A 121,896-nucleotide genomic window follows, 5' to 3' on the forward strand; every position below is an offset into this window, starting at 1 on the left:
GCTGCTGTCTTCTACAGCTGTATTAATACCTGTTCTTTCTCCCCCATTGGTAACTTGCTTTGATATTTTTTCAAAGAAATAGCCCACAACATCTATAAAACCACAGGGATTTTCACAGTAGGATACTACAGCATGTCCGCAAAGTCTTTCTGCACTAGTGAGCTCCACATCTCAGCTTACGGTGCATGTAAGGTTAGCTGCATAAGCTACGGGCCAGGACTCACTGCTAATGGATGCAGTATGTTGAGAGATGGGAGTCAACACTATTACAATTAAAACAATGAAATTAATTAATTATACTACTTACAATTAAATATTCTGTACTCACCAATATCACAGTAGCTGCTGGAAATGTTTTCCTCTATCCTGAAGGCATAGTTCAACAGTTTAACATTTATTTGCAAACACTTTTATCAATGTTTCACATGTAATTGAATGCAGATAATCAATCATCACTGTCTTCAGTTCATCTTTGTCTTTGTTTATTTTGATACACAGATGTTTAGCAACATCCAAAAGAAAATAGTCACGTGGAGGCAGATCTGGTGAGCACTGGTGGGGGGGGGGGGGGGGGGGTACCTTTCATAATTATTCTGTCTCCAAAGATTACATCTAAAAGTCGTAGGGACTGGTGTGCCATATGGAAAGTAGCATTGTCGTCTTGGAAAAATTTATGATTGCTCTCAGTTTCATACAGTAGGGCAATTAATGGATAAATTATCTGGGAACATTAGGCATCAGAAGTGATAGTAGCATCAAAAAAGATCAGCCATATAATTCGCACTTGTGTTATGGCAACTCACACTCTGATTTTCTCCATGTGCAATGGTGTTGCTCTTACAGCACATGGATTTTCCGAAGACAAAATTTGTGAATTTTGGGAATTAATGTATCCAGATAGGTGAACCAGGCCTCAACAGTGAAAAAGGCTTGATCTAAAACACCAGCTCTTTAGTGGTTAACAAATTGCTGAAACTATTCACAATACACTATTCGTTTCACATTGTCCAATCTCCTCACTGATTTTGTTTGACTCTGCAACATGATGTCCAAAATGTTGTCAAGCTTCTGTTCTGTTAAAATTGTGGTGCATAATGAACTAAACCCTTTATCTGGAATTTGTGAATTAAATCATGTACAGTGTAAAGAGGTGGGCATCCTGAAGCAGGAAAATGCAATCTAAATTGCCATATCATGTGCTGAGTAAAGTTTCCTCCAGCACGGAAAACCTCTTCCACTAAAAATGCTCCCCCTGCAATAGTAAGTATTATTATTGCGTTCAGCTGACACAAGAACAAGACAATGACACAACTAACAGCTGCAAAACACATGCAACGCTACTATTCCTACTCCACCACTGCAGGTCCATGGAACATGTGCAAGGAACTTGGCAACCTTATGCGCCCCGCAGGGCGAGACACACAAGACTTGCTGCTGCGGAGAGACATTGTAGATTCTTGGTATTTGCCCTGAAGCTCTACAATGAATACTTGACCTTACCATGTAGCTAACAGAAATGTTCTCTCCTTGAATCAAGATAATCAGATGAGTTGCAGGATGAGTGGCCCATGAAATATGTTTTTATTTTTTTATTTTATTTTTTTTTTAAGAGATTCTCATTTTCTTGCTTTATATTAGATGGAAATTTGTTGAGTACCTTTGCATCACCCTAGATAAGGAGGCATAGTAGACATGAACACTGTTTTTGTATTCAGCTGAAGCTGATTTTTACTGTGTGTTGTTTTGTAGGTCACATTTCAACTGAAATTATTTTTAATCCTGGTCATACTTTATCAGGAGTAAAGGTATAGGGAAGTGAGAGCAAGAATTCCAAGCCCTCTGAAGGGATCCGTGCAGAAATATGCAGTTATCTACTTTAAACAATATTCTTGCCGCCCCCCCCCCTCCCTTAGTGAATAAATAATTCATCTGCTGCATTGCTCCAGAAGATAATTCCATAATACTACAAGGGGCAAAAGTATATACGATAGGATACATCCCTGGTCTCACACGTCAACAAAGCTAAATACAAAACATGCTGACCTTCACTTCAAAACGTAAAATTCTTTGTGACATTAAAATTTATAATTCTGATTTTTTAAATACTTTGTATTATTTATTTAATTAGTCATTAATCATTGGTTGAAGTATGCAGACGTTAGTTATCTGTAACAGAAATGGAATAGAAAAACACCAGCAACCTTCTACGCACTTTCATTTCCAGTAGCATTCTTCAAAATTTGAGAAAAACCATTTGCTTACCAATAACATATTGTCAATATGACACTATGAATATCTGAAGGAGTTTCATTTTGAAAATAATATTTACACATACAGTGAGAATGTATTTTATTCATAAGACAATAAATTATGGGCTACCTGTATATGCTGTGATGGCAAAAGATTTTGAGTGAATCACCTTTTAAGTAAATTAGGATATTTAGCTACTATAGGAAATTCTGGGAAACTGTTCATATAATATCTGTGCAATATAAGAAGGAAAAGCATTCTCGATTAAGCTATTAGTCTTCGTTCAACTGGCAACAACTTACAGTGGTGTCCCACTAGGGTTCATCTCAAGACCCTTACTTCTTCCTGTGAATGCAAATAACCTTCCATCAGTGACATTACCAGATGCTCAGCTTGTTTCATTTAAAGATTGTGTGAACATTGGTGAAAATCTCAAAGCACTTATAGTTTTCGAAGGAGCTATTAACATAATATTTGTAGACACCACTAAGCTGTTTCTAAGCAATACATTGTCTTCAACCTTTGAAAAAACTGACAGTACACAGATTAAAACATGCATAAAACCTGACAACATGTTGATTCAAGAAGCTGACAGCGCTACCTTTTGCAATTACAACTTTAGAATAAAATCAGTTGAGAGGAGCACACCACAGAACTAGACAGATTATGTAATAATTGAGAAGTTTATATACATATTGTTTATTTTCACTCCATAAAGTTGTACTTGGGATAACTCATCAAGCAAACTCTAAAGCTGCAAGGCAAGTAATGTGAATTATTTGTGTGATGAACTCCCTAAAATACTACTGAGACCTATTCAATGAAAAGGGTATAGCTACTAACTATTTCTTACTGAAACTAATCATAAAGAACAGATAACTTTTTCAAACCAACAGCACAGTTCAACATTAAGAATAAGAAAAAATCTACATTAAGACTTGTAATCACTTACTTTGATCCTGCCCAATATTCAGGAACAGCCGTTTTCAATAACTTGCAGCGTGCAGTTTACGAGAAACACAAAGAATTTGTCAGTGGTCAAAGATTAGTGTAAGTTAGTAAGAGGAGCAGTGCATAATTTATAAACTGAAACCACTTACAAAGCTCTGAACTCTGTACTTGATGCCATTTGCTCTTCCTCAGCCGTAATTTGTATCCTCTTAGAAAGTCTTTGTGAGCGTACATGTTCCTTCACATCCAAATAAAAAATCACATCAGGGATGGGTTTGAGATCTTGTGGCCATTGATATACTGGATCTCCATGTGGAGGTAGCCCATCCTTACCTAATCCAGCTTCGTACATGTCTGTTGCAATTGTAAAAACCGCTGTACTATGATAGAACCTGACAAACAAGAATAAAATAGTTTTTTTAAGTCTTAAGATGTTTTATTTATTGCACCATTCCAGTATTTTTTTTAATCAACATAAGTTAGCCTTCATAAACTGTTTCAAATCTCTGCCTCAAATGCTGTTTTCTCAGAGTTATATCATATCCTGTTACAACTTTGATGGAAACAATTTATATTAAACCCCAATTTCCAAGCAGTATAAACCAAAATACTTATTTAGTAACTTGATTAGTGTATCTGCCAATTTCTCTCATTGAAACATATTTTTATCCAGCTGCTACTGTCTGAAAGCATTCTCGAACTATTCTCAAAGTACCCGTAATTTCAATCCACAGTTCTTAAATGTGATATTATTACAGCCATATCAGTAACGTTCTCATCAACTCGAAGGTTAATTTGAACACCAGTGTGCTTCATTAGGCATTGTCATATTGGAGGAGGTTTTTGAACACCAGTATTTTATTAGGCACAGTCCTACGGGAGGTGGTGTGCTGTTGTCTGCCTCAGACTTTTGAACTCATTTACTCATCCAGTACAGTCTAATGTGGGCCATGAACCAAGGTGGAACTTGGCATTTTGCACATTAACAAACACTGACATATGTGAAAGCAGTTGAACATAAAATCCTAGGTCTAATCAGATATCAAACATCTGGACTAAGTCTGGCATTCTACAAATGAGCCACAGTGGACTATCTCACGCATAAGTATATTGCAGTAAAAATGCTGTTAATGCATGATCTACAGGTACACAATGTGAAACAACCAATAATAAATAGTCCACCTACAACAGTTGACTAAGCAAATGTGCAGATAAATGGAACATACCTGTCTAGAATCACTGAACTGTATTTTAGTGTCTCTTCAATCTCTTTTGCTGCTACATAGTTTCCTAGGGAATAATACGCTCTTCGGAGAATGGGTGGATGTGTATCAAATTTAGCCCTCAGTGTCTGCAATACTGTAGGTGGTGTTTTACGCCTCACTCCATTAAGGGCTGTCGCAAGTTTCTTCGCTATCGTCGTTTTACCTACAAAAATTAACTTCATTATATATCAGTTTCGACCTGTTAGTGTATTAAAATCTACAATTTCAGTTCGGCAATGTCGTACGTACCTGATCCATCCAGACCTTCGAGTACGATAAAAGTCTTGTTTTGATACGAATCTGTCTTTTTGCTTCTCTGATAACAGGTATCGAACGTTGACAACAAATCTTTCACTTCTTGGAGAGTAGCAAACTGTAATAATATCTTTCACCTGTTGGATGTGAAACACCAATAAAAATAAATAAGTGGAAAAAAGTTAGAACTCACCTCCTCTTTTCGTAGAACAGATAGAGTCGAATCAAGAGAACGATAAAGATGCTTGATTTTCTTCGCATCAATTTCAGCGTTTGCCATTCTGGACTGATTAAGCCAGACAACTACAAATTAATGCCGCCGATAAGGCTATTAGGAAGTATCAAGCACACCGTCTAATTCAATCACCTCAGAGCTAATTCACTTCAGTGACTTCGCAACTCTGCGTGACGAAGTAACCTAGTACTTACCCGATCAAGCCTGACAACTGACAGTCAGCTAATCGTCACAGGCTATTCAACTTCTGCCACACAAAACACGCTGTCATTGTTCTTTCGTTCCACAGCCTGCCAAATCCCTCACGTTACTTCATACTTGATTCACTAAATCGCGCTATTACTAACCTGCTTCTAGTTACAGTTTCTGTAGAGCTGTGTTTCACAATAGGGGATTTGTCGGTCCGCCAGTGAAATTGAGTCAGTTTTAAATGTACACAATTTTCATGGTTCCGTTCAATACATTCTCTCTTCTTTTTATATTCTGTAAATGTTACAAAATTAATAAACATGTATTGTTCCCTCTCGCAGCGTGTCATCTATAATATGAGAGCCTGTTGATACTGAAATTTAATCTTGACTTTAAATAAAACGTACACTGAAGTTTTCATAATCTCATGTACGTTGTCACAGTCTTCACTCCACTACGAGTCCAAGTGTCTAGGTTGTTCACAGGACCTACAGTTTACGGTAATGGAGGACTGCACAAAAAATATTCTCAATAATATACCTCGCAACTAATTCATAGGAACGTTCTCTACAACCTACGAGCAGTTTTCATGAGTCGAGTGTTCGATTTCTTATTATGTTAACTGATCAACACTATAAGTTTCAGACTACAGAGGACTACGCAGATAGATTGATCCCAATCCCGTGTTTATTGCCGATGGCTGCATAAACGTCATGGACACGTATTTCCTTCATTAACCTTGAGCTGTCTTTGACCTTTAAGTAACTTCTCTCGAGATGTTCGTATCAAGATACACCAGTTTACGAACAGCTTTGTATATTTATGTAGCATTCGTTTCAGCAGATTGAATGTGCCACTAACGCAAAGGCTTGTGATTATATTTCACAGACCTGGTGGTGTACAAGTATTTATTAATGTATTACACTGGAGTGGAGAATCAGAAACAGCTGTTAGGCATTGTGATGTAAGCTAGTTAGCTGGACTCTGTTACTAGAGGACGATCTATGCAATAACATTGTTTATGTAGCTTTTGTCAGACCATGAAACATTTTGAAAATTGAGCGAACTGTTTCATGATGCCCTCAATAGTATTGAACTTGGAAATTTTCTTGCTACAGACGTTTCGGATGAAGAAATTGCTAGTGAAGTGCTAATTGTGTTGCAGGAATTCATGATTATTGATTATGAAGACTAATTTGGTACTGTACAGCAGTGTGTGTTTCGAATAGAAACTGCCTGTGCTGTCTGATTGCCACTAATGTTTTTATTGATAAATAATAAGCAAAGGAAACGGTCCCTGATAATGACAGTGAGTTAAAAAAGTAAAGCAAACTGTGAAGGCACATTTTTTATGGTGAGAACCATGACAAATTAAGTAACAGTATCTTTCTTTCATACAATTTGTAAACTTATAAATGTCTCAGAAGTGAGATTTTAAACTGTACATACAGCAACTGGACATTATATATCACACTGTTCGAATAAATATACAGTATTTTTTTTTAACCAGTTCGAATTTGATGAAATTTGGTGTACTTTACACAAATGAGAAGCTTAATATTTAGTATGAGAGTAGAAGATCGTTGCGGCAACATCGTTCTTTCCATAATTTTCTGGGTTGGCAAGATTAATATTCATTACGAAAATTTTGATTCTCATCCCTGTATCTTGGACAATTTACCGATATTAGCTTTCATTACTGCCTTATGCCATATTCTGCAGTGTACAGACTGCAACTACATTTTTCCATTTTTAAAATGAGAGCTGAAATGCAGATAAAAAGAAAAATCAGTAACACTACACGTAACACTACTATGTAAGCTTTTGCTGTGTACTACCAGAAGGCGGTACGGGCTGCAGACCCGTAAGACCTGTAAAACACGCACTCAGCCATGCGCAACGGCTCACCCGACCGTTTTAAAAATTTAAGCCTAGTTTACACGACGACAGTGGGTTGTGCCACTTGCGTGGAATGAGTTGTGCGCAAATGGTTCCACATTTGACTGTCGACACGGCGAAACCAGTATACACTTCAGTTTCGTTGTTTTGTGGGTTCCTGAGTCGCGTCTGAAATGAAAGTTTTGGCAGGTACACGTCGCACGAGTTGTGATGGAGTTAAAACTGCATAAAAAAATAAGAAAAGTGTTTCGATTCGTGACTGGATGAAGAAAATATGGTTCAAATGGCTCAAATGACTATGGGACTTAACATCTGAGGTCATCAGTCCCCTAGGCTTAGAACCAGTTAAACCTAATCAACCTAAGGACATCACACACATCCATGCCCGAGGCAGGATTCGAACCTGCGACCGTAGCAGAAGCGCGGTTCCAGACTGAAGCGCCTAGAACGGCTCGGCCACAGCTGCCGGCTGAAGAAAAGACGTCAGCTCGGTTGCTCAGCATTCTTGCTGAAATAATTTGTAATGGAAGACCCAAGAAGCTCTTTTAATTATCTTAGAATGTCACCAGAACTGTTCATGTTTCTTCTAAATAGAGTTAATTTTGCGATAAGGAATAAAGATACTGTAATGCATGAAGCACTTCGCCAGAATTGAAATAACATATCACATTGCGTGCATTACAATCGAGAATACTCGACATGCCATAAGATGCGGATTTACTTGGCGATGACACTTTCTCATTAACACTGATAATTATCAACATTAACAGCAATAATTATTAACGTTAACAGCAGTAATTATTCGAACAGGTTGCATTAAGAAGAGAATGGTTTGCAAACTACTATCTTGAAGATTAATCTGTACAGTGGCAATACTTCAAACTTCAAACATGTGTGAATGGGGAGCACTGCTGCGACGTTTTAAATAGTGAACATTGAATAAAGACGCAGTTTCTCGATTGTGTAGCCTTTCCTCCTATCAACAATATTTCTTAAAAGAAAAAAAAAAGTCGGCCAACTCGAATGATGGGTTTTTAGTCTTGTAGACGAGAACATTGCCACAGCTAGAATTACATTTCCTTGTATTTTTCTTAACTCATTAGTATATTTCCTTCTAAGTCAATAAATTTTGCTCTGCAGTTAAGATATGTTCAAACTTTGTTTGTTCTGATTGCACGTGAAGGTCTCATGAGCAGCAATATATTACTTATTTTTGTAATCAACATCACTGAAATCCCACAAACACCTATGCAAAGAATAGATAGCTAAATAGCGAGCATTATTCTCCGTTCCTCACTGCATATTTCAATTTGCCTACACTCTACGAACACACATAACCTCAAAACTCATGCAACTAGTGGCGCCAAAGTTGGGAAATACAGAAGCGTCCGATCTTACCCGTCGGCTTTGACCCATGACGTCACAAATACCGCGGAAACGACTATAAACAATTCCAATATGGCGGATATAAAAACATCGCATACGTATTGTAAACACTGAAATACACAAGTTTCACAAAAAGCCTAATGACTGTAACGGGACAAGCGTGGGAAATTAGGGGTTTTTGGGTGCGGAGAAACTAAATATACAGAAATGTAGCCACCGACCGCCATTCAAAACCACGCAAAACAACGAAATAAATCAACATCACAAAACTGACCAAATACCAAAAAACACATTCCTATCCATAATCGGACACTTCCCTTAACCTATATAGCTCAACAGAACCTACCGATCACATCCCCCAATAGAAAACTAAGAAACGAAAGCTTCCCTTACACCTACATACATCGGCACTTATGCAGTTTAGCAGGTACGGAAAAAATTTTTCATTTTTTTTCAAAATTTGATCATCATGTGTCGTTATGCGGTGGGGGGAGTCTGCAGTGCCCCCCCATCCCCCCACAGGCTTCATTAGTATCAAATCAATATTTTCGAATCATAGGCGGCCGCTGCCGCGGCCGCATTCCAAAAAAAAAACTCCCAACCTAACCTCAAGTGGGCTACGCTACAGATCAATATGTTCATCAAATTGCTTCATATTACGTATACATGTTCATTAGTGTCAAATCAATATTTTCGAATCATAGGCGGCCGCTGCCGCGGCCGCATTCCAAAAAAAAAACTCCCAACCTAACCTCAAGTGGGCTACGCTACAGATCAATATGTTCATCAAATTGCTTCATATTACGTATACATGTTCATTAGTGTCAAATCAATATTTTCGAATCATAGGCGGCCTCTGCCGCGGCCGCATTCCAAAAAAAAACTCCCAACCTAACCTCGTATTCAGGGCTACGCTACAGATCAATGTGTAGGTCCCTTACGTCACGGGTCAAAGCCGACGCGTGAGATCGGATGTTTCCAACCTATACCCAATACACAAAACATACATAAATAACCAAAAAAAAAAACGGAACTTACCTCAAAAAAGTTCCAGCTCCACAAACTAGATTGGCCACCACAATCACACACAAATGCACACACGCACGCACGCACACACACACACACACACATACAAAAACACACACACACACACCAACGAAAAAATACTGAACTAAAATAAAAACCCAACCCACCCAAACGTCAACCCCCTCCCCCACAACTCCAAAATACAACACACAAACACTATACAACAAAATAAACCACCCACCCACCTACCCAGCCCACCCTAACTAACCACTTTCGGTCTATACATTTTACCCACAGCCCTTAAAAAAACCCGAAGAATGCAATAGCCCTCTGGGACACTCTTCCGCCAACAGTACTCATCTAAATGAGACTGAAGGTTGGAAGAGCGCCTCTTCCCCCTCCCAAGAACTGACTTAACCGCTCCCCACATCCCCTCAATTGTGTTAGTGCAAGCCCCAGTATCATAATTCTTAAACTCTAGACTGTGGTTCACTACTAAATGATTAAATCCCCTCTCACCCAACCCCCTATATGAAGAAATCGCATCTGAAACTACTGTGGACCCCGGCTCTACATACTCCTCAATTAACCCCACTAATTCAGGCTTCGACCTCCCCTCCACAACCCTAAAAACACATTCAGTACCCCCACCCCCCTGAACAACAGCCCCCCGCACCCAAAGACCAGCCACAGACTTCCCCCTCCCATACTTCCTTTTACCAAACTGCGACTCATCCACCTCCACAAGCACCCCATGCCCACCCAACTTACCCCTGTACTTAATAAATTCGGAACACACCTCACAACAAAAGGAATACCAGTCTAAAACAGTCCTCTCACTCACACCAGTCTCAAACGCGCAAAAACTCTGCCCGCAACTATAACAAAAATAATACGTAATAAGCACAATCTCACGCATGGCCAATCTAGACTTCTCGAACCAGGTACCACGCCTTACAGAACGCCATACGCCATCTTTCCGGCAACACCACATGTATCCGTCCCTGGTCCGAGAGTCCGGAACTTTAACCAATTTCATAGGTTCACGGCACACATCGCACTTCACGACCTCGGCAATTAAGCCAAATAGCTGAAGAAATTTAATCAGCTCTAAAGCTGTCTCCCCCATCATCGCCCTCAACCGAACACTGTTAAGGCGGTCTTTCATATCCATTCCTGAACAAAAAACCACAACCAAATACACTCAATAACAAACTCACCCGACGTACAGCAATGAGCATTAAATTAACCATTAACTCACTAATAGAAATTCCGCTTCAAATCCAACACCTGAGCAACAGAAAACTGACCCCACCACACGAAACAAACGAAAACCATGAACACACCACCAGAGAGCACGACAAACAAAAACAAGACATCTACAAACACGCCACAATCGCAAATCAAACTCCGCGCCGTAATGACGTCACACACCACAACACGCTTACGTCACGGGTCAAAGCCGACGGGTAAGATCGGACGCTTCTGTTGACCCCAAAGTTGGAACACGTCGAAAGTGTTTAGTTCCACCGACGAGTATGCGCAAACGCGCGGCGTGCATGCGCAGTAGCCGGTAGCGCAGCTGCCTGCAACCTAGTGTCGTGTTAACTATGCTTTACTGCCCCTAGAGGCAACTGCCAAACACTACAGAGAACCTATGTCGAGTAATGCCCTATGAGCAGGAAGATGTGACGTCATCTGTTCCAACTCTGTAACGTTTGTCGATGCGGCCGTGGTTTCTTGAGTTCTGACGTCACGTCTTTCACTCAATCAGCTCGTAGAAATTGTTCCTGTCCGAGTCTCAAAAAATAGGTTCGTTCAACTAACGACGAGAACCAGTCGTGATCATGCGAATGCGTTCGGGCAAGAGACATCAGTTCCAGTCGTTCCTGACTGGACGGAAGCTGTTCGAGCAATGGGCAAATATAAAGGCCCACGTAAATGAGCAAACATTTTGTCACACTTTACAGTGCTTACCAAATATTTGACTATGTACACTGCAGTTTGGCGTGATTTTCACGCATAGAGCGCGTTTGTGAGAAATTTTGATTGATGAAAAGTTTGACAGGATTGCGGACGTTGTTTGTGTCGATGATTCGTCGCATATGTTTGGTGAAAAATTGTTTTATTACAATTTATCTCACTGCATAGCGAGTTTCCACAACTATGAAAACTACGACCATGGATAAAAATAAAATAGCACTGATGATTACCAAAAGGTTAGAGGTTTCATATCATTCCCGTCACGCAAGAATAGGTTACGAACAAATAAAATTCTCTCATTCCTCCAAGGTCGATGTGGTGCTACACCATGTCATCAAAAGTGTCCGGACACTCCCAAAAACATACGTTTTTCATATTAGGTGCACTGTGCTGCCACGTACTGCCAGGTACTCCATATCAGCGACCTCAGTAGTCACTAGACATCGTGAGAGAGCAGAATGGGACGCTCCACGGAACTCACTCACTTCGAACGTGGTCAGGTGATTGGGTGTCACTTGTGTCATAGATTCGTATGCGAGAGTTCCACACTCCTAAACATCCCTAGGTTAACTGCTTCCGATGTGATAGTGAAGTGGAAACGTGATGGGAAACACAGCACATAAACATACAGGCTGACGTTGTCTGTTGACTGACAGAGGCAACCGGCAGTTGAAGAGGGTCATAATGTGTAGTAGGCAGACGTCTATACAGACCATCACAAAGAATTCCAAACTGCATCAGGATCCACTGCAAGTACTATGACAGTTAGGCGGGAGTTGAGAAAACGTGGATTTCATGATCGAGCAGCTGCTCATAAGCCACACATCAAGCTGGTAAATGTCAAACGACGCCTCGCTTAGTGTAAGGAATGTAAATATTGGACGATTAAACAGTGGAAAAACATTGTGTGGAATGAACAATCACAGTAAACAACGTGGCGATCCGATGGCAGGGTGTGGGTATGGTGTGGTCGTGTTTTTCATGGAGCGGCTTGCACACCTTGTTGCACTATATGATAGTGCCTACATTGATGTTTTAAGCACCTTCTTGCTTCTCACTGTTGAAGAGCAATTCGTGGACGGCGATTGCATCTTTCAACACGATCGAGCACCCCTTCATAATGCACGGCCTGTGGCGGAGTGGTTATACGACAATAACATCCCTGTAATGGACTGTCTTGCACAAAGTCGTCACCTGAATCCTATTTTTGGAACACCGATTTCGTGCCAGGCCTCACCGACCGACATCGATGCCTCTCCTCAGTGGAGCAGTCCGTGAAGAATGGGCTGCCATTCCCCAAGAAACCGTCGTGCACCTGACTGAATGTATGCCTGCGAAAGTGGAAGCTGTCATCAAGACTGAGAGTGGGCCAGCACCACATTGAATTCCGGCATTATAGATGGAGGGCGCCACGAACTTGTGAGTCATTTTCAGCCAGGTGTCCGGATACTTTTGATCACATAGTGTATATGTGCCTGCGTTGTGGTATTTAAATGAAATGTCGTTACAGGACCAAATTTTCCCATGTTGTGTCTTCTTTTTCAATGTGAGGCGAAGTATCGTTTCACTGTCCATCTGCAGACAGTTGATTTTATCAATAGGTTCTGAGTGTTGTTGTTGTTGTGGTCTTCAGTCCCGAGACTGGTTTGATGCAGCTCTCCATGCTACCCTATCCTGTGCAAGCTTCTTCATTTCCCAGTACTTACTGCAACCCACATCCTTCTGAATCTGCTTAGTGTATTCATCTCTTGGTCTCCCTCTACGATTTTTACCCTCCACGCTGCCCTCCAGTGCTAAATTTTTGATCCCTTGATGCCTCAGAACATGTCCCACCAACCGGTCCCTTCTTCTATTCAAGTTGTGCCACAAACTCCTCCCCTATTCTATTCAATACTTCATCATTAGTTATGTGATCTACCCATCTAATCTTCATCATTCTTCTGTAGCACCACATTTCGAAAGCTTCTATTCTCTTCTTGTCTAAACTATTTATTGTCCATGTTCCACTTCCATACATGGCTACACTCCATACAAATACTTTCAGTAACGACTTCCTGACACTTAAATCTATACTCGATGTTAACAAATTTCTCTTCCTCAGAAACGCTTTCCTAGCCATTGCATGTCTACATTTTATATCATCTCTACTTCGACCATCATCAGTTATTTTGCTCCCCAAATAGCAAAACTCCTTTACTACTTTAAGTGCCTCATTTCCTAGTCTAATTCCCTCAGCATTACTCATTCTGAGTGCAATATTTCCATTAAAAGGTTTCCATGTCAACATTTCCCTCTCATTTTAAACAATTTCCTGGGCCAGCGTCTTGTTTTCTTCTTCTTTAAACACAGTTGTTAGAAATGATTAATCTGCATCTGTAGCCATTCCCACTAGTGACAATAAAACATAATTGTATTATAGTAATGCTCGTTCCATACCTCATGAATACCATCTTTCGTAATGATGGAGGACGAGTCAGTGGTGTTATGCCATTTGCTGTACAGTACTGTATGTACATCAAAAACGTTTGCTTTAGATCTTAGATTAAATTGACACTATTTTCTTGATACGTGTAGGGGCTTGTTTGACACATCCGTGGCTAGATAAGAGCAAATTTGACAGACAGGTTTCCATTTTTACGAGGGTCTTAATAACTTTTAAAATTTTTATTGTTCATTCGAATAAAGTTGATGTGTGTTCTGAAGCTGCATCCAAACTGAGCTTGAAACAAGTTTTCGAAACACGTCTCCGGCTACTTCATGCGGACACCGTCTGGAAATCTTTTTCGAAACACGTTCCTTACAAGGGAACCTCCCCATCGCACCCCCCTCAGATTTAGTTATAAGTTGGTACAGTGGATAGGCCTTGAAAAATTGAACACAGATAAATCGAGAAAACAGGAAGAAGTTGTGAGGAACTATGAAAAAATAAGCAAATTACACAAACTGAGTAGTCCATGCGCAACATAGGCAACATCTAGGATAATATGAGTTCGGGAGCGCCGCGGTCCCGTGGTTAGCGTGAGCAGCTGCGGAACGCGAGGTCCTTGATTCAAGTCTTCCCTCGAGTGAAAAGTTTAATTTTTTATTTTCAGACAATTATTATCTGTCCGTCCGTCCGTCCGATGCGAGGTAACTGCGCCGTAGTATGGGGACGTTACACCTAAACAAACATCGAAATTGTTGCATTCATTTGTTGCAGTTTATGTGACAAACTCTTACGTTTTCATCACTTTTTTGGGAGTGATTATCACATCCACAAGCAAACCTAAATCGGGCAAGGTAGAAGAATCTTTTTACCCATTCGCCAAGTGTACAAGTTACGTTGGTCGACAACATATTCCTGTTATGTGACGCACATGCCGCCACCAGTGTCGTATAGAATATATCAGACGTGTTTTCCTGTGGAGAAATCGGTTGACCTATGACCTTGCGATCAAATGTTTTCGGTTCCCATTGGAGAGGCACGTCCTTTCGTCTACTAATCGCACGGTTTTGCGGTGCGGTTGCAAAACACAGACACTAAACATATTACAGTGAACAGAGGCGTCAATGAACGAACGGACGGATCATAACTTTGCGAAAATAAAGAAAGTAAACTTTTCACTCGTGGGAAGACTTGAACCAAATACCTCTCGTTCCGCAGCTGCTCACGCTAACCACGGGATCACGGCGCTACTGAGCCCACACACTCCTTGATGTTGCATATCTTGCGCATGGACTACTCAGTTCGTATATTTTGCTGATTTTTTTCATAGTTCCACACAACTTCTTCCTGTTTTCTCGATTGATCTGTGTTCAGTTTTTCAAGGCCTATCCACTGTGCCAACTTATAACTAAATCTGAGGGGGGTGCGATGGGGAGGTTCCCTTGTTAGTAGTATCGATACACATCAAAGGACACATTGTTTCAGGCCAGCTGCCTCATGTCGCCGCTGCTGGTACGCACTGTGTCGTGTGCTGTATAGTGTAGTTAGGATTTTTGTTTTGCTTTGGTGTATGTAGTTTTTCTGAAAAAAAAAAATGCAGTGGAAGTGGAAGTAGACTGTCGGGTTGTTATTTTTGTAACAGGCTGAGGGCCACTTGTAGAATGTATGAAGCAAGCAATAAAAGAATAGCAATAAAACAAAAGATCTTCTACATTTGGTAGAATACTGACCAAGACAGCGTAGAAAATAAAATAAAGTCTGTTGGATACCTGAGTAAAATTACGAAAACTAGAGCTGTCTTCCATATTCAGTTTCCCTATAAACCAAGATTTTCCCACCAGTTCTTTTATAGTATGTTTTCGCTCACAAATGACGACGACTGAATACAAACAAGCAAATCTATTTCATACAGCTAATCCGATATTATCAAAAACCACGATAAATAAATAAATAAAGAACTAACGGCGACAACGCCTTCCATCTTGTTTGCGTGAACCTTCCAGCAGCACATATTACAGTTTTCCGTCTAGACATGAAGACAGATCAGAGGCGCAGACTTGAAAATATTTATTTTTTTTTGGGGGGGGGGGGCGGCAAGAATCATTTTATTAGGTACTACATTTGACAGATAACTTTGCGTTTCCATCTACATGTTCGACACACTAAACTAGTCCTATTTGCAGATGACACGAATGTATTGATTGAAGGTGGAAATAGAAAGGCTCTTAGGCTGTATGCTGAAGTCACAAATGAAAAGATTTCAGAGTGGCTTGTGAAGAATAAGCTACTGATTAACCATTAAAAAAAAAAAAAAGAAAAAAACCGCCACTATACAATTCCACACATAGCAAAATTAAAAATCCATTAAAACCAAATATTTCTTTGGAAAACCAAAAAATTAAGTGTCACTGAAACAAAATTGCTTTGTTTACTTACAAGACAAGCTGAAATGGAATTCCCACATCACATTCTTAAATTCTAAGCTATCTAAAATGGCCTATGCAATGAGAATTATATGGAACAACACAAGTGCTGAAGGAGAGAGGTGTATTATGCACACATACTATCCCTTTTGAGTTATGACATCATATTCTTGCGAAATACCCCTCACAGCATAACAAATTTCAAGAAACAAAAAAGATTGTGAGGATAATGAAAAATGCAGTCTGCTGAAAATCATGCAAACTACAATTGGCTGGCGACTAGCCTCTACCCCTCGACTCGCAGAAACGTCAATCTCAATGTCATTTCAGTCGGAGTATAGGTCAGTAGTGGTACAAAACAAATACATAAATAAAGTTGAAGAAACATATCTTAATTTTTGATGGCAAATGTACTCCTCCTCAGATCATTCCTGCATATGAACTCGTCACATATGGCATCAAGGTCGATTTTCATCGATTCATCTCGATGTGCGTTGAGAAGGGCAATGGCATTAAGACGATCCTGCCTCATTATAGAAAGAAGATACGATTTCACCCTCCGCAGACAAGAAAACGATCGTTCAGCGGTGCAGGACGTTACCGGAATCGTCAGCACTACACCTATGAATTTCACTAGTTCAGGCAGCAGGACAAACAGGTGGTTTTCCTGTTTTAGGTATTTCACTATATCACCCAACGGACTAATATTCGCGGAATCACTACTTTGGATAATCTCATGAAACATGCTTCGGTGGAAAAGCAAGCGTTCTTTGTCTATATCTGATTCGTAGAAAGATAGAATATGGAATGAATGTTTGTTATCACCAAGAAGAAATTGTTCAATTTGATTTACAAACATGAATGATTGAGTTTTGAACCGAGATTTCAAGAAGCTGATGGATGTATCCATTGTTTCATAATACAATCTTCTATATTTGTCACATACTTCAGTGAATGTTTCTACAGATTAATTGATGGAGTCATCGTATTTCTTAGGGACTTTTCTTCTACGGGGTAATTTTAGGGGAATCAACATGGATATCTTGACATTTTGAAGTTACTTCACCCCAGAATGATTCAAAATTGTTTCTCATAAATTTAATAGAAGTTTATAAGAGTGGAAATCATCTTGTTGGCCTCCTCTATGTGTAGGGATTTCCTCCGTAGTGTTTTGTTTATTGTATCAATGTGACCAAACAGTTTTACCAAAAGTGATAATATGAAAAAGAAATCATATGTCTGCATATCAATCAAAAAGCCGTTTGCTTTGGCCCCAGTGTCTGAATTGTCATTTATTGAAACATTTAGAAAAAGTTCCTGAAGTCCTGTATAGTTGGACAAAACTAAAGACATTGCCAAGTATCTTACGGCCCACCTTGGAGGATAGAGTGGTTTCGAATTTGTAGAGGCATCTGCCTTCAGGTGAGCAAAAAGATCTAATCTTTTACGTGAATCTCTCACAATATGTATTAAGTCCTTCATAACATTCAATGCATTTCGACATTCTGGAACTGATTTCACAGTGTCTTGTAGTGTTAGATTTAAACAGTGTGCAAGGCAGTGCACAAACATAGCTGAACCGTCGAAGCATTGGCCCCTACTGTTAGATGTAGGCAAATCAAATCGTCTTAAAATGTCGATAATAATATCAAACAGAGCCTTAGCTGTGGTACTTTGTATTGAGTGTAGCCTTAAAAAATATTCTTTTATCTCTAGCGAAGCATCAACAAATCTTATACAGATACTAAATTGCTCTTTCGTGGCTATGTCTGTTGTTTCGTCTGCTATTATTGCAAAATACTCTGCATTCTTGATATCCTCCAATAATTTTCTAAGAAGTGTATGAGCTGGCCAAAATTTCGTTTTGCACATCATGGGATGTCCATTTGTAAATTTCGCGCTGTAGCCATATTAAAGGTAGCTGGTCATCTTCACATCGAAGGCGTAAAAAATTGTCAAAGTTAGTGGTTTCATCAGTATGCCCACGTATTGCAAGCCCCTGCACTGCTAAATATGGAGGGAAGATATGATTTTTAGTAAACAAGCTCGGTTTTCTTTCATTTGTGTCAGATTTTCTTTGGAAATCTGGCTAAATACATTGATATTCGATGTTAAGGATTTCATGTTCAGTACAGCTTCTCTGTGGCAGCCCGATGCTTCATGCGCTTTCAACTTTTCTACCCCTTTCTTCCAGTTCGAAAAACCAGTTTCCACGAAAGTTTTTTCCACTTTGTGAGAAAACTGAAAACGATTTTCTTCAAACCTTTGTCTACAAATTTTGCAAAAAATAACATCTTTTACCTTATTGTAAACTGACAACTGCGTTGTTTTTTTTTTCGGTAACAGTGTTTTTTGTCACTGCCACAGTTCCGTCACTATCTGTGTCTTTGTTGTCACACACAGCACCACTAACACTGGGTCTAGCTTCACCATCGCTAACACTTGCCACATTGTCACATTTATTCCTAATTATAAACTTGTCCATTTTAAACTGGACAGTAACGGACGAAAGATCAACAACTGAACCGAGTCACAGTAAGTCTATCTGAACACTGGCGATGCCCAGCTCCGGAATATTTACGTTCGCTGCCAACATTATCTGCGGCCTGCGTAACAGAACTGTGCGCCTAACAAAAAGTAGCCATGTAAAAATAGTGTTGATTATTGTCAGGGCCGGCTCCATGGAGGGGGAGGGGCGAACCGTCCCATCGCCCAGGATGGCAGATTTTTGGGGGTGGCAAATCCATCTTGTGTAAATGAAGGAATGTGCGAAAAAATTGGAAATACAAATTATTCATAAAATCAAGGGTCTTATTGAAAATTATCTATGGTACAGAAACAAAGAAACGTTTCCTCCAACAAAAATGGCTTAAAATGTATTGCACTGTAAACGTATCACTGACTGCTGCATTGATCTTAAAGACATATTCACAACAAAGAGACGAATGAGTGTGATATGTGAAAATAAGGCGTCATTTATGAAATATATTGTGGCAAAAGTTGACTATGTCGAAAAAGGGTGGGGGGGGGGGTTCGCGCGGGACGGCAAAATCCCTGGAGCTGGTACTGTTTTGTGTGGTGTTGTACCTAGTGATTGTCAATAGAATTTACAAAAATGAATGAAGAGTCTTTAACGTTACCTAGTCCTTCTAGCGATCGCCATCAAATTCGGTGTCACTATTGCTCATTAGTTTCTTTTACAAGCTCCCAGCAGGCTGCTGTGGGAGGATGTGGAGCTTGTCCTAGCAGCCAAAGCGCTGCGAGCTCAGGGTGAGCTTTCGTTCCCCGCATATCGCCGTACCGTAAAAGCACAGTCTAGTGTGCGAATAGTACTGATGCAGGGGAAAAACCCTGTCACGACAGTTCGCCATATGCAGAGGTTGGAGGAGCAGCAGAAAGGAATATGCAATAGCTCGTAAAATCGGTATTTTTTTCCTACATAATCATTACAAACTATTATGCAAAAATGAATGTGCAAGTTTTAACAAATTTCCCAGTAAAGGGTGAGGAAGGGGGAGAGAGCGATGACAAATGCATGTTTGAAAATTGGGGGGGGGGGGCACAAAGTACCTTGCCCCCCCTAAGTCGGCGCCACTGAGATAGACAATACTAAAACAATACAACAAATAGCGTTGCAGACGGCGTGAATACTCTGAGAAATGTTTGCTGGCAGAGTGGAGAAACTGAGAAAAGAAACTAAGTTGGAAAAAGATGCGAAACATTGCAGGGAACTATATTCCGACGAAACGCGGCTTGAGATTACTGTAATATTTTCTTTAGTGTGTTTTCAAGGGCACCATTCCGTGGACCAGTGTCTCGTTTTCTTCTTCTTCTTCTTCTTCTTTAAACACAATACCGAAGTCACTGCCAGGACTACCTCATCTGCGTTTGTGGTCATTCTCACTACGGTCAAAGCAGTCACGAAGACGAATAGCGTCTGCCTCAAAATGAGATTAAACTGACAAACTTTGCACGTGTACGGCTTGTTAGACAAATCCGCGGCTATAAATTTGTCAAACGGGTTTGCTCGTTTACGGGCTCCTTAAATTGGCCTTGCACTTCTGATATTTTGGAGTTCTGTGGTTACGAATTGCTTCGTTATAAATTTATGTAGCACGAGAACAGAGAACGACTAGGGTCTAGAGCGAGACAACAAAAATGTTTGCAAGAATATAAGAGAAATTCCGTATCGAAATGAAAATTACAAAAGTAACGAAAGATGTCTCATATGACTCATAAACATGCTCGGAATTATAATACACTAGGCGAGTCAGAGGAAAGCTCGCATCTAAAGGAATACAAAAAAAGCCAAAAAAGTTCAGCGCTGAGCGAATGCGAGAGCTACGACAGCCTTTAAAAGGAAGTTAAAAATGGCTCAAAGTGATTACGTAGCCCAAATGGACACAGTGGACATTTTTTATGTTTCGTGCTTTATCCTAAAAACATTTGAGGCAAATTTTTTAAATTCGGTATCTTTGGATTCATCAGTTTTCACACTAGCAGAATTATTAAAGCAATTCTTTGTATCTTCAACATTTTGACCACCAGAAAAACAAGATGTCTGCGATCTGTCCACATTTTCCCATGGTGGGGCAAAAGTGGTCATTGACTGAAACAGCATGGGGTAAAAGTATGTTTCTGATATAAACAAAGCCAAGTTTCCGAAAAGTTTTATTTATCCCTTGATAAATGTGAAACATCAATATTAACCTAAAGAACTTTTTTTGCTTTTTTTAAACAAATTTTGTACTTTTCTAAATTAACATTAAACTGCAGCATCCTCCAGCACCTTTGTGACCTGGTTGCTTTCGCAGAAGGCAGGAGACAAATAACATCAGACTTCTCCACTATTGACTCAGCTGGAGCAAAAGGGAATACAAATCCAGATCCTTTTTTCCGCAGATAGGAAACATACATTTCGTCTTTTCCTACAGTATTCACAACTTGCCTAACGTAATATATAAAAGACTTCTTGCTGCGAAAACAAACCAAAACAAAATCACCAGGCCTCATTTCTTTATCATCTGTCAGCACTTGTAAGGTTTGGGCTCATCGTCGTCCAGCATAGTGAATGAAAGAGTTTCTATGGGACTTAACATCTCAAGTCATCAGTCCCCTAGAACTTAGAACTACTTAAACCTAACTAACCTAAGGACATCAAACACATCCATGCCCGAGGCAGGATTCGAACCTGCGACCATAGCTGTCGCGGTTCCTGACTGAAGCGCCTAGAACCGCTAGGCCACTGCGGCTGGTGGAGTACTAGTGTAAATTGCGGATTTCTTTTGCCTCGATTTTCATTCTCGCCTTGCGGCTTTTGGGAAAGGTCGACAATCTTCAAGAGCTGGAATTTCAGTTAGGACTGCACTCGAATTGGGAGGTGAAGCATCACACAAACTTGCAGGTTCCACAGCAGAACGTGTGTCACAACTTGACATAGAGGCTGCTGGCTAGTCAGTTATTTACAATGGCCTAACATCATCTTCAGTGAATGCCAACCTATTAAGTGGCCACAATCCAGGCGCCTTGAAGCCAGATGCGATTTTTTTTTTGGTAAATGAAAGTGGGAATGCTATCCCACAAAACATAGCGATCTCTGAAATAGTGACTGAGCGATCAGGATGCATTCTCATCCAGTCAGCCATTGCTATTCTTAGACATCCCTTAAATGGCCCAAACACAGTGATATCTAGTGGGTGCATCCTGTGGGAGCAATGTGGAGGGAATGTCAGCTGAGTAATTCCACCATTGCTTTCCAAGTTTCATATCAGAGCACACTCCGCTGCAGAGCAAAAATCTCATTCTGGGAACATCCCCCAGGCTGTGGCTAAGCCATATCACATCATTTCATTTCTTTTTATTGTCTTCCTGTAAATCATTTACATGATGTAGCAATTGCCACAACAAAGTTATCATACAAGTACTACAAACATAATAATGGAATATCACTTTCAAGGCATTTTTAAAAGTACAAGTTTAGTTATATAAATTAAAATATTTGGCAATAAATTTACACACTATCAAAGTACTCATCTACATCATAGAAAATTTTGCTTAAAAGGTAATTTTTAAGTTCAGTCTTAAATTTTACTTCATCTTTTATTTCCTCCATGTACAATGGCAGAGCATTGTAAAGTTTTATTCCAAAATAGCTTACATGCTTTTGGGTTTGTGTTGTCCTTACCCTTTCCACATACAAATTCTTATGACTTCTAGTGTTCTAATTGTGGCAGTTCGCATTTGTACATAGATTTTTCATATGTGCTCTTGTAAACAGAATGCTTTTAAATATATACAGTGATGGTATTGTGAATATTTGTAGTTACTGATTAGTTAGTTAGTTAATTTAGTTAATGATGAAGCCTACATTCTTATGTCAAATATTTGTAGTTGTTTGATAAGAGGCCTACAGTGAGTTCTTGGAGAATTCTGTGTCATGCTTTGTATAGCTCTTTTCTGCAATATGAAGACACATTGGACTGAAAGTAAGCAAAATATGCTAATCTAGTACAGTCTGTGTTGCATACACTAGATAATCTCCTCAATGGAGAACATTCCGAATTGAGCCTGTGGGAATAAATATTCCAGATTGTCTTTCCAGTTTAAGTTTTGATCACTGTGCATACCCAAAAACTTTGTGGATTGCACACTCTTTATCTCCTTATCAATTAATTTTAACTTGAGGTTTGTATCTCCTTATCAATTAATTTTAACTGGAGGTTCGTATATTGAGTTGCTTTGCCATACTGTATATAATTTGTTTTACTTAGATTGAGTGTTAACTCATTAGCATTAAACCATTGTTGTATACATTTCATGACTATGTCAGTTGTGGTGTTTAATGATTTTTTATCATAACTTACGTTTATGTTCATGCCATCTGTGAACAACATTATTTTGGTAGAAATATTTGGATTTTTTATATCATTTATATCAATCAAGACTAATAAGGGACCAAGAACACTGCCCTGTGGGACGCTTAATTCCAATTTCTTTGGGGGTTGGGGTTGTTTTGGGGGAAGAGACCAAACAGCGAGGTCATCGGTCTCATCGGATTAGGGAAGGATGGGGAAGGAAGTCGGCCGTGCCCTTTGAAAGGAACCATCCCAGCATTTGCCTGGAGCGATTTAGGGAAATCACGGAAAACCTAAATCAGGATGGCTGGACGCGGGATTGAACCGTCGTCCTCCCGAATGAATTTCTTTGCATCTGAAACCCACTTGATTTTCTGATTTATATGTTCTGTGACGATTTCTACCACCTGAGTTCTATCTGAAGGTAAGATTCAAAAAATTGCCTCACATCTTCCCTTACGCCTATTGCCTCCATCTTGTTTAACAGAATTTGGTAATTTACTGCATCGAAAGCTTTAGAAAGACCTAAGTTAATTCCCACTACACATTTTTAATGTCGAGACTCCTGACAGTCTCTTCAGTATATGCATGGATATCTGATTCTGTGCTGTGGCCTGTGTGAAAGCCATGTTGATTTCAGTTCGGAAATTTGTAAGCATCTAAGTAATTTTATGAGTCTGGTTTTCATTAATTTCTCTAGGATTTTGGAAAATGATTGGAGAAGGGATATTGGTCTATAATTTTCTATCTTGTGTGGGTCACCATTTTTAAACAGAGGACTAACCTTAGAGATTTTCAACCTCTGAGGAAACACACCTTCGCTGAAAGACAAGCTGGCAATACGTACCAGGGGCTTTATAATTTGTTGGGTAACTTTTTTTTATTATTGACACAGGCACTTCATCCACACCTGCAGACATTTTTGATTTTAGACTCTTTATCACTTTTAATATTTCAGTATAATTTGTGGGAGTTAACAACACACTACTGTCTACTTTTGAAGCTGTTAATTTCTCATGTTTAGTAAAGTTTTTACTTAATGGCACATGTGCAGTTAAAATGTAATTATTTATTTTATTTTCCAGAGTTTCATCTTTTTTAATTCAATATCTTTGAGTACTATTTCCTGATCCTTGAGGCCCTTACCTATTTCCCTTTTCACAATTCCCCAAGTAGTTCTTTATTTATTACCCAATTTTCTTATTACTTTATCATTATTTAATGATTTTGCTTTTGTAATTACTTTTCTATATATATTTTTTGTCGTTTGTTACATGTTCTTTAAACTTGGGGTCAGTACAACTTTTCAGTTTATAGTTAAGCATTTTCATGGTCCTGGAGGAATTTCTAATACCTTTTGTGATCCAGAAGTTAGCATGTAAATGCCCATATGAGTTTGTTTTGACAAGATTTTTTATGAAAACACATTTCAAAATTCAACATAAACAGGGAAGAAAAAACATTATGTGCAGCATTTGTGCTAGTTTGCAACAGTACTTCTGCCCATGATTGCTTAATCAGTGTATTTATAAAGTGACTGCAACTATTTGTGGAGAAGGTTCTTTTGTACATTTGAAATGAACTATTTTTCGCCACAGCGGCTATGGGAAATTTAAGGATGAGCGCATTGTGATCAGATATTCCTGGGTCAACATTTATTACATCTCTATCTATGGCACCTATATTTGTGAAAATATTGTCTATGAGACTTTTTGAAGAGTTTGTTACTCTTGTAGGGTTAGTTATATGCGGATGCAAGTGGAAGATCTGTAAAACATTCAGGAACTGACCTATGGATGCACCTTCAGTCAATAAGATGACATCTTCACTTATAATTATTGTTGATTTTTTATCATGTGATATATTGAGCAGTGCCTCTAACTTATTTCTAAAAATTTCAGGATCACCACATTGTGATCTGTACACTGACATTATTATTAATTTACTCTTTTGCATAATCAATTGTATTGCTGCAGCATCAAAATGTTTTTCTTCGCTCAAGGATTCAGTTAAAGTCATATTTTTAACCTTTACTCCAGGTTTTGCATAAATGCAAACACCACCGTTTCTTGTTTCCTTCCTGCAATAATGACTTACTAATTTGTATAGCGAAATGCAAATATTTTCTAGTTCATAACTCCTGCACCAATGTTCTTGAATACAAATACAATCTACACTGGCTGCAATCTCAAGTTCAGGCTCATTATTTTTGTGGTGTCACCGACAGACACCACACTTGCTAGGTGGTAGCCTTCAAACCGGCCGCGGTCCGTTAGTATACGTCGGACCCATGTGTCGCCACTATCAGTGATTGCAGACCGAGCACCGCCACACGGCAGGTCTAGTCTAGAGAGACTCCCTAGCACTCGCCCCAGTTGTACAGCCGCCTTTGCTAGCGATGGTTCACTGATTACAGACGTTCTCATTTGCAGAGACGACAGTTCAGCATAGCCTTCAGCTACGTCATTTGCTACGACCTAGCAAAGTGCCATATTCAGTTACTGTTCTGAACAGATAATATTGTGAATCATGTATTGTCAAGAGCGACGTTCATCATTAATGGATTAAAGTTAAGTATCCAACTAATTACGTCCGCTTTCTGAATTCTAATCCCTTGTCATGTTCCAGACCTCTCGTCAGTATAGTCCTTCCCTTCTCACGCCAGCCTGCGTGAGCTAAAACGCGTGCATTCCGGCCTCCTCTAGTAACACGGTGTTGGCTCTTCAGCCAACATAACAATTTTTAAATTATTAAAATTAGCTTGAGAGGAGTTCGTATTTATGCTTCCCAAAGTTACTGACTGTTTCTTGTTGAGGTTGGATACCAAATATCCTTAAGAATTGCCCGTTTCCTGCTCCTTGTATTTCTTACCCCTGGAGGTGCCATCATAATTGTTGTATCTGTTGTTGTAGCTGCTGTTTCAGTGGATGCTAGAGGTGTTTCTGAAGCTGATGTTTCTGTGGATGTTGAAGATGCTGCCAGTTTTGATGCTGAATCTGTTTTTGTTACTGATGTTCCAAATGATACTGGAACTTTGGCTGAGACTGTAGTTTCATTTAAAACTGGAACTACAGTTGGCACTGACATTACTGTGGATGTTGAAACTGCTTATGAAGTTGATAAACGATGCTTTGATGGTGTTGATTTTTCTTCTGTTGACTATGTCTGAGTTGCATTTTGTACCACTGGTCTTGCTTCTGTTCTTCTGATTGCTGGACTAGTCACAGGTGCTGTGCTTGATTTTGAACCTGGTGGAGAAGGTGGTACATCTGCTGCTGATGATAATGGTTCATATGCTTTTGATGATTTTGACACCACTGATGAGTTGGATGCTGTACTGGACGACAATTCAGATTGTTTTACTTCTTCTAATGTTGAAGAATCTTCTGTGGGACATCAGCTCTACCTATTTCCACTAATGTTGACACTGTAATAAGGTCGTTTTCAGACAGTGTGATAGTGTTTCGTACTCCTTTTGACTCTTTACTAGTGTTCGATATTTCTGCTCTCATGGCTACTTTCCCTTTCATGTTTCTGTGAAGTCCATGTTCTGTAAAATGCTCTCTGCAATCACTATTTATCCTAGCATACGCAGCATTAGGGTAACCTTGACATATCTCGGTGAAAAGTATGTTGGCAGTAATAATCTCAGTATTCACGTAAGAGCTTTACATCAGATCGTACCTATAAGGTTTACTGACAACAAAAAATTTCACTTCAGGCATTTTACAAATTACTTGATTTAAAACTGTTGCATCATGTTTAGTTTCATTGTGGTATATATCATTGGCGCCTCTAATTATTACACATGTGCTGCCATTTGTCATAGATACTTTACAGCTACTTAAAACTTCACACAGTGGCGCTCCTGGTTTGATTATCCCTGTTACCTTGAATTTTTGTTTTTGTTTTATTAGAACTCATAATTATGGCTACATCTCTTCCATGGCTCTCTGCTAGAATAAGGATTTCATGTCTATTTTCAAACATGTGTTTTTTTGTTCTGTTTGCAAATAGTAGGGCTATTTGTTTTGCTTTGTAGGGGCAATTTGGCAATGATCATTGACTGTCTGTGTGGATCACAGCACAATTCGATTGTTCTTTCTCCTCTGTGTCATTTTCAACCACACTAAACCTATTACTTAGTTTTAAAGTAAGCTCTGCTGTTTTTGGACATTTATTTATTTATTTTATTTATTTATTCGTGTTCCGTAGATCTGGTATACAACAGAATTGCATGGATATGGAACGAGTCACAATATAAATAACACAGTAGCCTACTTGTATATGCTAACAAATGTAAATTGCAATTGGTGTAAAAGAAACAAAGTATGTTAATAGTTACGGGTTAAGCATTTTCTATGGTAAAACAGAGGTAATAAAAACAATAATCTAATAAATTACAATCTTCCATATTACAAACTATACATTAGCAGGAATTTGATAGTACCAATTGCCTGAATACGAATTCCCATACTGGTGTAACATGTATTAAGTTACAAAGTGGCAATAGCAAATATAACAAGTAAAGTATTACATCTAAGTTACAATGTTACATTAAAGAATTGATTAAGAGAGTAAAATGCTTTTTCCAGAAGATATTCCTTCAATTTACTCTTAAATTTTGGCATTTCACTGGTAAGATTTTTTATGTCGGATGGGAGTGTATTAAACACCTTTATGCTTGAGTAGTATACTCCCTTTTGTATCAGACTCGTGCTGTTTATTTGACTCCTATTTGAGAACTGTTGAAGGCTAGATTTTGAGGAATTTCTCACACGTCTTACCAAGTTTTCAAGCGTTTTATCGTATTTTATAATATAATCGAGTTCTTTCCTAAGTTCATTCTGTACATTCACTTGTAAACCCGCACTGTGCATTTCATTGGCGTTGTTCCGCCCATTGCATTCCATACCACAGTCGCACTCATTTAGAACTTACGATCATGAGAAACAATGTGCATGACACCACATATGAGTGAACACGCAAATTCGTAATCCAATTTTATGGCATATAGTACACTTCACTGATGAAATATGATCACAAATTACAGAGTGATTTGAGACTATGTGTATACTCGACGCCATCTTTACTTACTACTTTACTTAATTTATATCTCCACAACTGCTAGTTCTGCAAGATTCACAGAAGAGATTCTGTGAAGTTTGGAAGGTAGGAGACAAGGTACTGGCCGAATTGAATCCATGAGGACGGGTCGTGACTCGTACTTCGGTAGCTCAGATGGTAGAGCACTTGCCCGCAAAAGGCAAAGGTCCCGAGATTGAGTCTCACATGATAAACAGTTTTAATCTCCCAGGAAGATTCATATCAGCACACACTCTGCTGCAGAGTGAAAACTCATTCTGGAAACATCCCCCAGGCTGAGGCTAAGCCATGTCTCCACAATATCCTTTCTTCCAGGAGTTCTAGTTCTGCAAGGTTCGTAGAAGAGCTTCTGTAAAGTTTGGAAGGTAGGAGACAAGTTACTGGTAGAATTGAATTTGGGAGGACGGGTCATGAGTCATGCTTGGGTAGCTCAGATGGGAGAGCACTTGCCCGTGTAAGGCAAAGGTCCCGAGTTTAAAAAAATGGCTCTGAGCACTATGCGACTTAACTTCTGAGGTCATCAGTCGCCTAGAAGTTAGAACTAATTAAACTAAACTGACCTAAGGACATCACACACATCCATGCCCGAGGCAGGATTCGAACCTGCGACCGTAGCGGTCGCTCGGTTCCAGACTGTAGTACCTAGAACCGCACGGCCACTCTGGCCGACGGTCCCGAGCTCAAGTCTCAGTCTGGCACACAGTTTTAATCTGCCAGGAAGTTTCATCTCTGGCCATATTGATAACATCAGTGCTGATGTGTCTTGCATGATTATCCAGAAGTATGAGTAGGTAATTGTCTTTTAAACAGCTATATACTTCAAAACTTCGAGGAACAATTCAGTTGTCATGTATCCTGATTTGTTGTCGAATCCAGTATTACTATTTGGTGCACCATCCAGAAATTTGTCTCTCATATGGACTTTTGGAAAAACAAACACTGGCGGTATGGCCATACCTGAGACTGAACAGGAAGCACACATGGGGACGTTTTCCCCTCTGTCTTGTGATGCTGCCGACTTGCTTCTTACCACATTCCGCAATAACTTTAGAAAGCTGCATTATGGCAGGAATGCCACATTCATCAAAGTTGGTTCAAGAATCATAAAAGAAGGTTGTATACATGGAAGAAGCCTGGAGATACTGATAGGTTTCAGATAGATTACATAATGGTAAGACAGAGATTTAGGAATCAGGTTTTAAATTGTAAGACATTTCCAGGGGCAGATGTGGACTCTGACCACAATCTATTGGTTATGAACTGTGGATTAAAACTGAAGAAACTGCAAAACGGTGGGAATTTAAGGAGATGGGACCTGGATAAACTGAAAGAACCAGAGGTTGTACAGAGTTTCAGGGAGAGCATAAGGGAACAATTGATAGGAATGGGGGAAAGAAATACAGTAGAAGAAGAATGGGTAGCTTTGAGAGATGAAGTAGTGAAGGCAGAAGAAATACTGAATTTAATTGATGAAAGGAGAAAATATAAAAATGCAGTAAGTGAAGCAGGCCAAAAGGAATACAAACGTCTCAAAAACAAGATCGACAGGAAGTGCAAAATGGCTAAGCAGGGATGGCTAGAGGACAAATGTAAGGATGTAGAGGGTTATTTCACTAGGGGTAAGATAGATACTGCCTATAGGAAAATTAAAGAGACCTTTGGAGATAAGAGAACCACTTGTATGAGTATCAAGAGCTCAGATGGAAACCCAGTTCTAAGCAAAGAAGGGAAAGCAGAGGGAGTATACAGAGGGCCTATACAAGGGTAATGTACTTGAGGACAATATTGTGGAAATGGAAGAGGATGTAGATGAAGATGAAATGGGAGATACGATACTGCGTGAAGTTTGACAGAGCACTGAGTCGAAACAAGGCCCCGGGAGTAGACAACATTCCATTAGAACTACTGACGGCCTTGGGAGAGCCAGTCTTGACAAAACTCTACCATCTGGTGAGCAAGATGTATGAGACAGGCGAAATACCCTCAGACTTCAAGAAGAATATAATAATTCCAATCCCAAAGAAAGATGGTGCTGGCAGATGTGAAAATTACCGAACAATCAGTTTAATAAGTCACGGATGCAAAATACTAACGCGTATTCTCTACAGACGAATGGAAAAACAGGTAGAAGCTGACCTCGGGGAAGAGCAGTTTGGATTCCGTAGAAATGTTGGAACACGTGACGCAATACTGTCCCTACGACTTATCTTAGAAGCTAGATTAAGGAAAGGCAAACCTACGTTTCTAGCATTCGTAGACTTAGAGAAAGCTTTTGACAAAGTTGACTGGAATACTCTCTTTCAAATTCTGAAGGTGGCAGGAGTAAAATACAGGGAGCAAAAGGCTATTTACAATTTGTACAGAAACCAGATGGCAGTTATAAGAGTTGAGGGGCACGAAAGGGAAGCAGTGGTTGGGAAGGGAGTGAGACAGGATTGTAGCCTATCGCCGATGTTATTCAATCTGTATATTGAGCAAGCAGTGAAGGAAACAAAAGAAAAAATTCGGAGAAGGTATTAAAATCCATGGAGAAGAAATAAAAACTTTGAGATTCGCCGATGACAATGTAATTCTGTCAGAGACAGCAAAGGACTTGGAAGAGCAGTAGAACGGAATGGACAGTGTCTTGAAAGGAGTATATAAGATTAACACCAACAAAAGCAAAATGAGGATGATGGAATGTAGTCGAATTAAGTCGGGTGATGCTGAGGGAATTAGATTAGGAAATGAGACACTTAAAGTAGTAAAGGGGTTTTGCTATTTGGGGAGCAAAATAACTGATGATGGTCGAAGTAGAGAGGATATAAAATGTAGACTGGGAATAGCAAGGAAAGCGTTTCTGAAGAAGAGAAATTTGTTAACATCGAGTATTGATTTAAGTGTCAGGAAGTCGTTTCTAAAAGTATTTGTATGGAGCATAGCCATGTATAGAAGTGAGATATGGACGATAACTAGTTTGGACAAGAAGAGAATAGAAGCTTTCGAAATGTGGTGCTACAGAAGAATGCTGAAGATTAGATGGGTAGATCATATAACTAATGAGGAGGTATTGAATATGATTGGGGAGAAGAGAAGTTTGCGGCCCAAATTAACTAGAAGAAGGGATCGGTTGGTAGGACATGTTCTGAGGCATCAAGGGATCACCAATTTAGTATTGGAGGGCAACGTGAAGGGTAAAAATCGTAGAGAGAGACCAAGAGATGAATACACTAAACAGATTCAGAAGGATGTAGGTTGCAGTAGGTACTGGGAGATGAAGAAGCTTGCGCAGGATAGAGTAGCATGGAGAGCTGCATCAAACCAGTCTCAGGACTGAAGACCACAACAACAACTACAACATTATCCTGTCTAGAGTGAACTTAAATTTGCCCATAAATTGTCAAAGAAATGTTAACATTTACTTTGTTAAATGCTGCATTCGTTGCGAAGCTCATATTTTGAAGTGTACGAAGTGAGAGCTTCTGTTGCCTATGTAAAAATCCATACAATCAGTGCTTTTCTGCCACACACCTTACATCACAGCTCATAGGGTAATTTCTTTTTTGCAGTTTTTTAGCATACATATAACCCAGTTCATGTGCTTGGTTGTACGTCAGTCCCTAAATTCGATGCCTTCATGAAGTAATGAGCTAGTAATTTATCTTCAGGATCTGTAAAGACATTGCAAACTCTGTATTTGGATTCTGTCATATTAAGTGTTTGGATTACTTCATTTGAATTTCCAGTCACTTCACATGGATATGAAAAAAGCAGTAGTCAGCCACAATGTGGGAATAGAAAAGGATTTTTGCAGTTACACAACTGTATCTGCTATTTGTCTAAGACAGTTGATTTAGAAAGAACAATAGACTTATTATATGGTGGCATAGTTGTTTGGAAACTCACCTGGATGGATCTGAATGCTTTCTTATTTCTTATCAGTGGTGATGCGTTTTTGTAGCATAGACTTGTTTAATGCAAATTTCTCTGCAGTTCATCGAATATTCCCTGTTTTGAACAAGACTTCTATTACTGCTTTCTAAACTTTTCTTCATCAACGTTAGCGCTGTCGGCTTTACAGATATGTTCCCTCACAATCTACAATATAGATAATTTACTAAAATCATTTATAAACATAAAATTATTAAACTAAAAGTTGGCATCTGTTCTAAATCAGGACTGGGGTAACAGTGGACGCTGTCCACACATGCCCCTCTTCAAGTGTCCACACTTGCCCCAATGGGTCATTTTTGGATATGAAATCAAAGTGTAGCAAATGTGTTGTATTTAGATGAAACATTACGCAAGAAAAAGTTTGGGAAATCTTTATAAATTTATAAAGGAGAACTGATAATATGTTCAGTACTAACCTTTTGGAGTAATCTTGAAATTTGTTTATGACAAAAACCGAATAGAAAGGACAAAAATCGAATTTTCACTTCTCTAGCTTGCAGCAATAACCAGACTGGCACCAAATTTTGTTTGATTGTTAACTACATGCTACAGAACTACCAACATGGCATACAAAAGTTCCAAAGATTATTTCACTGAAATAATTCTGTGTCCACTCTGGACCCCGTCCACACTAGCCCCACTCTCTCATACTTACAGGGGACAGCAACAGTCCAAATTTGTGATTTATCTACTCTGTATCCATTATACTACTCTGTGTAACCATTTTATTAAAGACACTGATAATTAAATTACTCAATACTATGTAACATTTTTTATGATTTTATCTGGGCGTTTTCATGAAAAATCTATGGGATTGACCCAAACTGTGCACACAGTTTATTTTTTTTAATAATTTGAGACAGTGATCACGCCACATGTGTTTTCAGTTTCTTAATGCGTTTATTTTACTATTTTTTTTTTGAGGTATGGACTTCTCACTTGAGACATGGTAGCAGCTGTACATAAGTATAAAATTGTGAACTTCACAAAACGAGAAAATACACTCCTGGAAATTGAAATAAGAACGCCGTGAATTAATTGTCCCAGGAAGGGGAAACTTTATTGACACATTCCTGGGGTCAGATACATCACATGATCACACTGACAGAACCACAGGCACATAGACACAGGCAACAGAGCATGCACAATGTCGGCACTAGTACAGTGTATATCCACCTTTCGCAGCAATGCAGGCTGCTATTCTCCCATGGAGACGATCGTAGAGATGCTGGATGTAGTCCTGTGGAACGGCTTGCCATGCCATTTCCACCTGGCGCCTCAGTTGGACCAGCGTTCGTGCTGGACGTGCAGACCGCGTGAGACGACGCTTCATCCAGTCCCAAACATGCTCAATGGGGGACAGATCCGGAGATCTTGCTGGCCAGGGTAGTTGACTTACACCTTCTAGAGCACGTTGGGTGGCACGGGATACATGCAGACGTGCATTGTCCTGTTGGAACAGCAAGTTCCCTTGCCGGTCTAGGAATGGTAGAACGATGGGTTAGATGACGGTTTGGATGTACCGTGCACTATTCAGTGTCCCCTCGACGATCACCAGTGGTGTACGGCCAGTGTAGGAGATCGCTCCCCACACCATGATGCCGGGTGTTGGCCCTGTGTACCTCGGTCGTATGCAGTCCTGATTGTGGCGCTCACCTGCACGGCGCCAAACACGCATACGACCATCATTGGCACCAAGGCAGAAGCGACTCTCATCGCTGAAGACGACACGTCTCCATTCGTCCCTCCATTCATGCCTGTCGCGACACCACTGGAGGCGGGCTGCACGATGTTGGGGCGTGAGCGGGAGACGGCCTAACGGTGTGCGGGACCGTAGCCCAGCTTCATGGAGACGGTTGCGAATGGTCCTCGCGGATACCGCAGGAGCAACAGTGTCCCTGATTTGCTGGGAAGTGGCGGTGCGGTCCCCTATGGCACTGCGTAGGATCCTATGGTCTTGGCGTGCATCCGTGCGTCGCTGCGGTCCGGTCCCAGGTCGACGGGCACGTGCACCTTCCGCCGACCACTGGCGACAACATCGATGTACTGTGGAGACCTCACGCCCCACGTGTTGAGCAATTCGGCGGTACGTCCACCCGGCCTCCCGCATACCCACTATACGCCCTCACTCAAAGTCCGTCAACTGCACATACGGTTCACGTCCACGCTGTCGCGGCATGCTACCAGTGTTAAAGACTGCGATGGAGCTCCGTATGCCACGGCAAACTGGCTGACACTGACGGCGGCGGTGCACAAATGCTGCGCAGCTAGCGCCATTCGACGGCCAACACTGCGGTTCCTGGTGTGTCCGCTGTGCCGTGCGTGTGATCATTGCTTGTACAGCCCTCTCGCAGTGTCCGGAGCAAGTATGGTGGGTCTGACACACCGGTGTCAATGTGTTCTTTTTTCCATTTCCAGGAGTGTATATTCTATGACTATAATATACAAACAGATACATGTGTGTAGCACCTCATTGGGACATGAAATAAAACGACCACATAGGCTCGGTCGTTGGTACAGTAGGTGGCAGATTTGGTTTATTGGTAGAATACTGGAGAAATGCAACCAATCTACAATGCAGTTTGCTTACAACTCTCTTGTGCAATCCATTCTAGAAGATTGCTCAATTGTGTGGAATCCGTATCAAATAGGATTAACACGGGATGTTGTACCGGGTGATCAAAATTTGAAAACTTAATAAACCATGGAATAATGTAGATTGAGAGGTAAAAATTGACACACATGCTTGGAATGACATGGGGTTTTATTAGAACCAAACAAAAAACAAAGTTCACAAAATGTCCGACAGATGGCGCATGGCGCATGACAATCGTGTATAAAAGGAGCTGTAATGAGAGAGAGAAAACAGATGCGTCAGCGGTTGCAGCATGTTGATGTTACCTGAAAAGGTGCTTTTAGTGAAGCTGTAATATCAGAATGGGGAATGTGCTAGTTCAGCATTACAATCCTATCGCCATAGGAAGGGGATTCAAACGGGTAAAGGTCCATTGACAAATGCAACTGTGGCGAGAATGATATCGAAGTTCGAAGCCACAGGTTGTTTAGACGATAGATCCTATAGTGCCCGTCGAGCACAAGGCATAAAGCTGCTGAGACAGTTCAGGAAGAAATGCAAACTGTAGCGGGTTCGTCTATGCACAGGGAAGTCAGCGCTCCTGCAGTCGCACGTCACACCAGCATTCCATACACTACTGTTTGGTGGGCACTTAGGCGCACCCTCCGATGCTATCCGTGCAAAATCCATCGGCATCATGAACTGTTACCTGGCGATTTAGCGAAGCGGAGGGCATTTGCGGTGTGGGCGTTTCAAAAGACGGCGGAAGGTGACAATTGGTTGAGTAATGTGTTGTGGACCGACGAAGCTCATCTCACGCTCCAAGGGTCTGTCAACGCCCACAACTGCAGAATTTGGGCTACCGAAAATCCTAGAACTGTCGTGGAAACTCCATTACACAACGAGAAAGTCACGGTATGGGTTGGATTTACCACATCTACCGTTATCGGGTCTTTTTTCTTCGAGTAAATGCGTGATTCTGGTTTTGTAACTGCTACCGTGATGGGTGAGAGGTACGCCGATATGTTACAGAATCGCATCATCTCCAGCCTGGCTGATAAACACCTGCTGGAACATACGATGTTTATGCAGGATGGCGCTCCGCCCAATATTGCTAGACGCGTGAAAGATCTCTTGCGCGCGTCGTTTGGTGATGATCGTATGCTCAGCCACCACTTTCGTCGTGCTTGGTCTCCCACGTCCCCAGACCTCGGTCCGTGCGATTATTGACTTTGGGGTTAACCGAAGTCGCAAGTGTCTCGTGATCGACCGACATCTCTAGGGATGCTGAAAGACAACATCTGACACTAATGCCTCACCATAACTTCGGACATGCTTTACAGTGCTGTTCACAACATTATTCCTCAACTACAGCTATTGTTGGGGAATGATGATGGACATATTGAGCATTCCCTGTAAAGAACATTATCTTTGCTTTGTCTTACTTTGTTATGCTAATTATTGCTATTCTGATCAGATGAAGCGCCATCTGTCGGACATTTTGTGAACTTTGTTTTTTGTTTGGTTCTAATAAAACCTTATGTCATTCCAAGCATATGCGTCAATTTGTACCTCTCTATCTATATTATTCCGTGATTTATTCAGTTTTCAAATTTATACTGACTTTTTGATCACCCAGTATACTGAGAAGGGCAGCATGAGTGGGCACAGGTTTGTTTGATCCGTGAGAGAATGTCACAGAGATACTAAAGGGACTGAACTGGAACATTCTTGAAGATGGATGTTAGCTACCCCATGAAAGTCTATTAACAAGGTATCAAGAACCAGCTGTAAATGATGACTCCAGGAATGTACTGCAACCCAGAATGTATTACACATATAGGGACTGTAAGGACAAGATTAGAATAACTACAGCATGCACAAAGGCATTCAAACACTCATTCTTTTCGCACTCGATATGTAAACAGAACGGGAAGAAAGCTTAATAACTGGTACAATGGGATGTACCCTCTGCTATGTGCTTCACGGTGATTTTCAGGGTAAAGACATAAATGTAGATGTAGACCCATACTAATAAGTCTGTTGAAATTATCAATTGCCCTTAACAATGCCCTTCTGTTCCTGTTCAGAATGTTACTGTGAGGGTCAAACCATAGCTGGCTGTCAGTTACCCTTGATCACAACTATCCAACACAACATTAACTAGTTATTGCAATCAAATCTTATTACTACCCTCTTTGATTGAGAAACGAAGTTTAAAAGATTTGCTGTGAGGGTCATATACTCTGTCAGAACTGCTGGCTTGTATGTTCAGCAAGGTTAGTCATTACACACAGTCCTCAGAGTTTTTCAATGCAGAATTCACGAAAGAGTAAGATCTGGAACTTTACTCCACTTTTTGTGTATATAGCCACTGCTCTTTTCCTATCACACCTACTGTAATGCGATACTACCTCGTATCCATCTAGGTGCGTCTGTTAAATTTCTATGACTTTCAAGTGATACTTTGTTATATACAGTACATCTGTAGGAATGCTTTTAAATTTTTCAGTTTCCTGTAGTGATACAGAAGGCCTATTTTTCTTAGTAACATGCTTAATATGTTTTGACAGAAACATCAAACTGTAATATGATTGTAGCCTTTGTGCTGCTCAAGAATTCATTTTCATTTCTGCAATAGTTGTTGCAACTGTGTCTATAGTTACTTGACAGAACATTTGCCCCCAAAAAGTATTAGTGTAAATCAAAGGAATTGGACTGAGAGTGCCCAGGAAGACACTGTATGCTTCTGGCAATTTGATGCGCAAGTAGCCTCCGAATGGCAACATTCTGATTTAGAAGGCTTCAATGTTAACCAATTTTGTGGTCGAGCCCATATATTATTGCTGTATACTGCAATTTGAAATTGTGCTAACTATTATTGTGTTACTGTCAAACCATCTTCAGATTTCTATAATATTTCCTCTTTTTCCAATACTATGTAGTGGTAACAAAAATCACTGCATCTTCATAAATGCCCAACACCTTCCCACAGGAATTTCCATTCCTGATGATTCCGAGAGGTGTGGCTTCATGCATAAAAGTTCGAGACAAGTACCACATACTTTAGGTCAGGGGTCTTCGAACTTTTTAGTCCGCGGGCTGCATTGACTCCTCCACAAAGTCATACGGGGCCAAGATCTACTAGTGGGATTAAAGCACCCTAGCACTCCATGATCACCATAATGTAAGGCTAAAGTAGGGTGTCCATTCGTCCTGTTTTTCTCGGGACAGTCCCGTTTTGTACCAAAATGTCCCGCTGTCCCCAAAGTTTTTTTGGAGACGCTCAAATGTCCCGTTTTTTATGATTCCGCTTGGCTAAAGTACTGCTTGTTAGACTTGCTATTAACTGCGTAATTATTTACGCTAGGAAGCGTGTGATGGTTTTCAGCATACCCCAAACATGTACTGAACTGTCAAAAATCTCAAGTAATTTTAAACGCACTATAGGTTACGAATAACAACGAAGATTCTTCTAAATCGATCCACTGACTCCGTCCTTTCGGTCCAGAGATACTCTACACCACTGATACTTGCTCTCTGGCTTTCGTCACCACATTGTTAATGATTTACACTGTGAAATCACCATTTCATTACGCCTAAACGAAAGTGTAATTGTAACAGCAATATAAAAAGCGAGTTTCCTTATATCACTGGTAGTGGAGAAACTGTAGAATGTACGTTGTGCAGATCAAAATTTGCTATTGGTCATGGTGGAAGGTCTGACATTGTGAATCACATTAAGACGAAGAAACATCGCATGAGTGATCAAACGAAAAGAGCAAATAAATGCGTGAGTGACTACTATGTAAACTTAAAATCAGTAACAGAAATGGATAGGCAGTTGGCAGCACAAGAAGCTACGTTTGCATACCACAGTGTGATGCATAACCATAGCTTTAAGTCAATGGACTGTATTACTGCAGTTAGTAAAAAACCTTTCAATGCTAAATTCACGTGTGGACACACAAAATGTAATGCAATCATTTCAAATGTTATTGCACCACATGCAGCTCAACAGGTTTTAAATTAACTGAAAAGTGCTCGATTCATTTCTGTAATGATTGATACATTGAATCATCTGGATTTGAAGTTGGTTCCTCTCCTTATCAGGTATTTTCACCCTGAAAATGTCATCATGGTGAAAGTGCTCGAAATGGTTAATTTAGCTGGAGAAATTTCAGATTTACTTCAGAATTGTGCTGGAGGTTTTAAAGAAATATGATATTGAGGGAAAGGTGATTGCAGTTTCTGCATACAACACTAACACCAATTTTGGTGGTAAGCAGAGGAAAGGAAAAACAATTTGTTCTATAAACTGCAACAAAACACAGTGAATAACATAGTAGGTGTTGGCTGTCCAGCACATGTGGTGCACAATTCCTTACAAACTGGCTCACATTGCCTACCCATTGACTGCCAGTTAATTGTAAACAAAATCTATCAGCATTTCCACCTATATACAGTGAGTGTTAAATCTCTGAAGTCATTCTGTAAGTTTACTGAAACTGAATACAAAACTGTATTTGGGCACAGCAAGACAAGGTGGCTATCTCTGCTACCAGCATTGGAAAGAATTGTAGTGATATTTCCTGCTTTGAAATCATATTTCATTTCCCTTGATAAGTGTCCTGTTATCCTTAAACAATTCTTTGATAACCCTGTGTCTATTGTTCTTCTACATTTTCTTGTTAGCCACCTAAATCCTTTCTCCACAACAATTAAATGTGTTGAGGAACAAGAAATCACAATAGTGGAAGTTTATCAAGAAATAAACAAATTATTGGGCAAATTACAATGTAGAAAACCTAAAAGATTTCTCATATCCTTTGTGCATGAGACTCTAAGAAAGCTGGAAGAAGAGGGTGAAATTACTGTAGAACAATGTCATATTTATGTTGACATCTTCTATGACTCTTGCATTGAGTATATTAAAGAATGGTGTTTACCATTTCTCACACCTTTTAAAGCATTTGAGTGGGTTAATACGGAAAAGGAGCAGCTACAGTGGAAGGATATTCAGGACTTGTGTTTTTGTTCAAAGTATTGTATCGAATTTTCCTGTTAATGAAGACAAACTGTTCGATGAATTTTCACATGCGCAGAACTTCATAAAAAGTGAAGGAGACAAAGAACGTGTTAGTGCAACGTGGTGTAAAATATTTGCTTCTTTCAATAGTAAAAACATTAACATGAAAAACATGATTCATTTGGTGGAGTTTTGTCTGGCATTTCCTGGGTCAAATGCTGCTGTGGAACGTGTGTTGTCCTTAGTGAACTCTTTGTGGTCAGATGAAAAAAAAAAAAACAGAATGAAAGTTGAAACAGTGAGGGCCTTGCTCACTGTCAAAACACACTTTGATGGTGTATCATGTACTGACTTTTATGATACAATTTCAAACGAAAATGCACTTCTTGATAAAGTACATAAAAGTGAAGAGTACGACGATAGTGTGGCAGAATAATTGTAAAAAGTGATTTGGGACCATCTGAGTGCACGTTGTAAAGGTAAACTTGTATGTGTATCAAATTTAGTCAATACAATATTTATGTCCCGTTTTTTTCTTCATTGTCCCAGGTTTTTCTCTAATTTATTTTAAATGTCCCATTTTTCAATGAAAAAGAAATGGACACCCTAGGCTAAAGGAAAGATGAAGTCGCAAAAATCTAAGGTTGTGGGAATAGCTAGCACTGAAAAGAACTACGATTTTTATTTAATTACATAATTTTGATTGGTGGACGTACCTCACCGAAATTCTGGCGTATTTATCACTGAACATTCTTCACGAAAGCGTCCTGCAAACTCAACACTATTGCTGCAAGACGTAACAGAGGTAGAGTATGTCAACGCATTGTTATTTCAAACGGTGCAACAACAAGTTTAGGTATGTAGTCTTGTAGCGAGAAGCAGAGCCAGAGCATATATTTGACAGTTCTGTTGCGTGATTGTGTCTATGTTGCGAGTGTCTCACGAGTTTTTTAGTGTTTTATGCACTGTACTAGTAGGTGACACGACGAAGTGTGGGACAATTCAAAGTTTGAATTCGAAGAGACAAGGAAAATCTAAAAATCGAAATACGTATAGCACGACTTGAGTATTTTTTCACTGTACTTCTTAGTGCAACTACAGTGTAATTGTGAGTACTTAATTTAATAATTAAAGTACCTTAAAAATAAATTCATTGCATTTTGTTTAGGCAGACTACTCCCTAGTTTTATTAGTATTAAATAGCACATTTTTTTTTCAGGTTGCAGTCTTTGTGAAGTTCTGTACAAATATGGAAAAGAAACGAAAGGTTGACAGTGAATGTAGAATTTTTAAAGAGCAGTGGGGATGTCAATATTTCGTGGTGGAGTCAAGCAACAAACCAATGTGTATTATTTGCAATGAAGCAATATCAGTCTTCAAAGAATACAATATAAAACGTCATTATGAGACTAAGCAGTTTCAGGATTACTCCAAGTTTAGAGGATGCGAACGATTAGAAATGTATGAGTCTCTGAAACGCCAGCTAAATCCCAGCAGTCGCTGTTTAAGAAAGTAAATACTGAGCAACATGCAGCAACTCGTGCTAGTTTTCGTGCGGCTCATTTAGTAGCGAAACAGTGTAAGCCATATACTGACGGTGAAGTAATTAAGAACTGCATTATTGCAACAGCAGAAGAAATGTGTCCAGAAAAAGTTAATGTACTTAAAAACATCAGTTTGTCGGCAAACACTGTGGCTCGAAGAATAGATGACATTGCACAAAATATATCAGCACAACTGCGTGACAAAAATCAAGACTTAGACTTGTTCTCTTTGGCTGTGGATGAGTCAACAGATATATCAGATACTGCTCAAGTACTACTTTTTATTCGAAGGATTGACAAATATTATGAAGTATGTGAAAGGCTCCTTGATGTTCACAGTATTCATTGGACAACCACTGGTGAAGATATTTTTAAAGGAGTTGAAAGGGCAGTTCAGAAAAACAATCTTCAGTGGAAGAAATTAAAATGTATTACAACTGATGGAGGCAAAAACATGTGTGGGAAAAATAATGGTGTTGTTGCTCTCCTTTCTAAGGCCATAGAAAATGACGGTGGCTCAAAACCGTTAGTAGTGCATTGTATTATTCACCTTTGTGTGGAAAACATTTAGATATGTCAGAAGTTTTAAAGCCAGTTATTTCAGTTGTTAATTATATCAGATCCCATGCACTCAGTCATCGCCAGTTCCCCGAGTTTCTTGACGATATTAAGAAAGCGACTTGCCATATTATACTGCAGTGCGCTGGCTTAGCTGCGGTAAAGTTCTGACCCATTTTTTTGAACTCCGAACAGTAATTGAATTTTTTTTGAACGAAAGGAATCGCCCTCTGGCTGAGTTACGGAACGGTGAGTGGTTATGGAAGCTAGCATTTTATAGACTTAAGTAAACATATGAATTACCTTAATTTAAAATTGCAAGGTGAAAACCAGCTTCTGTCTGATTTATACACGCATGTTAAGTCCTTTCGACAAAAGACTGCTTTGTTTCAATCTCAGTTGAACAAAGTATGCTTCACGCATTTTAATACATGCCAAACATTGTCAGCAAACTGAGATTCCGTTTATTTATTTATTTATTTTTATATAGAATATATACAAAGATATTGGACATGGTTAGGTATTTACAAGATAAAATACAGTTTGTATTGCAATCCTAAGGACTAGATATTGAAGTAATTTAGCAAAGATTCATACATACAACAAACATTACAGGCAATATACAAAGTAGAATATTAATAATGCATCTTTATTTTTGTTGTTTGGCTTTTATATATTCTGTCAGACTGTAAAAGCAATGATCAATTAAATATGCCTTTACTTCAGCCTTAAAACTACAGAGTTTACCTATTGATTTAATATGGTTAGGTAGATTATTGAAAATCTTTATCCCAGTATGTTTCCTGTAACTTTCGCAATTGAAGCTTTGGGCGCTTTAAAAATTAATTTTGAATCACGTTTGTTCAGATATCGATGCAAATTCAAACGATATCAAGATATTTCAAAATCCCTTTGACGTCGATATAGAAGCGTTACCAGCAGAACTTCAGTTTGAAATTATTGATTTTCAATGTAGCGACTTTTTTTAAAGAAATTGTGTGAAAAAACTTTCTCCAAAATTAAACATGCGAAAAGTATTTACAGATCAAAATTAAGTGATGAGCATTTGAAGTCGCTGATGATTATCTCTACCAGTAAACTTGATCCACAACTGGAGGTAATTATGAAAGGAAAGTTACAGCTACATGAAAGTCACTAATTATCACTAAGATGTTAAATTTCTTTACGTGAATACTTTAACACTGTGAGTTTCCAAGATGTAAATTAATTACAGTTATTTTTATACATCAGTTACAACTAAAATATCCAATATCATTATGTGCACCAGGTATTGTATTTTCTTTAAATTGCCTTTAAATAAAAATATTTTATACGATTTACTTGCTATGTGTATTTTACAACCTAATCACAAGAAAGTGAAACCTCGCTTAAGAAGCATCTTCCATAATGATTGATTACTAAGGCTAGTCGCCGAAGTGGCGTCCATTTGAAAGACTTGCACCAGACTCGTAAGTAGAATAAAAATGCAAAGAAATTTTTTCGCCAAACTAGTCTGTCAGCCGTTCTTTCTTTTTTTTCACTATCGCACAGTGAATGATCTGTCTTTTAATTGCGGATACCCACAAGTTTAATCATGACCTTCCGCTTTGTGAAGATAGAGCTCCGACAATGTCGCGGTTTATTGGTTGCGATAGGCCTCGAAATTCAATTGTTGGCAGTATAGGTACCACCTCAAATATTTGGCGGGCCGGATACGGGGGATGTCCGGCCAGCTAACGCGGACCGGTTTGCCGGCCCTCACGGGCCGGTTTCGGCCCGCGGGCCGTAGTTTGAAGACACCTCTTATAGACAGAGAAGAGAAAGTAGGTGAAGATGTGATGGGAGATATGATACTGGAGAAGAATTTGACAGAACATTGAAATATATAAGGGAAAACAAGGCCCCTAGAGCAGACAAAATTCCTTCCGAATTATTGAGATCCTTGGAAGATGCATCGGTGTAATAAGTCTTGGCTGAAAAATATTGACACAAATTATCTACAGAAGACTGGAAAAACTGGTAGAGGCTGAACACTGGAAGATCACTTTGGACCTGAAGATGTTTAGGAACACACAAGGTAATACTGACTCTACAACCTGTCTGAGAAGATACATCAAATAAAGTTAAACCTATGTTTATAACATTTGTAGATTTATAAAAAAAAGCTTTTGACAATGTTGTCAAATTTTGAAGGGCTATATCTACATACTCTGCAAATCACACTTAAGTGCCTGGTAGAGGGTTCATCAAGCTACCTTCGTAATAATTCTCTATTATTTCAATCTCGAAAAGTGCGCGGAAAAAACCAATACCTACATTTTTCTGTGCAAGCTCTGATTTCCTTATTTTATTATGATGATCATTTCTCCCTATGTAGATTGGCATCAACAAAATATTTTTGCATTCGGAGGACAAAGTTGGCAATTGAAATTTAGCAAGAAGATTCTGCTGCAACAAAAAAGACCTTTGTCTTAATGATGTTCACCCCAAATCCATTATTATGTCAGTGACACTCTGACTTCGCGATAATAAAACATGCTGCTCTCCTTTGAACTTTCTCAATGAACTCCATCAATTCTTGCTGGTAAGGATCCCACGCCATGTAGCAGTACGCCAAATGAGGACGGACAAGCGTAATGTAAGCAGTCTGTTACATTTTCTAAATGTTCTGCCAATAAAATGCAATCTTTGTTTTGCCTTACCCACAGCATTTTCTATGTGTTCTTTCCAATTTAAGTTGTTTGTAATTGTAATTTGTAGGTATTTAGTTTAATTTATGGCCTTTAGATTTGATTGATCTATCTTGTAACCAAAGTTTAACCGAATCCTTTAAGCACTCGTGGATGATGTCGCACTTCTCATTATTTAGGATCACTTGCCAATGTTCACATCATACAGATCTCGTTTCTAAACCATTTAGCAATTTGGTTTTATCTTCTGATGACTTTACTAGATGATAAATGACAGCATTATCTGCAAACAACTTAAAACAACTGCTCAGAATGTCTTCGAAGTCATTTATATAGGCAAGGAACGGGTGAGAGCCTATAACACTACCTTGGGTAACACCAGAAATCATTTCTGTTTTAATCGATAATTTACCATCAATTACTACAAACTGTCACACCTCTAACAGGAACTCACAAATCCAGTCACATAACTGAGACAATATTCCATATGCACGCAATTTCACTATAAGCCGTGTGTGTGGTACAATGTTGAAAGCCTTCTGGAAATCTAGAAATACAGAGTCAATTTGAAATCGCTTGTCAATAGCAGTAAACACTTTGCGTGTGTAGAGATAGTTGTGTTTCACAAGAACAATGTTTTCCAAATCCGTGTTGATTTTGTGTCAACAGACCGTTCTCTTCAAGGTTTTTCATAATGTTTGAACTCGATATATGTTCCCAGATCCTGCTACGTATCAACATTAATGATATGGGCCTGTAATTTAGTGGATTATTCCTATTACCTTTCTTGAATATTGGTGTTAACTGAGTAAGTTTCCAGTCGTTGGGTACAGATCTTTTGTTGAGTGTTTGGTTGTCTATGACTAGTAAGTATGGAGCTATTGCATCAGCATACTCTGAAATAAACCTAACTGGTATACAGCCCAGGCCAGAAGAGTTGCTTTTATTAAGTGATTTAGGTTTCTTCATTATTCTGAGAATATCTACTTGTAAGTTACAGGTTGGTTGGTTTGGGGTTTAAAGGGACCAAACTACCGTGTCATCAGTCCCTTTATCCACATTGAAACAAGACTCAAGTTAAAACAATTCCCAAAAGGAGTAGGGGAAAGGAAAAGGGCGAAAAACTAACAGGGAGCCACATGGAAAGAAAAACCAAAAGAAGCTAACCAAAAGGGGAAAATTAACACTAAAAGGAAAAGTAGTGGAATGTATTAAAATAATATAGCAGGTGGCCGAGGCTGGCTGTTCACAAGTATAAAAAAAGGATGAGCCAGTCACTCTGTGATACACTAAAATCTCCAGCTCAAAAGAGAAGGCGAGATGAACACACATAGGGACAAGAAGAATAACAAGGCAAGCAAACAGCAAGTAATGATAAAACAAAAATGGCTGACTATAAAAAGAGCTACAGACATTTCAGCTAAGGAAACCCTAGGTATGGAGAGAAAATCAATAAGACCCACATGGTTTGATGAAGAGTGTAAGAGAGTGACTGAAGAAAAGAACACTGCATACCAAAAGACATTACAGGAGAACTGCACAAGAAGCTTGTTGGAGGATTATTGAGAGAAGAGGAGGATCGAAAAGATGACACATCGCCGAAAGAAAAGGGAATGACTAAGGCTGAAATAGAATGTATGGAATTGTCCAACAAGAAGAATGAAACAAGGAAGTTCTTTATAAAAGTAAATAATGCTAGAAGACAATTTGCTCCAAAAACCAGCTTGATTAGGGATGAAGAAGGAAACATAGTAAGTGAGAGTAAACAGACTCTGGAAAGATGGCAAAGATACTTTTAATGACCTGCTGAATCGAGAGATAGAGCAAGCAGAGGATATCTATAATGACTGTGAGCAAGGATTGGATGATGAACAGCCACTGGATGGCCCAGGGTTAGAGGACGTAAAAAAAACTTTAAGGAAACAGAAGAATAACACAGCTCCCGGCATTGATAGCATTTCTGCAGAGTTGCTAAAAATGTGGAGGAGCAACATTAGAGAAGTCTCTGTTTGAACTTATCACTCTCATATGGGAACAGGAAAGGATACCAGATGAACGGAATGAAGGAATATTATGTCCCATACATAAAAAGGGTAACCGAATGGCGTGTAGAAACCACCGTGGAATCACCCTCCTGACCCTGGGGTACGAGATGTTACCTAATATTATTTTTGATCGGCTGCTCACACAGGCAGATAAAGAAATTGGAATATACCAAAGTGGATTTCAACGAGGAAGGTCAACAATAGACCAGATTTTCAACGTGTGCCATATTTTGGAGAAAACTGTTGAATATAGAACTGGAACACATCACCTCTTTATTGACTTTAAGGCTGCATATGACAGCATCAATAGAAACTAGTTGTTTCATGCCTTACAGGAGATGGGAATACATGGAAAACTCCTGAGAATGGTTAAAATGATAATGTCTTATATAAGAAGCTGCATTCTAGTTCGAGAAAATTACTCAGACCCCCTGGAAATAAAAAATGGGCTACATCAAGGATATGCATTAGCATGTTTATTATTTAATGTAGCACTCGAGAAGGTGATTAGGGAAGCAGGCCTACAGACCAGGGGCACTATCTTTTACAAGTCAGATTTTAGCATATGGAGATGACGTAGACATCATAGCACGGATAGTACCAGCACTGAAAGAAGCTTTTACAGCTTTAAGCCAAGCAAGTAAGAATATGGGACTTATGATAAACGAAGATAAAACTAAATCCTTCCTGTGGGAAGGAATATCAACCCAATATACTGTCAACTTTGAGAGTGAATGGATACACATTTGAAAGAGTTGATAGCTTCAAGTATATTGGTTCCACAGTCACTTGCTTTAATGACATCTTAACTGAAATTAAGAGTAGGCTAATATCAGCAAATAAGGCATATTTCACCTTAAGCAATTTATTCCGGTCAAGACTCCTCAGCTACCCAACAAAATTCAGTATTTATAAAACCCTTGTTAGACCAGTTCTCACTTATGCTTCGGAAACATGGCCCTTGATGGATTTGAAAGGAAAGTTTTGGGGAGAATAACTGGCCCTGTGTATGAGAGAAAACAATGGAGAAAAAGGTACAATGCAGAATTTTACACTATATATGCCAATGCTCCTGTAACAGAAATCATACAATCAGGAAGGATAAGATGAGGTCATGTGGCAATGATTGAGGAGTCTGGTGATAAAGAAGGTTCTCTTTGGTAATCTGGAAGGACAAAGATGACTGGATGGAGTGGAAGAAGACCTACGGAAGCTCAGATGCAGAAACTGTAGGAGGGAATTGTGATCGTGATGGATGGCGGAAGCTCATTGGGAAGGCCAAGATTCATCCTGGACTGTAGTGCCACAGAAGAAGAAGAAGAAGAAGAAGAAGAAGGTTTTCCAAACCTGTGTTGACTATGTGTCAACAGTCTGTTCTCTTTGAGGTTTCTCATAATATTTGAACACGATATATATGTTCCCAGATCCTGCTAAGTATCGATGTTAATGATACGGGCCTGTAATTTAGTGGATTATTCCTACTACCTGAAACTTCCTGGCAGATTAAAACTGTGTGCCCGACCGAGACTCGAACTCGGGACCTTTGCCTTTCGCGGGCAAGTGCTCTACCAACTGAGCTACCGAAGCACGACTCACGCCCGGTACTCACAGCTTTACTTCTGCCAGTACCTCATCTCCTACCTTCCAAACTTTACAGAAGCTCTCCTGCGAACCTTGCAGAACTAGCACTCCTGAAAGAAAGGATATTGTTTCCAGAATGAGATTTTCACTCTGCAGCGGAGTGTGCGCTGATATGAAACTTCCTGGCAGATTAAAACTGTGTGCCCGACCGAGACTCGAACTCGGGACCTTTGCCTTTCGCGGGCAAGTGCTCTACCAACTGAGCTACCGAAGCACGACTCCCGCCCAGTACTCACAGCTTTACTTCTGCCAGTACCTCGTCTCCTACCTTCCAAACTTTACAGAAGCTCTCCTGCGAACCTTGCAGAACTAGCACTCCTGAAAGAAAGGATATTGCGGAGACATGGCTTAGCCACAGCCTGGGGGATGTTTCCAGAATGAGATTTTCACTCTGCAGTGGAGTGTGCGCTGATATGAAACTTCCTGGCAGATTAAAACTGTGTGCCCGACCGAGACTCGAACTCGGGACCTTTGCCTTTCGCGGGCAAGTGCTCTACCAACTGAGCTACCGAAGCACGACTCACGCCCGGTACTCACAGCTTTACTTCTGCCAGTACCTCGTCTCCTACCTTCCAAACTTTACAGAAGCTCTCCTGCGAACCTTGCAGAACTAGCACTCCTGAAAGAAAGGATATTGCGGAGACATGGCTTAGCCACAGCCTGGGGGATGTTTCCAGAGAGCTTCTGTAAAGTTTGGAAGGTAGGAGACGAGGTACTGGCAGAAGTAAAGCTGTGAGTACCGGGCGTGAGTCGTGCTTCGGTAGCTCAGTTGGTAGAGCACTTGCCCGCGAAAGGCAAAGGTCCCGAGTTCGAGTCTCGGTCGGGCACACAGTTTTAATCTGCCAGGAAGTTTCATATCAGCGCACACTCCGCTGCAGAGTGAAAATCTCATTCTGGAAACATCCCCCAGGCTGTGGCTAAGCCATGTCTCCGCAATATCCTTTCTTTCAGGAGTGCTAGTTCTGCAAGGTTCGCAGGAGAGCTTCTGTAAAGTTTGGAAGGTAGGAGACGAGGTACTGGCAGAAGTAAAGCTGTGAGTACCGGGCGTGAGTCGTGCTTCGGTAGCTCAGTTGGTAGAGCACTTGCCCGCGAAAGGCAAAGGTCCCGAGTTCGAGTCTCGGTCGGGCACACAGTTTTAATCTGCCAGGAAGTTTCATATCAGCGCACACTCCGCTGCAGAGTGAAAATCTCATTCTGATTCCTACTACCTTTCTTGAATATTGATGTTAACTGAGCAAATTTCCAGTCTTTGGGTACAGCTCTTTGGTTGAGTGATTGGTTGTCTATAATTGTTAAGTATGGACCTATTGCATCAGCATACTCTGAAATGAACCTAACTGGTATACAGCCCGGTGCTTTTATTAAGTGATTTAGGTTGTTTCACTATTCTGAGAATATCTACTTGTAAGTTACAGGTTGGATGGTTTGGTTTTATTAAGGGACCAAACTACAATGTCATCAGTCCATTTTTACTCATACAAAGAAGACTCAAGTTAAAACAATTCCCAAAAGGAGTAGGGGAAAGGAAAAGGGCGAAAAACTAACAGGGAACCACATGGAAAGATGAAGCGAAAGAAGCTAACTAAAAGGGGAAAAAATACACTAAAAGGAAAAGTAGTGGAAGGTGTCAAAATAATATAACAGGTGGCTGAGGCTGGCTCATCACAAGAATAAAGAAGGATGAGCCAGCCACTCTGCAATGCCCTAAAATATCCAGCCTAAAAGGGAACGCGAGATGAACACGAATAGGGACAAGAAGAATAACAAGGCAAAGAAACAGCAAAGAAAGAGTAAGGAAGTGATAAAATCAAGGGAGAGTGGAGTCCTGGGAGAGAAGGCCAGGTTCCCACCCTTAGATTGAGTGATAAAAGCTCCCCATACAAATAAAACAACACTAGACAATGAGGCATTGTTGTCAAACACCAGAGGCAGGATGATGGGAAGGTTAAAAGTCCACTGCGGAGCGGTTAAAATAGGGCAATTCAACAAGATGTGGACAAAAATCATATGTGAGCTACAGCGACACCGAGGTGGGTCCTTGTGATGGAGGTGACCATGTGTTAGCCAAATATGGCTGATGCGGAGCCGCAAAGGATGAGTCCCTGCGAGTGGCTTGCTTGGATGACCGCCACTCATTCGTTGCCTCCTTGATAACACATAGTTTATTTGGTGCACTGAGGGTGTGCTATTCAGTATCCCAGATCGCGAAAACTTTGCAGTGGAAGACTGATCTTTGATCAGTCTCCAGCAGGCCAATCTCCAGATTGGTTTACTTGTTGCCTATTTGGCCAGGCGGTCAGCAAGTTCATTGCCCAGGATCCCGACATGTCCTGGGGTCCAAATGAAGGTCACTGGTCCACTGTTGCCGAGGACTTAGAGAGACTCCTGGATAGCCAGTACCAAAGGACGGCGAGGGAAGCCTGGTTGAGAGATGATGAAGGACTCGCCAGCGCAGGAGCAGATATGCTCAAGAGCATGATAGATGGCTACCAACTGTGCACTGAAAACACTGCAGCCAGCCAGCAAGGAGCACTGTTTAGTATGTCCAACATGAGCTGAAGCAAAACCAACAAGATTGTTGACCATTGATCCATCGGTCTAGACTATTTCTGAGCCCTGGAACTTACCGAGAATAGGGAAAAATTGCTGGCAGAGGGTCTCAGGTGGAACTGAGCCTTTTGGGTGTTGCGATAGATCCAAACGAAGTTGTGACCAAAGCATGGACCATCGAGGTGTATGTAAGTGGACTCGCAGGTGAGGTGGTAGTGGGAAATTGTCAAGTTCAGTGAGAAGTGGGCGGACACAAACTGCAAGGGTATGTCCTGTTCTGGGCCGCCACTGCGGGGGATGGATTGCCATTTTGGGAAAAAGGAGATGAATTGGGGTGGTGAGCCGAACTATGAATGTGGGTGGTATGATTTGCAAGCAGTAGTTTCTGCCAGAGCGCTGCAATGGAGGAACACCAGCTTCCACGAGGAGGCTATTCACTGGGCTCATTCGAAAAGCTCCCAAAGCAAGCCAAACTCCACAGTGGTGGATAGGGCCTAGCAGCTGCAGCACGGAGGACGATGCTGAACCATACAGTAGGCTCCCATAGTCAATATGGGACTGCACGAGAGCCTTGTACAGCTGCAGCAGTGTTGGGAAATCAGCACCCCTGTTGGTGTGGCTCAGACATCAAATACTATTAAGATGCCGCCAGCACTTTTCCTTAAGCTGACAAAGATGAGGAAAACAAAGTTAACTGGGCATCGAAGACCAGTCCCAAAATGTGGTAAGTCTCCACTACAAGTAGTTGGTCATCAAGTAAAGTTCTGGATGGGGGTTGACATTACGACGACGATAAGAGTGCGTGACGCAAGTCTTGGCAGCTGAAAACTAAAAGCCATGAGTGAAGGCTACGTCTGTGCCTTTCCTATGGCTCCCTGCAACAGGCCTTCAGCTGCACCAATAGAAGAGGAGCAGAAGGAAATATAAAAATAATCAGCCTATAGGAGGGAAGATACTGAGGACCCTACTGCTAGTGCAAGACTGTTAACAGCAATTAAAAAGAGTGGGTCACTCAGGACAGAGTCCTGTGGGACCCCATTCTCTTGGATAAGGAGCAAACTGTAGGAAGCACTGAAGCAAACTCGGAAAGTGTGGAGCAACAAGAAGTTCCATATAAAAATTGAGAGCAGACTCCAGACCCCACTCATGCCGATTAGTGAGGATGTGGTGTCACGAAGTGGTATCATAGGCATTTGCTGGATCAGAAAGGATGACAATATGGTGTAGTCACTGGGAAAAGACTGATTGAATGGCAGACTCCAGGAGGGCCAAGTTGTCAGTGGTGGAACGTCCTAGGCAAAAACTCGGACGGAGCCAGAAGGCACCAAGACTCTAGGAGCCAACACAACCAATGGCTCACCATACATTCAATCAGCTTGCACAGAATGTTGGTGAGGCTGATAGGACGATAGCTATCCACATCTAGTGGGTTAGCACTGCAACGATGATACTTTCCCACCATTGCAATGGGAATTTGCCATTACTCCAGATGAGATTGAAGACAGCAAGGCGATGGCACTGCTAATCCGCTGACAGATGCTTAATCATTTGGAATGGATATGGTCTGGGCCAGGGGATGTGTCAGGACAGTCAGCAAGAGCACTGAGAAATTCTCACTCACTGAAGGGAACATTACATGGCTCAGGCTGACGTGGAGCAAATGATAAGTGTTGTCGTTCTACCTGTTGTTTGAGGAGATGAAAGGGATGCCCTTTCTCAGACGCAGAGGTGCGAGCATATTGCTTGGCAAGCTCTGCGATTACGTCTGGATCAGAGGACACAGTTCCATGCGTGGAAATTCCAGGTACACATGCAGAGGTCTGATAGCAGTAAAGTCATTGGAGCTTAATCCGAACCTGGGCTGGAGTGGTTCATGTTCCAATGGTGGAGACGTATCGTTCCCAACACTCCTGCTACCGTTGTGTGACAAGTAGGTGGACCTAGGCATGGAGCTGTTTGAAGGCAATGAAGTTCTCCAGGGATGGGTGGTGCTTATGAAGTTGGAGGGCCCACCTATGGTCTCGAATGGCCGCAGCGATTTCCCGTGACCACCAAGGCACTGACTTCTGCCGCAGGCAACGTGAGGAACAAGGGATTGCTGATTCAGCTGTGGCAACAATGATAGTAGTGACGCTGTGGATCACTTTGTCAATGTTGCCATGCAACAGAGATTCAACAGTGGTAGCAGTGGTGAAAGCAGGCCATCAGCCTTCGTAAGAGCCCATCTGCCATCTGTGCAAGCATCCAGATGAGTGACACTGGGGGAAGGGCAGGAACAGCAGAAAGTGGTCACTACCACACAAATCATCATGAGCTCTTCAGTGGATATACGGGAGAAGGCCGGGACTGCAGATCAAGAGATCAATGGCCGAGTATGTGTCATGTGCCACACTGAAATGTGTGGGGGCTCTTGTATTGAGAAGGCAAAGGTCAAGCTGAGATAGTAGGTCCTGGACATCTTTACCACGGCCAGTAATGTTCGTTCCGCCCCATAGCGTTACGGGCAAAAATCACCCAGAAGTATAAAAGGTAGGCGGAGTTGGGAAAATATTGCAGCCAATGCATGGTGCGGCGCTTCACCACCTGGAGGGAGGCAGATGCTATAGATGGTAGTTTGCTATGTTGTCCTCACCTCGACACCCATAGCTTCTAAAAGTGTTTGGAGGGTCACAGGTTCGCTAGACAGATAAAGGACATAGATAAAAACGCCACATGAAAGTCTGTCACAGTCCATACGGTTTTTGCAGTACCCCCGATAGCCACGAAACGCAGGGGTCCGCATAGCGGGAAACCAGGTTTCCTGAAGGGCAATGCTGAAAGCAGATGTAACACATAAAGAGTTGTGGTAACTCAATCAGGTGGGAGAAAAAACTGCCGCAATTCCATTAGAGAAGGACGCTTCCTATCGTCTGGGAAGACACGAAGTAACGAAGAGGGAATATTATGCCTCAGGGTCACCTGCCGCCACCGGTTGAGTGTTCGCAGCCAGTACCATTGCATCCATGGTGTCGGCTAGATCTAGAACCTCATGGGATGCCAGAATCTCTACTTTGTCCTCAGATGCAGAACTATTAGGGAGTGGTGGTGTGGGCGCCACCAGTCTCCCATTTCCTAACGGACTTCTTCTTTGCTTGTTTGCCCTCTCGCCGTTTCTTAGGGGCTTGCTGGGATGGCTTCTTGTAAAGTAGCTTCAGGGACACAGGAAGACCGTGAAGCCCTTCGACCAGCATCTAGTGGCTCTTTCAGCCATTGGCTGGTGTCCACTTGACCACAGGAGGGGGACTGTGGAAGATAGACTCCTTCCACATGAGAGGAGCCGGAGGCGGCTCAATTCTTGATTTGAATTCTGGAATATTTACTTCAGTTTCTTTGGTAAAGGAATTTTGGAGGGCTGTGTTTAGTAACTGCTTTGGCAGCACTGTCGTCAATATTATTTCCATTGCTATCACACAGAGAAGGCATTGATTGTGTCTTGCTGCTAACATACTTCACATATGACCAGACTCTCTCTGGATTTTTTGCCAGGTTTCAACACAAAGTTTTGCCTTGGAAACTATTATACTCACACTGAAATCTGTGCTAAATTTCAAGCTTCTGTGAAAGATAGCACATCTTGGAGATTTTGGTTCGTTTAAATTTGGCATACTTTTTTAGTTGTTTCTGCAACTGTGTTCTGACCTACTTTGCATACCAAAGGAGATTAGCTCCATCATCTGTTAATTTATTTGTTATAAATCTCTCAATTGCTGTTGATACTATTTCTTTGAATTCAAGCCACATCTGGTCTACACTTACATTACTAATTTGATGGGAGTGAAGATTGTCTCTCAGGAACGTGTCAAGTGAATTTTTATCTGCTTTTTTGTATAATTATTTTTCGTTTATCTTTGGAAGATGTGGGAGTTACAGTATTCAGTCTCACTATGACAACTGTGTGTTCACTAATCCCAGTATCTGTTTTGATGCTCATTATTAGCTCAGGATTATTTGTTGCTAAGACATAGTGTGCTTTCACAACCGTTAACTATTCACATGGGCTCATGAATTAGATGCTTGAAATAATTTTCAGATAATGCATTTAGCACAATTTGGAATGACGTTTTAGGAATAGCTCCGGATTTAAACCTGTAGCAGGTATAAAATAAAGGGAGTGAAAGGATATTTACAACTTGTACAGAAACCAGACCGCAGTTATGAGTATCGACAGGTATACAATGGAAGCAGTAGCTGAGGAGGCAATGAGATAGTGCTGCCACTTATCCCCTATGTAATTCAATGTGTACTTTGAGCAAGCTGTGAAGGAAATGAAAGAGAAATTTGAAAAAGAGAGAAATAAAAGCTTTAAGGTCATCTGATGATACTGTAATTCTGTCAAAGATGGCAACATGGAAGGGTAGTGGAATGGAATGGGCAGTGCCTTGAAAAGAGATTTTAAGATAGCATAAAAAGTAAAATATGGGTATTGGAATATGATCATATTAAATCAGGTGACACTGAGGGAATTAGTTTAGGGAGTGAGACACTAAAAGTAAACAATGAGTTTTGCTATTTGGGCTGAAAACTAACTGACAATGGTACATAAGAGTCGATATAAAACACAGCCTGACAATAATAAGTCAGTCATTATTTAAAAAAAAGAGGAATTTGTTAAATCTAATATGAATTTAAGTGTTAGGAAGTCTTTTCTGGAGGTATTTGCTGGAGTGTAACCTTATATGGTAGAGAAACATACACAGAAAGCAGTTCAGACAAGAGGAGAATAGTAGCTTTTGAAATGTGGTACTACAGACAAATGCAGAAGATTATATTGTTAGGTTGAGATGGTGCTGTATCAAATTGGGGCAAATTGAAAATTATAGCACAACTTAACTAAAAGAAGACATCAGTTGATAGGACATATCTTTAAACAATTACTGTTATCGATTATATTCTCACCAACACAACACTGTGTCAGGCAATTACAATGTCACAGCTTCGTGATCTCTGAAGTTGGCAGCAATCTGAAACAGAACAGCCAACAAAAACTTTTCAGGATGAGGCCAACATACAACTTATCGCACCTTAACTATTGCTAGTCTATTGTGGGCTCATAACATGCTAATCTTTGACTCATAACATGCTAATCTGTGAAGGTTACCAAATAATAAGTTCAGTAGACAAATGGTCTGAGGTGTTGCCCCACAATGTCAGTATTGGTTTCTGAGCAAAAAAGTTTTGATGATCACTGGCATACGTACACCATGATTTCTTTTGGTTCTACAAACCTCCAGATAGTTTTCTTAACAAATTTTGGCATTTTTTAAACATTTCTCACATAGTAGTCTACGAGTGCACATAGGTGTTGACAGTCTGATAAAGAATGAAACTGTATGTTAAAATACCAGCCCGCTTCCCAAGTTCCAAGCATAAGTGAATGTTCCAAAATATCTTCTGACCCTAATTTCTCAAAAAATTTGAACTCATTGTATTCAGTACCTCAAACTGTTCTACTAATCAGCAAGTGGTGGGAAAACTAGATTAACTGGTCAACAGCACACTGATGAAATTACTGCATTGATCAGAGGTAGATAACAGTTTTGCATGACATATGGAGTGTGGGTAGATAATCTTTGAGACTAGATATATCTGGAAGTCCCAAGTGGACAACTTGTCTTTCCAATGTGCAATGTGAAAGTGTGACCACCCATCATACTATGAATCTGAAAGAGTACAAACAGGTGATCAAACTAAACTTTCATCTATTACTGAAGGCATACAGAAATAGTTGAGCGTGTCATCCTGCCATGGTGGCACAGAGCAATGAGTGGCCAGAATACAATATTCCATCTCACTTGTTCAGGAAAAATGACTCAGAAACCATTTTCAGTTGTCAGGCATCCAAATTCAAGTTTCCCATGACTGCTGACTGTAAATATTCTTACAGTTTGATTATATAAGAACATTACTAGTAGAATTTGTACACTAATGCCAGAAATCTTAAGTTTTGTCTGGAAAATGAATGTTTAAAATTTTAAACTGGTTGTTTCGTAAATTCTACTGTGCAAGTACGATGGTTTACTGCATACTGCATGGCTTATGTGTCAGCTGGAAGAGAGAATGTCGCATCACCACATATTCCCCTGTTTGAATGCAACAGTTAATTTTCATCCTCAAGTTTACACTGCAGCTGATTTATTGCTACAGTGCACATTGTTCAGAAAACACACCACAGTAAAAAAGAAAACTTGAAATCTACTGAAACTACTTCTCTTGAAATCTCATGCTGTGTTGCATCATTCAGCTGCCATGACTACAGTTGTCTCTTGGTTATCTTAAATGCCAGTACACTCAAAACCCCAGTGAGAATCAAGTCAGCTGTATTAGGGGTCCACAAACAATGAGACAGAAACTTCCTGGCTGATTAAAACTGTGTGCCGACTGAAACTCGAACTCGGGACCTTTGCCTTTTGTGGGTAAGTGCTCTATCATCTGTGCTACCAAAGCACGACCCACGTTCCATCCTCACAGCTTTACTTCCGCCAGTACCTTACCTCATTCACTTTTCATTAATTCCTAAGATTCTTTGATTAGTTCTTTAGCTTCAGATATTTCAAGTATTGAAAGGAAAACAGTTGGCATAATCACATTATACAAAACTCAAATTCATTAAAATATTTATTGTAACCTGTATAATCAAAAAATATTTAAGAAATATAATAAAAAGTTGGACGGATTTGCAAGCTCATGATATACACAAATGTGATATAACACATCAATATTTTACTGGACATGTAAACTTGTCACTTAGATATACTCTGACCAGTCATAATAATGAACTAGTTAAAAAATAGGGACATAGTAGCACATAAAACACAATAAAAAGTGCAGATTCTCCAGTTCAAGAAAAACATACAGATTCAAACAATGCTATACAGTTATTGTGCCAGCTACATGACTGACATGACAATTACTTTAAATGCTGCACAGCAAATAACTCCACATGACCTTTTACACACAACAATATTATTTGTTACATGTTCCATCCCCAATTATTATGAAATAACCAAGAATACTGATGATAACTAAATAGACTGTACTAAAAAACTCTGTTTTAATACTGAAATGAATCTTTTGGTACCTCACAATATAATATTTATTAAAATAGAAGGAGCTCCTCATAGCAGGAAGTAAAGATTAATATTCTTCCACAACAACAAAAAATTTTTTTTTCTTTCTTTAATACTGCCAAAGTTCACACAGCTACCTTTCCAAGTTTCTGGGTTCTGCTGCCAGATTAGTTGTCACTTTTCTTCTATGATACTTCCTGACAGATGAACATTGCGTGCCAGATTCAAATTCTAACACAGAACAGTGCCTTTAGCAGGCAATGCTCTTACTGACAGTCATCCAGGCACAACTCACAACATTACTTCTGCCAGTAAGTTGTGAGGGTGAATCACAAGTTGTGCCTGGACAGCTGTTCTGGGTTCGGGACCCAGGCTGGCACACAGTTTTCATTCAGTGGGATGTGTCAAAACAAACTGAAAGGTTCGTCCTTCCATGATATTCTGACAACCTCTCTAGTTGTCTTCATGAGGTGTCATGTGCAGAGTTCAATGCTTGCCATCTGGACTCTAACAAAACTGTGGGCAGCACACATTGCACACCACTCTAGCGATATTTACAAGCACTGTCAAAGAATAAAAATCTTACAGAATTTAAGGCCAACTCAAAGGCTGCAATCAACACCTGACAAAGACATTTAGGGAGGTTGTCAAAATCTTGCTGAAGGAGAATGATAACATTAACTCTGTTGCAAAGCCAGGAACTTGGAAATCATTAATTATAGTGCAAAAGTTTAAATTCTGTAATATACCACATTTTTACTGATTGGACTGAAATTAGTATAAATGCACGAAGTCTCTGTATCGACAAATCAGTATACAAGTAGATGGCATTGCTGACCAGTATTTGACATCGTGAGGCACTATTATATGTGCACCAAAAATGCAAATTTAAAAATAGAAACAATAATGTCTAGTTTTCAGAACTGCTAGTACTTCCTCAAGAAGAAAAGAGGAATACCTTGGACGCTGACGAGAAAGAGGTGCAGGTTACACAGCCCCCAAACTGGGACATCTGTCAAAGCTACATGCTCCTCCTTCCAACCTTCCCCAAGCTACCCGTCTTTTCTCCCATAGAAAAGGACAACAGTTCTGGTGGCTAAATGTTATTTTTACTTCCTACATTCAAATTTATGTACCAGCAGTATTTGAACTTTCCCATCTTAAGTGTAAGTATTGGTCAGTCGTTCTGTCTGCCTGCAATTTAACAGTTTTTTCAAGCGAACTTTCCTTTTGATCCAATTAATCTCACTTTTATAGTATCTATCAAAAATATACACTGTCCAGCTACAGTGAAGCTATAAGTGACTTATAGACAAGTCAACTCTCACTTTTAAAATCACTGTTTGTATGTGAAATATATGAATAATCTGTGAACACAGTTTTTCTTATGACAATGAACTGTTCGACGGCAATAGAGAAGACAATAACATTTCTAGTATCATACTGTAAAGTGAAGACTCGCAATCACGATACATTCTTCCAAAACACGAATGAGATTCAAGAACAGGGTCTTTTTCTTTGCGAGTATACATACATTACAATGCTGTCAAATTAAGTACTTCTCACAGAGGAAAAGAATCTCATGACAACGGGTGAAATACAAATAATATTCTCATGATTCTTTAACACTTAATCAGTTGAGATTTGAATTAATCCACTTGAATAAACAGAAACATTAAAGCCTGCCTTTTTTTTTAACTGAATTCATAGACAAAATCTTTCAAGTGCATTTGTGGTTTACAGCTGCACATATTTTATGACAAGTAGCGCAAAATGCTGGCATGACACCAAAAACTGCACTTATTCTTCAAAACTGATGGGTAAATAGGACCAAGTTATGTTCTAAATGCAAAAATCTTAAACTACTGACAAATGGCATCACGCAAAAAATAATATTTGTAAAAATAATGTTTGTTTATTAACAGCACTCATCAGGTGTAAATTATTTCTAGAAAAGTGGGACCATCCACATTGATAATTTCAATTCTTTGTCATTTTATGTCAAGTCTTGTCTACACATTTCAAAATCCTGTTGCAGGAGCTGTTGAGACTGTGCTATGGGGTGTTGTTGGTCGAGATCCTGCTATGGAGTGGGTAGTAGACGCATTCAAAGATGTCATTGTGCCCATCTAGAAAAAGAAAACGAAACATTTTTCAGCCATAGTACAATTACATTTGCATTTACAACAAATATCACAATAAAATTAAGGTATTATTTTTCACATTTGCACACAAAACAGTGCATAAAAACATCCATGCGGAATAGTGCAAAATTGAAGACGAGATTAAATGCAGCTGGCTATTGTTACATGCACCAACCCTTGAATTTTCAGCATACACAAAAAGCATCATTACAGGCTATAAATGTGTACAGAATATTAAAAACCAATTTATTTTTTAGTATGACACCAGTAGGAAGTGAAACATCTGTCACAAAAATATGCCTCAGTCCTCGGCTTAAATACCAAATACTAGATGTCACCATCAAAGCAAAATGAAGGTGTGAAAGGCCAGATAATATAATAATTTCTTAAACATTTGGAATATCCTACACTTCTGACTATACGCTATAACATCTCTGGAAATGCATCATAGCTACTAGTATTTGCTTGATTGTTGTGCTGATCAACAATTATACCAAACCTTACACATTTCAAACAGACAGACTAATATTGACTTACCATGACTACTCGAGTGTAATAACTTTAAATGCATACCAAGATGATTGCCAAAACACCAGTGGAGAACATACTGACCTAACTTGGTGAACTATTTCTGATCAAATATCATGAAACTTGTGGCATACTTTAGCTACCAGCTACTTACTGCACAATAGGAAAATTTCTATATCTAAAAAAAACTAATTACACAGCTACAGAAATGTGTTTAGCTAACAGACTTACTTTTCAAGTGCCCTAAAAGATAGTACCCAAAACTGTTCGAAAGCATAATGATTCCATCCATTTGTGTTCTTTCAGCTGAAAAAGCTGTAGGTAGTAGCTGTACAAAATGCATTGATAGATCATAAGGAAATACTGCAGTATAAATGGACAATGAAAATTGTAGCAGAACCACATTGAAATAATCTCTATGCAACCCATTGAGAGCATTGCAAGTTTCATATTACTGCCTGAATAGTATTTGCACAAGATAATGTCTGTAGAAACCTGCTGCAATTTTTGTTTTGGCAGCATATATTTACAGATATTGTGAACACATGGTCACATCACACTGTGATATTGAGTGAGACATTGACATATACAAGTGCATTCGAAATTGAAATTTTGAAAATGGTTCTCCTTCTTCTTCGCTTTCCTTGGTTGTTCCTGTTTCTATGGAGTCAGCATTGTTATATGAGGTTTGACAAATTTTAATGACAGTTTGAAACCAGGTGCCAATTCTGATGCCACCACTCCTTCGGGATGGAATTTGTGTACCGTACCTCATCTGTCTGCATTTAGGATAATCTCATGCTGAAGTGTCAGAACATTTTCTAAATGTTTGTGTAGTGTGTATCTGAGGTGGGACATGAGTACCAGCCCGATATTTACCTAGCTGGATGCGGGAAACTACCTAAAAATCATATACAGGCTGGTCAGCTCATCAACCCTCATTATTAATACATGAGGTTGATTCAATTGGATGCAGGTTTGCCTACCTGAATCCCAGAATGGTGCAATAATATGTTCGGCTATCCAGGTGAGAATATGTGTATTTCGAGAATGTTGGTATTACAAAATAAAAAAGAAAGTTGTACATGAAGTATCTATTATATCACATGTAAGGTCTCTATTTTCCTGATTTTGCAGCTACGGACCCAAAAAAAAAAGGAGCAAACTGAGCGTTAACATGGCAATTGTGATGGTATGTTTAGGAGCATAACTTCTGCTTAACCATGCAATCAAACTTGAAATTATTAGTCACTGAGCCATAATAAAGAGCTATCGGTAACGGTACACTTTTTTATGTTGTGGAAATAGGCTGTCTTATTGGAGATTAATTTGCCATGTGTTACCTAAAGTCAGTTTAGCAGTGATCTTTTATTTCTTTGTGTATGGTCACCCCTTGACGGTGAGAGAGTGACCAAACACTGTTCAACTGACCTGTCAAAATGCCAGGAAATTGATTTTATTGCATGCTGTAATAATTTATACCACAGGTTGGCACATCACAATAGTACAAACAGTAATTCAATTCTCAAACTTCTCTCATAATAATCGTAAAATAATGAACTGGAATTTTTTAAGCTCTGTTCATAAAACACACATTAATATGGAAAAGAGAACAGACAATTGAAAATTTCTCTGTTGGTTTCTCTGGATAAACAGAACATGCATTGCAGATTTCATGTAGTCACTTAAGAATAACAAGTGCTCCCACAGTTTATGCAGTTCATTGATGAACTCTACGACACATGCCAAGCTGTATGCCTTGGTGCTGTAACTATGAAGCAGCCATGAAAAGCAGATGTGCAAAGATGGTGGCATTTTTTGATGTGAAATCAAGATATGTAGGACTTATAAGTGATTGTCAAACAACCATAACAATATAAATAAAAAAGATTCATCCCAAGTAGAGCACATCTCCTCACTCCAAAATACACTAATCACACTTTTCTCACCAAAGGATGTAGTACTGCAAGGCCATTGGTAGACTGGTGATGAGATGTATCAGCGACATCACTCAATGGTTCAAATTATTTTGCTACAATGTGAATGCTTTCATTAATTCAACAAATACATCTTCCGTCCCGTCTTTCACAGAATTCCATTTTGTAAGTATAAAGTTGACTTTGAATTTTGAAATGGCAACAGAGAGAATACAAGAAGAATAACAAATGATTAACATTTAATATCCATTGTAGCAAGCAGAAGAAATTTTGCTGGAAATGGACCACAGCTGAAATCCCAAAATATTCATTTTGAAATAAACAATCAGATGCAACTAACTAGAATGTTAGTCAAGGAGCTAAATTGTGTGGCTGTCACTAGAAGCATTCATTCACGTAAATCTTTTTTAAGTGTGGAAAGAGACAACTAGCAATATCTTTCACTACATTATCTGACACCACACCAACCTCATTATACTGCTGCAGTGTAATCTGGAGGCTAACACAGTGCATTGACTTTACACAAGAACAACCATTTCAATAACTCCTGGGAACTCTAATTTGAGCAACATTCTATCTGTTACCATCTAAGAGTTACTTTGTTAATCAGTATTTCATTTGTTGTCATTTTTTGGTCTACCGATCTGTACTTATTTCCCCCCTTCCCAATTCTGAGCTAGCTGACCACATTTTCAGAAATGATTATAGGTTTTCAGGTTTCTTTGATATACATGTTGCATCTCAGTGTCAAAATCAGCAAGTCGTCACCTCATTCTGTTACTCTCAGCATCCGCTTCAACCCATCAGATATCAACATTTATTGAGATTATAGGTGAATTATGCTATTTTATTGATTTGTTATTTTCCTTCCTACTCAAGTGCCATCCAATATAGATTGACTTGCAAATTGGTATTCTTTTACACATACGAAGCATCTAGTGATCTGTACCCTGTATTGTAGGGATTCTATTAACGCAAAACTGTCATCACTTTAGCTGTGAATTTGGGGATTCCAAATACATGTGGTGGCGTAAAATTTTACTGAAAAGTTAATTTTTGTGGGGATAATCATGCGCACTGTTGAACAAATAGAGGTCATTACTGAAATGTGGTTAATGCCATTCCAATTTCACAGGTGACATTGTACTCAGTTCCTCTACAGAAAGCGACAAATTGATACAGCATGTACCTCCAATCTCCAGGAACTTTAACTTTTCAGCACTTACACATACTACACATAAATCAACTTTCCGGACCTTTCCATCCAAGTTTGCAGCCATTTTCTGGAGATATGCTTCCATTTCTCATGTTATGATATTTTCACCTGTAAAATCTGTGTCTGTTAAGTGATATGTTTCATCTGGAATGCTAAAGTTAAATTTGGTCACTGTTCTTGGCATAATAATCTCCGTAGCAACAAAAACCAAGAAGCACGATAAAGAACTATAACTTTTCCCTAATAGTAAAGAAGTTACAGTTGACATATGCAGTCTTTATACAAGTACTGGAGTTGAAGTATACACATCTAATGACATCAATAATGATAAAGTGCCGCATGCCATGGAATTTTAATCCCCACCATGGATGTCAAAGACTCCTAGAGGTCTCTGCACCATCGCACCATTAGCTGTGGTGGCGCGCGCCTCCTGCCCCGCATGTAGTGTGAGGGCACCACAGTGGAACACGTGGTTCCAGCAGCCAATAGCGGCGCTCCTGATAGAGTACTTAAGTGCCTGCCTCTCATTCAGCCAGCCAGTCTAACCTTGCGTACGTCTCTGGACACATCGCCTCACCTTAGACAGCTTATTTACTTTCTTGTTCTGTGTTACGGGTGGACGTGGTTGTTAGGTTTTCTTGTAACTCCATTGTTTTGATCTTGTTGTTGTTTGTTCTGTCCTTTGTTGGTCGTGTCCGTCCTCTTCCATTGTGTTGTTGTTCGTGGGCCGCTCCGCGGGTCCTGCCGCATTTTCCGTCACTTCAACCCTCCCGACCATTCCAGTCGGCATTACAACATTTTGGCGACGAGGTAAACGGCGGTCATTGTTGGTATGGAGGCGAAGTTGGCCTACCTGCTGGAGCAACAGCAGCAGCTCATGCAGAAGCAGCAGCTCCAGTTAGACATCTTACAAAAGTCGCTGCAGTTGCTAACGGACAAAGTCGATGCTCGCGACACGTTACCACAACAGCTTCAGAGTCCTCGGGTGTCCAATGATTTCCCGCGTCCGCCGTCATTTCCACCCTTTAATGGCGCTAAAGAGGACTGGGAAACCTACTTACATTGGCTGAAACAACATTCCACGGCTTTTCAGGTCTTGGACGACTCCTTGCAGCGGTCGCTGTTTTGTCTTGGGCCTCCCCGGACACGTTCTTTGTTCTCCGCAAGTTGGCACCATTGTCCAATCCTGTGGCTCTCTCTTTCCAGGAGATCTGCCTTTTGTTGACAAACTATTATTCCCATTGCTACCATGTTGTCGCCTCTCGGCTGGAGTTCCAATAGTACCATAAACAGCCTGGTCAATCGTATCGTTCCTGGGTCACGGACTTGCAGGGTCTCAGCCGTCGATGCAATTTTACGTGCACCAATCAGCAGTGTAAGGCTTTATATGCGGACTCTCTGATCCGGGATGTAGTGGTTCAGCTGGCTCCTGATCCTGAGGTCTGTACTGTGGCACTGAAACTTGAAAACCCCTCCTTGGAAGAGATTCTCCGCATTGCCCACTCCTTTGAAATTGCTCAAGCAGCTAATGAGCTTCTTATGGCGTGAGCACAAGTGGCGGCGATCACGGCGGGTTCCACCCTCGCAGCAGCGACATGGCCCGGCCGACAGAGGCCAACGCCATCGGGACTCCTCGTTGTTCAACATCTCTATGGCATCGGCGGCTTCGGTCGCCCCTTGTCGCCGGTCCACTTCCATCTTGCCAATCGGTCGTCCCACAGGATGACAGTGCGGAAGCTTTTCCTCACGCTCTGCATTTTCACTGAGGATGTCAGTTTTCAGGACAACACAGGGGCCACCGTCTCCCTTATTAATATGGCGACATATACCCGGCTGGGCTCTCCTGCATTTCGCCTTCCTCTTGCCATCTGGTCACCTACGGAGACGGTTCCATTCCCCTACGTGGACAGTTCATCGTCTAGGCGACATACAAGCGTGTTCCCCGGCTCCTTACCCTCTTTGTCATCGACCATCGATCGGCTTCGAATATTTTTGGCCTGGATGCGTTTCAGCTGTTTGGCTTTTCAATTTCCGACGAAGTTAAGGTCGTTTCCATGGCTGTTCCCTTTCAGGACTTGGAAGATCTGTGCTCCGCTTTTGCGTCGTCGTTTGCATCAGATCTCGGATGTGCTTCCAGCGTTCAGGCGCACATCACCCTGCAGTCGGATGCACAGCCTCGCTTTTTCCGGGCCCAGCCCCTTCCAGTGGCCTTACGGCCAGTGGTCAAGCAGGAACCTGATCGGATCCAGGTCGCTGGCATGCTGGAGCCTGTAACTTACAGTGCATGGGCAACATCACTGGTGGTCATACGGAAACCCAATGGGTCTCTTCGGCTGTGTGGGGACTTCGGCACTACAGTCAATGCTCAGTCCCTCGTTGACACTTACCCGAAGACCTTCTTGTGAAGCTTGCCAGGGGAGAGTATTTTTCCAAGATCAACCTGGCTGAGGCATACCACGTTGCCCTTGGATGCCGAATCTCAGAACATCTTGGTTCTCAACACGTCTTTCGGATTGTATAAGTACAAGCGCCTTCCCTTTGATGTCTCTTCGGCGCTGGCCATTTTCCAGTGATTCCTGGAGCAGCTTACACAGCCTATCCCTGCCTGTGTGAATTATCTGGATGACATCTTGGTCACCGGGCGTTCCCGCCAGGAACATTTCCAAACCCTCAGCGCCTTATTTCACGCTCTACAGTCTGCTGGTTCATGCTGTTGGCTGGGCAAGTGCTGTTTTTTTCAACTGGAAGTGGAATAGTTAGGCCACTGGCTTAGCAAAGATGGCATTCGCCCTTCGGGTCATAATGTCGTGGCCATTGAGGCCCTTCCTCGTCCCAAGGACTTATCTGAACTCCAGGTGTTTTTGGGCAAAGTGACTTATTACTTAAAGTTCTTGCCCCAAGCTGCCTCCGTTGCTCAATCCCTCAATCACTTGCATCTCAAAGGGGTACCTTTTGATTGGACTCCTGCCTGTGAGCACTCTTTTCTCTGTTTAAAGGCAATGCTGAAGTCCGCCCCTTGCCTTACTCCCTTTTCCCCGGACCGCCCCTTGGTTATGGCAGCTGATGTGTCGGCATACGACATTGGGGCTGTCCTTGCCACCAGGATGCTGATGGCTCTGAACAGCCTATCGCTTATGCCTCTAAGACACTGACCCCAGCACAATGGAACTACTCCCAGATAGAAAAGGAGGCTCTGGCGATCATGTTCGCTATCCAAAAATTTCACACCTATCTGTTTGGGGCAAAGTTCAGCCTCCTGACAGACCATAAACCCTTGGTCACACTTTTCGGAGCCGACTCTCACCTTCCAGCGTGGACGGCTTAACGTCTCCAGCGCAGGGCACTGTTTTTACATAATTACGCTTACACCATCCAGTATAAGCCCACCGCCCACCATGCTAACGCGAACACTTTGTCATGTCTCCCAGCAGGCCCCAATCCTGCCTTTGACCAAGAGGAGGTCCTCTTCTTTCACACTGATTCCGCCCGCCGGGATGGTCTGCCTCTTATGGCTGCTCACATTGCTGCGGCTACCCGCTGCGACCCTATCTTTCAGCAGGTTCTCAACTACGTGGTCCACGGGTGGCCATCCTATGTTACTCATTGGATGCAGTCCGATTTCAGCCCCTGGGGGCACCTGTCCCACAGGCTCTCTGTGGTCAATGATGTCCTTCTGTTGGCCACAGAGTCGGATGCCCATTGGGTGGTTGGTTTGTTACACCGCAGTCACTGGGGTACGTCCCGTATGAAAGTTTTGGCTCGCCGGCATGTGTATTGGCCTGGCATCGATAGTAATATTGAGTGCCTGGTCCGTGGGTGCACTGTTTGTGCGTGTCACCAGGCAAGCCCCCCCCCCCCCCCCCCCCCCCAGTCATTTGCACCCTGGCCTGTGCCTCGCCGGCCCTGGGATCACATCCATATCAATTTTGCGGGCCCGTTTTTGGGGTCCGTGTGGTTACTCATTGTTGATGCCTACTCTAAATACCCATACGTTGTCCGCATGGCATCCACCACCAAGGAGGCTACACTAACATCCCTGGCCCAGGTTCTCGCCATTGAGGGCCTGCCACACAAGTTGGTCTCCGATAATGGTCCCCAATTCACGGTCTCCTCCTTCCATGACTTCTGTCAGGCCAACAGTATCAAACATATCCGTAGCCCCCCTTTCAACCATTTGTCCAATGGCGCAGTGGACAGCACTTTTAAACACCAGTTGACTAAGGTGGTCGACACATCTCCAACCACGTCGGCCCTCACCCTGTTTTTGAGCACCTATCGCACTACACTAATTCACGGACGCAGTCCGGCAGAGCTCTTTCATGGGCAACAGCCGCGGACCCTGCTCCATTTGCTGATGCCATCCTCCTCCTCCCCCCTCGTAGCAGTATGCCCCTGGCACGGCCATGTGGGCCCGCGAGTACGGGCGCAAGGTGGGTTGGACACCCGTCACGGTCGTCGTGGCCCATGTGCGGCGTGTGATGTCGTTGCAGATGTCAAAAGGGTTAGAGCGCCGCCATCATAATCAGTTCCGCCCGCATTTCGCCACGGGACTCGCGCTGCCGCCTCTTTCCCTACCTCCATCAGGTACGGACGTGGTCCTCGAGTCATTGTCCCTGCCCCCAATTGCCGTCTCCCCGCGAGCCTGCCGCTGGCCCTCTCCGCCTCCGGGTGGATCGACTGCTTCCCCCCCCCCCCCAGACTCTGGATCGGTTGTCATATATACCTCAGGCGTCCCTTCCTCCCCGCCAATAGCGGTTGATGAGCCTGGCTCCTCTTCCCACTGCCGCCCATCTTGGCACAGTCCGGGGCGCTTCTGCCCCTATGCGCAAGTTTTAGGGGGGAGGGATCTGGTACCCGCGCGCCGCGGAATTTGAATCCCCACCAGATGTCATTGATGTCAAAGACCCCTAGAGGTCTCTGCACCATCGCGCCTTAAGCTGTGGTGGTGTGCGCCTCCTGGCCCGCATTTAGTGTGAGGGCGCCACAGTGGAACACGTGGTTCTGGCGGCCAATAGTGGCACCCCCGACAGAGTACTTAAGCGCCTGCCTCTCCCTCAGCCAGCCAGTCTAACCTTGTGTAAGTCTCTGGACACATCGCCTCGCCTTAGACACCTTATTTACTTTCTTATTCTGTGTTAGGAGTGGACGTGGTTGTTAGGTTTTCTTGTGACTCCGTTGTTTCGATCATGTTGTTCGTTCTGTCCTTTGTTGGTCGTGTGCGTCCTCTTCCATCGTGTTATTGTTCGCGGGCTGCTCCGCGGATCCCGCCGAGTTTTCCGTCACTTCAACCCCGCAACCATTGTGGTCGCTGTTACAACGTATGCCATAACATGTAACGATTGGATGCAACCCATAAACACATATTCTGCCTGTGATTCCAAGTCAAGAAAACATTAAGCCAATAATGTAAAACAATGAGTGTCATTTTCAGATGAAATATATGATTTTAGAAAAGGCTTCCAGTAATGGAAAAAAGAAACACAACAAATAAGGAAAAGTGCGAAAGGTTGGCTGGACTTCAGTCTGCATAATAATGACAGTAAACAACAAGTACAACAAATTGAGGTTTTCATTTTCATAAATGGTGTTGTCAAATATATTGAAAATGTTCAACAACATTATGAAATAGCCATTATTTGCAACCCATTACCAATACCCTCATTTTGTAAGCAAAATGAATGCGAAGGACAAATACTAGCAACGTATATTAAGCAAGGGGAGTGTCAACTTGCCAATTACCGAAACAGAAATGACAGTGAGCAAAGTTGACAAATGTACATCTTTAAAAATATTCAGGGTGAACCAGAACTTCATTGGCAAAATTTCAGAGTTCATTCAGGGATACCTTCAAGGTATTTTGGCATAAGGGACCCACTCTCTCCAGTGTCTCGTTACAGAGAAATAATGTAATTATGATTTATTTGTTTTTTTACTGTGGTCAACTTTGTTCCCACGAAAAGATATCACAAAAGTGATAAAAGCTGGAATACACTACATTTAGAAGGTACCACACAAAACATAGAGTAGTGCAACATCCCCAGCAAAAATTTAATCCTATGATACATTGGCAGCAGGAACGGCTTAGTGTTGTGTCATTGTTTCATTGCATTCAGTGAAGTCACATATGAAGTGCAAATCACCGAACTCAGTAAACTTATCCATACTGCTGTGTATCACTGTCAGTGCATAACTAACTGCCAGAAACAACACAAGATGCAACTGAGCAGTAGTGAATGCAAGATTAAGGACGAAATCTAAAGTGGGCATTACTACTGTCAACAGCAAGTACAAGGAATGAAACAAGTTCGCTTCCAAACCAAACATACAGTGCTTAACATTCTCATATGCACAGTTCTGCACTATTTGCAGTACAATATAGATACAAAGCTAACTGGGGCAAGAAACCAAACAAAACGCAATAACTCTGTAACAGGCCCCTCATACCACACTACTCAGAAGATGTGCCTCAACGTGTTTGTCGGTTCTGTTCCGATTCATCCTGCTCACGAATTTTCTAAATATTTTTTCATCGATTTGAAGACTGGGGGAAAAAAAAAAGGAAAGACATGCACACATTCTTACAGAGAAGTAATTGCTGAAAGATATCTTGTGCTGTGTGTGTTCTCCTGCACAGTTTATACTGACTTCCCTTCCCTCAAGCATTTGAGCACATGCCCTTTCCAGCTCCTGTTTTAATCTTGAAGAAAGAATTTAAGTAAAATTTGAAAGTTTAAGATTTAACAACACTTTTGAAATTGTGTTTCTCTCCTGCTCCATTAGTACCTATTTGGGCAAATATTTTCTCTCAAATATTTATTCTTATTTGAAAGAAAAGGTACTACATCAAATAACTTTTGTACCTTAAGTAATTTCAATGGTCACTGAAAGAAAAGTAAGCCAAAATCTTGAAACACTTTCATATATTGTACTACATAAAAAGCAATTACCAAAAAATATGATCTAAATAATTTATAAACGATAAACCACAAAAACAACTGCCACTGCTAACTGCATTAACTGAGTGCAGCCAAAAGAAGTAATCAACGATATGCAGTACTTGTTTATAAACTAAATGCCAAAAAATAATATATATACATACACTCACTCTGCAAAAATGAATAGCACAATTGCAGAAAGCGCTGTTTTACTATTTACATCATGCAAACAAGTGTAACTAGACTATGCTAACTATGGGTATAAAAGTTGCCACACATGATTTTCACACTTACTCTTAAATGTGCCAGATCTTCTAGCTTCGTCAAATCACAAAGTTCCAGGTACAGAGAATATACCAAGAGAAAGCCATACACATTAGCAGCCGAAAACATAATCCACAAAAAGCACATGGCAATATTGTACGAAAATATCATGTCATTCACAATAGATGCAAATACGAAGGCAAATAATCGGAACAGTGTAAATGCTGCAAAGCAATAAATCCATGGTACCATCTTCTTCTCATATTCCTGCAACAAACAACAGAATGACTTGTGAAACAACAGAATGATAGCCCACAATGAATGGTGTCATATCACAGATAACATTCTTCAACATGGATGTTAAAATGTGCAAACAGTTCAAAAACTGCATGTTATGTAACAAGCAATAGAAAGGTACATGTTGGATAGAAAAATAAACAGATGGATAAAGGGCAGGAGTTGAGGATGTGATAGCGACTACTACAAAACCAAAGTTGAGACAAAGTGATCATATAGTGATGATGGAAAATGGACTGACAACAAAGAAACAAGCAGGACAAAACTGGATGCAAAAAGCAAAAGATTATCACACATTACAAAAGTTACCAATAATTACTTTTCTTTCCAAATGATAGCATTAGCACTGACACAATGTGGTGGGGGCTACAGTTTGTGGAACATATGTAAGAGCAACATCTTCCTCATACAGTTCACCCCTGCACACACAATTTCTACTTTGCACCATGCATTTAACACAGTAAAATCGAGACATACACATAACATGTGCTTTAATATCTCATGAAGGTGCCTTCTCCAAGATTTACATAGTTCCCACAACAGACCAGAAATTGCATCATTATTCACTTCACACCAATAAACTAATGGACAGCAAAACAACAGTTAACTATGTAAAGGGTACTACACTGCTGCAAGAACTATATTATTATTATTATTATTATTATTAATAGAGTTAGTAAAACATCTACAACAAATTAATATCATTTATCTTTTGTCAAAGAAAATTAGTTTCATTTTAGTTAGATGCTGACAATGATGATGGGGGTTGGGAGGAGTACTAGCGAACATTTGATTACACCAATGGCACATGGTCTCAGAAAGGTTCGAACCACTGTTCTAAACAGTATCACAGACTGTATCAACCAGCATCATTTATCCCAATATGTAAGCTTCAGGCTATTTAAAAGTTCAAAACGCCATCCAAATAATCACATTACATCTGTCAACAAAGGAAAATAATAATAATAATAATAATAATAAGGCTTGGAGAACTATTTGGTGTTAGTTTTCCTTCATATAACCTAAAAAGCCACAAAACCCGAAAGAAAAATTTTACAGCACTTTTGTTCATATTCCACCACATAATATCAGCAATATACTGTTATACTGCTGAGGCATGGATTATTAATGATAAATAACCATGCCATTTTTTAAAAAAAGTCATGTTTTCCCCTGCTGTTGTTCCTAACTTAATATTGGTACTGGCTTGTACTGTGTCAATCTTCTTGACAACAACAGAATGTCTGGGATATCTTTTAGTTTTTAGAAGCTCCACAACAGCACAACCTTGGAGAACCATTCTTTTAATTCGACTTATCTACTTCATATTGGTATACACACACAATGTCACATTTCAAGGGCTAATACAACCCCAAAGCAAGGAAATTCAATAGATTAATGACAAGAAATAAATTTCGAGAAGATAAATGTTCAGTCCTACATGCAACAAGCTGAAATGCCAACTCAATATATTCACTATAATTTCCTGTGACTTGAATATTTATGAGTGTGCCTTATCTTTCCTTTCTATTTTAAGATATTAAATGTCCTTTTCTCTCACTATTTATGATGTTGAGCACTTTAGCACATTTTTTTATGATCATGTTTACATTATAAAAGCATAAAATTCTCCCTTTCCATTTTCCATCATTCAGCATAGCCTTATATTTCATATCTTTCATCTAAATTACGCACTGTGAATTATACTGCATATAGAAGAGTTATGATTATTAATTGTAGGGAGTGAAATGAATGCAATACTGTGTAAATATGAAATAATCCAATATAATATACAATCCTCTTCATCGAGCACAGAACAGAAATACTTCTTAAACTATTTAAACAAATAATAGCTTTTCAAGACAAGATAACAACAGAATGACAACCATATATTGCTGCTTAACATTTGGAACTTCATAATTACAAATAATAAGTTCAAGTCACCTTTCGAAGAGCAATAATAAGCATGATGCTTGTCACGAATAAAGCCATTCCTCCAATTAATGAAAACAATGCAAACACAACAAGTGCGTTTCGAACTGGAAAAAAAATCAAACAGTGATTAGAAAAATTTGGTCTCTGAAATTTTTATTGATATAAAAACACAGTATTTGCTTAAAATAAAATAAAAAAAGAAAACCATGTGAATGAACTTAACAATTCTCAAAATGAATGAAACATTTCAAGACAACATAGTAATTAAGGAGCACAATACCATTCTATCTCTATATGTTTTACTACTGTGAGTCTTAACAAATAGTATTATTAGAAACATCATTAATTACTCTACTGAAAGTAACAATACCACAGCCTAATTACAATTACTTGATAACTGATTTGTGCCACATGCTCTTACAATGCTGACACAACTGTCAGCTGCACTTAGGTTAAGGTGTGAGAAAAGAAAGTGGGCTGCCAAAACGGGCATATCAAGTCATACCCACTATGTCACAATAGTAACTCGTACTGCTAGCAGACTTAACATGTACACACTATTCAAACACAGCAAACTAACTGACACTTTGTTGTGGCACACAGACAACTGTGCACAATTTGCTCAGGACACTAAGAGTTCTGACCAGAGGAACTCAGATTTGACGTATGAAGTTTCAACTAACAAGTAACTGTAATCAGAGTACGGAAATATTGTGGCATTAGACATACATAAAACTGGTTCAAATAATTAACTATTATTTTTTATATCACAGAATAGTGTTTATCATTATTAATTTCAACTGTTGTGCAACAAGCTGACATATATTGTTTATGTTTCATGTTCGACAGCATCCTAAAGTATACCGATACATGCAACAGAAGAACGTCCTTCAATAACAAATGATCATAATTTCACACTGGAATGAAATATTATGATCTCCTGTCAGGTTTTTGTGTGACAAACATACCATACAAATTTCACGGTTGGCAGTCCGTTCCCACCTGTGAGTGAGACATACTCACAATCAGTATCACCTACTGCAACAATGCAGATGGTTTAACTCATTTGAACATGGGACCAAATCAATTTCAAAGGAAGTTGGACCTAGTGGTCCAGTTAAGTTTATGTAAACGATACCACATCCTTCATTAGAGTTTTGTCTTATTGCAGTGTCTCCAATTGGTGAGTATAGCTTCTCTTTTTGTCTTCTTATTTTGTTACCAATATTTGCCTCATTTATGGAAACCTATAGCTTTACACGCATCACAGCTGCAGAATAATAAGATTTTGGAAGTTACCGTCTGACTAGTTGAATCTTACCATGCAAACTGCCAACATAAACAAATTCAAAGCTGATAATGTAATATCCGTAATGAGTCGAGCCAGGAGTTGCCATTGCAAGGCAGTAAATATCAAATACAGCCGTGCTGATTGTAAACAGACTGAGAACCTGTGGAATTAAAATTAATCAGATGTCAATAATAATAAACTTGTCTTATACTAGTAAACCTTATGCAGTACTTCACAAGTTGTGACAAAGACTATAGTTTCACATCAACATTATTGAAAAACACATGCATAGTAACACAAATTCTAAGTGTGAGCCCAACAATTAAAGTACACACTTACCAGTGAATAAACAGCTACCACAAGAGCTCCTCTTTGTAAATCAAGAATAATGGCATCTTGTAATATTGGTTTCTGATACCATGGTGTTTTTAATGATCGAAGTGACCGAGAAGATTTTAAACCTGCAGAGGACCTGTTTGTCATATGAGAATAGACAGATGGTGTCCCCATACTTGGGGTCTTCCGTCCATAGTTCATTGTGGAACCTGCAACAAGCAGCTCATGTTTTGATATATTAAATTAAAAGATACATTATCAGTGTATGTAATGCAATGCTCAAAGAATATATTAGACAGAAAAATTATTTCTAGACAGGATAGTACACACAAATTTGAATGAAGGGAAGACATGCACATTCAAAAACTAGCCAAAGAGTTGAACAACAGACTAGTGAGTCTCTGCTGTAATTAGTAAGTTATATGTACCATACATCACACTTATGGTAGATGCTATGATGTCTCATACAAACATGAATTACATCCGCCGGCCGTTGTGGTCAAGCGGTTCTAGGCACTTCAGTCCGGAACCGCACTGCTGCTGCGGTCGCAGGTTCGAATCCTGCCTCGGGCATGGATGTGTGTGATGTCATTAGGTTAGTTAGGTTTAAGTAGTTTCCAAGTCTAGCGGACTGATGACCTCAGATGTTAAGTCCCATAGTGCTTAGAGCCATTTGAACCATTTTTGAATTACATACAATTATGAAACACTATATGTGTATGGATACATTTTGGCAATTTGTAAGTTCACAATCCACTATTTATTGCTAGTCAAGAACTACTTTATAGAAAGGGTTGCAAAACAGAAAATAGTGTAACCTGCATTTAAATCATTACTGCAATCTGAGGAAATGTTACAGATTGTACTGGAGTGGAAATGAAGGAAGAAAAAAGGGAGTGGTGGTTGTGAGGGATAGTGTGAAAGAAGAGGTACAGAGGATAAGCAACTGAATAATGAAGATCAGAATAAGAACAAAGAGAAGAAATATGAAGATGGTTCAGGTTCAGGTGTAAGCCCCTCACGTGGGCTGCTCATCTCAAGAGAAAGAGTTTAAGGAAGAACTACAAAAGCAATTGAATGGATACGAGGTAATAGTCATGAGTGGCTAGAACATGCACATATGTAAAGAAAGATAAGAGAACGAAAATGTATTGGGAGCAGAAGGATGGGAAAAGTAGAAATGGAAAGAGATTGCTGGAATTTTGCATGAGAAATGGCTTTGTGGTAGGTAACTTCTGGTTTCAGAAGAAAGAGAGCCACAAAATAATGTGGTATGGCAGGAATCTAGTGCATAAATCTTTGGTGGATTACATGCTCTCTGACTGGGAAACAAAGAGGAATTAACAGATATAAAGGTACTACTATCTGCGGCAATGGATAATGACCACTGGCTTCTTATGATGGGCAATGAGACTCGTGACAGAATGGAAGACAGAGAACCAGGAAATGAGAATTAGCATATGAAAACTGAACAAAAAGGAAGTCAAGAAAGAATAACAAGATATTATAAGGAAAAGTTACCAAAGTATGCACAAAAAACAGGAGAAGAGGAATTGGGACAATTTAAAAGTGCTATAGTAGAAGCTGCAGTAGGTGTATGTGTAAGGACAAATCACAGAAAATGGTGGAAGGAGACACTATGGTGGAATAAAAGTGTCAAGGAGTTAGTGGGGATGGAGAACAAGGCCTTCAGACTATGGTTCCAAGAAAAGACTGAATGAGCAAGAGAGGGGTATAAGAAAAAGAAGAAAGAGCAAAATTCGAAAGTGACTGACGAGAGAAGCAACTGGATGGAAGAATGAACAAATATTATGCAGGAAGAGAGCAGAGAAAATAAGAAAGTACTACATGGAATTGTCAAAAGTAAGAGGAGAGGTTTGAGAGAGGATGCAATAATGACAGAAACGGGGAAAGAAGTTAATAACAAAGAGATACTGAATATGGTGTGGGAGGAGTACTGTGAGCATTTGATAAATCTAAATCTGAATGGACTTTGAGATGAAGATGACAGACTAAAGGAGATAGAAGCAAAAACTCTAGGGGTGGGGTTGGGGGGGGGGGGGGGGGGCAGGTGAATGGACTAGGAGATAAGGATGATAGACTGAAGGAGGTAGAATTAAAGACTCTGGGAGGGAGGCAAGGGGGAAGGGGGTAAGGGTGGGGGGAGGACTGTCATGGAAAGAAATGGAAATGGCACTGGACAAGATTGAAAGCAGGAAAGGCACAGGTATGGGCAAAGTAATGTCAAAATGGTGACGACAGCAGGGGAAATTGGGAACGAGCGGCCATATCGAATGATGAGGATGGTGTGAAGTGAGACGAAGGCACCAAAAGATTGGAAGAGGGCACAAATTGCCCCTATATTCAGACAGGGAGTAGGAAGGACTGCAGAAACTGCAGGCGAGTCACACTGGTACTTCAATGTGCCAAGATACACTATGTGATAAAAAGTATCCGGACACCTGGCTGAAAATGACTCACAAGTTTGTGGCGCCCTCCATCGCTAATGCTGTAATTCAATATGGTGTCGGCCCTCCCTTAGCCTTGGTGACAGCTTCCACTCTCGCAGGCATACGTTCAGTGAGGTGCTGGAGGGTTTCTTGGGGAATGACAGCCCATTCTTCACGGAGTGCTGCACAGTGAAGCCTGGCACCAAGTTGGTGTTCCAAAACATCCCAAAGGTGTTCTATAGGATTCAGGTCAGGACTCTGTGCAGGCCAGTCCATTACAGGGATGTTATTGCCATGTAACCATTCTGCCACAGAACAGATGCTCGATCATGTTGAAAGATGCAATAGCCATCCCCGAATTCCTCTTCAACAGTGGGAAGCAAGAAGGCCTTAAAACATCCATGTAGGCCTGTCCTGTGATAGTGCCATGCAAAACAACATGGGGTGCAAGCCCCCTCCACGAAAAACGCAACCACACCATAACATCACCACCTCCGAACTTAACTATTGGCACTACACACGCTGGCAGATGATGTTCACCGGGCATTCGCCATACCCACGCCCTGTCATCGCATCACTGCATTGTGTACCTAGATTCGTCACTCTACACAACATTTTTCCACCTGTTCAACTGTCCGACATTTACGTTCCTTACACCGAGGTGTCGTTTGGCATTTACCGGCGTGATGTGTGGCTTATGAGCAGCCGCTCAATGAAATCCAAGTTTTCTCACCTCCCGCCTAGCTGTCATAGTACTTGCAGTGGATCCTGATGCAGTTTGGAATTCCTGTGTGCTGGTCTGGATGGCTTATTACACATTACGACCCCTTTAATTGTCGGCGGTCTCTGTCAGTCAACAGACGAGGTCGGCCTGTACGCTTTTGTGCTGTACATGTCCTTTCAAGTTTCCACTTCACAATCACATTGGAAAAAGTGGATCTAGGGATGTTTAGGAGGGTGGAAATCTCGCATACAGACGAATGACACAAGTGACACCTAATCACCTGATGACGTTCGAAGTCTGTGAGTTCTGTGGAGTCTCCCATTCTGCTCTCTCATGATGTCTAATGACTACTGAGGTTACTAATATGGAGTACCTGCAGTAGGTGGCAGCACAACGCACCTAATATGAAAAATGTATGTTTTTGGGGCTGTCCAGATACTTTTGATTACATAGCACGTATGAAAAGATCCTGGAGAGCAGAAGCCAAACAAGAGCCAAGAACAACTTGAGAGAGGAACAGACCTGCAAGGTCAAATTTTGACCCCTTATTTGCAGTGAGGCAGCTCCACGAGCACCACAATGAATTGGGGAAAGAACTTGTGATGGGCTTCCTCAATCTAGAAAAGGCATAGGAAATGCTAGAAAAAAAGGGAGTAGAAAAAGAGACAACAAGCAAAGTGGAAGAATTGTAGTGTGGAAGGCTGAGTGTGTGAAATAGAGGGACGAATTAGTACCAGAAACTAGCAGTGTGAAGCAGGGCATTGCATTGTCACTCTCCTCTTCATCATGGTCGTGGTTGAGATAATGACTAAGGAGGCAGAAAAAAATGGAGAAGACAAGATGAAAGCAATAGTGTTCGGGGATGACTTGACGATATGGGGAAACATGGAGGAGGAGATTCAGGAACAGCTGGGTGCTTGGGAAGAAACTGGGAGTAAGGAATGAAATTTAATGTAAACAAATGTGAGATCATAGTTGCAACTACAAAGGAAGATAAGGATTGGAGATGAACAACTGAGGGAGGTGGAAAGTGTCAAATGCTTGGGAAGAGTAATAGAGGAAAATGGGAGATATCAAATTTGTTTCTTCAAATGGAACTGTGTGATTTTTTTCCCATAACAGTAGTTTTGATTATTTCTGCTATTCTCTTATACATTTGATGGTGACATTCTCCATACATTAGTACAATGTTAGACAATTTTTCATTTAGAGACAAAAAATCTTTTACAGATTAATAATGACTACACACAAAAAACTACTTTACAATTAAACTGACTTTGACATATATCACAATTCACTTCAGCTAGTTAACTTTGATTCACTGTCCTCTTTCTCAACCACAGAGGGCCAATACACAATTAATCATGCATCTCTATCTTGGCGAAACATTTTATTGTTAAGATAGGCATAAAATAACAGGTGGTGTGTCATTCAACCCGTCACAAGAACATCATGAAAACTTAATACATTTTCATCCCCGTAATTTCTTTCAAGACCTCAAGAAGGAAGATTAAGGTTTAATGTCTTGTCAACAATGGCCCCATTACAGATGGAGCACAAGATAAGGTTTGGGGAAGTATGAGTAAGGATAGTGGCTGTGTCTTTTTCAAAGGAAACATACCAGAATTTGTGTTATGCAATTTACAGAAACAATGGAACCCCTCAATTTATATGGCTGAGCGGTGACTATTAACAGCCACCCTCATAAATGAGAGGTCCAATGTACTAAAACACCTCGCCACTTCAGTTGGTCCCAGGGCTCCAGACCTATGACGTACTTATATTGCCTGAAGTTTAAAGAGCAGTCTCCCTATGAAAATGGAGCTGATCTAACACAGCATACTTCACTTGAAGGAATCTTTCCCTCTGCACCAGAGTGTGCACCGATATGAAACTTTCTGTGAGATCAAACTGTACGCTGGACTGGGATTTGAACCCAGAACCTTGCCTTTCACAGGCAATGCTGTTACCAATTGAGTTATCCAGGCACAACACACGAGTTGCCTTATAAACTCTCCTGCATACCTTGCTGGAATAGCACCCTTGGAACAAAGAGACTGTGAAGAAATGGCTCAGCCAAAGCCAAGATGATTGTTCCCAAATTGAATACTTCATTCTGCGGTGCTCCGACATACATTTAGTCTGATAGATTTGCACATAGATGTGAACCAACACTTTACAGAAAACCTCAGCTTGCTAAAATGTGTGTTTCAGAATCATATAGCCAGCACTGGAAAAGACTCAAATTGTCCAAGTGACTGTGTTAATTACAATTTTGTAAATGGTGGGCATGCCAAGAAATCACGTGGAACAATACTAAATGCTTCCTCTGAGGACAAGTTAAAACTGATACACAAAGAAAGCAGACCTTCATGGCAGATACTTCTGTTTTTGGTGATGTTTGTTTTACTGGCATTAGGCCATGATCCAAGGCATATTTCTCTGGATAATGTTTCACCTTCTTATGTTGGGGCCATAACACGCCACAAAGCAGTTAAAATTTCAAATAAGCTCAGCAAGTTTAACTGCTCAAATGTATCCTTGCAATGCTTAGCTCATGACGTTCGCAGACTGCTCCCAAAGATTGTGGAATAGCACTGACGTGTTATGGAGCTTTATTTACTAGTAACACTCACAACTTGTCTAATTTCAATACTTCTACTTTTCTGCTAAGGTTGTTCCTGTGTTTTTGACTTACTATCGTCTCTCTGTACACCATGGCATAGAAAAATACTCTGTCAACGAGACAAATAGGGCACTACACCCTACAAGATATGCAGCTTCTAATGAAAAAGGACCAACTAAGGGGAAAGTTTTCCTCCCATCCATAAAAATGGTCACAGGTTGCATCAGCAGAATACTCAGAACACATGTACTGACAAGATGTTTAACCAACAACAAAGGTATGTGAATACTTAAACAATGTAAAGGACTACACCTGTTGCTTGCCACAGCAGGATTATATAAAATCCCTTGCAGATGCAGTCAAGTGTACAGAGGAACTACAAAAACAAGCATTAACACCCATCTTGAAGAACACAATAATAACTGTCATCTGGGCAACACAGATACTGGCAGTAGCAAATCCTGCACTGGAACCAGGAAACCACTAAATTCTTTTTCTGATAACACGGTTTTATCAAGATCTAATCAGTATTATGCTAGCATGCACAAAGAGGCCACACATTTAAAAACACAAAAACAGCTTCAACAGAAAAGTAGAAGGATTGAAATTGGGTAAGTAAAGCTTCATAACACATGTTAGTCTGCAATTTTAGGCAGTGGTCTGATATCATCATGAACCAACCGTTATGTGGATACATACTAAAACTTAGGCTTGTTGACACTGTAACTGCTTTCTGGGTTGTCACAGTCTCTCACGATGTCTCCAGTGTTGGAAGACAAAATGTTAGGCAGAGTATTACACCTTGCACCACGGCCTAATGCCCATAAAACATATCTCACAAAAAATGCAGATAAACAAAACAGACTTGACCTTTTCATGTATGTCCACACTGAAACTGGTGTTGGTGGCCACAAGACAGTTGTAGCAGCAATTATTGCTGAATAAAAATGTTCAACTACATCTAAATACATACAGTGCATGGTGAGGGGTACCCTGTACCATTACTTGTCATTTCGTTTCCTGTTGCACTTGCAAATAGAGCTGGGGTAAAATGACTGTCTATAAATCTCCATATGAGTCCTAACTTTTCTTATATTACCTCCAAGGTCCTAATGGAAATTGTACACTGGCAGCAACAGAATCTTACTGTAAACAGCTTCACATGTCCAAGCAAACTAAACAAAAGCAAGTAGAAAGACTTAAATCTTCAGTGAATCATATAAAGGGGCAGGAGTGTCGCACAAGAACGAGCCGAAAATGTTTTAACGCTATGCAGGAGCATGAAGAGAACAGCTATGCAAGTTGACCAAACTCTGGATACATATGTACTTATTAAAACAGATTATCATTTAACATCCTGTCAACATCCAGGTCATTAGAGATGGAGCACAAGATCAGAATATTTCAAGGATGAGGATGGAAATCAGTTGTACCCTTCCAAAGGAATTATTCTGACATTTGCCTGAACCAACTACGAGAAACCACTGAAAACCTAAGTCTTGATGCCCAGACAATGATTTGAACTGATGCCTTCCCGAATGCAAGTCTAGTGTGCTAACCACTGTGCCATTTTCCTCCTCAGTATATCAGAACAATTCATGGAGGAAGGAACTCTAAATGGTATACAGCCACTGCAAAGAAGCAGCAACTACTACACAGTAGGTGTAAAATAAAGCATGTGGGTACACACAGAAAGGTACTGAATGAAACGCATTTGGTGGTTCAAAGAACAATGCCTGGAACCTTTAACTATTACTGTGGCTGGATCGTATAAAAAGACCCCTTGCAAAATCAAAAGAAACTGAAGTCTTACGTGAAGACTATCACTGACATCAAAGTGAAAGTCCAGACATTCAAATATGACAGAAGAACCAAAATGAGGGACAACAAAGCAAATGCAGAGGAGGAGAAAGGAGGAAGAGGAGGAGGAGGAGGAGATTAGTGATTAGTGTTTAACAACCCATCAACAATGAGGTCATTAGAGATGGAGCACAAGCTCGGATTAGGGAAGGATGGGGAAGGAAATAGGCTGTGCCCTTTAAAAGAACTGTACTGGCATTTGCCTGAAGTGATTTAAGGAAATCACAGAAAACCTAAATCTGGATGGCTGGCTGTGGTTTTGAACAGTCATTCTCCCAAACGCAAATGCAGAACTCAATTTTCTAATGTTCCTTTAGAAAGGCTGTTGCACTATCTACATCTACATAGCTGCCATTCATCACACCAACTGGAAACTTTGTTTAAGTCCTCTTGTATCTTCCTACAATCACTTAACTTTCACACCTTACTGTACACCATGGCATGATCAGCAAACAACCGCAGTCTGCTGTCCTTCCTGTCCGCCAAATCATTTATGTACATAGAGAGCAACAGAGGTCCTATCACACTCTCCTGGTGCACTCCTGACAATACCCTTGTCTCTGATGAACACTCACCATTGCGGACAACATACTGGGTTCTATTATTTAAGAAGTCTCCGAGCCACCCACATATCTGTGAACTTATTGCATATGCTTGTACCTTCGTTAAAAACCTGCATGGGGTAGCGTGTTAAATGCTTTCTGGAAATCTAGAAATATGGAATATGCCTTCATCCAAAGTTCTCATTATATCATGAGAAAAAAAGGGTAAGCTGAGTTTTGCATGACCGACGCTTTCTAAAACCATGCTGATTCATGGACACAAGCTGCTTAGCCTCAGGAAATTTTATTATACCAGAATGAAATTTTCACTCTGCAGTGGAGTGTGCACTGATATGAAACTTCCTGGTAGATTAAAACTGTGTGCCGGATAAAGACACAAACTCAGGACCTTTGCCTTTCGAGGGCAACAGCTCTACTGACTTGAGTTACGCAGGCACAACTCACGACCTGTCCTAACAGCTTCAGTCTGCCAGTATCTCATCTCCTACCTTCCAAACTTCACAGAAGCTCTCCTGCAAACCTCGCAGAACTACTAGAAGCAAGAATATTCTGGCAGAATTGAAGTTGTGAGGATGGGTCATTAATTGTGCTCGCATAGCTCAGTCGGCAGAGGACTTGCCTGCCAAAGGCAAAGGCCCCAAGCTCAAGTTACGGTCTGGCACACAGTTTTAATCTGCCACAAAGTTTCACATCAGCGCACACTCCGCTGCAGAGTGAAAATTTCATTCTGGAAACATCCCCAGGCTGTGGCTGAGCCATGTCTCCACAATATCCTTTCCTCCAGGGGTGCTAGTTCCGTAAATCGCACGAGAGCTTCTGTGAAGTTTGGAAGGAAGGAGATGAAGTATTGGCAGAATTGAAGGTGTGAGGACAGGTTTTGAGTCATGCTTGGGTACCTCAGCCAGTAGAGCACTTGCCCGGGAAAGCCGAAGGTCCCAAGTTCGAGACTCAGTCTGGCACACAATTTTAATCTGCCAGGAAGTTTCACGTTTATTATATTCAAACTGAGAATGTGATCACGGATTCTGTAGCAAAGAGAAGTTAGGGATATTGGTTTGTAATTTTGTGATTCCATTCTTTTGCCTGCACTGTTTTCCTTGGGACTTTGTGCTGGGTGAGAGATTAACGATAACTGCAAGCTAGATAAGGGGCCAAAGTTGTAGAGTATTCTTTGTAAAATTAAACAGAGATCCCATCCAGACCTGGTGATTTATTTGTTTTCAAATCTTCAAGTTGCTTCTCCATGCCAGGTATGCTTACTTCTATGCTATACACATGGGAGTCTGTCCGATGGTTAAAAGACGGTATGTTTGTATGATTCTCCAGTGTGAACAATTTCTTGAATGTGAAATTTAAAACTTTGGCTTTTGTTTTGCTACCTTCAACTGGCACACCAGACTGGCCAACAAGGGACTGAATGGAAGCCTTAGATCCACTTAGAGATTTTACATACAACCAGAATTTTCTTGGGTTCTCTGCTAGATATTTTGCTAAGGTTTGATGGTGGCAGTTTTTGTATGCTTCGTGCATAGATCTTTTCACAAATGCACGAATCTCTACTAACATTCACTTGTCATTGTTTGTGTGTCCCTTTTTGAACCTAGAGTGCAATAGCCTCTGCTTCCTCAGCATCTTACGAATTTCGTTATTAAACCATGGTGGGTCTTTTCGGTCCTTTATTCACTTATTAGGCACATAACTATCAAGACTACTATTTACAATCTGCTTAAACTTTGCCAATAATTCCTCTACATCCAACTCACTGGCACTAAGTGATGCCAATTTACTGTATAAGTAAGATGTTAACAACTGCTTATCTGCTCTACCTAGCAGAAACACTCTACTAGCCTTCTTGACTGATTTATTAATTTTTGTAATCATAGTTGTTATAATGACATCACGATCACTAAGCCCAGATTCTATACTGACATTGTAGATAAGGACGGGCCTATTTGTAGCTACAAGTTCTAAGATATTTCCATAGTGTGTGGGCTGCCAACCTAGCTGTCAAGACAATTTTCAGAAAACGTATTCAAAAATATTTTGCACGACTGTCTGTCTGTAACCCCCGCAATGAACCCATAAACATCCCAGGCTATACTCAGCAGGTTAAAGTTGCCTCCAACTAGTATTGCATGATCTGTATTTGTGCGATATTGACCACAAACTTTCTTTTAATAACTCTAGAACTGCCACAGCAGAATCAGGTTGTCGGTAAAAACATCCAACAATTAACTCAGCTTCATCTACATCTGTTATTCGCTACAGACAACTTCATTGTCACACTGAACAACCTCAATAGAGACAATATTTTTGTCAACTGCAATAAAAACTCCCCCTACTATGGCCTCTAATCCGTCTTTCCAATATACATTCCATGACTTGCTAAATATCTTAGAGCTTTCCACTTCGGATTTCAGCCAGTTCTCAGTCCCATGAATAATTTGAGCACAAAGACTTTCCTGGAGGGCAATAAATTAGGTAACTTTATTACAAATAGTATGATAGTTTAGTGATGAAACTGTGACAGCCATAGTGTCTTTATTCTGAATGCTGTTTGACTTCTCTTGCTGTGAATCGAGTGGCGAGTGTTCATCAGAGCATCTCTTATTACCGCATAGCCTAAAAAACCCCTCATTTGCACTCCATAAATAATCTGTTACCCAACTGGCTGCTTCCTTTATGTAGAGCACTCCTGACCTATCAAGGGGAGTCCTACAAATCCCCACATGATGATACAGGTCAGGAAACCTGCAGCCCAGATCTCCCCAGAGTCAACAAAGCCTTTGATTGAGACCCTCCACTTGACTCCAAACCAAAGCACGCTGATCAACTCTGGGAACGGTGTTAAAAATTCCGAACTCTGCTTGCACCCCTCGAGCGAGGCCAGCATGTTCGATAGCCACCAGCAAGGTTGCCTCCAAATATCGGATAGCCCCCCCCCCCCCCCCTAGCTCCGGCAGACATACCGAGCAATCCAGCCCCAAATGCTATCTGGCTAAGGTGCTGCATAACGCGCTTAGCATTGGAACTCCCAATAACTAGTGAACTCCTCTCCCCATGTGTCTGCTTGGACCCTGCTGAAGGAGCGGCCACCTGTCTACTCACAGGATGAATGAGCAAGGCCAGGAGGCCAGTCTCCACATTGGGCCTCCGCCTCGAGTGACGCGAACGCATTACTACCCACCACTCATCATGCTGCGAGGGCGGATCCACTGTGTCATGTACAATATGTGGTGCCTTGGAGGCAGAGCCCACAGATAAAACAAGTGACATCTGAGGTGTCCCAAACGACATGTCAGATTCTCCACCACCGCTACACCCCGAGACAGCAGCTTGTAGGTGACTGACCACTGTCAATAGCATGTTCAGCTGTTTGCGAACTGCAGCCAGCTGCTCTTGTGTGTGCACATAGCATGCACACATCCTATCCATTTGAGCAAAACTAACTGAAGAAGTGGACTATAAAAGCAGACAATCCTCGATATGCGACTTGCTAACCTCCTGATGTGTCACCAATAGACATGATGTATTAAAGAACTATGTAGTGAGCTGTTCAGTGAGTAACTGTTTCACTAAAGATTAAATGAATTTACACTTACAAAACCAAGATTAATCCTCTTAAATAGAGAAATGCACATGAAATTTAATAAATGTGCTACATGGAAAACAAAGGAAAGGATGAACACTTAACCTGTTGCTCTGTACATGCACTTGTATCACTGTCAAGAGCTGGAGCCTGACTGGTTGGCTTACTAAATGAATGGACAGTTGCTTTCAAAACGAAACAAATGAGCAACTAATGCGCTACAGACTGAATGAATTTACATTTACAAAAATGCAAGATTAACCCTCTTAGAGAAACACCCACAAAATTTAATACCTATAGTATGTGGAAAACACAGAAAAGGATAAACATTTAACTTGCTGCTCTGAAGACGCACTTGTACCACAGCAGAGAGCTGGAATCAGACTGGACTATGTCCAGATGTCCTCATAAAGTATTCTGCTATGAAAAATAACCAAAAGCTGGACATTGTCAACTCTAGGAGCCTTCTATCAATACCATCTGACAACAAAATAAAGATGAAGTCTCCACAAACAATGACTGTCCACATACATCTTGGTAAGTAAGTGCGTTTACGTAGCTTAGGATTTTCATGCTGATGAACTGTAAACTGTCAGTATTATAAGCTTGGGTGTTTCCAGATCCACTATTGTGGCACAGCATTCAAACAGCTGCTTAACATAGCATTCATTAACCTGAAGGTTCAGGAGGCTAGTATGTGATGGGACTGCTCCCACCAGCCTCAAATTAAAAACACTGTTGGGGGCGACAGACCAATTTGTAGCGTAGCCAAAGGTCTGTGTTAGGTTGGAAGGTGCCAATCTGGTTGACAGTTGGAGAAGTTACTGAATCTGAAATACAGTTGTGGTAAGCCATTAATCTGTAGTGTAGCACAATATCTACACTCATGCCATATTTAACACATTTTTCTCATTTATAAAAACTAAAACTACAAGGTAGATTCAGTAAACCTTTGTTAGATAATGGACAAGCCTCTACGTATTTTGCTGTATATTATGTACATATATCACACATAAACTACAAGAAACAGAAGATTGGGAGGGCACCATGTAACACTTTCTTTCCTTAGCATACAAAGCCAATCCACTTTTTTCTTAGTTGGTTATTAGGTTGTATTCTTATTCTTAAATGGGCTATAGCTGAGGGCACACATAGGAGTGAAAATTGTCAGTTAATAGTATCTGCCGGCAATAAATGACAACAGGGATACAGCACAAAAATATGAATAATGCACAAAATTTGGATTGTAGATTAATCAACTAAATGACAACAAATAAATTATTCGAAACAAGTTTCACTCATTGCTCAGTGTTTAAACTACAACTTGGACCATAAATACTTACGTTAGTTGTTTGCACTCAACCAAACGTCAATACAATGCCTAATTCAGAAAACCAAATAAACAATCCAATCCAGTAAATGATTAGCCACTGAAGAACATTTAGCCACTTTAAATCATAAAGTGAATTATCTGGTGAATGTTGCCACTGGACAAGCAAAGTGACTAAAAAGAAAAATGCACTGCGCACTGTGTTTATTGATTGCGAAAATAATTGCGGTTATGATGAACAACAACACGCCCATAAGTCCAAAGATATACGTTCCACAATTAAAGACATTAGCGTCTCGCTATCTCTGGAATAAAAAATAAATTCCTTCATGTTCATAGACCATAGATGTTATTTACGTTCTATGTCCATGTTCCTCCCGCAGCCTAATCTCTACAGAACGGGTAATCACTAAGCTTTACATGCGTCATATCTTCCGAAACACGAAAACTGAGTTTCGGAAACCGTTCTGTCGTGTTTACACGTGAAGGTCTGCATCAGAGTTGCTAGCCCAGTTAAATATGGTGCCTGGAAAACAGCTGATACAGTTTATGATTTCGTCACTACAATCGCTATTTATCTGAAATTAGACGAGGTGTAAACAGCTCCAGTGTAATATTTCTTCTTATCTTTCACTCCATGTTTATTAGCTGGAAATTTTGAAAAAAAAAAAAAAAAAAAAAAAAAAAAAAACAAGACAAACCTGACAGCCCAAGCACTTTTTAAAGCCGGTTGTGTTTACATGGTATCGAAAATCGATTGCGGAAATGGAAAACCGGCAACCAGAAGCGGGTTTCCAGAATCGATTTCAAAATGTTTTTCCTTACCACCCAGAAGCGGTTTTGGGAAATCGGTTTACGAAATCCGATTTTTGGAGCCCTACATAAATGGGGGTGAAAGTCTGTTCACGACAGACTGGGTACGTGTCTGATTGGATAAAATTGCGTTTGATGGCGTCTCTTTCTTCAGCCAATCACGATCGCAGCGGAGTCTTCGCGTGAAGCAGCGAAGATATTTGGGTGGATTGTTGTTGAGATATGATGGCAGATTCAAATTTGTGTATATTGTGTGGCAGAAAATTTACAGCTAGAAAGAATTTGTTTGCACACTATAGAGGGGTACATAAATTACAGCCACACACGAGGGCTACGATTCGATGTCCCAAGGAAGGCTGCAGGTTTTCCTGTAACTTTTTGGCTAATTTGAGAATACATGTAGAGGAAGAGCACAATACTCTGATGGTGAAAGAAGTACTTCTGTTCGAATCACCGGAAGGTAAGTTTTTCTCTTGCATACACAACTTTGTATTGTAATTAGTTTGCAACTCAGTGTAGTGAAATTGTTGTGCGGAGTATTTGCAAGTTGATAGTCGTAATCAACTTTTTAATTTTGTTCATATTTGCCACGCTGTTGGCTGAAAGAGTTAGTAAACTTTTATAAAGTGTGTCAATGTTGAGAAAATTATGTATTGGCTTTATTGGTTTTGGCAGTCTAGCCATTACCAGTAGTCTGTAAAAATCGCATGACAGATAGCTGCGTTGAAACATGCTAGGAGTCTTCATTTGATTGCGGCTCCTAATGTATTGACGTTATGTTACTGACAGAATCATTCCCGTTCAGAGTTATATGTTGACGTGTTAATGGTGAACGCTTTTGGGGTAGTTGTGTTATCTTTCAGAACCATTTACAGTTTGATTTGCAGTAAATCTGTTATTTAGCATGCCCATTGGTATTGATAAGGAGATATGTTAATAAGCAACCAAGTGTCATTAACTGACATGGAAACTGATCTTACTCCAACCAAATGTAGTTACACTAACATTTGCTTTCAGAAACATTTCAGCAGACACTGGTAGAGCTATGGGAGTTCAGTAACAGTTTGGTATCCGTAATTTGGCTATCGGATTGTACAATCCGTCTATGAATGTTGATTTCCGTATGTGAAATATGATTTACAGTGATTAAAACCATACTTACAGAGCTTAAAATAACATTAACTCTAGTCTCTTTCGAGTAAACTATAGCCTTTAATACCACCTATTGACTTTGACTAATGACATTATAAGGTATGAGAGACTCCTGTTAACCTCTTTGTGTAATGGTTGTTTCAGAGTTTCAGGAGTGGAAGGCCATAGAAGAGAAGGAAACCAAAAGCAGCTTTGTACAACACTGTGGTGCTAAGCGTACAAAAGGTGGCACTGAAAGGATCACTTTTGTTTGTCACAGAAGTGGGAAGTTTCAGTCTTCATCCACAGGCAAAAGGTTGCTGAAATCACAAGGCAGTATCAAGTTAGGAAGCCACTGTACTGCTGCTATTGAGCTCCACAGAGAAGAAAGTGGCGATTGTACTGTTGTTTATTTCAAAACGCACTTTGGCCATGAACAGCATATAGGCTTACTGCAGCTTAGTAGATCTGATAGGGAAGCCATTGCACGTAAGTTTTGAATTAACTTTATAAAATAGTCTGTATATAAGTGGGAAGATTGGAGTGCTCATGTGGCTGTAGACAAGTCAGTTTGAATGAGTCTACTATGAAATCAGTAAAGAAGTTGTGGGTAATTGTGTGTGGGGGAGCTGTGGTTTCAGGTGGAAGAGAAATCTGAAGTTGTTTTCAAGTTCCTGAGTAACTACTAAGTGTTTTCTTGTTAGGTTGTATTAAGATGTATGCAAATTTATAGTGATAGTTTTCTTTACTTGGTGGTGAGCACAGGTTCTGGGCTATTTAGTAATTGTTATGCATGCACTGAGTGATCAGTAAAACATTATTTCAGAAAGTTTTCACATTTATATTGAAAAATACTCAAGAAAGGGTCAACGGAGGCGTCCGATCCAATGTGTCATCGTAGCTCTGTGTGTTTTGGTATCATCAGTTGTAATTGTCCTATATAGGTCTAGGGAAGTGTCAGATTCCAATGTGTTGTTGCTCAATGAGTTTAAAGATTGTCAGTTGTAGTTGACCTATAAAGGTCATGGGAAGTGTCAGAGTCCAATTTTTGTTGTTTTCGGTGTTTGTTTTGTGGTATTGATAGTTGCGGTCTGAGTATAATTTTTGGGTGTTGGTTTTTATTTTGTGGTATCGACAATTGCGGTTGAGTTATGTAGGTGAAGGGAAGTGACTGATTCCCTTGGATATTGTGGGTGTATGTGGGAATTTTGTGTTGTTTTTATGTCATCATTTTGTGTGGTTTGGGGTTGTGGTGTGTGTCTTTACATGTTTTTATATTTAGTTTGTCCCCACCCAAAATCCCCCAGTTTCCCATGCTGATCCTGTTAGTTTGATTATATTTTTGGAGGGATATCTGTTTGTTGTTTTATATGTATTTTTGTGTTTGTTGTCGTGTTTATGTAATTACATCAGAGGCGCCATATTGGAGACATTGAGAATGGTCGTTTCCGCCATATTGGAGATGTCATGGGTGGAATCAGACGCTTCTGTAATCCCATGGGCCCAAGTGCATGTGCGAAAGTAATGTTTTATAAATGTTAAAATCAAAATCGTGCACAGAAATCTAGAGGTAGTTTGGAAGTTACACGTGTGCCGATCATTCACTTTTTGCCGATTGATTATTCATGTGTGCAGGCTAATGATATTTATTTCTCACTCAAAGGTAAATATGAGTGGTACTGTCCCAACTGGACTTCTGGGTGGTTGAAAAGTTGATCGTGCATAAAAATACAGGGTTTTTATAAATGAATGTCGGTTTTAACACTTTGTAATATTTATTGTATTAAACTTACAGTTATAGATTATATGTCAAATGAAAGAGCAACTCAGTTTCATCTTATAAATGTTCAATGTGAGCATCATTTGTCACACGGCACACATCTAGTCTATAGTCGAGTTCTTCCCAAAGGTTGATAAGTGTCTCTTCAGTGTTTGTAGCAACAGCAGCTTTAATCCAGTTTCTTAATTCAGGGAGGTGTGCTTGTAGAGGAGGCATGTACACACGATCCTTGATGAAGCCCCCAAAGGAAAAAATCACATGGCGCTAGGTCGGGTGATCGTGGAGGCCGTGCAAAGCAAGCCCTGTCATTGGGTCCCTTGCGGCCTATCCAGCGCTTGGGTACAGTGGAGTTCAATCACGTACTTCGCTATGCCAGTAAGGTGTCGCACCATCTTCCTGGAAAATGAAGTTCTCAGGCTCATCTTCTTCCAACTGAGGCAAGAGCCATTGCTGTAGTGTATCAAGGTAAGAAGTACCAGTTACAGTATGTTCACCAAAAAAGAAAGGCTCATAAACTTTCAGCTGGGAATCTAGCGGATTGCGGCGGATACATTGCGTGCTGCGCATGGGCACTGGTGCCAAACACAACTGTTTGAGTTGCTCATTCTTTTGACATATCATTTATAATTGTAAGTTTAATGTAATAAATATTATGAAGCATTAAAACCCCAATATTCATTTATAAACACCTGTAGTTAGGCAGAGAAATTTGATTGTGGGATGATTCTTGGAAGCAGAGAGAAAAAAAAAAGGCACATTCCTGAACTATACTTTTCATGGCTAATATGAATTATCCCCATATAACGGACACAAATACGGCAGCAGAAGCCGTTACACCCTTGGAAAAAGGCTTTTGAATACTCAGGACTCACATATTGGCCTTACTTAGATCATCAATGACAAATAAATTAGATAAATGCAAGTCGGTAGACGACTACTGCGATCAAATAATAACAACAACTGCATTTAAGTTAAATGAAATGAAATCTCTGGTAAGTGAAGAGTAGATAGGAACTTTGCTCCTGGCTGGATTAACTGATCATTGTGAGCCTATGATCATGGCACTTGAAAACAGTGGCACATGTATCGTGGGAGATTCTATGATGTTAAACTGTTGCACGGAAAGTATATGTGGTATTTTTCTAATATCACTAAAAGTTGAGTGAATTTAAAAAAAATTAAGCATTAAATGTTGACCTTGATTTTCATGTGAATTGACGGTGGAAAAATGATCGTCATGAACTACATGTTAATGTAACGGGTCCCCAAACGAGGTAAATATGTAAATAGCAAAAACATTGACTTAAACTGGTTGTAGTAAGAGAGAAGGTGTTGTGTAATCAAACCTATCATAGCAGAAGGAAGAACCGATGCAGTGTCAGGCAAATATTTACAACCATTAAGCTGTAAGAGGTTGATCTGCAGGACCCTTGCTGACCATAAACACCAAAGTGGTGCAGCAAGGTTACAGACTGGGGACTGTGAACTGAGGGCCAATCAGGTGATAGAACTGGAGCAGCAGGAATATAAATGCCTTTTTCTGTGATGATGGCATCACGTTCTCTGAATTTCTTACTTACAGATACTACTGTCCTATGACATGCAGGAGAATGGGGAAAAGGGGGAGGTTAAATATATGGGGAACTATGAAAGGATAGGAAAGTGGGGGGGGGGGGGGGGGGGTGGCTAAAGAGGAAATGGTGGGATGTGAAGGTCATGTAAGACAGAGGGTAATGTTATAACAAAGGAAAGGGAAACTTGTGCTGTTACAGGAAAATTTTGAACTTGGTGCCGTAAGTGTTGAAAGGGAGGGGGGAATTGATTTTAATAAGGAAATAGGGTAAGAAGGAAGAGAGAGGGGGGGGGGGGGGGGGGAAGGGGTGATTTCATTTTAGGAAGAAGGTAGATAACATAGTATCATAAAAAGTTTGATTTTTAGTAATCATGTGCACTCTTTGAGGTGCTTGATCTCAAAATTTAACAGAATTTTGGCACATTTAAGAAATGCTGTAGGAGAGGGAGCATTTTTTTGTATCTCAAAGAAATTCTGAAATTGATCGCATGTACTCCCATAAAGAAAAGTTTAATCTTGTCATATATGATGCATATTTTTCTCTTGTTTATGAGCTTGACCACTCTGAACTAGACAAATTTATGAAAGCTGTTACCTCCCTCATACAGGAAATCAGCATACCTGTTAAATATTGGCAATTTTAAAAGATCTCCCAGCTAAAGAAAACACACTGTGCATCAGGTTATGGTCTAAATCAGAGCCATAAATACCAAGGGTTTTCTCATTTGCATAAAGAGTGGACAACCTCAGCTCTATTCAGTTTGGTACTACAGTGCGATCTGCTTAACAAAGGTCTAAAACTGTTTCCAGTGATCATAGCACAGTAGTATCTGTAAGTAAGAAACTCGGAGAACATGATGCCATCATCACATAAAAAGGCAACACAGCTGTTGCCGTGTATAGGGCTGATTATATTAGCAAAAGTTTACTTTTTTTTATGAGAATGCCACCCACTCCATTGAGCATGATCACAGATTTATGTTACGGAGATACAAACTTGCATTTGTGACTATATTAATATAATTTCCCTTGATAACCACTACAAACAAAAAGTTGTGAATCCAAGGATCCCAAACTTATGCTCCCAGATTACAACCCTCAAGGAACATTTTCTAAATTATTCAATTGTTAACTGTAGAGACAGCCCTCCTGAATCTGTTGCTAATTCATATTAAAAATGTTTAAAGAATTTTATATCTTTGAAACCTCCTACTATATCCTTAACTGGAAAGTATTAGATGAGCAACTACAAGGGAATTTTTTCCCATCCTCTTCTTATTTGGCTTCCCTCGACATAATAAAATCTATATACGAATGTTCCCATTCAAGCAATGAACATCTAATTTTGACAACATGTCCAAAAATGGCAAAGTAAAGGGACCGATGACCATAGCAGTCTGGTCCCTTTAATCCCACAAACCAACCAACCTGGCAAAGTAAATCCAGATGATATTGATGAGCTTCTCTCTCTCTCTCTCTCTCTCTCTCTCTCTCTCTCTCTCTCTCTCTCTCTCTCTCTCTCTCCTCTGCCTCATTACCTCAGACAGTTATTTTTCTTTCAATAGCGGGATGTATAAACAAGTAGACAGCATTGCAATGGGCAACTGCCTCGTGAGATGTTTAGCAGACATATTTCTTAACGCCATTGAAAACTGTTATTTTGTGCAAGTCTCCGCCTTTTGCAAGAAAAACCTTTTTTGTTGCAGATATATGGGTGACATTTTATTATAATGAATGCATCCATGGATGATGTACACCTCATAGACATCGGGGCTAACACTTGCTTTCTCCAATAGTTATGTAATGTTTGGGACTTATAGAAACTCCACAGCCATTGTCGTCATCATCATCCACTCGACATCCTGCCATTTATTTATTTATTTATTTATTTATTTATTTATTTTTCTCTTCCAAAATAAGCTGCTTTTCTTGTATCGTTGACTGTTTATGTGACAGCCCCTTAGATTCAGAAACTGTTGAACAGAGCATGCTAACCTGACACATTGCTAGAACCAGTGGATACCATTCTAGTCTGTAGACCAAACGTACAATAACAAAATTTCTCCTCAGTCCGTCTATGTCTCCTTACCATCACATGAAGGTAGCTATCACAGCAAACAATTGTTGAAAGACACACATTTCAGCTCCAGGATCTACAAAATCATGTGCTACAGGGCTCAATATTGCACATTGGCCAAACTGGAAGAGCCCGACTCGAGTTCAACAACACCTTTTAACTAGGAAGGATGCCATCAAAACAGTTCAGCCACTTCCAGTCATCTCAGGAGGACCAGCCTCCTCTAGATAAGCTGCAAATCTTCCACTATACTAAAAAATTAAAAAAAACCCTTTCACTTTTGGAAGAATTCGAGATTTCCAAGTTTGTAAGATAGTCTGCAGAGTACTGTCTCAATTAACAAAGTATTATGGTATTTCTTTCCAAAGTGAAATCTTTCTGCCCTGTTCCACTACCATCCCTTTCCCTCTTATCCTATTTCCTTATTAAACAAATTTCTTCCCTCTGTGTCTTTCCTTTCAACATTTATGGCACCTTTTTTCCAACTCTTTCCAGGTCAAGATATTCCTCTACCAGCACACCAAGTTTCTCTTTATCATAACACTACCCTCTGTCTTACATGAATACCTTGTCCTGTTCTTTCATATTAATGCATAAGATTCTCCATTTATTTGACCTCCCCGCTTTTCCCTCCTCCCTCTCTGATCACCTTCTCTGCATTCCCACTGCTCCAGTGCCGCCAGCTAGCTGGCCAGGAACTCACGCAGTCCGTAATTTCGCTGCACCTGTTCTATTGTTTACAGTTGGTGAGCGCACTGCAGTTCCACCTCTTTCATTTTAATGGTTGTAAATGTGTACCTACCACTGCACTGGCTCTTCCTTCTGCTGTGGTTCGTTTAATTATGTGACAGCTCTTTCTTATTACGTTTATATAAGATCCCCCCCCCCCCCCCCCCCCCCCACACACACACACACAAAACTCATTATACTTAGTGTTTTTGCTATTTATCTTTTTAACTGTACTTAGGGTTTTCCAGTATTAACTCATAGTTAAAGACAGGTGTTTCCGCCACTATTTTATATGACAGCCAGGTCCCATACTTAACTCTTTCCACTTTCAACCAAGTAAGTTTTTAAAGTTTTATTAGATTCACTCACGTTTTAGCGATATTAGATCAGCTGCTGGCTAGTTCCATGTGCTTGAGCTGTAATTGTTTCTATATTATTCCAGTATGGGGCTGCACTAACCACGGGAACTGTGTAATTTGAATTAATAAGACAATTACATAATTGCAGCAGAGACTGTTCACCCATTTGAGTAATTCTACTGTTGCGGTATCTGTGATAATGGAATGGGATGAGTTATTTTCACTTTATCGGAAGAGTACTCATTTGCAGTCATTAAGTGAGCTTTTATGTAAAATACACTCTTATAAACAATGATTGAGAAGTGCTTGATTTATAAGAGATTGGACTGGTAAATGTGCCATGAAACCTTGGTGTAGGCACTTGATGATGAATTAATGAATGACCAGAAAGTTACTGAACTTCTGATCATTAACTGCCTTCCTTGTAGGCTGCATAAATCTCTTCCATTAAGTAATTACTGGTAGTTGCAGAGTGGGCTGTGTTAGGTGGAGCTGCTTATCACACGTACACAACATCTTGTGAGACGGGTGTCAGTAGGTCCAGTGGAATATGATTGATCATATTTAAATCTAGAATAGTAATCTGCTATAATGCATTGTTTGTCTTAGCATTGAAATACCTGAAGTTCTATAACAGTTAGGTGACCTACTTGTTTTGCAGTGGGAGTCAATTTCAGCCTCTAAGCATCTTCAGATGTTGGGAAAGCTTAGGCCGGGGTGATGCATAATTTAATATCCTCAAGCTGTGAAAAGTATTCCACCCATTGATAGTGGAGACAATAAAATAGACATTGTTGAATACATATTGACCACATGTTACACTTGACGGGCTCCTCAGTGTGGTAGACAGTTGACAGCTCCAGCTGTCAAGCTTTTTTTACCTAATAGCTCAACAACAACTGCAAATAAATACTCAATTAACCAAAAATAACTCCACTCTATGAACATGAGCTCAGTGAAGTTATTTTATCTATTCACATGAGAGAACTGGACAGGATATGCTGGGGATGTACAATCTGTATGTAAACTGAAAAGCAAGCAGTACTCATGGTGGAGGAAGTTGCCTTTCCTAGAAGAATACTAAAACTGTCATGCAATGTGACTAAATTTCCCTCTAGCCTTGTAGAATAGTGTGCAAAGATGTCATTAACTTGTATTATTAGTAACTCATATCTGTGTCACCAAGGCAACTCCCTCTACCCTTTTTGCTGCTCGGTGACTTTAATGCACATCAACCCCTCTGGTGCTCTCCCAGAAGCCCTCTTTGCTGACCGTCTCAATCAACTTAACCTCATCTGCCTTAATGCGGGAGCACCCACATTCCTTTTAGACTCCATGCACTCCTATTCCCATTTAGCCCTCTCCTTCTGCACTGCCCAGCTTGCCCATCGTCTCGAGTGGTCCATTCTCTCTGACACATACTCAGGCAACTGTTTCCCATGTGCTATCCGTTTGCTGACACCTACCTCAAGTACATGCACACTCAAACAGCAGCTTTACTCCGACCTGGCGACCTTTGACGAACAACTTTTACACAGTTGTGATGACCAGGTACAATATCTTGCAAACATTATTCTTCCTGCCACAGAACGTTCCATGCCTCACCCTTCCTCTTTACCGCACAGTGTCCTGGTCCCTTGGTGGAATGAAGCGTGGCGTGATGCAATTTGCATGCGGACACGTGCTCGCTGCATTGTTAACAATCAGCCTACGATGGCAAACTGCATTTGTTATTAACAGTTGCATGCACAGTGTTGTCGCGTTCATAGGGATAGCAGAAAAGCTAGCTGGATTTCATTTACTATTTCTTTCAACAGTTCCATTCCCTCTTCTGTCGTGTGGGCCAACCTCTGACAGCTCTGTGGGGCTAAGGTCCATCCTCCAATTTCCAGCCTGATCATAGCAGATGATGTCATAGTGAATCCTACTGCTATCTCGCCACTATTTTGCAGAGATTTTGAGCTCCACCCATTATCACACAGCCTTCCTCCATTGCAAATGGGTGTGGGAGCCTGGACGATACCCTTATCTTCTCAGAATCGCGAGTGCTACAATGCTGCCTTTACTATGAGGGAGCTAGATCATACTTTCACTTCATTCTGATCCTCCACCCCAGGGCTGAACAGTGCTCACATTCAGGTGTTGCAGCACCTTTCTCTTGTGGGTAAGCACTTTCTCCCTTCATATGTACATTCACATATGGGCAGAGGGCATGTTTCCAAGAGATGCTGGCGTGAAGCCCTTGTCGTACCCCTACCTAAGCCCAGTAAGAATAAAAACCATCCTTCTAGTTATCACCCCATTTCTCTCACCAGCTGTGTTTGCAAGGTGATGGAACACATGATTCATGCCTGGCTGGTACGGTGGCTTGAGTTTTGCAATTTACTAACCACTGCACAATGTGATTTTGAGCGTGCCACTCTGCAGTTGACCATGTCACTTTGTCAACCTGTGTCATGAACGGTTTTATGCAGAAATACCAGGCTGTGGTCATGTTTTTTGGGGGAGTGGTATCCTCTGTACTCTCTACAAGTGGGGCTTTCATGGCTGCATGCCCCATTTCCGACAGGAATTTTTAAAACAGTTTTGAAGGTATGTGTGGGTTTTGCCTTTCTGACACCTTTATCCAGGAAAATGGTATGCCTGAGGGTTCCATCCTGAGCATCATCCTCTTTGCTATTGCCATTAACCCTATTATGATCTGTCACTCGCCGGGCATCTCTGGCTCCTTTTTCGTTGACGATTTTGCTATCTATTGCAGTTCTCCAGCGACTTGGCTCCTTGAATGGCGTCTTCAGCATTATCTTGATCATCTTTACTCATGGAGCATTGACAGTGGCTTTTGCTTTTCCACTGACGAAACAATTTGTTTGAATTTCTGGCAGTGCAGTGGGTTTCTTCCACAGTGCTTACATCATGGGCCTTTTTCTCTTCTGTTCATTGAAACTACGAAATTTCTGGGGCTCACACTTGATAGGAAACTTTCTTGGTGCTCCCATGTGTCTTACCTGGCCGTCCACTGTACACAATTCCTCAATGTCCCAAGTATCCTCAGCGGTACTTCCTGGGAAGCAGATCGAACCACCTTCCTTCGTTTGTACCAGTCCTTGTCTGTTGAAAACTAGATTATGGGTGTTTGGTTTGTGCAACTACACATCCATCCTTCTTACGCTGTCTCAGTACTATCCACATCGTGGCATCCATTTGGCCACTGGTGCCTTTTACACTAGCCCGGTTGAGAGTCTGCATGTAGAAGCCGCTCTGCATGTAGAAGCCGCTGAAATACTGCTGTCATACCGTCGTGATTTTCTCGTGAGCAGAAATGCATGCCATTTGTCTGCCATGCCTGGCCACTACTGCTTCTCCCCTTCCTAGCGCTCCCTTCACCTTGGAAGTCAGTGGTGCCACCGGTTCTTGCCCCTAGCCTAGCAACTGCTGATCAGAGGGAGGAAGGAGTGGTTTGTTTGAATCTGATTCTCAGAGACTGTAAATGCAGCAGCTGGAGACAGCGGTCATATGTGCATCAGTTGTGTGTGGGTGATTGAGTGAGTGTTTGTGTGCTCTTGTTTTCTGACAAAGAGTGGCCAAAAATTTAGATGAGAGTGTGTGATTGTCTTTTGTACTTGCCCATCTGTGGCTCAGTAACCATCATTACAGTGAGTTGCTACCTATCCTCATTATTATTGATTCTCAGAGTATTCGTACAAGCTATCTGTTGCATGGATTTATTACCGCGGTCTCATTTTATCAACATGCTGTCTGTGACTTGTGAATAGCTGGCCACATGAGTGGACTTCTGTGATGGGCCAAAACCACAGGCCATTGCTGTGGGTATCTTTAACAGATTGGGCTTGCCAATCTGAAGCCCACTGTTTCCCACTAATGTGCAGGCCCTGCTCACCGAATCTACTCTCACCAATCTGCCTGCAGGCCGGGTCTGTTTGTGTGTGGTGTAATGTGCAGATTTTCGTGATTTATCTATGAACCCAGGAATGCGGGCGATGTATTTCAGGAATTGCGACCATCTCACCACAAGTACATTGTGCAGTGCAGTGTTTTATAGACATTTTATTTGTTCTGGTAGATTTTGGCATTTTGAAGGTAGTATATATATTAGAAAGTATGGGCGATAAGAAGAAGAAATTGTGGCAGTCATTGGCAGTTTGTGCACTTTGTACTCTTATATTTCTCAAAAGAAAAATCAGAGCATATCTGTAAAATAATAGACATAACACAGTGGGTGGTAACCGACAACAACGAACATAGTAGAACCAACATTTTATTGGGGTCACCCATAATACTAGTTTATGCAACTCCTCTCTGCCTTATATACTTCTTTCAAGAGGCCTCTGTTTTTCTTAGGGCGTTGCTGAAACCAGTGACGGCACTTTAAATCTGTCTCACAATGCCAACGAAATGTGTGTTTTTATCACCAGATGTTTTGGTTTATTGAAATAAAATAACATCACTCGTAATGAAACACACATACCATTTGGCTTTCTTTCTGCATCTAAAAACAGTTCATAGCAAAAGATGTTGATGTTAGTACTTAAGATTTTTGCTCACATCAGGAAAGGTCATCTGCTTGCAAGTTTGTTTATATATTTCCTTGCTTGGCACTATTTCTGTAGCGTAGCTTCGAAGGTGGATTTAAAATACATTCAGTTACTACAAAGCAGCTACAAGCAATATGGTCATGCAAACATAGAACCTTTTTTTTTCTGAAACTTCATGTCAGATTTTGTAGCTTCATTTTTATGGCAACACTGTGGCCCACAGTCAGAGTACTGTCTACAAATTTTTGAACCATCCCTATGTAGACCCTATTTTTTACTTTCTTGTGTATGTAATGTTCGTGTGTCAGTTTTCACAAACAATGTATTTCATGGTGCAATTGTATGTTTTTTGTTGCGGTTGTTGGTCCAGACCCTTCATTATGTTTGTAGCAATTAAAACTTGCTGTCTCTTGAAAACCACTCACTCAGAAGTGGTGAATTTTGAACAACAGCTACATTTCTCTTGTTTCCTGTTAAAAATTTACTTCGTTTGGCAAAACAATGGAATTTGCACAGTGTCACCATACCAACATCCTAATGCACCTGCAGTTACAGAATCGTGAAACAGTGGTTAACAAGGAAATGTGGTCAATTCAGATCAAAAGTTTTGAAAAATCACATTTTTTGTATAAAAAGAAACACATAATTTCTTATCTTGTTGCGAAGCCACGGTAATTCTCATTTCAGTGGCTATCGAATACTTTAAAAAATTACAACATTCCATTACATAAGTCTAGATACTTGTACAATGTGGTAGGAAAGAAAATTCCACATGCTTATCATGCAGAAAAATACTAAAATATTTCTGTGTTATCATTTGCCAAAATCTCATTTCGATAACTCAGATCATTTGTGAGGCATGAGGGATGCTGTGAATATAATATTCCCGCATTCTGCAGGTATAGTCTCGAGGTCAGGCGAGCACAAACACACAGGCAGGGGCTGCAGGTATCAAGGAATCCACTGGAAATAACCGTAGCTCGTTGGGGAAATACATTTTTTCTGTGGCATCTTGCCTTTGAAGGTGCACCAGCTTTCCATTGTTGCAGGAGTGTTGTCAACAAACAGCTTTCTGTCCTCAGTCATGTGGTAACTCTCACCAAGTTCTGTTAGTATATCATGGTGAAACCAAGCAGTGTGAAATACAGTGTTAAATGGCTAAATGACTTGCGGTTTGAGGGCAACAAGGCCCACAAGACATCAGAATTGCAAGTGTTTTGCACAATATGCAGCAATTCTTTCGCTCTCAGCAACATTGGAAAGATGGCTGTAATCAACCATGTAGAAGGAGCTATGCATTCAAAGGCAGTTGAAGCAGTTAAGAAGATAGCGGGCATTCATCTTTTTCTTCAGTTCTCGGTAAGTGAAGTGCTGTGACTGTTAAGTGATGCATAGACATCATCTCACTGACCTTAATGGGATTTTATTTTCAGGGACTGCATTGTTTTTTTATCCTGCTGTTTTAGTGATGTGTTAGGCAATTAAAAGTTTATACCCGTAATGTTTTAAAATGTAAGTGAGGAGAATGAGAACATCAGGCGAGCTGGGAAACTTTGCCAACAGAGTGGCGGTCAAAAGTGACTGACAGACTTTGGCCTTTTTGGCATACCCTCGTCCAGCTCAATGCAACCTATCTTTGGCGTTCATCATGGTTTTTTTTTTTTTTTTTTTTTTTTCAGTTAAAGGGGGGGGGGGGGGGGCTGGCGGCTCAGCACAAGGTACACTTCACCATTCATCTTTCTCAATGTTTGTTCTTCTTGCTTCCTCTTTGGACAAGGGAGTTGATTTCATTAACCCCTTCTTCAGTGTGTGTGTATTCTAAAACCAGACAACTGCTGTTCTGTTGATAGTACATACCTGAGTACCTGACTTAGGCGGAAGACTCCAGATTTTCTGCTTTTTCTCACACCTCCGAGTTATTCCATTATTTCTCCCAATTTTTAGCTAATGATCGTAAAGCCAAAAATGGTTGTTTTGAAAACTCATCATTTTGATATTTGGCCAATTGTGAATACTTTTTTGCTTATTAGTCTTTTTAATCAATGTCCTTCTGAGTTTGAAGAAATCGGGAAGTCGCATGCAACATGTTATGTACTTTTCTCTTTCCTGCGCATTTTGTAGAATATGTGCTCATATTGCTCAGTTTTGTGCTCCTGTGCCAGTGCTGCTAGTGGTTTTCCCACTAAACCTGATGGTTTTAAGAACCTTCTAGTGGTGAGTGAGTGGGTATTATGGTAGATTTTAAACATATGAGAGTGCTTTTACGGTAAAATAATGTGTAAAAATCACTTGATCCATTCAACATACAGAAAATAGCACTGTTTAATTTATTTACACCTACTAGCTCTTGAATTTATACAGCCTAAACATTTATAATTACAGTGTTCTGTCTTTGTTCCTGTGTTGTTCTGCAGTCTAGTATTAACGAATCTGCAACTGTAAGCCTTGTGCATAGCTATAGTGCCAGTGTTAGTGTGATGTTTTTTACATCACTGGATATTGTTGTTGTGCTAAACATGGGTAAAGTAAAGGCACAATATGCCCAGAAATGTCACACTGAATAGTAAAAAATTGAAAGTACTACGAATACCTGATAAGTCTAATATCAACAGCAAAGCAATGCATTAAGCAGATTATTGTTCTATATTGTAAATGTGATCAGCCTCATTTCACCAGATATATTTACACGTACCTTTAAAAATAAACTGTTCCTGTGTGCATAGTAAGTAGAAGAGAAAGTGTGCCGACTGCCAGCGCATTAACACAGGTAACTTAAGACAGGTGGCATGCCCACAAACTACGAGCAGCACTGCCACCTGAGACTTAAGTGGATGTGATTTTGCCTTATCAGGAGGTGTGTGCTGGTTGTGTCTTGTGTTTATTTTGTGAATTTGTTTAAAGTGTTGTGAGTGAATGTTGCAGAGTTGAAGGCTGCTTATTTATTAATCTATATATTTTCGTCATTGGTCTCATTATTTAATTTGTATGACTCCTGAGGGGTAATATAATGAAAAGTACATGTGTATTTGAATCAAGTTTCAATTTATATTTTCCATGTCTGTACGACAAATAACATCCTACAACGTGTGATGTCGGGAGCACATCCGACAAGTAATTCTATATTAATCTGGCACACAGTGACTTATATTACTGATTGCGAATAACATCATTTGCATTATTTCTTCTTGAGGTTTCACTTGGGCTTTCCAAGCCTGTCCCTCATCATTGAAAATTTAATTACAAATAGTAAATAGTCAAATAACATAAGAAATTCACTCAAGTTTCATGAAAATGCATGTGAGTGTTTTTCATTATGTTACCTCTCAAATGACATATAAATTAAATAATGAGACCAGTGATGAAGAAATAAACATTAAATAGTAAGTACCAGCTGGATTAGAACTGTCGCCTCATCCATGACGACCTTGCCAAGCGGAACACTAACCACAATTAATTCATCCGTCCACCAAGTTTGTACAGATAACATGATATACGTAAAAGATGCATAAAATTTCTCTTGCAATTTTCTCAAATTTTTAGAGTAGTGCACCTTACTACTTTCACATTATGATGCTTTAATGGCCTACTAAGGGTGTACAATGTCTGAAGTAAATCCAAGATGCCAACATTGTGCCCTCCCCTTTTAAGTAAGAAACAGAAAATTGTAGTAGACCCTAAGATAAACAAAAGATAGTTGGGAAACAATAAGGGAATATGGTACGATAATGAGTTTCTTCTGGACAGTGTGCTCTTAAAAATTAAGTCACCCAAAGAACACAGACATTACTGACTGTTGCCACTTCCTTCTGAAATACATCTACAAAATTTAGTAAAGGGTCTCAAATGCTCATATAGAATCCATATGCATGCTGTGGAATCAATTCAGAATTATTTTTGGGAAGGATGAGATGAAAATGAATGCTTAGGTGTGCCGATTTTTGATGTAGTTAAGCTCCATGAAGAACTGCATTTCAATAGCACTTTGTTCAAAGTTGATGGGTCGGTCAATGTAGGGGCATATACTCCAGAACACTGTAAGAATAAACTTGCAAATCATGCTCTGGTGTTTATATTTGTACCTCTACTGCATTACTGGATCCATCCTGTTGCTGTGTATGCTAGACCCAATGCAACTCCTCATGACGTCATCTCACAGATATTAGATTCAAGTAATTATCCAGCAAGAGCAAGCCGAAACAACAATTATTGGATTCACTGCTGATGACGATCAACTGAATAAAAAGGTGTGCCAGTCCTAGGAATTAGAGCATAAAAAATAAAAGTTACCTGCTCTTTATAAAATCTAGCAGATTAAACGAGAAGAATTTAGGCATTTTCAGATGCTATTCGTGTAATAAAATGCGCAAGGAATAATTTTTTTGATAAATCCAAGGTACTTTTCAATGATGAGATAATCAACTACAATTTTTATGGAAGTGTTTGTGAACAAGATAATACCCCAGAATTCACAGGACAAAGTTTGCCACAAGGTAACTTTCACACACTTTGATCCGTTGCCATTTCAATGAATGAAATTATTATTAGTTCCACAGTTATTCAGTAACTCAACAGCCAATGGAATAAAATTCTTCAAGGAAATTGAAGGGGCAGGATTCAAAGGCAGTGAATCAACGGAATCATTCACTACATGTATGGACAACTTAGTGGACACACTTAACTCTGTTTCCTAAGGATGCTTTGTACAACAGCTTGGAGGCTCACAAAACATTAATGAAACTGAAAAGCATTCCCATCAATAGAATTAACAGCTTTGCTTCCAAAAGAACTCTCCAGTCTCCAAGAGCAACAATTGAAAAAATCTTACGAATATCTGAATTCTTGTGGAAAAGAGGTTTCAGCTGTGTCCTGACAGCAAAATTTAATCAGGATCCACTTGAACGTCATTTCGGTATCGTAAGATCTCCAAGTTGTAATGATCATCTGTCAGTAAAAGACTTCCTGGGCTTGCACATGTTACAGCATGTATACATTCCTGCTAAACTTTCATATCTTTTGGTGGAAACTGAACATAAATGCGAATTTTCCCTGACATCATATATAAGCCAGATGTGGACATTAGCTAGAGAATTGCGGCAGAAGAACAGAGGCACAGTTCTAGAACTGGAAGACATAATTAAAAACACAGCGTGTGTTCAACATAACTTGACACACGTTTAACGTAATCTACAACACATGCAGGAGATTCCTGGAAGCTCCTTGGCCAAAGATTGTTTAGTTTATCATTAGACATGTTATGTGGTGCATCAAGCAAGAAGATTCACAAAATGCCCTAGGTGTTTGCCTTCTAAATAAGAATTTGTTTAACATGCCACTCTTCTTACTGATGTCTATTAGAGATTATGGATCTTCTACAGGAAAGATACCCATCCAGAGGCGTCTTCAGTGTTCTTATCCAGGTGGAAAAAATCATCGCAGTACAACTCCAAGAGGACAGTTTATTCCTGTCTTAAAATCATCCAATGTATCAACAACAGTGGTACGGCCTAAAAATGCAGGTGAAAAATAGTGCATTTCAACTTGTTTGTTAACTTTGTGGCAATACCCATTTGTTGTAACTCAGCCAGCCTGTTAAGGCTTTCATCAAATAAGATTACAAAAGGAACGTCCTCTTCAAGATATTCGAGAGTATTTTTCCTAAAGTGCGGAACTACTCATCAACAATACTGTACATTGTCTTGGTCCACCAAAGCTACATCTTACTAGCTACACTATCATTAGGAAACGACTGGAAACAAAGCAGCCTGCAAAGTCTGTAATATTTCCACTCTTGTATCATCAGCCTGACTCAGGTACTTTGAAATACAACTGTTAGTTGATGCAGCGTGTGTGGCAGTGGTGGAGGTGAGGTTGGGCTGCAATAGCTGGGATGTTGACAAACCGACCATCAACTGCAAGCTTCTGAGTTCACCAGTTACTATGATCTTATCAAGCGTCAACAGAGCATCTCCATTATGCCCAGTTGTCTTGCCATATGGCGGAGTGTGATCTGGAAGTACTAGCACCCTGAAAACAATCCATGCCTAAATAAGATGATGACATGACTGTTGTGATACTATGTATCTGTCAATTTCTAAAATCCAAACATCAGGAGATGCAGTTTTTAAAAAATCAGGAGGTACGAATGATCAAAACTCACAGCTCACAGTTCTGAGACAAATGATCTGAGCCTTTCCTTGTGATGTCAAAAATCTATATGATGGCTATAAAAATACTGGAACTAACCAAAGCATCAATTCCATACCTGTTATTTGTAGCATATTTCAACTGTGGTATGAGGTCAGTGCAGTTAATCGGCAAATTGTAAATGAGGTAAATAATGAAGTAAATAATTCTAACACCAACATTCTAACACTTAACATTTTCTCGGTAATTCGAAAAATCTGTTTTTACACCGTGTAATACACAAATGTCACATCAGCAAAGGCAAGATATCTTTCTCGTGTGAAAAGTGGCAATTGACCCTAAATAAAGGAAAGTATGAGGTCATCCACACGAGTACTACAAGAAAGCCATCAAATTTCGGTTAGAAGATAAGTTGCACGAATCTCAAGGCTGTTAATTTAGCTAAATATCTAGGAATTACAATTACGAACTACTTTAATTGAAAAGACCATTTAGATAATGTGTGATTGGGGGGGCGGGGGGGGGGGGCAAACCAAACACAGCACTTTGTTGGCAGAACACTTAGAAGATGCAGCAAATCCACTAGAGACTGGCTACTGCTGCATGGTATGGGACTCTTACCAGATAGGATTGATGGAGGACATTGAAAAAGTCCAAAGAAGGCAGCTCATTTTGTGTAGATTTAGTGTTCATTTTTCCTGTGCGCTATTCAGGGCCGAACGGTAAAAAAATAATCTGAAAATGGTGCCATGAATCCTCTGCCAGGCATCTAAGTGTGAATTGCATGTTAGTCATGTAGACAAAAATTACAAAATGTAAACAATGGATCTTTCCTTGACATAGTAATGCACGGAAATAGTTGCAATATTGCCCCAGGGAAACAGAATGAAAATGAAACTTCCTGGCAGATTAAAACTGTGTGCCGGACTGAGACTCGAACTCGGGACCTTTGCCTTTCGTGGGCAAGTGCTCTACCAACTGAGCTACCCAAGCACGACTCATGCCCCGTCCTCACAGCTTTACTTCTGCCAGTACCTCGTCTCCCACCTTCCAAACTTTACACAAGCTCTCCTGCGAACCTTGCAGAAATAGCACTCCTGAAAGAAAGGATATTGCGGAGATGTTTGAGATCAGCTGATTTCAAAAATCAAATTATTGCACTGTATGCAGCACTGTAATATATTATTGTTATTTCTAAAAATTTGATCACGTTAATGTCTGTTGATATCTTGCCGCAAATTTTCTGCAAAATAGGGCCTTAGTACATGTTTTATAATTCCACTACACTTTGTTCTATGTATCTAAACTTTTCTAGCAACATCATTGTCTGAATTTACTCACATACAACTCATTTAAGTGGTCATATATTATTGCTCAATGGCAAAAAATGGAAGGGAACCTTTATATCTAAAAAGAAAGATGATGAAACTTACCAAACAAAAGCGCTGGCAGGTCGATAGACACACAAGCAAACACAAACATACACACAAAAGTCTAGCTTTCGCAACCAATGGTTGCCTCGTCAGGAAAGAGGGAAGGAGAAGGAAAGACAAAAGGATATGGGTTTTAAGGGAGAGGGTAAGGAGTCATTCCAATCCCGGGAGCGGAAAGACTTACCTTAGGGGGAAAAAAGGACAGGTATACACTCGCACACACACACATATCCATCCACACATACACAGACACAAGCAGCTTTAGTTTGATTCACGTCTAAAGATTCTTTCATGGCTCTGAAAGGTATTTTCGTTTAGGGGGCTGCAGTTATCTTGTGTTTCTTGTCCCACTATGGCTTGTAAGTTGGCATAAGATGCTTACAAAGCACTACAACAAAATCCGCAAGATGCTCTTGTGTCATTCCCAAAAATTCTTTCTAACCAGTTTGCAATTTTACTATCACATAACACCTAGGTGAGCTGCTTCTGTTGTAGAGAGAGACAGTTTAAGCATCTGGGCTCCTACAGATGTTCAGAGAGCTGAGGGCAGTGTGATGCTTCTTCTTTAAAAATGAGTAACTCACATTGTAAAAAGTATTCCAGCCAATGTTAGTGGAGACAATGAAATCAACATTGTTGAATGTGTATTGACAGCATGTTACACGTGTGACAGGCTCTCCATTGTGGTAGATGGTTGACAGCTCCAGCTGTTGAACTTTTTTTATACATTAGCTTTCTTAGCAACTGCAAATAAACACTCAGTTAACTGAAAATAACTCCACTATATAAACAAGAGCTCCTTGAGGTTAGTTTGTTTATTCACAGGAGAGAACTGGACAGGAAATGCGAGGAGGTATACTTATGTGCAAAATTAAAGATGATCAGCACTTGTGGTGGGGGGAACTTCCCATTCATGGATGAGCGCTACATCTACCATAAAGGGCGACTAAAAATCAATTTCTCCTCCAGCAGTCTAGAACAGAGTGCAGAGACTTACGTAGATTTTGTTCATATGCATTTCTTGTGTTAGTATTACTAGTAACTCGTGTATGCTCCATTTATTGTTAACGCACTGTGTGAAATATACAGGGTGAAGAGTATTTAAACAGACAAACTCTGGGAGGTTGCAGGGGACATCAAAACTAATATTTTTCCCTAATGTCATTTTTCCTATGAGGGTTACTTAAATCGGTGGAGACTGTATTATGCTCTTCAGTTGTTAGAGGCCATATTACGATCTTCAGTTGTTAGATGGCGTATTACACTCTTCAGTTGTAGGCAGCTGCTGTCCACCAGTGTAGTAGTGCATTGTCTCTGTTTAGTAATACAGGGTGTATACAACCCGGGAGATCCGGGAAAAACCCGGGAATTTTTTCATCCGGGAGAAAACCGGGAAAAACCTGGGAATTCTTTTGGAATTCTGGGAATTTTTTATTGTTTTAGTTTTCAGTTAAATTTTTGGAATTTTGACTGGTAAGAACCAAAACTCTAACTAAGAATAGTACTGTATCCCGCGGAAATATGGAAGCGTCCGATCCCGCCCGTCTGCTTTGACCCATGACGTCACAAATATGGCGGAAACAAAAACAAACACACACACTTTCCACAAGAAGCCTAATGACACTAACGGGACAAGCGCGGGAAATGGGATGTTTTGGGTGGGGGCAAACTAAATATAAACAAATAGACGCCTTGCGTAGCTACAACGTGTAAGTGAAGACAGCCATGCATGAATACCCACCCACCTCCCCAGGGGTCGTAACCCCTGCAACCCATAGAAGATAAAGATGCTTCAGTAGCTGATTAGTGTTTTTTGTCTTTAAAAAAAAAAAAAATCTCACGGGATAGAACGAACAGATCAGAAAGATAAATATAATAAACTAAAACAGAAATTGGAGGAAACAGATAATTAAAATAAGTAATAAGTGTTTTTAAATTTAAAAAAAAATCTCACGAGATAGAACGAACAGATCAGAAAAGTAAATAAAATAAGATAAAACAGAACTGGAGACAGGCACACTCAAACCAAACTCCGCGCCGTCATGACGTCACACACGACAACACCCTTACGTCACGGGTCAAAGCCGACGTGTGGGATCGGACGCTTCTGTCGACCCGTATCCCGCTTCTGCAGAATAATACTGCAGGAACAAAAAGTGAATGAGAGGGGGCGGGGGGGGGGGGACGAAAATAAAACTTAAGTCGCAAAGGAAATGCGCTGTATACAACAAAACACAGTGGTCATACAAGCCTCTGCCAACAGTAAAGTTTGTCAAAGTGTTTAGGAAGACTGTGCAATGCTTCTTAACAAAAAAATTGCCTCCGATGAGTGTGACGTGACAGCTGTTTACATTAGATTCGTTTTAATGCAAGATCTTTTAATGTTTTACACGTACGAACATACGGTCTTCCTGCGTCATCGTAGCTGCGCAAGTGCAGTGACACCTGTTATCTGGCGCTCTCTGGCAACTGCTGAACCGAACCTATTTCTAACAGGTCACAGGAAAATATTGCGAATGGTGGTTTGAAAAGCGTTACTTCGAAAGTTAATTTCCTTTTATGCAAGATGAACTATGTGCAACAATGTACGACGAATTTCTTAAATCACAGAGCGTTTGACTCTCATTTAAAAATCAACTCTTTGGGGACGACCATCTAGAAGAATTTCTATCCAAGAAGATCAGACATTTACGTCGTTATTAAAAATTTTACTGGCACATTTATGTGATGTATCTTAAAGTGTAACACACGGAAAAGAGATCAACATTATATGTGGAAGCTTAGCTTCTCTTGCGGCTTATTAATCTCCGAGATCAATATTATATGTCAAGCTTTGCTTTTCTTGTAGCAACAATATGTATATTAATTTAAACCATTAACTTTCCTTATTTGTGTGTTCGCGCTACTTAAAAGTGATGTTGCTATTGGCTGACTACATCATGTGTCCTATGCTGTCATCAGCTGGCAAGATCACGTGACATGATCTGTGACTGACTTACAAAAGTGTGTCGCAATCTCGATTTCAATGCTTCGGAAAGTAACATGCGGTGTTTGGTGGAATTCAAATTTATACTTTCGTAACACGAAAATATGCAGCGTACATGTTGCTGCACATCAATGATCTTTCCGAAACGTGTTTTTTCCCTGAGTTTCGTCTTCTGAAATGCCAGATAATTCTACGTCAGTGTATAAAACCATAAACAATCAAAGTATTGATAAGTTTTACAGTGCCAAGGAAAAGTATACTGTCACTTAACACGGAAAAAGTGTATTTTCAACCGGGAAATCTGGGAATTTTTTTTCCTTGTCCATGTATACACCCTGTAATAGAGCGAGACACCTGGAGTGAGTACACTGATATAGTTGGTGTGTACTACATAGCGCACCACAACGGACGAGGTGCACAGCGGGTTTATCAACAACAATATCCTAATCGCCATATCCCGCATCATACGACCTTTGCTGCTGTGTACCAATGTCTGCGTGGGACCTGGTCATTTAGCAGATTACCTGGACAGGGATGCCGTCGCACGGTAAGGACACTGCAATTTGAGGAAGTTGTCTTGCAGCATGTGGAGCGGGGTCCTTCAGTCAGCACTTGTGCAATTGCACGTAACATGGGGACGAATCAGACGAATGTAAGAACAGTCCTTTGAGAGCAATTGTTACATCCATTTCACTTATAGTGGGTCCACAACCTGGAACCAGTTGATTATCCACCCAGAGCACAGTTTTAGCAGTGGTACCTGGAACAGTGTGAAATGCATCCTACATTTCCATCCTCTGTGTTGTTTACCGATGAAATAACGTTTGGACATGATGGAGTCTTCAACATGCACAATTCGCATGTGTGAAGTGAGGATAACCCACATGCCACAGTTACTAGTGCTCATCAAGTGCAGTTCTTCGTTAATGTGTGGGTCGGTGGTGTTGGGGACTGCTTAATTGGGCTGTATCTGCTACCTAGGCCATTAAATGGCAGGCACTATTACAATTTTCTCACCAGAGCATTGCCAGAATTGCTAGAAGACTTCCCTCTCTCTACAAGACAACGCATGTGGTTCCAACATGATGGGGTGCCGGCACATTTCAGTCGTCGTGTTCATCGATTCCTGGAATGACGGTTCCCAGAAACGTGGATTGGCAGAGTTGGTCCTGTACCACGGCCTGCGCGATCCCCAGATATGTCCTCTCTGGACTTGACGTTTTTGTGTGGGGGTGAGATGCGCAACCTTGTTCACTCAACCCCTGTTGCATCAGAAGACAATCTGGTTGCCCGGATAGTAGCAGCAGCAGGAACAATTCAGGATACTCCTGGGGTTTTTGCCTGTGTCAGACAGAACATAATCCGACAGTGTAACCTTTGTTTACGTGTCAATGGAGGCATTTTTGAAAATCTACTGTAATTGAAATTGGGTCGTGTTAATGTGTTATCTCTTGGTCATAAAAAAATGGAAAAGTGTTTGTTGGTTTAATTAATTTGCTGCCAGAGAAATCTTCCTCTACCGGTTTCAATACTCTTATTAGGAAAAAATGACATTAGGGAAAAATAATTGTTTTGATGTCCCCTACAACCTCCCAGAGTTTGTCATTTTAAATACTTTTCACCCTGTAGACGGCTCCTTGCGTGTATGCACACTGCATTGCCACTGATTCATAAGGCGTATTGGGGAGGATCTGTATAATGTATAACTTTGTGGAACATCCTGTAGTTGATTCTTGTGATGATATGGGATAGCAGGGGTGATCATCTGCTCGTCCTTCAGTTTGCAGTCCTACAAAGAAGGTGACCTAACTTTGCTCATGCTTCTACCCTCCATCCCCACCCCTCCATGCTGTTGCACCCCCAGAACACAGTAAACAATAAGTTTTATACCACTGAAACATTAATTTTAATAATCTGCAATTTTTCCATCCGCTGCAAAGCAGAAACTATTGGCCCTAGAGAAAAAATTAATAGAATCTTCTTTATAGGAAAGTTAATGTAGTTTAACTCTGCATTGGGAAATATTTTGCTACATGCTGTGGTTTGAGTTATTCAAGAGAAACATTGAAATAAGTGACCTTTGACCCCCCCCCCCCCCTCCTACACACACACACACGCACACACACACACACACACACACACACACACACACACACACACGCACACATATTCCCACCTCCAATTCTGTAGAAAAATTTGCGACTACAGGTATTTTTTCGCCTATTCGATCTTTTTTGTCTTCAGTGACTGGACTAAACATTGCCAAACCCAAAACAAGTAGCAAATGGTGGAGAAAATCCAAGAACTGACTCAGATTGAAACTGAGACACTTTGGACAGCACTCCAGAATGCAACCACTGTGCCACCAAAATGATTTTCTGCTGTTGAACTTGGTATATTTAACATTCTGTGCAAAAATTTTGAATTTCCCTTTCTAACTATGCTGCTATAAACTAATCACATTAATTAAAAGTTGTCTCCACAAATTGTTATGAGATACACTATCTGCACTCATTTCCTATGAAGCCGAACTTCCCATAACTTACCCTTACAATCTGAAAAAAATATTTTGAGCTTCAGCAATGGGGAATGGCATATTCACATATTTACTTAATATCTTCTTCACTTAACAACTTCTTTATTATTTATTTTTTTAACTCATATTTTTGCAAAGCAGAAACACAGTTTTGTAATGTCGGTAGGTTGTGAACTGTATTTGACTAGATTTGTGAAATTTCGGCAGTCAAAATGACCCTAGTTCTCAACAATGTAATCCGAGATTACCATTTATACAACAGGTTTGAAAGTTTATTTTCTGTGTTAAACTAAGGTGCACTGCATAATACAATCGGTATATTGCTCCAGTCTAATGTAATTTTGATATACTCCATCCAGTACATCGCAGCATTATGTTTTGGCCCTGTATATCATCCCAAGCCATATGGAACTTTTCATATATTCACAGACTACCGATGTCCTGTCGTCTTCTGTTACACAAATGTAAAGTAAAAATTTGATGCAAGTAACCTAACACCCCATTCATATAGGTCAGTTCTTCAGTTGTTAGTCACTTTTAACTGTTGTTTAAAGATGTCATTCATTATGTTTAAATTAAGCCAAATGTGTCTGTTTTCATTGTCTTTGCTTCTCTGAAATTTAAGAGTCCTTACATTTAGTACCTGTGATACGCTATATTAACAGTTCAGGCCATTTCTGTCACTCGGAATAAACAGTGAACTATCAGAGTAGTTTGTAATATTTCAGAGCAGAGAATATGACACACAAATTATTAAGATTTGTGATCTGTTTAATTTAAAGAACAGTCAGTAAACATAGGCCTGTGACAAGTGTTAAGTGCCATGGTAATTCATGTGTTGTACCATTAAAAGGATAATTGAGAATCTTACGTTTGAAAATCCTTATTTACTCCTTTCTTATTTTTGACTGAGCCTAATGGCATAAAGGTTTTAAGAACTTTATAATGGGATTGTGTTTTTTAAATTAGTCAGGTGTCTGAGCAACTAATGTCATATTCTCCATCATTACATTGTGATACAGTTGTACTAAGGCTTCACAACACATTAGTATTTGTTTTGCATGATAGGTTTGTATTTGGATTAGTAGTTAAAATTTGTTGCAGGTCAAATTGCTAAGGGTGTGCATTTCGAAAAAATTTTGGATGATGTGAAGAGCTCCATCCATTCCGGAGAACCGGAGAGGCTGCACCTTATTACTCGCCGCGACCTCCACAACATAAAGAGAGATTTTGGCATTGGTGGCACTCGGCAACAGGACATTGATGAAGTGAGTGGACAAAATGAAAGACTGGACACAAATTCTTCTCAGTTGAGGAGACTGGAGTATAAATTACAGCTTTTGAGACGCCGTATCAGCTCAGGTATGATGTCCAGAGAAACAAAGTGTAAAGTGGAGAAGGAAGTCGATCGTTTGCTTTCACTTACTCAATTGGACTTCAGCAGGGAAGTTCCGCATTCCCACAATAGTAAAAAATTGAAAGTGCTACGAATACCTGATAAGTCTAATATCAACAGCAAAGTTCCGCATTCCCCCAAAAATGAAAAGTTGAAAGTGTTACAGACACCAGATAAGTCCAACATCCATAGGAAAGTTCCACACTGCCCCAACAAAGAAAAGCTGGAAGTCCTACCAATACCTATCAAACCTAAGACCTTTCCAGGGAGCATTTTTGTGGTTCCGGCCCATATTGAGAAGCCAAATAGTGTAATTGTGAAGGGGCAACCAAATAGTGAAGTTAAGACTGTGCATGTTGGTTTTGATCACACATACTGTCAGAGCTAGTTAGTGTGTGTGTGTGTGTGTGTGTGTGTGTGTGTGTGTGTGTGTGTGTGTGTGTGTGTTTCGTATAGTTTATTGCCTACTGGAAACATGCCATTTAAAAAATAGAGCAATGTATCTGGCTTGGTACATCTGTGGTGATATGGAAACCCAAGTGTTGTTAACCCTCTATTGCATGACTTTTTTTTATGGATCCAATTTCAGTGAAAACCATATCTGGGGGTAGGGTCTGACACACAAAATACTGTGTAACAAGTAAAACATAGAAATTTTGATTTATTCAATATTTTATGATTGATTGTTGCCATATGGCAACACCATGCTTATGTCAACACACTTTTCAGAAGACTCTCAACACTGTTATTTACATATATGTGTAAAATTACTTATGTGCTTCTATGTACATTTATGAATATTTTTTGGTGAAAAACTGTTACTTTTCTGTTTTTAAAAAAAATATATATTGTTATATTGTTCAAGTTTGATAACTCATTTCATCACTCAGAGTGAAATTTTACAGTTCTTATTTGCAGTGAAATATAAATGCACCTCGCATTTCAAACACTTCACTTTAACAATTCCATTGCAAGATGGAGCTTTATACCTTCCTTTGATATCTATAATAAGCAAAAGTCCTATGCCACCTAGTCCCATATCTTTTTCAGGCAGTGCAGCTGTTGGTCCTTTCTTCTTCTTCTTCTTCTTCTTCTTTGCTGTGTAGGCTCTCTCAATGGAATTACTTACAGGTCTTCCTTGCCTTCTTGCCTCACTTTTTCCACGGCACAACCACCTCTATCTATGGCCTTCTTGAACTCCGCTAAAGTGAGTGTGCTTTTTCAATGCATTCCACTTGATAGTTTACTTCTTCTGTAAAGAAACCAAGCATTCATTACCAGCAGGTCTAGAATATGAAAAATTATTCTGTGGTACCATTTTTTGGCATGTATCTGGATCCTATACAATGCTAGAAGTGAATCCACATTATCTGATTATACTCTACTACTGCCCTGGAGCAAGGCACCTCGACTGACTTCTTCAACTTCTTGTCAAATCTTTCTACTTCAATCATTGGATTTGCTCCCACAAAATTGCTGAGTAATGTCACAAATCTGTTGTCATGCCACTTCTTTGCAGCAGAATTCTGCATATTTCCTATGGAACACTGCCTTCATCCGTTGCATTTCTTTCAGGTCTCTTCATTTTCTTGTCAGATTTGAACTCACATCCTTTTAGACGATTGGAACAAACAGTGCCTAGGCTGTAGATTCCTCTTTCTGCCAGTTTCACTTGCACATCTACAGAACCAGATGTCAAAAAAAATTTACAATTTTTGTGTTCAGGTATTACACTAGCTAGCCTTAGCACAACATTTCAGCTGGCTCCTGTATCAGGAAGATGTTCATTTTGGTTAGTTCTGCCAGTATACAGTTCAAAGTTGTATACTAAACCATTCACATCAGGTAGTACAAACATTTTGTAGCCCTATTTCTTTGGTTTTTTTTGGATTGCACTGTTTCATTGAATGATGCCCTTTGAATGGCATAATCTGCTCGTCAAGGCTGAATTTTTCCAGTTTCAGTAGCACTTTACACTAAGAAAGCGTATGGTCAATAAGGCTCTCCTTTGGGTATTGTTCTCAAATTATTAGCAAAATGTATGTCACTTTTTATTTGCTCAAAGTGACTTATACGCATTCTGTCAGCAACAACGGGAACTCTAGTCTCAGGACACATGTTTAGGCCTTTGTTTTTTGGAGCACTATTTTCTTCTGCTGCTACAATGTCGTTTTGATGTAGCACATTGTTTTCGTCATGTTCTTCCTCTTCTTGTTCCTTTTCCTCTTACTCTTGTTCTCCTTCACTGTCATAGTCTCAGAAATGGCTATAGCCGAAGTTCCATGAGGAATATCATGTCCAGCACTTTCATCCTCTGAATCATCTGCAAATTCTTCTTCACTGTTGGTGTTACCCAATTTTGAATCGTCACTTTCTTCAGGAATATTCCTAATTGCCGCTGAATGTCTGCCACTGTAGAAGCATGAAGCTGGAATTGATGCCATGCCTACAAAATAAAAATAATTAACAGCATTGTACTGAATCTGCCCATGTTGAAAAAGGTTATGTTTACATTGGCAAGATAATAGTACTCACATATTGCAACAAACTGAAAATATTGAGTAATTATTTATTATTCAGTTAAAGAGGCATTGAAACATTATCTGTGCTATCATTAAGCATCATTTTACGTACCTTAAAAATATAATTTTTTTAGGTGTGATCTAAATGGCAGAAATAATTTACTTTTTCTGCTGTTGTAGCATGTGTTTACGTATAGGACCTCCAGCAACGACTATAGACCATCAGCGTTTTCTGCCAATATAACACCGCTAAACACAGTCTACCTTGACTCAGTCAGACTGTGTATTGCCATAAGGCAACGCCATGCATATACAAGCAGTTTCTGTAACATTATACATAAATTTATAGTTCGTTGCCATAAGGCAACACCGTGCAGTAGAGGGTTAATAAAGGAAACAAATCATTCCTGTTATTTTTACATATGGTGTAAGAGCTTTAATTTATTATTTTTATATATGAATTGGAGTGTGTCCCTTGCAGCAAGTGATGGAAAGTTTGTGTGGTCATAATTCCTTTAATAGAGGGAAGACCAGTGTAATTTAGTATGGGATCAGTCTTCCTAGTTTTTTATTTGTGTTTATTTTTTTATTATAAAAAAGCTATGTATCGTGGTTTTCCCAGGTAGTAACCAGAGGCATTTTTGTAAGGTCAGTTAAAATTTATTTGTAGCTCATTGTTTATCCTAACAATGCCTAATGGGTGTGATAAGTTCTGATCAGCCTGTGTATAAATGTACAAAAAACTGAGTGCAAAAAGTTTTATTTCATGTGTAACTGAGTTGTAAATAAGAAGAGCAGATTGTAAAACTGAATGTCAAAGTGACTGAAGTGATTAATAGTCTGTTAATGTACCCTGAGAGAAAGAAAACATGTCATAAAAATAACATGTAATTTGTAATAAAATGAATAATTTAAAAATAAAAATGTGAAACTTTCCAGAAATATTTCACCTTTTCCTTTCTCAACCTTATTTTTGCTTTACCAGGGAATAAGTAAAACCATGGTTGCTTAAATTAACATTTATTTATTTATTGTTTTCATTTGTTAATTTTTTTGTGAGATGTGAAAATGTAAACTTTTGAACATTCAGTGAATAAAAAGGTATGCAGTATATCTTCATCATGCCTGCATGGAGTGCTTAGGTAAGTATTGGCTTTAATTGTTATTCCATTTAACAATTTTACATTTTCCAAGATATGTAGAACTATGGACACTCTTCTTGTGAAAGCAATAAAATACACTGATCTGCCAGAACATTATGACCACCTTCATAACAGTTGGTATGTCTACTTTTGTCACGGATAACAGTGGTAACGCATTGTAGTATGGAAGCAGAAGCAAAGGCCACCCCACATCTGCACATGCAAGTCAGCTAATTCCTGTAAATTCTGGAGGGAAGGAGGGGAGGGCGGGGGGAAGGCGATGAGCTCCTGACACCATACTCAATCGTGTCCCAGATGTGTTCGATTGGGCAAGTTGGGTGGGGGGCAAGCACATCGATTGGAACTCACCACTGTGGTCCTCAAACCACTCAATCACTCTTGTGGCCTTGTGACATGGTGCATTATTGTGCTGAAAATGCCACTGCCTTTAGGAAACATGATCATCATGAAGAGGTGTGTGTAGTCTGCTATCAGTGTACAATAGTCCTCGGACATCCTGGTACCTTGCACAACCTCCTCTGGATCCAGGAATGCCCATGTGAATGTTCTTCTGAGCGTAATGGAGCTATTGCCAACTTGCATCCGTCCCACAGTACAGTTGTCAAGGAGCTGTTCCCCTGGAAGACAGATTCGTCTTACCCATCAACGTGATAAAGAAGGTATTGGAATTCATCAGACCATGCAGTGCTCAACCACTGTGCCGATGTCCACTGCTGATGGTCATGCGCCCATTTCAGTCATAGTTGCCAATGTAGTTGGCAAATGCATGGTTCTGGCAAATGCATGGTTCGCTGGCTGTGGGGGGGCCATCGTTAGGAATGTTTAGTGCAGTGTTTGTTCACACATACTTTTACTCTTCCCATCATTAAACTAGTGTTAGCCACCACAGTTTACTGCCTGACATGTTTTACCAGTCTGCCCAGCCTAGGATGTCTGACATCTGTAATAATGGCTGACCACCCAATCCAACATCATCATCTGGACATGTTTTCACCATGTGTTGAAGACACTCACTACAGCACTCCTCGAACACCTGATAAGTCGTGCAGCTCCCGAAAAGCTCATGCCGAGCCTCCAGGTCATCACAGTTTGCTCTTGATCAAATTCAGGTACCCACACACCTTCCCCATTCTACACACGGGCAGCATGTACACTGACAGTATATGTGCCATGCACTTGTTTGACTAGCAGTCATTCCTCGTCAGTTGACACAGCTGTTGCCTGGACGGGTTTATATTGATACAATATCAATGGTATTAATGTTCTGGCTGATCAGTGTATGTTACTTATTTCATTCTTGTTACATTAGTTGTAGTTATTGTAAAAACTTGGATGTGAAGCTACAGAAAAATGAAATGAAATTTTAAATAATTTAGGAGTAAAGGAGATAATTCACTAAAGTGTAGAAGCATTGAGTCTTAAACTTTGAGAACTGCTCAATTATTATAGTTATTTAATCATTAGGATGCAGACCTTGGCACTTGCATTGTGCTGTGTGCTGATACTGTAATGAAATAATGTTGCTATAGCTGTCAGAAATTATGCTTTTGGACATTTTTAAACAATCATTGGTGCCACAAATTTTCCTTTCACAGTATAAAGCGGTAGAAGTTTACTCATGTAGCACCTGCTATGGTCTGGGCCCTGTCCCACCAAGCAGATTCACTGCCCATTTTTTAATCTTTTGTGTGTGTTAACTGTCAGCAATTTTAATAAAAATAATAATTATTATGTTTAAGATTATATTGGCATGGTAGAGTACGATTTTTTAAGTACTGCCAATAAAAGATCATTGACATAAAACTGCAGGAACTTTGGAATACAGTGTAGTAGTAGCATCGCGACTGAATTCTTCAAGTCTCTTCTGGTGTTAAAAATTATCAATTTGCTACTCCACCCACTCCCTTGCACTGCTGCCCATGATCTGATTTTATGTGCATAACTAAAAATTAGTGCCACCATATTGTCAACAGAGATTTATTTGCTTTGCAGGGCGTGGTTGTGTAGTTCCATTTTTTGTTAACAAAACCTGTCGAAAATGTTGTACTTTCATACCAAATGATGTAGATTACTTAAATGTTTAACTGGGACACAGTCAACCAGTACTAGTTGCAGATTATGTATGTACTGCTTTCCAGGGGCAACAATAATTTGATTTTGAATAATTCGTGTAATTAAGTAAATCAAACAAATTAAAATGCCCTTATAATCTACTCATTAAGAGCTATTATCTTCAGTTAAAGGTTTGACACAGTATGGCAAGTATCACAGTCAGAAACCTTGTATTTCTTGTGGCACCTTAGCTCAAGAAACTCAAATCATCCACACTATATAAAAAAATGGAAAATCCAGGATGGAATGTAACGATATTATGAAAACGAGAGTTGCTACTCACCATATAGCGGAGATGTCGAGTCGCAGATACACAACAAAAAGACTATCACAAATAATACTTTTGGCCAGTAAGGCCTTTGTTGTTTCCTCTTGCTTTCAACTGTTCACAGTACCAGCACAATAAGGCCATGTTTGGCTGATGTTACAAGGCCACATGGGTCAATTATCTGGATTATTGTCTCCATATAGAGTCTAGCTCTACCAAAACTATGGTTTGGTGGTTTTGGTACAGTACATAAATGATGTAGTGAGTGGTAAGATTACTGGTAGAGCTGGTGAGTTATCAGCTCCTAGTTTCTCTTTTACACGTACATTTATGTTTCTTTCCTCACCAGTCTTCTTCTTCTTCTTCTTCTTCTTC

At 40.2% G+C, this 121,896-nt stretch overlaps 3 protein-coding genes across 3 annotated transcripts in view; 1 reads left to right on the top strand and 2 right to left on the bottom strand.

Moving 5' to 3' along the window:
* The window catches only part of LOC124711997 (UMP-CMP kinase 2, mitochondrial-like), a 13,379-nt gene extending 8,235 nt beyond the window's left edge, over positions 1-5,144 (bottom strand). Inside the window, exons 1-4 of the mRNA XM_047242282.1 lie at positions 4,915-5,144; positions 4,716-4,839; positions 4,428-4,629; positions 3,351-3,593 (exon numbers count right to left, since the gene is read on the bottom strand). Coding sequence (XP_047098238.1) covers positions 3,351-3,593; positions 4,428-4,629; positions 4,716-4,839; positions 4,915-5,001 — 656 coding nt within the window. The 5' untranslated portion in view covers positions 5,002-5,144. The remainder of the gene's footprint in view (positions 1-3,350; positions 3,594-4,427; positions 4,630-4,715; positions 4,840-4,914) is intronic.
* A 52,304-nt stretch (positions 5,145-57,448) lies between these two features.
* On the bottom strand, positions 57,449-88,288 carry LOC124711194. Its single transcript, XM_047241123.1, has 6 exons — positions 87,957-88,288; positions 74,805-75,010; positions 74,496-74,625; positions 73,184-73,278; positions 70,973-71,209; positions 57,449-60,047 (listed from the first exon to the last, which is right to left on the bottom strand). The coding sequence occupies exons 2-6, from the start codon at positions 75,000-75,002 to the stop codon at positions 59,940-59,942; spliced, it is 768 nt and encodes a 255-aa protein (XP_047097079.1). The 5' UTR covers positions 75,003-75,010; positions 87,957-88,288; the 3' UTR covers positions 57,449-59,939.
* A 386-nt stretch (positions 88,289-88,674) lies between these two features.
* On the top strand, positions 88,675-118,857 carry LOC124711779. Its single transcript, XM_047241996.1, has 3 exons — positions 88,675-89,216; positions 90,053-90,376; positions 115,165-118,857. Exons 1-3 carry the CDS (start codon positions 88,979-88,981, stop codon positions 115,842-115,844), a joined length of 1,242 nt encoding a protein of 413 aa, XP_047097952.1. The 5' UTR covers positions 88,675-88,978; the 3' UTR covers positions 115,845-118,857.
* The last annotated feature ends 3,039 nt before the right edge of the window (positions 118,858-121,896 follow it).

This window comes from Schistocerca piceifrons, chromosome 8 (genome assembly GCF_021461385.2).
Source record: "Schistocerca piceifrons isolate TAMUIC-IGC-003096 chromosome 8, iqSchPice1.1, whole genome shotgun sequence".
In the NCBI taxonomy this organism is placed as follows: Eukaryota; Metazoa; Arthropoda; class Insecta; order Orthoptera; family Acrididae; genus Schistocerca; species Schistocerca piceifrons.

Excerpts from the sequence above, each read along its gene's own strand:
- LOC124711194 (XM_047241123.1), bottom strand. The coding sequence starts at position 75,002 with ATGAACTATGGACGGAAGACCCCAAGTATGGGGACACCATCTGTCTAT. Across the intron at positions 73,279-74,495 it reads TTATGTTGGCAGTTTGCATG|TTCGAAACGCACTTGTTGTG; the intron begins GTAAGATTCAAC and ends TTTTTTTTCCAG. Across the intron at positions 60,048-70,972 it reads AAGATCTGGCACATTTAAGA|ATGGGCACAATGACATCTTT; the intron begins GTAAGTGTGAAA and ends TTCTTTTTCTAG.
- LOC124711779 (XM_047241996.1), top strand. The coding sequence starts at position 88,979 with ATGATGGCAGATTCAAATTTGTGTATATTGTGTGGCAGAAAATTTACA. Across the intron at positions 89,217-90,052 it reads TCTGTTCGAATCACCGGAAG|AGTTTCAGGAGTGGAAGGCC; the intron begins GTAAGTTTTTCT and ends TGGTTGTTTCAG. Across the intron at positions 90,377-115,164 it reads TGATAGGGAAGCCATTGCAC|GTCAAATTGCTAAGGGTGTG; the intron begins GTAAGTTTTGAA and ends AATTTGTTGCAG.